The following is a 144,179-nucleotide window of genomic DNA, read 5'->3' as shown; positions in this document are numbered from 1 at the left end:
AGCTGTGACTGCGTAGTCAATTTGAAGCAACTGATGCAGTAAGAAAGGTATTGTGCAAATTTCAAAGTCGGTACTACAATTCCCATTAGCCAGTATGCTTCTACAGAGGATTTCATCACCACTCACAAGCTTTAAATAAGAGTAAAAATTGCTAAAAGTGGCATGTCATCAAAGGTAGCAACTACTGTGTTTTTGTTTTCTTCAATGACTTTGGGATAATAATTTCATTGTCTCTTTTTGGATTACAGCATTTATCTTAGAGTAGTGCTTCTCAACCTTTATGGTCTTGGGATCCAGTTTTACTTTTATAAATTCATTGACGACCTACAGCCAGCATTTGAAGAGCAAGGGGAGTTTCCCCCTTCACGAATTGAGTGTGATTAGAAAAGCAGGGGAATGTCACCTTTGTGAAACGAGCACAGTTAGAAATGGGGAAAAACATTGCACAGCGATGTCAACTGCTTCAATGGACCGGGGGTGTGTTACAAATGACAATAAATCTGAGATAAACTAATTGCACCACATTTTTGCTAAGCGTGTACAGCCTTGTTATTTTGAAAAGCCAACACTGTTGTCCACCTCCATATCATCAATAAGTTTGCAATACAAGGAGTACAAAGAATTAGTAACTTTTCTTTTTGGCAGACATTTATTCAAACCCACTGTATACTTAGGCAGTGCTAATTATAGGCTTTGATGTAAAGGAATGTTGAGATTTTTAGCCAGTTTTTTTAGTTCTTTCAATGAGTTAAATTTAATTCACCTTTGTAACATTACTGAATACCACTAGTGGTAATATTCAAATACTTTTATATGGAGTTCTGTTGCAGTCTCTTTCATACCAAAACCACCAAATACTGTATATAGCATGTACTGTAGTAAGCAGCCCAAGTGAACTAATACTAGTAACCCCTGATTAAAAAAATTACAAATATTGTATAAAGAAAAATTCTTAATTACATAGTACTTCTGATACATCACATTAACCAATGGCACTATACTGTAGCTGAGGCCCATTGACTTAGAAATTTCATGGGCAAAACTGGGTTACACAGCTAGTTCTATATAAAGAAAGATTATCATTATTGTTATTATAGCCTTGTGTATAGTCTCAATGGTGGGTGAAAGAAATGCAGTTGTGACAGAAAGAAAAAGAAGCATTGAAAAAGAATAGCACTTGTAGAACTGGAGAGGTGGGCAGTTCTGTCTTCCCCAGACAGAAAGGGAGTTCAAACCTTTTTAATAAGACCCATAACGGGAGAAAGTCTTCTTGTTGTATAATGTGGTTGTACTTTGAATTCCTTCTTTAATGACCTCTTTGTGTGTTTTACATCTATGAAAAGATTTATGTTAATGCTCTCTGTGACATTACTGGAGCGTTCAGTGACACTTTCTCGTTACAATATGGAGTCTGTCACTTTTAGAAAGAATTGATTGGTAAACTGCAATAAAGTAAGAGACTGTATAACTCCTGCACATAAAAACAATGATCTACCTGTTGTTAGTATACTAAATTAGCCAAGAAAGTCACATCTCTATTTAAGACTGTCATTTCTGTTAGGTGGATAGTGTAGATTTCCTCTTTGTTTCAAATAATTTCCCCCTTGTTTTTCTTGCCTTACAGACTGATAGTCTACAGCACAAAATCAGGTAGGGGTTTGTCTTTACTGGACTGAAATCTTATTTAGAGTGTAACCTTCGATATGCCTGTTGTTGCCGGTCAGACATTGAATTGTTGGGAGTAGAGGTCCAGCAAGATGTGGAAAATGATTGAAAATGCTGACATAATAATAATTCATTACATTTATATAGCACTTTTCTCACTACTCAAAGCGCTATCCACACAGGGAGGAACCGGGAAGCGAACCCACAATCTCCTTACTGCAAAGCAGCAGCCCTACCACTGCGCCACCTATACAGATTAAATATATTGTGACCTATAGGGGACATCGCAGATACCCAAACCTGAGACACCAGTCTTACAGACACTAGTCCCAGGTGCAAAAGATCTGTTATTCATACATAACATATTCTGTTACATTTATTACAATATACAGTATATACTGTATAATAGCTGTATTGAAATAATATGGCTGAAATCTTCCATTTTCCACTGTCAGACTACTTTCAGGGATCTGCCATCTACTATAAATTCTACTGTGCTTTTTCTCACAAATTACAGTATTTTTTTGCCTCATTCTTATTATGCTTCCAAACACAATTCTTTGTCTCTTTCTTCCCTTACCTTCATCTACTCCTTCAGGCAAGCTTTGTCCACACCTCCCAACTCCAACTATGAGAATGAAGTGAGGCAGCATCTTTTATACTGGACCCAGCATTAGTTCTGGTGCCATAAAATTGCACTGAGGAAGCATTTCCAGGTCATACTGAACCTCCATGAAAAAAGGAATTCTCCCAGCAGCACCCTTTGATGCCACCCAAGAAACCCAGTAGGGCTGCTGGACAAGAGTCTCATACAACAGTGTGGGTGTCCAAACTGGGGCCAGAGCACTGCCACCTGTCTTCGTAGCGGATGAACTTTTCTTGGTAGACATTCTCCTCCAGTCTATCTGTTAGAAAAACTGGAAAAGGGAATAAGAACTATCCAGGCCAAGCTGTGCATCCATCCTTGACACTTCCAAAATGAACTCATGACTGGATAAGAGATCATTCTCCATTCCAGTCAGGATGCTAGTCCTTCGGTTACATTTATTACAATATTCAGTATATACTGTATAACAGCTATATTTAAATAATATGGCTGAAATCTTCCATTTTCCACTGTCAGACTACTTTCAGGGATCTATCATCTACTGTAAATTCAATTTCATGACTGTGCCTTTCTCAGAAATTACAGTAATTTTTTAAATAATTTTTATTATGCTTCCTTCCTATTCTTAGTCAGCAAAGGAGAATATAGGCAAAAAATAATATAATGAAACATCTGTGTAAATGATCCATCATTCTAGGTCAGAATGTGTGAAATTAGAAGCCAAAAACAAGCCAGCAGGATTTTACATGTAAACATGGACTACATAAAGTGTAGCTGGACATTTATAGAAAGCATATAAATCACTTCATAGATAATTTAACATTCAGAAATGGAATTTACTCTGTCTTTTCAATTAATAACAGAAATCCCTTTGTTACTGTTTCATCAGCAGCCTAATTATACTATTATTGCTGCATTCTAATACTAAACAGAAAGCAGATTAGCCTTTTTGAATTAATCTAATGTTCTGATTCTAGTTTATGGCTGGTTACCACAAAGATTGACTCTACTCTGTGACCATGAAATGGAGTAAGCAGGTCCAAACGTGGATTACAATTCACTGGGTGGGAGATTCACGCTGCTGCTTCTCAGTTCCAAACATGTGGTTTCAATTTTTAGTCTGCTTATAGTCTGTGTGTAGTTTGCACAATCTTTCTTGTCACAGTTCAAAGTTTTATTCAATACAATAACTGGCCAGTGCTAATCAGGAGTGGGTACTGTATGAGTGCGAGTGTGCCCTGTGATGGATGGCTCCAGTCTTGTGTAACTCCAGCTACCTGTGAACCTTTAGCGGAATAGGCAGATTCAGATAATAGATGGATAAAATATACAGTTAGGTCCATAAATATTTGGACAGAGACAACTTTTTTTCTAATTTTTGGTTCTGTACATTACCACAATGAATTTTAAATGAAACAACTCAGATGCAGTTGAAGTGCAGACTTTCAGCTTTAATTCAGTGGGGTGAACAAAACGATTGCATAAAAATGTGAGGCAACTAAAGCATTTTTTAACACAATCCCTTCATTTCAGAGGCTCAAAATAAATTGGACAAATTAAATAACTGGAAATACAATGTTCATTAATAATACTTGGTTGAAAACCCTTTGCTGGCAATGACAGCCTGAAGTCTTGAACTCATGGACATCACCAGATGCTGGGTTTCCTCCTTTTTAATGCTCTGCCAGGCCTTTACTGCAGCGGCTTTCAGTTGCTGTTTGTTTGTGGGCCTTTCTGTCTGAAGTTTAGTCTTCAACAGGTGAAATGCATGCTCAATTGGGTTAAGATCAGGTGACTGACTTGGCCATTCAAGAATTTTCCACCTCTTTGCTTTAATAAACTCCTGGGTTGCTTTGGCTGTATGTTTTGGGTCATTGTCCATCTGTATCATGAAACGCCGCCCAATCAATTTGACTGCATTTAGCTGGATTTGAGCAGACAGTATGTCTCTGAACACCTCAGAATTCATTCGGCTGCTTCTGTCCTGTGTCACATCATTAATAAACACTAGTGTCCCAGTGCCACTGGCAGCCATGCACGCCCAAGCCATCACACTGCCTCCACCGTGTTTTACAGATGATGTGGTATGCTTTGGATAATGAGCTGTTACACGCCTTCTCCATACTTTTTTCTTGCCATCATTCTGGTAGAGGTTGATCTTGTTTTCATCTGTCCAAAGAATGTTTTAAAGAACTGTGCTGGCTTTTTTAGATGTTCTTTAGCAAAGTCCAATCTAGCCTTTCTATTCTTGAGGCTTATGAGTGGCTTTCACCTTGCAGTTCACCCTCTGTATTTACTTTCATGCAGTTTTCTCTTTATGGTAGACTTGGATGTCGATACGCCTACCCCCTGGAGAGTGTTGTTCACTTGGTTGGCTGTTGTGAAGGGGTTTCTCTTCTCCATGGAAATGATTCTGCAATCATCCACCACTGTTGTCTTCCATGGACGTCCAGGTCTTTTTGAGTTGCTGAGTTCACCAGTGCTTGCTTTCTTTCTCAGGATGTACCAAACTGTAGATTTTGCCACTCGTAATATTGTAGCAATTTCTCGGATGGGTTGTTTCTGTTTTCATAGCTTAAGGATGGCTTCTTTCACCTGCATGGAGAGCTCCTTTGACCGCATGTTGTCTGTTCACAGCAAAATCTTCCACATGCAAGCACCACACCGCAAATCAACTCCAGGCCTTTTATCTGCTTAATTGATAATGACATAACAAAGGACTTGTCCACACCTGCCCATGAAACAGCATTTGAGTCAATTGTCCAATTACTTTTGAGCCCCTGAAATGAAGGGATTGTGTTACAAAAATGCTTTAGTTGCCTCACATTTTTATGCAATCGTTTTGTTCACCCCACTGAATTAAAGCTGAAAGTCTGCACTTCAATTGCATCTGAGTTGTTTCATTTAAAATTCATTGTGGTAATGTACAGAACCAAAATTAGAAAAAAGTTGTCTTTGTCCAAATATTTATGGACCTAACTGTATGTTTGTCAAGATTTATTAGTTAATTTTAGGGCAGGTTCTTCCATTTATTATTTAGACTTTTTCTTCCAACTGGAGAAGAATTTGCATTTCATTTTATTCTGTCCAAGCTTTCAAATGCCACGTATTCAACAGTTTTCTTCAAAAATGTAATTTAATGTATCTTGTTTTGATCAGTGCAATAACATGAAATTATGGTCTGCATATGTGACATTTGCATTGTGAGCATAAGACCCTTGTAATCCCGACGGAAAAGGTTAATTTAGTAGAAGCGACAGTATTTGTGAAACAAAATATGAATTCTGTAATTAATCATATCTATCATTTATACAGCATTATTCATATAGCATTTTATATATATATATATATGCGCCCGACCCGGCACAGACTCACTCAGAGGCACGTGTAAAATCCAAACAAAATTTTTATTTTTCTTCAGCTGGGGGGCACGACTTCCCCGTGAACCCCCCAGCCACAACACAGTCCCAAAGCACTTAACTGCAAAACACACAACTCTCCACAACTCTTGGCACCACCACTCCTCCCAGGCAACCTTGTCCTCTTCCTCCCAATTCTGGCCTCTGAGTGGTGGATGCTGGCCCTTTTTATAGCCCACCCGGAAGTGCTCCAGGTGCTTGATCACCTGTTGCTAATTGCACTTCCGGGCGGGGCTGCAGAGGTGTCCAGGCTGGCTCCATGGGATCCATGCAGCACCCCCTGGCGGCCATCCCAGATCCCCACAGGGTGGTGGAGAACTCCATCTCCCATGAAACCTTGCGGGAAACTGAGGCACCATTGTCAGCCTGGGAGGCTGCCACCAAGCATCCCAGGGGAGGTAGCGAGACGTCCATGGTTGCTCTCCCGGAACATATGTGGAAGGGGTGTCCCGGCCAGGCATGGGACCCAGCCGCCCACCACAATATATATATTTATATATATATATATATATATATATATTGTGATATTGGCACTTGGTTGGTGCCGACCCGACACAGACTGACACCAGAGGCACAGGTAAAATAAACAAAAAGTTTTATTTTTTCTTCAGCCGTGGGGCATGTCTTCCCCGTGTCCCACAGGCCCTACACAGTCCCCAAAACACACACAAAGAAAAATCACCCCAAATCACACTTGTCTTCCTCCACTCCTCCCAGGCTGCAGGCTCCTCTTATAGCCCACCCGGAAGTGCTGCAGGTGCTCGTTGACCTACTTCCGTGGCTGTGCTCCCGCCTAGACGGGCTCGTTAAGCTGTGCAGCTTTATGCAGCTCCTTCTGACGGAGTCCACGGAGCCCAACCAAGATGAACTCCGGCGTTCCACGAAAGTGGCCCCAACACAACCCAGGAGGGCTGCCAACAAAGGTTCCAAGGGACGTAGCGTGGCTCCCATGGCCGCTCCCCTGGATCTAGTGACAAGTGGGGCGTCAGCCACAATATATATAAATACTGTATAATGAAATATATGAGACAAAGGTGAATAGACCTGTGTAGAATATTTTGTATTTATATATCAAAAAACAAATGAACCTGGGTTACACAAAACGAAAATGCAAAACAAAATATTTCTTGCATGTAGTTGTTAAAATTAAAAATTAAATAATTTAAATATATATACAGATACATTTTCTGTTACTGTGTATTCACACCCCCGTGACCCTGTACTTAGGATATAGCAGGTTGGATAATGGATGGATGGATGTGTATTCACACTGAACACAAATTAAAACTAGAAACAGAACAAAAGAACTCTAAACATTTGTCTAAAGCAAGAAATAAAAATAAGCATGCAGCTGAGTTATCAGATTTTACATAGTTACTTTAATGCACAACATTCTAAATGGTTTTTTGATATTAGAGAACAAATTAAAATGTTAATAGTGTGCTGAATCATAAGTAACAATAAGACTCTGGTATCATTTTTTCATCATTGTTTTCATCTCAGAATAAACGGCTTCTTTGAAGTTTCTAGAGGTTTTGTTACTGTAATGACTGCATATTTGTATAGCAACAAAGTTCTTAATAACATTTACAACAACAAAGCCTTTTGAATATTTCATAGAGTGTTCTGCAAAACTGCAACATATTACTTCCTGATAGAACGTTCACAATATTTCTTCACCTAGAATGTTCCTACCATACATTATTAAAAACCATTGTATGATTAGAGGAAATTTTAGACAAGGAGATAATCAATTTGAAGCTGTGTACATGTCACGTAGCATATTATTCTTTATTACTCACATTTTTTTTAAATAGTAAGTTTAGTAATAATGAATGTGCTGTTTTAGTTGTACTTATAGCCAAGGACATCATTTGATTGCATAATGTATTTCATTTTCCACATAATTTTAATAAAAATGCTTACATATTAATTGTATAGATATTACCAGTCATTATATTCCACTGAGTTTTTAATGTAAGCAGATGTTTTAAAATTTAAAACATATAGTCTTATAACTTTATACAGTAAAAACGTTTTTACAGAAAATGATCAGAACAGTTGAAAGTTGAATGATTAAATATTAAAGACGTTAAAATGCAGCAGACCCACGGAGAAGCACAAGGGAGCATTTAGCAGAATTATAAAATGACCTACTTGTGAGGTCAGGAAAGCCATATAATTGCAAAAAAGGAGTAAAACCTTTGCTATCCAATCCATAGCTCTTATCTACTTGGCCATTTTAGGCTTTGCACGAGAATTTACACCAATTTTCTAAAACTCAAATAATTTAAATATTCCTTAAATACACTGTTGGCCATTAAAACTGCAACACCAAGAAAAACATGAGGTTTCAAAGCGATATTTATATGGTCAATTACTTATGATACATGGAGTACATGATAAAAAGTACAAGTTGGTCATGCATGTCAAATGCACAATAATCAGTATTTGGTATATACAAGCACAGGTTGGAAATAACTGCTTGTGCACAGTCTGGCATGAATAGGAAGAGATTTTAGATGTGTGTTTGAGGAATGACATGCCATGAAGCCTCTATAGGTTCTTAGCCTCTATAAATTCATCTGTGGTAACTGCTGGCAGTCTCCGGTATGCCAGTCATTGTCTGACCATACCCCACACATACTAAATAGGGAACAAATCTGCTGGGCCAGACAAGAAGTGGAACATGGCGGTCATCCATTAACTGCAGGGATGTATCTTGCCACCTGTAGTCAAGCATTGTTCTGTTGGGACTGGGGTCACTAGAGATAGGGTGAAAAAGTGCCACATAATCCTCCAATGCCTCTATAAAATGGCACTGACTGGTCTAAGTATTGGCAAATTAAATGAGGCACGAACAGGAATTGACCACAATTGACCATAGTACCTGGTGCTGGTCCCATACGATGCTAAGAAATCCGTGCCTTCTAGAGCTTTTTGTTGTAGTGCCTCCAGATCCATCTATCATGGCACAGTAAATTGAAATGGGACTCGTACAAAAACACAATGCATTGCTAGTAATCCTGCCATGGGCAGCATTCTTAGATGACAACAAATGAATTGTGGGAACAGTAAGGAATGGCAGGTAGTGGTAGGGTGCTTTCATGGATAAAACTGCTGTGCCACAGATCAAACACAAAGGATTTTATTCTGAGCCTACTTACTGTCCCATGGAGGTGTAGGTGTTTCTTTGGGCATTCCTGTTTTCCAAACAAATACACGTGTGTTTGGTTAATACACAAACAGGTGTTTATGAGAGTGTCCTTCAATGGATTGATATACTGGCACTATCCAGGTTTGCATCTAATACAACAGAAATGGCCTCCCGGCCTCCTTCAATAACTTGGTCAAGCTGGTTTGAAGATGGATGGAATATGAGAACAATTTAAGAGAAAGTCCCTTAGATTTACTTTTTGTTGGTATTATCTGCCTTTGCTGCTTTTATCTTTGATTTATTTTGTATTTTAACTGTTCACAAGTTCTTCCCCAACATGCATGCTTGGCTTTGGCCAGCTGGGCTGTTGAATGAAATACATGCTGATTGGATTCAGGGCATGTGTGGTGAGATGACAGCTCTGTAGAACTGGCCTTTTGGGAAGCCGCTGAACAACTATATTCAGTACATAAGAAAAACGAGAATATCTTAAACATATTTGGAAATTGGAAATAAATAAGGGAAACAACTAAATGACTATCTAATAATGACCATTGGTTCCTGTTCTGTATTTAAAAATAGCTGCATGAAGGCCTCATAGTCTGAGACAAGCAGAGTTCCTGGGCTGAAAAGTAGTCCACAATCTTTCTTTGGATTTAAAGTGTCTTTGTTATACCTCAACATCCTGGTTTAGATCATGGTATTAAAGGGGCATGGTGACATTGTTATAAGCAAGAAATACAAATAAAGTACAGTTATGTTGTACCATAGCAAATTGCTGTTCACTTCTGCCAAAATATGCAAATATATTTCGACAGTGTAAGTAAAGTTTGAAGACCTCGCTTCACATAGCCTCCCTATGAAATCTAAAACTTGAAATCTGCTTACAAAGATGGATTCCTGCAAAGACCGATACATAACACCACCACACACAAACCATATAAATGAACACAAGGCACGAGCAGAAGCCAAAAGCCATAGTATTTCACTAAACTAAATAAAACTCTTTTAAAAGGACACAAGCAACAAAAGGTCCTTTGTTCAGCAATCCCAGAAGTCTTGACAGATTACTTTGTAATGAGCAATTCTATTTATTCAAAAGCCACTAGGATCCAAATATGTCAACCCTTGCACACTCTGGGAAGCAAGTGGAGTACTGTGAAGCTTAGGGCGCCAATGAAATGATTATGAGATTCGACACCTTACAGACTGCAGAACAGCTGGAAGAATGACAGTTACTTGACCAACTAATGGAAAAAAAAAATCTGGAAAACTGATGATCTTGACAATCTGTTTTATCGGGGCTATAAAGTACAAAGAAATGACCCAAACGTGTAAGAAAAATGATGGAACATAGATTTTCCCACAGTTTGGACTGCATTGCATTTAGAATGAATCAGTGTTTGGATGCAGACTTACATAGAAAAAACAGCACAGTTCCAGATAGTATATATGACAAATGGTGATGGTGATGTAATTTATTTAAATACAGTTACATTGAGGGATTAAATTGAAAACAGCATTTGGACCAGGAAGAAAGCCATGACATTCTTCTGCATAAAAATATAACCTTGGACAATTGTGCTTGCATTTACTTAAAAAAATGTCCAAATGCATAAAGAGCAAACACAGCCATAAACATTTGAGAACTTATACTGTATCACATGACAACTTATTGGTAACAATTAATTAATCAATCATTATTTATAATATAAGAGCAAGATGTGGGTTAACATTTTACCATAATTTCAAAGACAAACATTTTCACACAGAGATTGAGAGAACAGTGGAGAACCCACCTGTTTTTGAGCTTTTAGAGTAAAAAAATGCTAAGACTTAAACAGCAAGAAAAATGGAATTAAAATTGACATAGATTACCTAGAGGAGATGTCAGTAGATTTCAAACCACATAGAAGTTGTGATCGGTACAATTACAGAAGGCTTTCGGGAATCCCTAAATCCCAGCTATAATCTTTTCACTATTATGCATCTTATTTTTGGCTTTCTTCTTGCAGCTGTTACAGTCCAGTTACTTTCATATCAAATCCAATTTCCAAAATTCAGTGTTGATTAATATTTCAAGCCATACTGTACATGTTACTAGATAGTAACAGTGATACATCTAATTATTTTATACTGCTTTTCAAATTAGTTCTTTAATAATGATGAGTTTTTATATATCTGTGCAGCGCTGTACTTCAGTGGTTACTGTTGCTGTGTCATGGATCAAAGAAACGGTGCTCTGCTTAAGCTACTCAAACAAAGTTTGCATGTTCTTCCTATTGTTGCTAGGATTTTCTCCATGAACTCTACTTTTCTATTACACAGCATAATACTAATAAATGGATTCATGTGCAAAATTGGTAATATTACCCTGAAACCATTCAGCCTATGATAGACTCATTTAAAGAAAAGATATCATTAAATCAAATGCTTAACCTAACCTTTCCTTCATAAAGCAATATATAAATTTAATTTCAAAAATGATTTTGAAAAGACACAAAGTAATATCTCAATAAGCATTCCTCAGATTCCTCGTCTAATTGAAATTGCTCAATATTTTTATGTTTAATATGTTCCATTGTCCTTTCCACTTACAAATACTATATTTAACATCTTCTATTATCTCATCTCATCTCATCTTCATTTCCTGGTGAGGGCACAGAATTAATTTTAAATATAAGAAGTAACCATGAATACATTTCCATTACTCAGGCATTTACATTATACTATTTTTTATGTCAATTTAAATAAAAACAAATTACAAATGTTTATTAAAATAACAGACTTTTCCCTTCAAGTATGTTTTTAAACTTTGTAATGTACTTAGCTATCACATATGCATCTTCTTGCATATCATAGTTTCATTACATTAACACAAGACATGTTTTTCAAACTCTTAAATGGAAAGGAACATTTAGCTTTGTTTGAAAAACTCATGAAGCATCCAGAAACAGTCCAGAATAAAATTTCTGACTCTATAAAAAGGCTTTACCAATTTCCTAAACAGGCAATTTAACGATTAAATCAGATGTTTAAATAGTCTAACAATCCTCCCATTCATCCATTATCAAACCTGCCTAATCAGACTTAGCATGATGAGACGAGATCTCATCCCAGTAGCATCTGGCACAAATGTTAGCTGGAGAAACAGTCCATTTCAGAGAACATACATGTCTGCTTCTGCACTCACTCATATCTGAGCCATTTAGAGTTGTCAGTTAACCTAATAAACATCTAATACAGTGTCCACTAGAAATGTTTAAAATGGAAGAAAATATGGGGAAAGAAAATGACAAACAGCCTTTTCTTTTCTGCCTTTACAACAAGGAATGAGACTCATGGGTAACTTCTGTCCCAATGCTCAAAACCAAAACTAGCATCCAAGTGTGTCACTTCTGAGCTCTTGGAAGCATTTCTTGCCTGGCTGATGAAGGGTCTTATTCTTTTTGTTGCATTTTGCCCTGCTTGGTTTTTGTTGGTATTAAATGGGGCTTATGGACCCTAACCCTTTATGTCTTTCTCTTGTTCCTATTTTCACTGCATCAATAAGATATATACAGGCATATGCAAATTAATTGTTTATAAAATATGAAATCTACAGTAGACTTAAAAAGAAGATTGTAGTAAAGATGATTATATAATTTTCATGCACACCTCTTTTAAACACTTCTTTTTTTAATATTATTGAATTTATTAAAATCAAATAACATTCCATACAAGTAAATCACGTTTTACAAATTTAGGTTTGAAACAAATCAACCCCCACCCCTGTAAACATTATGAATTTCTATCCACCGTACAGATGACAAAACTCCCATCAATCATACTTTTCTGCAAAAATAAATGTCCAAATTACCATACAAATGTGTCTTCTATTGAACAAATGGTTTAAGTGATAGTGTCTGCTTTCATGTGTTATCAGTCCTTTATGAGTTGTTTCACGTCAATGGCAACTGTCATAAGTCAAAGACCACTTAACATTCTTTTACAAATACAAAGACATGTAAGCTATTTGAACAGCCACACAGTTCATGAGTCCTCAGGTTTACACAATCCATATCAACATTCTTCAGAAAGATGGGTGTAGTCACAGAGTGCTCAATGTGTCCTTTCATAATTGTCCCAAAGAAAACAATTACCCAAAATTGCCTAGAAGTTTACAATAGGAGGCAGCCCAAAGATGACAGACAAAAATCAGAATTAAAGGCCAAAAAAAATGAAATCTTACAAAAACGTCAATGAGGAATAAGAAAGGTGAGCCAAACAACACAAACAGGAGCTAATGGCTCAGCACAGACTTGGGGCATCTCTGGCTTTAAATAGATCTGCAGCCATGGATGAAACATGAGAGAGTCCTATGCCCTTTGGCTCAACACAAGAACCAGGAAGACATGCAACAGAATTAAATTTGAAAAATAAAACACATAATATGAAAAAAGCTAACAGAACTTAACAAAAACATTAACGTAAAAAGTAGCCAAACATAATTAACACAAATAACAAAACAAACTTAACAAAAGGAGACAGAGACCAGTGACAGAGCCAAGGCTGGTATTTTATTCCTTTCATCATACAGATCTCATTCCTTGGCACAATGACTCAGCACGTGAAATAAATGGTTGGCTGAAGTCAGAAAAAATAAGAACATGTGAACAAGTGACTCAGACAATCAATTAACTGTTGGTGCATATGTCTAAGTGGATGGTTTTGAAGTTAGTAAGATTTCTTTGCATGATTTTCAGGACTTTCTGAAAGTGGGTGATCCATGCACAAAATATTCCTGATGTGCTGCTAATACCAACAGACACAGATTCCTTTAAGGTTCACATGCTGTTTCAGGCCAGTTTTCTTTTAAGGCTGGTATTGCTTTAGTTTTAGTTTTGACAGAATCAGCTCTGCCTGCCTCAGCTGAGAGTATCTAATGTAGGCAGTCAACTTCATGCTTGAATAGATCAGATTAACAGTACATGACTTTGGCTCATTTCTGTACTGTCAAAGGGATGCAATCTTTTTCTCATGTCACTGACACGGTGGCTGAATACTAAAACATCATTAATGTACAGGATATCATTTTTGTCCTTGAGACCTTCCAAGCACTCATCTGTGCTGAGCGGAAGGCTGCAGATGCTTTTAGAATATGAAGCCAATGGCATGTGTCCCAGAGGAGTCACAATGACTGGCAAAGGTTTCAGGTTTTTAGACATAAACCCTACTAAAAGGCTTTGCCCTGATCCAATATGGTAAACAAAAAGTTACCACCAAAACTATGAATGTTGTTTGATTTTTGGATTTGGGTTAACAATCTGGACGAGTCTTTACGTTCATGTCTCTGTAATCAACACATAGTCATAGGATGTCATCTTTTTTTTTAATTTGGACGACGGACGCATACATAAGCCCATCCTTATGCTCTCAACCCCCATGTGTTTGTTCATTTCTCTTGATACAGATTTTTGGAACAGCCATACAGTATATGTGCATGTCACTTGTTCAACGTCTTTCAGTGAAATTCTTAGTTGCATTCGTTTTGGATGGAAGTTATGTCATGGGCAGATTTGGAAGTAGAGAACAACACAGAACACAGAGCCTGGAAATTAATAGAAGCATGAAGACAACAGGCATCACTGTTTGACATATAAAATTCCTTCTTATAAATAGAGGTATTATAACTAGCGCCATAATGTAATGGAATTTTGTGTTTCAATATCCTATCTTAATACATACACTCATCTTGGCAGATTTGTAAGTTTTAAATTGCCCAATTCTTCATGAGAAAACATGGAACGACTAAACAATTCTGTACAACTTATGCAATCATTTTCATTTACATTGACAGTGCTAATTAACAAACCATACTTGGAATGTTGAATTACTTCTGTTTTACATCAGATCCAAAAAGTGTGATCGTAATTGTACTTTGATTGATTATAAGGGAAGATGAAAACTAAGTAAAGATTTAAAAGCTTCTGCCATGACAGAGAATATTAGCCAGGAAAGAAAATAAGTAGAATTGTTAAGTGTTCACTGTTTGGTGTGTGTAGTAGATCCAGGAGACTGTATACAGACAATCAAGCTGCAAGTAGTGCAGACCACCAGGGGGCTTACCAGCCACCTTACCTGACACAGACAGGCAGACACAAGTTGAAGTTCAGTATACACGTTTCATTCACGTGGGGCAGCTCTTTTATTTCGCTCCCCACAGCACAGCACAGCACAACCGAGCACCAAATCAATAGCACAGTCCTTTTCTTTTCTTTTCCTTTCCTCTTCTCTTCTCTTCCACCTCCACTCCTCTCCCAGTAAGTTTCATACACCTCCTCCTGACTCTGGCTTCCCAAATGGAGGGAGGCGGCCCCTTTTATGTTGTTCCTGGGAGTGCTCCAGGTGGTTCATTAGCGTTACCTGCAATCACTTCCAGGTGGCCCCCACGGAACCCAATTGGGCTGCACCAAATTCCAGCTGCCAGCGTGCCCTGTGGGAATCTGTGGTGCCACAGCTGCCCAGGAGGGCTCCCCTCTAGTGTCCCAGGGAAGGTAGTTCCTCGCAAATGCTGTCTCCCCCGGTCCTTCCATTAGAGGAGTTTCCCGGCCGGACAAGGGCCCTGCTCATCCGCCACAGTAGGCTTGCATGAACTGTACAGTGCTTAATTGCAAGATGACTATGTGATCTTGGCTTTCATTGATGTTTGACCCAATTTTTTTAATTATAGAGTTTTCAGAATACACTATTTTTTTCTGCACATTTTAAACTTCTTCCATGACATCATGGTCATTTTAAAGTAAAGCAACTCTATTTAAACATAAGGATTTAACATTTGTTAATTGATGCAGAGGGTGGAATGATTAGTATTCCTGCTTACCAAGTTGTATTTTTATATGTACTTTAAGTCTGATGACAGTAGTCTCTTACATAAGGACTCAGCAGTATTGTATTCTTTGTACAGTCTGATGCTATAAGGAGTTCTGATTTGGAAACATAATATTAAGTTTTATTCATATGCTAATGATACTCAGCCATTAATTATTACCTTTAGCAAGGTAGAACGGTAAATGAGTGAAAATTACTTGTCCTTAAATTCATAAAATACAAAAGTCCAATTAGAGGGTGGATATGAGAAGACCATAATAAAGACTCTTCACTTGGCAGGTGGAATTTTAGTCTGACTGAATCCACGCATTGCTTAGGTGTTAAGTTTTGGCACCGATCTAACAGTTTACATACAGTGTCATGTTCTCACACAGGTTTTTAAATATATTGGCTTCTTATTATGAGAGATACAGTTAAACAAGTTAATACAATTGTATCAAGTACCTTCTACCTTTTCTTTCCTCCCCAAGGCTTAATTGTCATGGGCAGGATATCAAGGAATAGCCAAGAAGCTTGGGAACCTAATTGTTACTTCTGAACTGTTTGTAGATGTGTGTTGTCCTCCTGGTCTTATCAGAATGTGGTCTCTGGTAGGCACAGAAATGGTTTGCAGGAGAGTGTAAAGCAGCTGGATAAGAATTAACACTTAAAAATGTGAAGTCATTGTCTTCTTGAAAAAATGGCTTTTTTCTACAGGTAAGCTGTAAGAAGCTTCCTCAAGTAGATGAGTTTAAGCACTTCAGGGTCTTGTTCACAAGTTAGGATAACAGTGATTGTGTGACTGACCAATGTATTGCTGCTATAAGAGCACTTTTCAGATGTTGTACCGGAACTTTGGTGGTGAAGCTGGGGTTAATCATTCAATTTACATATCAAGTAAGACCCACTGGTAGAAGACTTGGGGGTAGACCTGGAACATGGTCGAGTAGCCCTGGGATTTCTGAGAATTCCCAAGGAACAGCTTTAGGAACTTACTGGGGACAAGGTTGGTGGGTTTCCAACTTCCCACAGCAACCTTCATATGGAAATGTGGAATGAAAATGATAAAGAACTGACTGCTTTAATGTGTGACTTTGAGGCTGTTCAAATAGCCTGATTACTATAAATAATTAACAATTTCATATACAGTAGGTTCTTGAAAACTGAACGACACGGACCTTTAGCTCTAATGTTTTCAGTCTTGAAACATTTTGTCATTTTTTAAACATTACAGATTACTAATGTGTACGTGTATCCCCTAGTATACACCATATTGAAAAACAGAAATATTACTGTTTAGTAAGATCCATTACCAACCCTAAAAACAGAAGAAAGAAATATATATAGAAACTAGTAAGCTAAGCTAATGGCATTAAAAGACATTTATTTTTCAGCCAATGTTTGGAGAACACATTGAGCACTACATACAAGAGTTCTTAAACTTCAAACATACAGTTGTTGAAACAAAGTACAAGGTGTCATGCATGTGCGTCAGAGGGTCACCCTTTGAGTTCCTCCCAGGTATGTAGTTCCACCATAGGCTAAGAGGGAGCACTACTGCTAACTATGTTGTCTTCCTTTTCCCCCACAGTACCAAGAAACCAGTCAGTGTGGGCAACTGACTCCATCCTTTCCGATCCCTGGGCCATAAAAGCACAACCACCTAGAAGGAAATGTCACTTCATGACCGAGCAGCAGGCAATGTGGAGCTACTCTATTACCTGATAGAGCTACATTGCCCAGAACCTAATGAGGCAATTGTAGGTTATAATTTTGACACTATCGTGCACTTGTTCATTTTGATAATAATTTGGAAGTAGACAGGGATGCCTGGTTTGGCAGTCCAACATCTATGTTTGTCACAACCTTGGATGACCAGAGAGGATAAATCAAAAAATAAAGGCAAGTTGAAAATTATGCAGCAACTGCAAAGGATAGAAGCTGAGGCAATACAACACGTCTGCAAAAGCTTATGTGCAATTGAAACGCACACAAGGCTGTGCTATTTAATGCCAAGGTGAAATGAACATGGATGCTGCACTGCAAGATTGCCCCATTGTTGAACATAGTGAGATGTCTTTGGGCAGAGGGAGTGAAACCTGCAAAAATTCACAGAAGGACATTGGGTCAGTAAATAAGTGAAAATAGCATGACTCAATGAAAAGTATATATACTATTAAGACTCATGTGTGGACATTTTATAGGTTTAAGTTACAGAGCAACATTTTTCCCTTTAGGTGCAATATACAGAACATGTTAGTCTGCCTGCTGATGCAGCAAGTTCTCTCCAATGCAAGAAAAAAAAATTGCTGTTTGTTCCATTCATTGCAAGAAAAATCTCTGTGGAATTCATTTTAATATATTGGCCTTTATACTGTACATTGGCAAAAAAAAGATGGAGATAGATGTACACAACCAATCAAATATATTGCTGCTCTCCAGTCTGCACAATGCATTCAAACATCCATCCATCATCCAACCTGCTATATCCTAACTACAGGGTCAGGGGGTCTACTGGAGCCAATCCCAGCCAGCACAGGATGCAAGGCAGGAAACATGAGGGAACACCAAGCACAAACTAGGGACAATTTAGAATTGCCAATACACCTAACCTGCATGTCTTTGGACTGTAGGAAACCCACGCAGACACGGGGAGAACGTGCAAACTCCATGCAGGGAGGACCCGGGAAGCGAACCCAGGTCTCCTAACTGCAAGGCAGCAGCGCTACCCACTGCGCCACCATGCTGCCCATATTCAAACATGTTATTGTCAATTTGGTTCTGCATAGAGAATCCTTCAGAAATCAGACATCTCAAATAATTCTCAGTTAATGGAGCAATTTATTGTGAAAGACTAGCACAGAGTTGACACCCTAATAGTAAAAATTAATACAAGCTAGGGGGCTCCCCCTGCTCGCTTTGCTCGGCCATTGGTTTTCCATTATTTACAATTTAAAGAGATTGTTATTTTCATGGGAATTGTTACATATACATTATTTTCACATTTACTTTAAAACTTTAGTAAAAACAATATTTGGAATTAACTTTTCTTCAAGATCACATTGAATTTTGATTCTGTGTTTAGACTTACATCGTGACAATGCAATGTATAACTGCCTGTGAGTGAATATCGTTTCCTTCTCTCTGATAAATAAAATGACTTTTTCTAATGTTTCTCCATGCTCTTTCTTCTTCGCTTAGTCGTTGACGTGTCATTTAGAACCTATAAAATTATCCATCCATCCATTTTCCAACCCGCTGAATCCGAACACAGGGGTCTGCTGGAGCCAATCCCAGCCAACACAGGGCACGAACCAATCCTGGGCAGGGTGCCAACCCACCACAGGGCACACACAAACACCAAGCACACACTAGGGCCAATTTAGAATCGCCAATCCACCTAACCTGCATGCCTTTGGACTGTGGGAGGAAACTGGAGCACCTGGAGGAAACCCACGCAGACATGGGGAGAACATGCAAACTCCACGCAGAGAGGACCCGGGAAGCGAACCCAGGTCCCCAGGTCTCCAAACTGCGAGGCAGCAGTACTACCCACTGTGCCACCGTGCCGCCCCTATAAAATTATTGTCCTGATAAAATTTATAAGATCTGAGAGTGCAGGAAGTGTGTCTGACAAAAGCATTCACACGAAAGAATCTCATATTAAAAGTCTCAGCCTCACGGGACTTCATACCGCGCCAACGTTTTTGGAATCTTTTAATTCTCGCTGGCAACACGAATTAGACGATCTACAAGTCTCCAACTTAAAGTTTAAATCCGAACAATATATTAAATCTCCTTTCGCTGTTCTGTTGTTTCACTGAGTAATAATTTCCATTTGTTTGCGCTAATGCGATCTTTCCTATCCGTTTTTTGAAGCTTTCGAATTTTTAATATTTCCATTATCTCTAATGTGCTCTGCATGTGTACCGTGCCAACATTTTTGAATTCTTTATGACGTTCTACTTTGTCATCTACTCTTTGTCCTTTATTTCCAGCTCCGGGCGTGGTTAAGTCTCTTTCTCGCAGGACGTATCAGTGTCTCTCTGAGAAAATCACGTCTCGTCTCCTTCCAAGATTTTTTTTTATAATCGAGAGATGTACACTGGTCTGTCCCCAAGAAATGACCCCTAATTGTTGTAAAAGTTACTGCTGTTAGTCTTAACTATCTCCATTGCACAGTACCAGGAGTTCAATCCCACAAGAAAGGAACAATAAGATAGTACAGAGATGAACAATAAGACGTGTGTCTTTTACACATCCTGGTAATACAGCATATAGTTCTATGGATTACATTTTTACCCTGTAGTCTGTACTTTACTGGAAAATGTCTTCTGTCTCCATGTGCCCCACCAGCTGTCCAATGTTCCAAATATTGCCCTGGCAAGAGACGAAAACCTAAAGCTACAACTGCTCATTCAATTCAGCAATTTGCACATTTATTAAAAATTCTTTAATACAGAGTATAATAATAGCTCAGGGACAGAGGCTAGTAGAAACAGAATTAGAGCCTTAATTTCCACTTGTTAAGGACCTTGGACAGTGTACTGCCTTTCAAAGACAGCTCTTAATAGAGTTAAAAAGATAAAAATAGAAGCATAAATGATCACAAATATATTGAGTCAAAAATATGATCATCTTCTGTGCTGAAGGGGGACTAAATACATATGAGGAGATGGCAGAAGGGATGGAGGTGTGGAGTCACATGTCTAAATTTAAAATGGCTTCCCTTGTAAGGATGAGAACCTATAGTCTTAAGTCCTATATGTGTGAAACTCACCAAGGCTCCTTCCCCAAGTTATGACTATTGAGTCTGTACTTTCCTGTTTGCCAATAGTCTGGTGATGTGAGACGTACTTCCCTGATATAGAAATAGAGACAGATAAAACTAGTAAATGACCATTTTAGAAAACCTAAACTGAAACCACCAAAAAACTAAATCCACGACTAACAGTCAGTTAATAGTGCTTTAAAAATTTTCTATACGTGCCATAATTTATTAATTATTTATTACTAAATAATTATTTCATTAATCATTTAATTATGGCAGCTTCTCAGGCGAAGTCCTCCAAAATGTAGTACCATTTAGTCAGGACCCAATCCTGCTTTCCCGAAACACTACTCTAATGCCTGTGTTACAAAGTAGAGCATGACCTTGGATCTCATTTACTGCTAACAGTAGTCACATTGCATGCTTTCACATATAATACAGTAGACCTATAAAAATGCTTAACAGTAATAATAATTCTTTGCATTTATATAGCGCTTTTCTCACTGCTCAAAGCGCTCAGCGATTGCAGGTTAAGGGCCCAACAGAGCAGAGTACCTTTTGACATTTACGGGATTCAAACTGGAAATCTTCCGATTGCCAGTGCAGATCCCTAGCCTCAGAGTCACCACTCCGCCTGTAACAGAACAGTAACAGAATATTGAAAATACCTCAAATTAAATATATGACTTCAGATCAATAAGAGAAGAAAATAGCTCAAAGTCAATGCAAGGACTCAGCCTGCCTCAAGGTACTGAGTGTCTTTATGTTTTACAGGGTCATTATTGTCAATGTCGGTTTCCAGTTTTGATGACTGAACCTAGAAACACAGTTCTGCTTCTACATTTAGCCTGCTTTGTGTATTTATTATTTAAGTAAGGACGAAAGTAATCAAATATGTCCTTTGCAAAAACTAATTGGTCTTCAAGCATGGTTTCTGTGCAGTCTTGATCCTTACATGGATTGGCTTAAAAGGTGGGGAATGAGCGAGAGCTGTTACCTCAGACCCCATGTATTCAGGTGAGGGTGGGCAACACGGAAGAGAAGAACATGGCTAGTTGGTCAAAACAGGAGTGAAGTCTCACAGTAGAACCACTATGAAATGTTAGCAACTGAACATAGACAGTCAGGTTTGGCTGAATTTTAACCAAATGGTTCTTTTAAGGCCTATCCCCATTTTTTCTATTTGTTTTTGTTCCCTTATGTACCATGTAAAAGTTGCTTCTATACTGCACATAAACTGACATAGTCTACTATACTGATATAGGACAACTTTTATGCAATAATTGAAGAACATTTTGAATTACCTACATGATGCAATTTTAAGACAAGCTTCAAAATTAGAATTGATTTTTTTGTGAATGTCACCTTTGCCAGGACTGCCGTGGGCCTCCACATTTAAATCAGTGTTCCCCCAGAGGGTCATGGTCCATAGTTTGAAAAAAACTGCACTAGATATATGGTTATGGGGTGTAGGGACACCAGGAATTCTAGAGAAAGTACTAGCCTTGAGTTATTAGTGTAAATACCCTTAAAGTGACCAGAAGTGACACTAGGATTGGCCCACCTACCAGCCAGAGGACATGGAGTGCAGAGTCAAAAGGATAGTCTGGGGCCAAAAACAACATAAGATGAGAGGTAAATCAAAGAACTATTTATATCTGGTAAACTTTGTTCATCCATTCTTTGTTAAATATTAAGAGAGAGAGATATTCCTTAATTACTCTGATATATTGTATATTAAATCATTGTTCACTATGTGTATATAACTATTTACATAAACATACTGTAGAAAGAACAGAAAAAGAGATCATTGCCCTATTGTTCTGTCTGATTTTAATTTATGTATTTTAGTTTTGTTTATAATCTGTGTTTTATCTATTGTTCGGTGTCCTTGAGTGTTTAGAAAGGTGCCTACAAATAAATAAAATGTATTATTATTAATAATTTATTTTAAGGCCAGAAAAGGTAAGCCATCTTCTTCTAAAAATTGCTTAGGTCACCAACTTCAAAAGTGACCCCTTGTAGTTCACCAATGTGTGGCTTTGGTTCTTGAAATTACTGTAATCTGCATATTTTCAGTAAGTTTCACATTTATACTAATATCTTTTATTAAAATTTACCTAACTGCAAAAAACGATTCTGTACACTTTCTTTATCTAGTAACTGTCATCTTTATGAATGTGTTGAAGTGCCAATGCCCAGAGTCTTCAAAATAATCTCAGACTGTACATGCTTATGATACACATACTCACGGTGCATATTTTTAACTCTGTTAGATCAAACTTAATCTTTCTGTTTTAAAATACATTTAGGAGATTTAAATACCCATGGATAAAAAACTCAAAGATCAAAAATACTAATCATCCATCCATCCATCCATCCATCCATTTTCCAACCCGCTATATCCTAACTCAGTAGTTCTCAAACTGTGGGGCAGACCCCCCTAGGGGGGTGCGAAGTAACAAAAAGGGGGACGCGAAGATGTGAAAAAAAGAAAACAAGAATCAAAAATAATAAAAATACATCTATTGAAACCAAAAAAATTAACTTAAACTACATTCTGATACTAGAAAAATAAATATAGAGTTAGATAAATGTCGATAAAAGTTAAGTAGGTATAATAAAATATGCATCTATGATATATCATTGATTAAAAAAGAACACATTGGTATTAGTGGGCTCCTTTCAAAAAAACGTTAGGGGGGCACAGTTAAAACTGTTATGAAAACTCGGGTCGCAAACACTTAAAGGTTGAGAAACGCTGTCCTAACTACAGGGTCACGGGGGTCTGCTGGAGCCAATCCCAACCAACACAGGGTGCTAGCCCACTGCAGAAAAATACTAATCACATTATTAAAAACAGAAAGCCATAAATATCACTTGCATTCTGGATTGGGAAAAATATTTCCTTACAGGTATAAAACTGTCTTCCTCAAGTGCAGAGTGGGTGATCTTGTAAGTTAAGTAAATGAAATGATCATTAAGTGTCCAAATAAAATATTAGATAGACGCAATAGCCAAAGTGCAAATATTTCTTTAAAGTATCCCTTGGGATCTGCAGTTCTCCAACTGTCCTGGGAGGATATGAGAATTACAATTTTTTTAAAACATCTGTTCTCTAAGCAATACAAATAATAACAAACTTTCAAGGAAAATGTAGCTAATATCATTCACTTGCTATCAAAAGGTATGTTACAAAGATTAACATGATATATACAGTACATAAGTGATAAAATTGTTTTCTTGCATAAATATAATGATGGCATGTAGTACTAAAAGCAGCAGACAGTAAACAGACTTTTTCAAAGGTAAAAGAATACACGTGAAAATGTTGGCAACTAAAAAGGTCCTAAATTTTAAAACACATAACTCTAAAAATGCACAGACAGCTTTGCTGAAAACAAGAAAATAAGTCAAGAATAAAGTCCATTTCTTATAGTTATTGGAGATGTTCCCAAAGGTGCTTTTAAGTCTCCTGGAGTAAATTCACTTTATTGGTCTTTAACTATAGTCACATTTAAGACCAGTGATAAATAACAGAAATGTCAGACTTTAGCAGTGTCCTTAACTGATATAAATTAATTTAGCTGGATGTTTCCCTTTCAATTTATTACTCCATAATTTATTAGAATTAGAATTTTGTAATTCACATTTCATTGTTGTTCCCACTTATAGTAGTAAAAATGTACACAAAAAATAATTTCAACCTTTTAATGTGCGCAAAATTTGGAATCATAAAATATTTTCTTGACAGGGCAAAGAAGATTAACAGTGTTAACAGTCCCAGATAAATTCATTGCATGCATTTTCCAGGTGTTTGTTTCCTGGGACATTTTTTTTTCTATTCCACCTTGAACTGTTCTGATAAATAAACTGCTTCTCTGTTCTATGCTTGGTAAGGCGTCATCTAATGCAATGGTTGATAGGCTTGGACCAGGAGGGCTACAGGTTTTGGTTGTGATTAAACTCTAAAGATTTGGTTAATTTCAGCCTGTAAAGAAATGTTCTGGTTTACATACTCTTGAGAGAGACCTTGAAGTATAATATAGCTTTTTATTAAAATTCTACTGCAGAATGTTATTGTTTTTTTTTTAGTTTTCACAGCAGGAACACCCAACCTGTTCTCATAAAGGTTTCTAAAATCTAGAAAAACATTGCTAATTTACATCCACTGTTCTGTTCATTTTGTTTGAAAGAGGAACACTCATTTTCTTGTGTTGCTTTAACGTTTTTCACAACTATTCAGTAGCTTTCAGCTAAGCAGTAGTAGGTTTACTGAATATTTACACTGACTGATGGAGACCACTGACCTCAAGGTGAGCACAAAAATGCTGAAAAAGAGATCTAAGACGTTGAATTATGCAGGTGGAGTTTAGCAGAAGGTAAAGCTTGTTATCTTCTCGGCACATTTTCTGTACAGCATTTCTAGGATCAGTGGTCTAGAATGAATATATTTTGTTAGAGTAATAGCTATTCAGAAAGCAAATTGATTTGCTTAGTAAATAAGAATAAAAGTACAAATCCAAGAAAAACTGAATATTCTGCCAAAGGTTGATCAGTTCCATTTGTGAACTCAAGTGTAGTTTGGGACACACTAAACCATACAAAATTAAAGTTATTGACATCAGTCTGGAACATACACATATACGGGCTGATGTCTTCAACCCTCAAAGAGCTTCATCTTTACCTCTAAAAAGCAGAAGTCAATGAGCATTTTGATACGCATCACGACACTCATGTTTATTATTTTATCTTAGTCTAAACCAATGTTTCTCAAGTAAAGTCCTGGGGTCCCATTGTGACTGAAGGTTTTTGGCCCAACTCATTTCTTGTCTTACCTGGACTCCAACCTTAATTAAGCAAACCGTTATTTCCCAGTTTCTATGTTATTTGTATTCATACAGAATTTACATACTGGTTATGCTATATTTTTACTGAATGAAGCCGGGATTTATATATGTTACATGGGTAAGAAGTATTTCTTTTTCCTTTTAAACATTTTTATTGTGTTAATATTCTGGCAATGGAGACAGTTATTTATTAATACGCACATGTATTATCGTGGTATTTCCTTCCACTTACCCTTTACCTAGGGGTAAGTGTACTCATCAGATTCGTTACCGGATTGATCTACTGTTGCATCTTAAGGTTAACACACACATACATAGCTATACGCATGCACACAGACCCTAACCACAACTGTGCCCCATGAATGACACACACAGCTGGTTAACCTCTAACACTTTAAACCACACAAGTGCCTTAGGAACAGCCTGTCACTCTCTGAGCACTTCAAGAGACTTACTTATTGTCGGCATGAACAACATACAATGTTTTAAAGATATCTCAGACCTAAATATTACTTTTGGTCTCCAAGAATACATTTAAACATACAAAGGCTCAGCATCCTTGACTATAGGCCATTTATCAGCCAAGAATGCCTTACTTTACATATTGTTCCCTACTATTGGGTGGAGCTCTCACCTTCAGCCCTTAATAAACCTTGAGGCATAGAGGTAATGGCAAATCTCCAGCTGCACCAGGTGCTCAAAGAAATTTACCTTATTAATTACTTCAATCACTCTAGACATTAAGACAAAGCATAGAAAGTTAAAAGCAGCATGGTATTTACTGCAGGAATAATAATACCAATAGAACAAAGAATAATAGAAAATAGGACTGATAGTAAAGTCTGGATATACACAGTCTTTAGAAAAAGCTTATGAAAAAGTAAAGATGACAAGGATGAATGTCGCAGGCAGCTTGTGATCTAGCACTCGTAGTTGTTCATGAGATGCTTTTTTGATGATCACATTGCCAGAACCCTCTTCTGATGTCGCTCTTCTTCCTCCTTCCTCTGTCACTCTTCAGGCAAGGCATATTTATTATAAAATTCTTCCGGGGGTTTTGCAAGATGTGATTGTTAGATATTCTGATTGGCTGGCTGTCAATATAATGAATTGAGTTCACTGTCAGTTTTTCCAAACAATTAAACTTTTTTTGATGTTGCCTGAGGGATCGGCAGGTCTTCCTTTCCCAGGCTGTAAAATAATTTAGCTACTTTTATCCCAAATGCCCAGGTTATAAACTAATCAATAGCCTTAGGCACCAGCATGTCTTCCTTTCTTTGTTGGAACAGCTGTTTTAAAAGTGAGGTACAACTAGGAAGAGGATATGCTTTGATGTGTTCTGAATTTTGTTCATCTGTTGTTTTGTCTTGAACAAAATATAATGGAAATATAAACTAAAATGTACAGATTTTGTACCCCACAACAGCGGACAAATGGGAAACACTGAAGTAGCTGCTCTTTTCAGAGTCATTTGCACTTGTTTCTGCTCTGCTCAACATTAATTGTCTGTGTCCATATACAATTAAGAAAACAAACCCTACAGAAAAAGTGAACTGAAAAAAACAACAACAACAAAACAAGGTAAGCATTTAAAGATGCAAAAAATACAAAAATGCCTTAACTTTCTGTAAGTGTAAGTTTGATGCTACTGTAGTTTTCAAAATGCAAAATAAAAGGAAACAATAGTTCATCTCTATCTATCTATCTATCTATCTATCTATCTATCTATCTATCTATCTATCTATCTATCTATCTATCTATCTATCTATCTATCTATCTATCTATCTATCTATCTATCTATCTATCTATCTATCTATCTATCTATCTATCTATCTAATTAAACAAAGAGGCCAATTAACGGTAATAATGACTGACTGATTGAGAAACAGATTGGAAAAAAAACCTGCAGCCACAGGGGGGCCTGAGGACTGTACTTGAGATGCATTTGTCTAAACTATTTCATGTAGGGTCCTTGGGGACACTTCCCAAATAACATCTGTAATGCAGAACTAAACATTACCATGAATTCTACATTAAAATGACACATAAACATGATACAACTTCAACATTTGTAGCTGATTTTGAATGAAATATCAAAATATACAGTACATGAAAATGGATTAGACTATCAAACTAAATTACATAACAGAAATTCACTCTGAATAGCCATTGTGGCTCAAAGTTTAGTTTTTAAATCCACAAAAACAGCATACATTGTTTAGTTAGACAGTCATGAACGTCCTGCACTACAGGGCTGGTCAGAATGAAGCCCAGAGAGAGGTTTGTAAGACTTCTTTCAAATGCAGAGGACAAATCTCTTGGCCATACTTTAGTTTAAGCATGTATTAAAACCCAAGTATTAACAATTTACAGACTTTTTTATGATTAATTTAATATTTAACTAAGTCAAAAAGAAATCACTATATCAAAATATTAAGCATTTAATAAGTGAGATAAACCCACATAGCACCCCTCATCCATCCCACCTGCCTTATCCCATGTTTCATGCCATACCACCAAGAACCATAGGGGTGCCAACAGAACACACTACCACACTTGACCAAAGAAGTGACTACATCACAAGTCTGCGTACATAAAAGACATAACTGTGGAAACAGCAGAATCCCAGTTGTGACTGGTGTTGCTGGATGCTGCATTAATTGGTAGACAGCAGTTTCATCAGTGTAACTAAATTATGGGTTTTCCATCTAGAGACAAGGAGAAGTTTAGTAGCTACAGTCCTGACACATAATAATTTATGCTGGTGTACTGACAGAGCAAAGTCTGAAAGGTCTAGGAATATAAGAACATGTGGGATGGCAGGAATAGGAACTGATAGAAAGTGAGCAGGAAATTAGTGACCAGAAAGTCACAACAGGAGGAAAAAAACCAAGACATATGCATAAAATGAGAAGTTGAATTTTTTTTTAAATGATAGCCCAGAAAAAAGGGAGTATAATGTGGGATTCTGAGACCACTGAAAGATGAGAAGTGGGGGTTTTATAAAAAGCCTTACATAACAGGAAAGTGGGGTTACTTTTTCTGAGAGAGGAAAATGAGCCAGCAAGAGAGAAAAGAAAATGGTAAGATAAAGGGGATGTAAAGTCAGGTCCATAAGTATTTGGACAGTGACACAATTTTAATAATTTTGGATCTGTATTCCACCACAATGGATTCCAAATTAAGTAATCACTATGTAACTACATTGTAGACTTTCAGCTTTAATTTAAAAGATTTACAAAGAACATCACACAAGCCATTTAGGAATGATGGCCATTTTCATGCATAGCCCCAAACATCCAACTCCCCTTATATAAAAGGTCTCAAAAGTATTTGGACATTTGACTGACAAGCTGTTCCATAGCCAGGTGGGAGCAGTTCCCTCATTATTTCATTAACTTTTCAGCACGTAAAAGGTCTGGAATTGATATGAATTTGGAAGCTGTCACTGTGAACTCTCAATATGAGGTTCAAAGAGCTGATCATGCAAATAAAAACAGTCCATCATTAGACTGAGATAACAAAATAAACCCTTTAGATAGATAACAGAGACAACAGGAGTGGTCAAATCAACCATTTGATACATTCTTAAAAAGTTGAACTTAGCTACACCAGAAGGTCTGGAAAAACACAGAAGACAGCTGTGCTGGATGATTGCAGAATTCTGACCTTGCTGAAGAAGAATCCCTTGACAACATTCAGCCAAACCAAGAACACTCTCTGGGAGGTAGACCTATCATTGTCAAAGTCTACAATCAAGAGAAGACTTCATGAAAGTAAAGACAGAGGGTTTCTCAAGATAGGAAGGACAGATTAGAGTTTGGCAGAAAACATTTTTAAAAGCCTATCCAGGTCTGGAACAATTTTCTATGAACAAAGGAAACTAAGATCACTATGTTTCAAAATGATGAAAAGAGAAGAGTATGAAGAAGAAAAGGAAAGGTTCATGATCTGATGCATACCACATAATCTGCAAAACATGGTGGAGACAGTGTTATGGCATGGGCATGTGTGACTGCCAATAGATGTCAGTCACTACTGTTTATTGATGTTATGACTGCTGGCAGAAGTAGCAGGATGAATTCTGAAGTGTACAGGGCTGTACTGTCTGCTCAGACTCAGCCAAATGCTTCAGAATTGATAGGATGACACTTCACAGTACAGATGGACAATGAGCCAAAACATACTGCTAAAGCAAACCAAGTGGTTTTCAATGCAAAGAAGTGGAATGGCCAAATCAATAAATGACCTCAACCCAATTTGACATGGATTTCACTTGCTGAAGAAAAAACTGATAGCACGAAGTCCAACAAACAAGCAGCAACTGAAGACCATTGCAGTAAAGGCCTGGCAAAGCATTACTAGGGTGGAAACACTTGAGGATGGCAATGGGTTCCAGACTTCAGTCAGTCATTGACTGTAAAGGAATTTCTACCAAATATTGAAAATGATCATATTTATGATTATGTCAGTTTGTTCAAATACTTTTGAGCCCCTGAAAATAAGGGACAATGTGTAAAAGTGGGTGTTATTCCTAAATGGCTATATTTTTGGTAAACCCCTTAAATTAAAGCTGAAATTCTGCACTTAAATCACATAATGATTGCTTAATTTCAAATCCATTGTGTTGGCATACAGAACTAAATTATGAAAATTGTGTCACTCTCCAAATACTTATGAACCTGACTGTAACTGTGATACCATAGACCTTTAGTGCTGAAAGAAGCTGTAAATAATGGAAAAAGGCGGAAAAATCAATATCAAAGCGAGACTGAAAATTCTGAAATGATTTGAGATTGAAACACCAATAAAAATCATCCAATACATTCATATCATGGTAGATTAAGTCAGGCTTGAAACTTGGTTGGCCTACTAATATCAGTGCATGATTGTTAAAGATAGATGGTTGCATATGGAATTTGGGTATGTCGCCTAACTTCCTTTCAGTTTTATGTCAACTATGTATAACATATGTTATGAGTCCTAGGCAGAGTTTGTAGGTCATGAAATTCAAATTGGCAAGCATAATTGATTTTAATTTATAGAGGAATACAAATACAGATTTGATGGAAAACCAAGATGTATGGATTGAAGGGCTTACCCAGATCCAAAATGGATGAAACACATAAACTCAATGGTACAATTCTAAATATGTAACTGAAACTCCTCCATCGCACCTCTCCTGGATTAGAACAGTGTTTCAGTCTAGGTGTTCCTGCCATTCCAAATAAAATTGGAGAGCAGAGAATAAATCTTTTTCCAATAAGAATGATAAGGAAGAGGAGGTGGTAGGGAGATAATGGAGAATATGAAGTTGACAGAAAAACTTTGACCTTCACAGTGGCCAGCCAAGAGAAAAAGGACATGTTTGTACAAAACTGAATTAGGACAAAATAAATTTGAGATGGAAATTTCATGTGCAGTAAAGCATATGTCAGTTTCCAAATCCTTGAACTGGACAATACAGGCAGATGTGTTAAGTGTAGCACAGAGGATTTCATCCAAGACATTTTATACCCTGACATAATTTGAAAAGATTTAAAAAAGGTTTAAAATGTGTGGAAGATCCTTAGGAGAACTCCTTAGATACAAAGGCATGTGATTGACGGTGAAAGTCTATGATTAGCATTATTTAAAGAAGTAGAAGTAAATAACTTTGATATGTGAATAGCCTTGGCTAATGGTTTTAAAGATAACAGAGGACAGTGTCACTCTAGAGGAGCTGAAAAAAGCTCTGGGTTTTTATAAGTGCAAATAGTGCAGTGATTCCAAGAGTCAATCAATAAATATAAAATCCAATAAAACAGTGATTGCGGAGGTTAAAACCTGTCAAATAAATATAATCAGTTAAAATTAAGGCAAGGAAGTTTTCTTTAAAATCAGATCCTTGGTGGCTCCCTTTAAAATGGACGTCTCCTAGGCCTACCCTGCTCGGGTCTGGCAGCCCAGAGAGACGTCAGGCCAACAGGCGCTACCACCCTTCTTCCATGGGTCTGAGTGCCTGCTGTCCCATGGCTTCCAGCAGGACTCCCAACCCAAACCCAGGCAGGGTCCCTACTGTACATGGCTCTCAGCAGGGCTCCCAATCTGAGCCTTGTCTTCCTCCTTCCATCTCCTGCTGCCTTCCCTGAACTTACACTGGAGTGAGCACTGAGTCATTCCAGCTACCATAGTCATTCAGCTGGAATGGCCCCCTTTAGCCCTTGAGTGTCTGCCTCACGCTTCCCAGAGGGGCTTTCCTCGCTTCTTCCTGCCTCCTTTCTCGCTTGCTCGGTCTCTCTTGCACTGGCTGTCTCCACCTCCTGCCTTCTTCTCTCCCATCTTTTAACCTCCTAGTGAGTTCTAGTATTGATTTCTGTGCAAGCCCTGATTTGTTTTAGAACTGCAGTGCAAGTGTTATTGTGTTTTTTTGGTTAGCAGCAGGCTGGCACCCATTGTTTCATGGGAGTCTTCAACCAACTACTCTCCCAACTCTGACTCTCTGGATGAAGGGCATCTGGAAGTACTTATGGTGCTATCACATGGCATCCAGGTAGCACTTCTGAGTCAGGCAGAACCTCCCTGTGACAAGAGAGCCTACCTTCAGCAGCTCCCCCTAGTGGCACCTGAGAACCCCAGCAAGACTGACCACCAGCTGCAGCTTTCTGAACGGGAAGCATGCCAGAGGGATGACTCTCCCTAGTGTACTGGGGAAGCACATAGTCCTGGGAAGTAGTCTCCAACTGTCCATCCATTATAATGGCATCCCAATCAGGAAAGGTACCACTAACCATCCAAGTTGAGATGCTGGTCCACCCTCATTATTCCAGCTTGGATGCCAGTCAACCCATGTAGTCTATTACAATATATATATATATATATATATATATATATATATATATATATATATATATATATATATATATATATATATATACTGTATATATATATATATATATATATATATATATATATATATATATATATTTAAATTAGGGCTTGGAATCGATAAAAAATTAACTAATTAATTGCACAAATTTTTGTAATTAATCTTGATTAATCACATCTAACATTAAAACACATAATTATAAAATTAATGCACAAATCATGAAGTAAATACACACTGAATCACAAATGTAATGTAGAATCAACACAAAGAAAATTAGAAAAATTTTACCTCCTTAGGGGGGTGTTCCAGGCATGTCCCAATGGGAGAAGGCCACGTGACAGAGACCCAGGACAAGCTGGAGGGATTATATCTCCTGGCTGGCTTGGGAACGCCTCGGGGTCCCTCCAGAGGAGCTGGAGGAGGTGGCCAGGGAGAGGGAGGTCTGGGCTTCCCTGCTTAGGATGCTGTACCCACAACCCGACTTCGGATAAGCGGTGGACAATGGATGGATGGATGGACTATTTTTGAACATTAGACTATGTTTGGTACAGTTATGTCTAGGGTTGTGGACTCCGAGACACCCCCCACATGTCACAATATGCGGATCTTCTTTTGAAGTGGCATGGTAGCATAGTTCTTAGAGCTGTCTCAGAGTTCTAGGGCTATTGTCAAAATGACAGCCCAGTCAGTAACTGTGAGAAGTTATTACATTTTTTTTTTATTTTAATATTTTTTAATTTAATTTAATTTTTTTAAAATGTTTTCTATCCACCCTGGCCAACTGGCCTTATCATCAGACCATCATTTAGAGACTTAAAAAAACAATTCTATATTTAAGGACTCTATTTTTCTTAATTATATATCAATCTAATGAAAGTGTGCTTAATTATTTTTTATACTACAGTTTTTATGCATTATTATTCTAATCTAATTTTAATTTGTTTTTCTTTGCATGTTATCACGTCTTTGACATCTTGTAAAGCACATTGCGCTTGTATGAAAATGTGCTATAGAAATAAATGTTGCTGTTGATGTTGTTGTTGAGTGCTATAACATGATAACATCTTATAAGTCTGTTTAGCTCACGTTATTAGTGACAAGTGAAACAGACAAGTCTCAATTCCCCTACTGTTTTACTGTACTGACAGTAACATTTATTTTGCAGGCACTAAAAAGAGTTTTGGGATTCTTCTGGGGGGATGAAAACAAGACATTTTGCTCCTTAAAGTCTTGTTCACACTTTCCTTGTTTGTGTGTGTTTTTTTCTGCAGTTGCACAATGCACATCATCTGTCGCACACTTATCAAATCGATTCTTTGTATGTTTCATGTTCACATCACAGTGGACATGATGCATATTTTCCACACGAAAACACATGCAAATGTCCTACTGTGTATATTTCTGCGTTTTTTCCACAAGAAAATCTCACTGCACGGAAAACTGCCCACCTACCCCATACACGCTCCAAGCCCCGCTGTACAGTTAGCTAGCAACTGTCCTTTGTTGTCTCTTGATTCCTGCATAAGAGGTTGACAATATGCACTTTGCAAGCATTGTGGAGCTTTTCTGTCTCTGAAGTATCCTTAGGATTTTTATCATAATTTACAAAGTTGGGATTGTACTGCAAGAACACAACTAGCTGCTGAAAAAAATGTCTACACATAACAGGAAATGAGTTTAGTCATTTTTTTTCCACTAGATATCTTTATTTAAATACTGTAGTGTCCTGGGTCTAGACCTGAGAGGGACACGTTACTCAGGTGTCCAAGGACTGTTAAATAGGGTGGGAAGTCAGCCATAAAAGAAGCTCTTGAGAGTGTGATAAAGGGTATGCAAACATAGCACTTCAAGAAGTATTTCATGTGCACCTCCATGCTGCTGAAGTCCTGGAGTGGATAATGACAGAAATAGTAGGTCTGGATGCAGAAGAAATTAATGGTCCCACTATGGGCCAGTTACCACCAGCATTGTGCAGAGTGCTATGTCCATTCTTCTGTCTCTTGAATTTATCTGCAACCCTATGACAAAGAAGGTAGGTTTGGAAAATGGAGATCAAATATAAGAGGAAGGACAGACAGTATACAGGCTGAACCAAATGTTGAGATGTCTAGTACGGGCATATGGACAGATCAGACCTTGGAATTATTGAGAAGCAGGGGTCTGTAAGAACAGACAGGTCAAGGCAATAATTCTGAATCATTGCATTGGATTTTGAGTCATTGGATGACTTCCATCAAAGCAGACAATGGCAATAGTTCAGCTAAGAGGGTAATCAGGCCTGAACAATGGCATAGATAGTACAGAGGAACTGAATGATAAGGTAGACTATGATGCACTAAACGTTCTGTCAGAAAAATAAATCTTTAACCAGTCCAGAAAAGAAATTTTATCCTAATACTCAAAATGAATGGTCAAAATTAGCATCATGGAACTGCAGGGAACACTAACACCACTGTACTACTTACCTGTGAACGAAACATTTTATTTTATTTCTTCAGGGATGCAAGCATACTATTTGTAAATGGTTTAAAAGTCATTGGGGTTTGTATTGCTTACACAATATGGTTCTATATTCTCATCAATTATTATTATTTTTGCACAGTAAATTATTAAACCATTCATAAGTATGTGAATTACATGAAACAAAGTACTGTATGGATTTCAATTGCTGAATTAAAAAGAAAATCAGGATAAGTTACGTTTTATTAACATTATAATGAAGATATGGCCAGAGTGAAGCAAAAGAAAGGAAATAAAAAACACAATTAACAGAATTACTGAAGAAAAGAAGTCTCTGAGAGATCCACAGTCACTTAACATACACAAAGGCAGAATGCTGAATGACTTGGACCAACGGATTGCAACCCCACCCAGATATTCTAAAATATCATATTATTGCTCATATTATTATAATATTATCGCTCATATTGTTTTCCCTTCCCAGCTATTTTGCTGTCTAATCTGTAGAATGGGCCAATTTTTTGAAGAACATCTCACAATCAACCAGTAGGGTTTTTAAGCTATATATTCATATGTTTGTCTCTGGAGCTGCAGTACTATAAAGGGACTACTGTAGGTCTGTATGACATCTCTCCTAAAAAGGGACAGTGGAAGCACAAAAACATATGCTGCAAAGTGTTTTGCATAAATATTTCACATTCATTTTGTTTTTACTCAGCCAAACCTGATTGTCATTAATTTCAAAATACTGTAGGACTGAAGAGCACACTTTTTTCACTTGGTTTTAAAATGATTCTTTAATTTATTAAATACAGCTGACAATGCCAGACTGAAAGAGCAAACATAAACTCTTTAAACTGATGTTTGTATGAATTAAAAAATATTGTTTAGTTTTTCATGACATCTGTCAGCCTGCTACCACGCTGTGCAGATTCTGAGTAACAAGAAAAATAAAAATCTTGCCAAGCTGGAGAGATGTATTTATTCTTGTGAACCATCATACTGTGTGATTTTTTTCCAAAGATTTAAACATCTAAGTATTTGTAATTTGCAGGATTTAAAATATTAAAAACACACGTTTTAAGTAGGTAATAGTTTATTATGATCAACAGTGTACGTTTGATATTACAAAGCATTACACCTTAATGTTATTGCAAAAATGTTTCATTTGAATTCTCGAGCAGTACAGTGACTGATGATCAAGCACGTTCAAGCACTGAAGCTTCATTTTATGCCGTGCAAATTACAAATACATACAGAACATGCTGCAGCTGTTCACGACTAACAAACATCTCAAAAATAACAATTAACAGAAAAAAGTCTTTGCTAATTTGCACTAAGATTTAAAGTCATCAAAATGCCCACAAAGTGTCTTTTTGCAAAAACAAAAAGGTCACAAACAACTTACAAGTGCAGTCATGCACTTTCAGTAAACATGAATTACTTATTATCAGTACAGCACAGCTGAAAGATTATAACATGTAAAAAAGAAATTAGAAATATTAGTTTAATACCAAAAAACTGAACTGTGGGGGAATCGTATTTTTATGAGGTCTAAACCACTGTGAAATTTTAATCTTATTTTGGTTCCACTGTTTTGCCCCTCAAATTCCTGTCTACTGCACATTATTTTGGATTTGACAGTAATACTGTGTGACAAATAATGCCTTATAAAAACATTATTTAAAGTTATATCTGATATTCACATTACATAAAGTATTTTTTCAATATATTGGTAGCATTTGATCTTTTTTAAAGGTGTATTTTTAGAGTAAAGTGAACATAACATATAAATGAACTGCTTGTGCATGTAAGTGATAATTCCTGTTGAAATTTATATTTATTAATGTAGCACAATTGTGAATATTGGCATCCTTCTTAAAAAGTGACTACAATGTTATTATATCCTTAATTTCTTAAAATAATGTGGCAGGCAGTAGTGCAGCATGAGGGATTGTATTTGTCTTTGATGAAAATTACTCATAAAGCACATTACAAAATTAAACATATAATTTACTCCCTTTCAACTGTCGCATGATGTTGGAGATTGCATGCCTCAGTGATACTTACTATACAGACTTGTCAAAAGTTTTATATTCCTAGTAAGGTGCTCTTGGCAAATTTGGTCTATGAACAGAGTTAAACAAGGAGCAATTCAAAATTAGACTTACGAGGTGGTTCTCAGTAAATACATTAAAACTGTTTGGAAAAGGCATATATAAGCAGCAGAAATTTGCTAGGAGCGTAGAATAAAGCTGTTGTTTCTCTAAGTATAGTGTGTGTTCCACAGTAAAGTTCACTATGAAGGGTTACAGGGCAAAGTAAGGACACGCTGGAGGGAGTGAATATCTTTAAGCAGGCCTGGAGTTCCTGGAAAATTGCAGAAAGAGTTGGACCGTCTTTCTGACCAACTCAATTGGTTGCCACCATGATGCTCATTGAGAAAACTAAATTGAAATTGTGATTTTATTAAATATGTACAGTCTGCTGATGATTCACTTCCAACAATGATACATTTAAAATAAAGAGTCAGACCTTTCACAACTGAAGGCATAATTTTCTCTTTGTAGTGAGAAGGTTGCTCTCTAAAGGCAACAGCAGTGTAAATGTCCCCAGAGAAGTTTCTCTGTTTCTTCTTACAGGAGGACAATGAGGTAAGATTAACATAATGAGGCAGTGGTGTCCTACAATAATTGCTCTCCTGGATTTTGACATCGAAGTGATAGCCATATTTTCACTTATTTCTAATTAATCTATATCCCTGTTCTCACAAACTGTAGGCAGTGATTAAAAAGGAAAAGATTAATGGATTACAGATTAGTAGTTTGACAGTCTAGGAGTAAATTTCTGCTCCTTCAAGTGAAGAAGAGGCATTCATCTGAGGTTGTTCAGGTGTTTATTAAGGAATTCTTCTGGCTGTTATTATTCATATCCACATAGAAGAAATGGCTATAGTGGCCAGCTAGGAAAATAAAGGCCAAACATTAAGTAGTGAGACCTGGGGGGTGGGTAGGGGTCAAAAGCCAGAAATCCAGATGGCTCACCAAGAATCCAAAATGTAATTCAAAACGTCAAAGTCAAAATATACTTTGCAAACAGGTCCTAACAATACCTAATGGATCATTTTCAAAAATAAATAACAATATGTTGATATTTGGGGCACAGTGGAGCAGTGGCAGCGCGGCTGCTTCGCAGTTAGGAGACCATCGCTTCCTGGGTCCTTCCTGCGTGGAGTTTGCATGTTCTCCCCGTGTCTGCGTGGGTTTCCTCCGGGTGCTCCGATTTCCTCCCACAGTCCAAAGACATGCAGGTTAGGTGGATTGGTGATTCTACATTGGCCCTGGTGTGTGTGTGTGTGTGTGTGTGTGTGTGTGTGTGTGTGTGTGTGCACCCTGCGGTGAGCTAGTGCCCTGCCCGGGGTTTGTTTCCTGCCTTGCGTCCTGTGTTGGTTGGGATTGGCTCCAGCAGACCCCTGTGACCCTGTGGTAGGATATAGCGGGTTGGACAATGACTGACTGACTGACTGACTGATATTTGGGGCCACAAGAACTTCAAGGAAGGCCTGAATCTTTTACAAAGGCCTAGAATTAAATATTTCAATAATGAAAAGGGAAGTGTTAAAACCTGTGACCCAAATAGACAAAACTATTAATGTTAAATATTAGATATATTTAATCAAGCAAAGAAAAAATCAAAACAAGTCAATAATTTAAAAAAAGTTAAAGACAAACTTTAAAATATCACAAAAATTCAAGAATATAAGAATTAATTTCAAAAGTACCGTCACTAAATATTAAGTCTAATGCAAAGTTGACTGACTGATATGAGTCACTCACTTGCCGAGCACCAAAAACACTTTTAACCCATTTAGCTAAAAAGTTTAAATTTGGCAGGATGCTATAACTAGGGCAGTAGGTATCCACTAGTAAAGCACATTTCTGTATATCATTGTTTAGGTGTTGAAAAAAAAATGGAAAAAAATTAAATACCCCAAAATCTCAAAAATGCTTTGAAAAACTTGGTAATATTTGTCTTTAATAATACTCTAGTGAGTGGGACATTCTAATGCCCTGTATCCCCTCTTTGGCCACAACACTGACAGCACTCACACTGAGAAATGAGGCGTGCAAGTTTCTGCAAATGAAGGCTGTCTGTAGAAGTAAAGTCAATGAAGCAAAGTTCAGCGAAGCTCAAAGAAGACATTTAGCAAGTGCTTGTCAGGCCCTGTGGCTGTGAGTGTGGACAATTTTGAACCATATGTGTCACATGTGACAATAAGTCTGATTACACTACATTTTTTCTATCAGTACATAGCTTTGCCCTTGAAAAATAAATACTGCAAATTAACTAATGGAGCCAAGCCATTGCAATGATGTGTGATTTTTTTCTATGGCTGATGGAGATGTTGTTTTTCAGACTGTGAATGTGCTTCTGAGTGAATAAAAGTAATTAGTAACTTTTTTTTTGGTGGACATTTATTCAAAAGCACTGAATACTGAGGCATTACTAATTTTAGATTCTGATGCTAAAGAACAGTTAAGATTTTTAGACAGTTTTTAGCTTTGAATGAATTAACTTTAAATCATCTTTTTAACATTGCTACATACTGTTTAAATATGGACTTCTGCTGCAATGTCTTTTTACACTAACACCACCAAGGACTGTATATAGCATGTTCAACAGTAAGCAGATTTAGTGAACTAATAATATTAACTCATTGTAAAAAAAATGGAAATATTGTATATAGAAAAGTACTTAGTTACACAGTTCTTCCTGTTAACCAAAAGCACTATAAGTGAGATCAATTGACTTAGAAAATTGCCCTGGTGAAGTGGCATGACACAGCTAGTGTTAAATAAATCAAAAAAGGCAATCAAATAGAAGCATATTAAAATCCAAAAACACAGAACAAAAGTAATAGTCAAGAGCCAAGGAAAGAGCAATGGTCAAAAGACCAACTAACACAGTACTAGTGAATCCCAAAAGGGAGCTAACCAGCAATAGCATGAAGACCCAAGGCAATCAAGTGGAATATATACAACTTTCAGAAACAACAGGTAAAGGAACCAAGAAGAAATGATGAATAATACAAAAAATGAACAAAGAACATGAAAAACTGTCTTATCAAAAAGCATGGATGTTCAGTAAAGTATGCCACCATCTTAAACAGAGTTGACACAATGACAATAGAACATATGTGCAAAATATTGATGATGATTAGACCAAGGGGGTGGAATTGTATAAAAAGCAAACACTGACACCTTCAGCCTTATACTGTATATTAGATTCATGTGAGAACCATGGACTTATTTATGCCATAGATGCAGACTTCAGATGCAAAAAATATCCTGCTTTTTTATATCCAGAAGTGCCCCTTTTCCTCTTCATCTGCAGGCTCACTTGCTCTAGAACTGTGAAAACGTTTACCATCCATAATACTAAAATTGTGTGTTTTAGATGCAGTGCTGTAGCTACTTTGACTAACAGTCTGAGTTGTTGAATATTCTGCTGTGTCACATACTCTTAAAAATGAGCAATGCCAAACATGTTTGCTTTTACTAGACAATGACTGACTTTTTCTTGCCACACTTTTGCAACTGGCAAATTTTTCACCTTCAGACAAATTTAAGTTTTTCCACAATGTGGACATTGTTTAGTTTGCTTTAGATAGATAGATAGATAGATAGATAGATAGATAGATAGATAGATAGATAGATAGATAGATAGATAGATAGATAGATAGATAGATAGATAGATAGATAGATGATAAAGTATCTATCTATCTATCTATCTATCTATCTATCTATCTATCTATCTATCTATCTATCTATCTATCTATCTATCTATCTATCTATCTATCTATCTATCTATCTATGTTTGCTTTAGATAGATAGATAGATAGATAGATAGATAGATAGATAGATAGATAGATAGATAGATAGATAGATAGATAGATAGATAGATAGATAGATAGATAGATGATAAAGTATCTATCTATCTATCTATCTATCTATCTATCTATCTATCTATCTATCTATCTATCTATCTATCTATCTATCTATCTATCTATCTATCTATCTATCTATCTATCTATCTATCTATCTATCTATCTATCTATCTATCTATCTAAAGCAAACTAAACAATGTCCACATTGTGGAAATACTTAACTTTGAACTTTTACTGGAAAAAGCAGAGTTTACAAGTGCACTTCTATTAATTAGTAAGAGCTATTAGGAGATGATGAAAGTGCTGTCTCTTTATGGTTAAGCAAAACAGACCAGAATTTGCAAAAACTTATAAACACTCTGAGCAAATCTAAACTGATACTTGATGCAACTTTAAAATGAGTTAAGGGAAAAATAGATTTTATGCAAAGATTAAAAGTATTTTTAACAACCAATCCTAAATATATTAGGCAAACAACCATGATTATATCTACATTTTTTCTTGACAATAAACATCTCTGATATTGAAATATGTAAAATAAAAATTCAAGAGCAAAATATTAACTATAGGAATGGTTCATTACACATATATCTTTAAATTAGGCATAATTAGACAGTTGACAGTTGAATTTACACGATAAAAGTCTTCATTTATAGCACATATCCATCTTGTAATACAAATGCAGCATTTCTAGCACCAGACTTTTATCCCATTTGCCCCCCATAAACAGTAGAAAGTGACAGTCACACACAAGAATGTTTTTTAGTAACCTTAAATGTAAATGTCAGATGAAACAAAATATGAAAATGAGAACAAATAAAATATGAAAGCATTGAAACAGAAACAGATGCAGTGAATGTTTAGAATAAAAGAAGGAAAAGCACTTCTCAAGAGAAAATAACACAGAAGAAACACAGCAATGAATATGAAAGATAAAACATGCACATTACTTGTTCTGATGATCAAAACATTCTTTGCAAGAGGAATGGCATAATTCGAAGTCCTTCAGAGGTGACTCAGATTTGAAACAGATGGACGGTCAAACTTGGCGACACTCACTGCGTTGGCAAATTAGCTGATGTAACTTCACAGGTGAAAAAAACAGTCCAAGGAAAATTGGAATGATGAATAACTGTAATGGAAATGATGATGAAAAAATGTAATTCTCCTGAGATGTAGCAAGACTTTCCCTTTTTATTCCTTTAATAATTGAAGTGTTACAAAAAGGAATAGTCCTTCTTTACATTTCCAATCTTACTTTTACATTACATGTTTTAGTTTATTTGTATATTTGCAAGTGTATACCAAAACATAGAAGATTAAAAAGCATTGTTTGCAATTGGGCTGAAAGAGACATTGGGTTAACCTGACATACCAGCGGTGTAGCAGCCATATCCGACATACAAAGCTCATAAGTGAGGAAAGTGGACTGAAACCTAAAATAAAAATACAACATATTGTAACCTTAAATCTTTTATTTTGTTATTTGAGCCAGCCAGTCACAAAACGTAAAGAATAAACTAATACGTGCTCTCCGAAAACTCTACAGGGTTTCTAGCTTGTGCAGGTGACAGGACGACACCAAGGATGTTGTCTTTCAGGTATGCTGGGTTATACACACATCTTTTCTTAGGAAGAATCCGTACTTTTGGCAACATTAATGTGTTTGTACATCAGCTTACACTCATCAAAATTTCAGTGATTTAGTCAATACATTGCATTTCCTTAGCCATTTAATAAAAAATTTTCACAGAAATCCAATATCTGTTGTCCCTGAAATTACTAAAGCCACCAACGCTTCTCCATTGATCTCCAACATGATTAAAAACTTGAAAGATGCTTGGAAGGCTTTATATTATGTGTATTTGCATGTTTTTAATAAAGCTTTTTTTTCATTACCAGTAACCAAGAAGCTAATGCGCAATTTGTCAAGGCCACTTGTAAGTGTCCCTTTGTGTATACAAAAGGGATATCACACTGTTTGTGGTAGCTTGATGATTCTTTTCTATAAGACCCCAAAATTAAATTATATTTTCAATCCACATTGGCATTCCAGGAATGTTATTTTAAATTGTAATATTATGCATGCTCTTCACCCTGTACGCATAATTATCCTCAGTATCACTGACACTGTAACAACATTACTCATGGGGCAATAGCTAAATTATGTTTATGTATCAGGATCATAGTAAAAGTAAAAAAGCACTGCCTGCAAGAAGAATAGTGGCACGTCATTGATGAGGATATTGAAAATATAGTAAAGGACTGTTTGGAATTTTTCATCACTAGAAGGAATGGATCTGCGTCGTCTCCAACCTTTTAGTGATTTAGTGGACTTTCACAGCTAAAAGAATACATTGAACTTGACATAATGTATGTCAAAAGATGCACATCATTTCTCTTAATCAGAGCTTTTTACTAGTTATATATGACTATTTATAAAGTGGCCAAAGGTCACATCACTTCTTTTGAGTTTCCAGCATATCTAAATTTGGATGACTGGCTGAATATAAGGCTTTCTTGAAGTGAGCAGCTAAATCAGTGCTTTAGCCATGGCAGCAACAAGGAGTGGGGTCAGTCCATTAGGCAGTTCTTTTTGCCTGCATTTTAATGGAGCCTCCTGCCTGTCTGTGTTGCTAAGAGACATTAATTAGGCAGCAATCACATGATGGGAGCAGCAAGAGGGGGTCTAGCAAAGTTTTTTTTTTAGTAGCATTACACTTCCTGACACTTCAAAAACCTCTTGCCTAGCTGACCTTCAGATTTCTTGTAGTTTTTTTGAATCAGTGTGCTTTGCTCTTTTTCTGTTCTTGAACTATGATATTGTCTTATTCCTCTTTGGATACTTTTAACTGATTTTATACTTGCCTTCTTGTGTTTTGATCTAGCTGTGCTTTAAAGGGTATCGGATTGTGTGCCTTTTCCTACAGAGAATGTCAATGCTGAGGGGCTGCACTGAAAATGCTCCTACCTCAGTAGGTGGTTTAGACCATTGCACATCTTACAGTCTAATTTTCTTAAATGTCCATGCTAGTTAATTATGCCATTTAAAGTACGCCTTATATTTTGATACTATATCTTATCCTTGTTTCTAGCATCTTCTAATTGACATCTTTATAATTGTGATTTGTCACTTATGACAATGTTCAGCCTTTGTATTTTTGTTTTGCTTGCCTATTTTACGTAGTACATGTTGTGCCTTGTCTTCTTCCAGTTGTCTTGTTTATTGTCATCTAACTCTGTTTATGGCCATGCACAGTAGCAAATCTCGATCAAATTACCACTTCATTTGGCTTATTGGGAACTTTCTTTATTAATGCCCATCTTTAATGATTTATGATGATTTTTTACCCTAATGTCCAGACAATATCTCTACTGACACTGTGATCTTAATAAGTTTGCAATTACTCTATTGTTCTTCCCCTGGCTTGTGCTAAGGCTTCTTTTCTGTACATGTTTGATTCTTTTGTTTATGCTAACATTGCTACTTATGTTTATTATCTGCATTATCCATCCATCCATTATCCAACCAGCTATATCCTAACGACAGGGTCACGGGGGTCTGCTGGAGCCAGTCCCATCCAACACAGGGCGCAAGGCAGGAAACAAACCCCGGGCAGGGCACCAGCCCACTGCATATCTGCATTATTCTGTTTTTTATTTGTTTTATGTATTATTTTATTTCTATGTTTGCATGTTTCTCTTTCAATGTTCTTTGTATTTAATGGGTGGTTACCAGAGGATGGGCACCTGTCCATTACCATCAAGAGACTACCCTATAAAGGATGGGAGAACACACAGTTCCTGGTGGTACATTGTTTGCACTGGGTGTTGTTGAGTTCTCTTTTGATAGTTTCTCTGTTTTTGGTGTTTACTGGATTTTGACCTATTTGCTTTGTTTTTTGAACGCTCTAGGAATTGCATATGTAGGACTTGTTTTCATATTATTGAAGGCAACTCCTTCTATGCCTTTTGTGCTCATCAGAGCTTTGTTTGCTGCTGAACATTTGCCCTTTTTTCTGCACAAGCCAATTGTTGATGGACCCTTCCTCTTGTGGGACTTTTTGCAACCGTTTTTGGGAATTTGCAGTATACTGGCCAATTACCCATACGTGAGGGCCTGCTCCTTTGCTTCCTTTGAGGCCTCTTTTTGGGATGTGGTTTAGAGTAACTCCCCAGTTCACAATAGCTGTTGTATGATTTGGAGAGTTCAGTCTATACTCTTCTGAGGATGAGTGGAGGAGAAAAATGTTATTAAACAAATGCATTATTTTCTGTAGTGATTCCTAAACAAGCATTAAGAATCGGAGGAAAGGAATACAGAGTATAATAATTGAGTTAACAAACAGCAAAAAGTTGTGAGGCCTCCAAAATAAATCAAAAAAGCAGTCCAGGGCCTTCACTGGCTTGCTCAGAATAGGCTCACTTCAGGTGCAGCTAGTCCCCAAACTGCTCCCTGTAGGCTGTGGCCCACACGGGCCTAAACCAAAAGAGCTTGCTTTAAAAAATGCATTAGTCCCAGAATATACATAAATACCTTACAAGTGACAAAAAACACAAAATTCTCAATTGTAAATAAAAGGCAACAAAGAATCTTTATAAATTGAGAGTTTATTACCAAAATAAAGACAAATAGCAAAAAAGGATGTGTCTTAAAGGGTAATCCAGTGCAACTAAGTCAAAATCACAATCTGAAGAGTAAAATCTAAATACAGAAGCAATTAAACCCAACTACATTCAACATGCCCTTATGGATCTGTCTTTCTGGACGACTTATAAAGCCAGAGAGAGAATGCAGCATCTGTGCATCTTGGGGTTCCACCCACAAAAAACAAGGATTGGATGTCAGTTTAGAGGAATAGTAAAACGTAATGAAACTTACATAAATAACATAACAACCAGAAAAATAATACCTCAAAAAATTAAAAACATCAATGAAACAGGAAATAAATATAAGGCTGTAACATAGCACAAGCTTGATGGATGCAATAAATAACTCTAAGTGGGAAACAGTGCATGAGATACTTATATACAAACACAGCAGTCACAGGTTATATATCCATCCAACAATCATCCAACCTGCTATATCCTAACACAGGGTCACAGGGGTTTGCTGGAGCCAATCCCAGCTAGCACAGGGCGCAAGGTAGGAACAAACCTCGGGCAGGGCGCCAACCCATCGCAGAGGTTATATATTATCTAACAAATTAGTTACATACAGTATATTTTAAAAGTAAACTTATTTTTTGCTTAACTTTTTTTTTATTGTGCTCATCAGGATTTGGTCATTGGTAGACTGGCACTCATGTCAAGCCAAACAAATACAGGTGAGGAAAGGCAAGCCCTCCACCCAACCTGCTCCATTGTTGTTAAGCTAAAGTCAGGATCTTTTTTAGCTCTATATGCTTTATTATTTGGTGTATCTCTTAGGGTTCTGTAGACTCTACTTTCTATTTTTGCACTTCTCTGCAATAATATTGATTGTTTTCTTCTTGTTCTTTTTAATCATTATTTTTGTTTACATTTTTGCTGCCATTTTGTTTTACCATGGGTATTTCCATTTTGTTTATCATGGGTATTGCCATTTTATTATATTTTCAGGTAAATATTGTTGTTAGTGACTTGTCTTTGCTACCACCACATGACAACTGGAATGGGTGTGTCATGGCATCATCACTTGTTAAGCACTTACGATGCCGCACTACGTCTTACATTCAGTATTTTGAAAAACATTTAAAAAGACTTTTGTTGTGCTAGCTTATGTTAAAGACTTTAGGGAATTTGAGTATATTTTTTCAATTTTGATTTCGACTGCATTGATAACATTTGACTTTCTGGCTTTTGACCTCTTCATGTTTTTGATTTTATTTCTGTTCTCTTATTACCTGATTACTTTGCTTTTAAACTGCCAATTCCAGGCTTGAAGTATAATGTCTAATCATTTGTCCCCCTTTCATTGTGCCAGGCAAAATACAAAATAAGTAAGATATGAAAGACTTTCAAATTCTGTTTGACATCTCAAAAGAGAATATAAAACAATCAACCTTTCTTTCAAGTAGCCTTTCACATTGAACACCACACCATGTTCTTATTTAAATGTGAATTAGGGCCTTCAAAAATGTCAAGCATTATCTGTTTGATACTACAGAAACGGGATATTCATATGTAACAAAAGGGTCCTTTAAGTTTCAAATTTTGGAATCGCTTGTATGTTTAGTCATTTAATAGAAATCCTTAGTTAACAGTTGACACTAAAATGCTAAAATGTTCAAAGTTCAGGTGACAGTAAGAAATGATTCTTTGAGAATATAGCTACAATATGTGTATTGCCCATTATAAAGAAACTAAACTCCATAATATAGTTAAAAGAAACAGGAAAGACTACAGGTATAGCTTTTGCCTTAATAAGTATTGAACTGTTTCACTTAAAGTTCCAAATACTATTCTAATATACTTCTCAGAGGAACATCCCATGTTTATCAAAGTTGCTTACATCTGTTACTTGCTTTCTGTGACTGTAAACAGTCCCCTACATTTCAAGAATTCTAAGAAACTGGGTTTGCAGGGGAGTGTGTCATCAATTGAAGGATTCCATCTGACTCTCTCTTTGGAAAATCAATCATTTCATGATGTAAATTGTGCCAAGTGAAGAGTACTTTATATAGAGAGCACTCACTTACAGAATTACCTGGAGAAGTAGTGGAGAAGTACAGCTCTCACATGGAATGTTTTAAGAAACAATATTAGCCATTCGGTTGTTTGACACTCCAGGACTGAACAGTGCGGACACCAGTATTGTTGTTTATGGCAAAGGCCTTCATTCTATTTTTATACTGACATCTTTCTCAGGAGGCAGAAAAATGCACATGTGGAAAAATTCAGTCTAAATATCAACAGATCTGCCCTGAAGATGATTTCTGTCAGATTCCTGTGTGAGATTCACTCTGGTGCTTCAGCTAATTAAAAATTGAAACTATTACATGCAGCAATGTTTGGCAGGAAGGCATTTTGCACCTAAATGCAATATTAAAGGTGCTATTAGCATTCTTCATCTGTACCTTTTTTGATACACATAGTATGCAACTCTACTACTTGTTCCAGCTCTTGTGCTGTCTATGTAGGTTAGACTACTGTAACTCCCATTCAAATGCTATCCAGCTTCTCAAACTGCCTCCCTGGTATGTTTCTTGCTAGACTTATTCTAAACTCTGAAGATGTGACAGTAAGAACCCTATGTAAAGTTCAAGGCTTGGAATCTCCTGGATCATGGACTACCTGACCAACAGAAGGCAGTTTTGTGAGCCTGAGGGACTGTGTGTCAGAAATGGTGGTGTGTAATACTGGAGCACTTCAGGGAACTCTCCTGTCTCTCTTGTGTTTACCCTCTACACAACAACGCTTGTCATCTACAGAAATGATCAGATGAGTCATCCATCATAGGTAGTATTAATAATGGAAAGGAGTCAGAGTAAAGGAAATTTGTTCAGGACTTTGTCTTGTGATGCAGGGACAATAACTTGCAACTCAATATCAGAAAGACAAAAGAGCTGGTGTTGGACTTCAGGTATGGCAAGGAGCCTTAGAGAGAAGTCACCATCTTGGGGAGGATGTGGAAGAGATGCAGAGCCACCTGGGGGTCCATATAAACAACAAACTGGATTGATCTGACAGCACAGTGGCACTATGGAAGAGGGGTCAGAGCAGACTGTACTTACTTACTTGACGTATGCAGCAAGCTACTGGAAATGTTCTATCAGTCCACAGTAGCCACTGGGGTGCTGTGCTGTGGTCTTCTGTGGAAGCAACTTCTGGGGAAGCAACCTGAGCTCAAAAAAGCACAATGCCTGAACAAACTTATAAGGAAAAGCTGCTCCATCACAGTGTGAACCCTGGACATACTGGACGCTGTTGTAGAAAAGAGGATTATGGCAAAATTGGATGCCATCATGAAAAATCCCCTCCATCCCCTCCAGGAGGCTCTCTCTTAGAGCACTTTTAGCCACAGGCTCATTCCATGACGGTGGCTTGTGGGGGTCTTTTCTGCCCACTGCTATCAGGCATTTTAATACTTCCTCCAAGAGCACTCGTTAAGTTTATTTTGAAATACCATTTTGGCATATCTGAATAATATACATTTATTTATTTATATTTAATTAAGTATTTATTCATTTTTGTTTACATATCGTTTGATTGATTGATAATGGAAAACCAAATGAAAAAAAGAAAAATTAAATGATACATAGTCACAAAACACCTTTTCTAGTAGTATTCTGAATTTCATTTTTTTTCCAAGCTATCTACCCCGGATTTTATGTGCCCATTTGTACAAATTTCTCGTCTGTAATTTATCCCTTGAGCTGAATGTAGTACTACATTTTTTGTACTCTGCCACAGAATGTAATTTTCATTTAACTGGGAATTGTGAACTTTCAGCACCCTGATTCTTTAAGCTGCCTCAAGAAAAGGCATCTGACAGATAATCAAATAAACGACTCTATATTATATACTTCCCACATACAGGGCAATTGTTTTCACATCTGAGAACTGGAGCAAACGCAGGCTAAGTGATTTATGAGTCTCACTGAGACAGAGGTGAGGACCAAACCAGCAAACTTATTGTCTAAAGTGCGATGCTCTCGCCTGTAATCTCCACTGCCTGTGTTTATTAAGGTTTACTTGGTAAATGGCTTTCCTTAAGGTTACTTGCAAGACAACAATACGTTGCAATTGTTTGCACACAATTTTGTTTTTTAGATTTGAATTTGTTATTGCTAATGTGGCAGATGACTTCCCCAAACCAAATTACAAGAACAGGATATATTACAATTACTCACATGTTTTCTTAAATTGGGACACAGGAAGATTAAATGGCTAAGAGCCACACAGTTATCCAAAGTGTGCTTTTAACTAGCAACCATGTGGTTTCAGCTCTATTGCTGAAAGTAAAACAAAACACTGCCTACAAAATAAAGAATAATAACAAAAGTACATTTAGGAAACAAACTTCTGTTAGTGGATGTCAATTATTTTAATTGAGAAAAAATGTTGTTTTCATTATGTTACAAAAAATTCAGATCAATTTAGTTTTTGTAGAGCACTCTTTACTCAGTGCAGGCTCAAAGAGTTGGAACAAGTTCATAGGTAAAAGAAAATTACAAATTTTCCAAATTATTAATTACATAATGCAGTGTTTCTCAACCACTGAGTTCTGTTTCCATGCACTATATTTCCACTCCCAGCTCTGACATTCTCAGTTCACCAAGAGGGTTTCTCCATTCCTCTCTGACGTTTGTCTTCGATTCACCAAAGGGGGTACGCAGTGATGATCATATTAGTACACCCCCATTGGTTGCAAAGTCACTTGCAGGTGGAAAAAGTGGGTTGTGACACCAAAAAGCTTGAGAAGCATTGACATAATGAATACATATATAGATACATATTTATTTAAACACACAATATAACAAAAAAGTTCAAAACTGATCAACATAAATGGATTGTTGCAGTGTCTGTCCATTAACTTTATTGCTGAACTCTGGCCCGTTGCACAACAGGTCAGGCTAGGTCAGGTTGGTGAGCATGCACTGGTATAGCATGTTGCCACACACACCACACAACAAAATAGCTTGGGATCCTGGTTGGCAACCCCCCAGGCAGACATGCTGTCCAGTCTCACCCTCCAGAAATGACAACTTATCTGCTGCAGCCAGGTGTTACATGGGTGTCCCCTTGGCCTAGTCCAGCCAGTCGAAGTCCTGAACAATAATGACTCTGTGAGCTGGATCACGCATTGGGGAATTGCGCCACATGGTCGTGGTGCAATAACTGACAATCCCTAACAATACAGGTAATGTGCCTCATTCAGGACCCTGTGAGCAACCGTTCATTTGACACAAAGTCAACCAACCCACAGTACCCAAAGATTCTCCAAAGAGACACAGTACCAAAGGAGTCAAGTCTTTGTCTCAGGTCACTGGATAGCGTCCATGTCTTGCAACCATATAGCAAAACAGGAAGCACCAGGACTCTAAAGATTTGGACCTTGTCCTTTTGCATAAATATCGGGACCACCACACACCACTTTCCAACGACTTCATGACCCCCACATACTTTCCCAATCCCATTCTTCCTATGAAGTCATCAGTTGAAAACAGAGGAGAGAAAAACAAAAACCCTAGTCATCAGCATGTTAGAAGAAAATAAACCCTTTGTAGGGGTCATTTATAACATATAGTTAAAAAACAAAGTCAGACACAATCACAGTCCTGGACACCTATGGCAACTGGCTACCCACCTCCTCCTGGGCACATCTGCGGATGTGGAAGGTAAATAGGGCATGCATACATGTCAGAAAAATGACAAACTAGTATGGAGCGAAAAGGAGACGCTAGAGAATATATACAGGATTTTTGTATCATATAAAATACATTGTAATAGACTTCATTGTTATCTAATTTACAGCAGCAGTTGAAAAAAAAGAAAAAAACCTTTATGCTATACAAGCATGTGTCAAGATAGTTAATTTTTTAAGAAATGGTCTTCTGCCCTCAGTATGAGATGGCCCAGCAGGGACTGCAGTTGGAATGATACTGCTATAGTGCACGCGAAAGTTGTCCAGGTGTCAAATACTTTGGCAATAATGTTATAGCAGCTTTGCCTGAAAATCTCCCATGCCGTTATGTGGCAGCAGGGAAATGTTTACCAATCATAAGTCACTCTACTCTCCAGTATGATGACCAGGTGTGGGGGGAGTCCTTTTCTAACCTTGGAAGCAGTTCCAAAGAGGATGTTAAAACACCCTCCTTACCATACTACATTTGTACTTGGAGTCAGGAAATCTAGTGGCGTTGAGGGAACTACTGGCAGGAAGAGAGGCCAGAGAAAAAAAAAACAAAGGATGAAGAAGTGAGCAGGAGGGGAAAATTTAAGATATGGTGAGGTGGGCAAGCAGGCCAGACACCCTATCTGGCATACAAGAAATGGCCTTTGTTTTGTTACGCCCAAAGAGGGATGACAGGTTTATTACTTTATCCATAGTTTTTGTACCTTTGTCCCTTGAACTCTGTACCATTCTTGTTAGTATAATTCATTTTAATTATTTCCTTTTTTTCATATATATATATGTTTGGAGATTGCTTGTGAGTAGCCCTCAAAAACCAGACAGATAAAAAGTGCTTCTGCTCATTTGAAAGAAAAAATACTTTATACTAAAAAAAAATAAAACCATTAACACCAAGCAGCACCAATAATTCTGAATCAGATAAGAAGATTAGAAATTGAATACAGTATATAAGTCATGTTCTTAATTGTAGATAAACAAAAATGCAAGTTTTATTAAGAACATAAGAACTTTATAAGAAATAGTTTTTGACGTCTGTCACTTTAACTGTGTGTCAAAAGTAAGAAGCAAATTAAAGATATAGATTACTTTCTTAAACTAATAAGATGGGCTCTGTCCTCAGACCAATAAAGTTATAGTCTTTCATCTAAGGGGGAACACAGTTTTTAATATAGCCAAATACAGCATGTTACAAAGGAAAAGTGAAACACCAATTAATAAAAATAAGATGATTCATTTAGAGTTGCCTTTAACACAAATAGTGACATACATTGTTCCATTTCAAAAATTTAATTTGAGATGAGACCATTTTTTTTCTGTTTTTGTTTAAAAAGTTTAAAAAAAAAAGTTGCTTAAAAAGTTTTGGCTGAATATCTGAACTGAATGCCTCCTAATTAATAATAATAATAATATTTATATGGCACTTTTCTAAACTACTCAAACCATTCTATTCAGGCACTTCCATCACCACCAATGTGCAGCATCCACCTGGCCGATGTGATGGCAGCCATTGTTGCATCAGTATGCTCACCACACATTAGCTATTAGGTGGTGAAGGGTTGAGAGAGATAGTTAGCCAACAAGGGATAGGAGAGATAATCATGGGGGGTTTATGACCAGGCCATAGTGGGCAATTTAGCCAGAACATCAAGGACACCCCGCTCTTTTCGAAAGATGCCCAGGGATCTTTATGACCACAGAGTGTCACGAGCATGGTTTTACATCTTATCTGAAAGACAGCAGCATTTTTAGAGCACAGTGTCCTGAGACAGCACCTGGACTTTGGGATCCACAAACAGACCACAGGTCTCAGAAACAACAGCAACCCGAGCTTTTTTTAAATGGTCTCTCATCCATGTACTGGTCAAGTACAATGCATTACAAGAGTCTGTGTTCAACTTCTGCAACTGGCCTGTGAAATGGTAAAGAAATAAAATATGCAATAGGTATTGTGTGTAAGTAAAATATTTTCTTTTATTTAATTGTAAATTTTCCCCTTCTTTTGTTTAATATTTTTTGTTTTCCAATTGCAACACACACGTGACCAGCAGGACTTCTCTTATGGATAATGAATGATATTTACTTGATTTTATTCAACAACTCATATGCAGCACTAAAATAAGTGACAGCAAACTGACAACAGCAATTTGATATCTGCAATAATCACATCATAGAGAACATCAAGTTGCAAACTAACACTGACTCAACCATAGTTAACATTTTAAAAGTGCCAGATTTCAACAATGACCCATGATGTAATGACGGAAGAAAATGGAAAAAATTTATGCCATTAGTTACAGTTCTACTCTAACTGACTGAAGCACAGCAAAATGTGAAAATCACCCACTTGAAATGGACACAAAACCATTTTAAAAAATGTCACATTGTAGATTCCACCAGGTGATGGCTGGGCCTAAAGTCACATTGAAGGCAAAGATGAAAAGGAGTGTTAGGAAAGAGAGGGAATGGCTACGTCATTTTGTCCATGATACACAGAGAACTGGAACAGGACATGTCTACTGTAGTTGTCAACAGTACACAATTTTAGAAAAAGGTTTTGTTACATTATGTTTGTACTCAAATTCATCATACTTTTAAGGCCAAGTCCGACTTATGGTGACAGGCAACAGGAATGTCCATTCCTTGCCTGGCAGAATCTCTACTGCCTGAAGCATTTTATTTTAAGTTATTTTATTTCCACGCCAGAGCAATAATGTCCTCTGATTAACAAAACAATTAAATCTGTGGAATATAAGAGGAAGCATGACTATGTGGAAAAACTCACACAGAGGAGGTTAAAAACTACACAAAATGTGACCACTATGTTTAAAAGCATACATTAATTGATTAATATTATATTATACGGGAATATAGAATTACATATGTATGATGGAGGAGGGTTGGATTCCTGGACATTGTACCATCAGAGGCAAGAAGCTGTCCTTGCATCAACCATCACTGCTTCTGTTTATACCGTTCTACCTGATAACTATGTGCTTTGCTGATCTACATCCCCTGACCCACAAGTACGTATCAACTTTCCTTTTTTTAAACAAATTTACCATGTGCAATGCTAGCTAACCTTATTCTTTTGCTTCATCAGTTCAGGTCAGGTCAGGCTGAAGAGCATGCACTTGGACAACACGTTGTCGCACCCACCACACGACGAAGCAGCTCGGGATCTTGGTTAGCAACTCCCCAGGCAGATATGTGGTCCAATCCCACCCTCCAGAAATGACCATCTATCTGTCGCAGCCAGGTATTACATTCAGGTCCCCAACAATGAGCATCCTGTGAGCTGGATCACCCTCAGGGAATTGCACCACATGGCTGTAGTGCCGTAACTGACGCACTCTCACAATGCAGGTAATGTGCCTTATTTGGGACTCTCTGAGTCTCTTGTTCAACACAAAGTCAAAAAAGTGGTACCCAAGGATTCTCTGAAGAGACACAGTACCAAAGTGGTCCAGTCTTCATCTCAGGTGACTGGATAGAGTTCATGTCTCGCAAACATATAGCAAGACAGGAAGCACCAGGACTCTAAAGACTTGGACCTTTGTCCTTTTGCTAAGATATCGGGAGTGACACACACCCTTTTCCAGCAACTTCATGACCCCCCTTGCTCTCCCAACCTGTCTACTGACTTCATAGGTTGAGTCAACAGAGACATGAATGTCACTGCCAAGGTAAGTAAAAGTCGACATTCTCTCTGTAAACAGACGCACTGCTGATGGCTATACTGAAGAGGTCATTAAAGACCTGGATCTTGGTTTTTATCCGGGACACTCACAAGCCCAGACACTCAGACTCCTCACTCAGTCTCTTGAGAACCTCGATCACAGCCTCCATCAACTTGGAGAAGATCACAGCATAGTTGTCAAAGTCAAGATCAGTGCATCTTTCTTCACCAACAGATGCCCCACAGCCGTTGGACCCCACAATCTTGCCCAACACCCAGTCATACAAGCACTGAACAGAGTAGGAGTAAGAACACCCCCTGACAAACCCCAGAATCAACTGGGAAAAACACAGAGGTTCTGCCTCCTCTCTGCATAGCACTCACAGTACCAGTGTACAGGCCAACCATGATATCCAGCAACTTTGGGGGGATACTGCAAAGTCTCAGGATGTCCCACAGGGCAACTCGATCAAGTGAGTTGAACACTTTACAAAAATCGCTGAAGGCTGCAAAGGCTGCAAATCTTTGCTTCATCACAAAGATATAATGGTTATTTATTCTCTCATCTAAATAAAACAGAAAACATTCTTTTGTCATGATCACAGAAAAGATTGCTTAATGCATTTTCATGTGAAGCATACTAGTGAAATATTCTAATGTAACACATAGAACTTCTTGTACACATGCAGGGGCAGTCTAACATTTTGTTTGCTTAGCAAAGATACTTATGATTACAGTAATAAGAATAATTAGTTTTTTTTTAATGTGTGCGTGCATATGTGTGAGTGTAGAATTAGGGTTCTATCTAAAATAAGCCAGGTTTTAACCTTGTTCTAGTTGTTTCTTGTAGTAATAAATAAACAACTTTAAAATCAGGTCATTATTTTATTTTGCATGTATCTTGAACTTCACCAAAACACATTACCGATCAAATAATACAGTATCATAATTAAGATATACTGTAGTAAAAGCAACAGTACAACATGGAAAAATGGGACATAATATTGATGGAGGACATTTTCCATATATATTTTGAAAGTTCACTGTTTCTTGACTGTACTATGTAAAAGGAATTAAGCAAATATTTAGTGAATCCCCAATGCATTTGCTGTAATTTGTTTCTGTATGTAAGACCCAGCATTATGCTGCACTTAAGCCAAATTAAGGAACATATCAAAAATCCATAACCACTTTCCCTCCAAAATGTTGCAGAGAGGCTCAGTTGCCAAAGTTCTGATTGATTACTTTAAATTTAATTACACAATGCTTTAATTTCCATGCTCTAAATAAAATATTGAAAAAATGGCTATTCCCAAACAACATTTACTTCCAGACGTCTTGAATGAACCAAATTTCCAGGTGCCAATGTCCCCATACCAATAATGCTAAAGTGATTCCAATGTGGAAAATGGTATGGAGATGATATTACAAAAATAGAATAAGCCAATCAATTTTTTTTTATTCTCTGTTACAATCAATAATGTGATATAAAAGTGTCAGAATTTCAGTTTAGATTTGTAAATTGGGAAGAATAATAGAGCTTTACAAAGACTTAATATCCTAAAGCTGCAAAAGGGATTATTATTAGTGATACATTGTTTGTTGAAGAGGATCTCACAGGTTGTTCAAGTGTACCACAATGTATGCTAGGTAAAAGCTATTTAATGCTCTGAAGTACATAATTCTAGCCCAATGTGTAAACCAGTATGACAGTTATGTTTAGAAAAGTGAGTGTTTTAAAAAAATATTATTTTATTAAAATAAACTTATTCATAAAATCATAACAGTAAACTATTGATTTTTAAATAGTATTAAAGTATAATAAAGTTTCTAGCCTTTGATGGAAATCTAGTGTTACATAATTATAGGTAATTAATGGATTAAGTCTCATGTTTTTTATAACTGTAGTTCTTCATCATGTAAAAACTTTATATTTGGATTCTGTTCAAAAACCTATCAACACTAAGTTCACTTTTCAGAGTACTACTCACACATGGCTGGACTAAAAGGCTCTAACTCAGAACAAGGAATACCTATTTCCTACCCTTTCCAAAAATAACTGCTTTTGGTAAGTCTGAATATCACAAAATTGTACCAGCATCTTGAAAGAACAATAAAATGAATATTGTCCTGTCTTGTCAATTAAGCAAGCAGTCATGTCTTAGTATTCATCACCACACTGTACAGTCTTGAATCCCAGAAGTTAACAGAATGGTGCATTTCAGAAGGAAACCTTATATGTTTTATTTTAAAAATAAATCCCTGAAGTGAATCCATGATACATATTAAAACTGTCTTGAGCATCTTAGTTCACATTTATTATAAAACATTGATTTAAATGCAAAACTGAATTCAAGAGTAATCTTCACTGGAAACTATAGTTCAATAATGCTCAGTTAAGGAAAAGAGACCGGTGATCTCGGAGGAAATGATTTCTAGAAGCTCATTAGTGATTGCTATTTCTTAGTATTACCAGCCTCAATGAATTACAAGTTGTTTTACTATAGGCATGAAAATCAAAATATCTAAAACCTAAATTTAAAAAGAAAAACAAAATCAGAGCTATTTCATTATTTAGTACAGCAATAATTTAATAGATTTCGGCAGAAGTGAAAGAGGCTAGCGTCTAGGTTAATTATGCTATTACTCTATTGTAAGAAACTATTCATTTTATCAGGTATATACTAATTATGAAATATTATGAATTATTATACTAATAATGAAATATTCAAAAGAAACATAAGACATTGTGCATTTTTTACAATCAAAAATTATTTTAGCACAACATTTTCTTCGTATGTTGAGGAAAACATCATTATGTAGTTACATGAGGTATTTATTCTTAGAGGTCAGCTAATAGCTCAGAAGTACCTAGCTGGAGTGTGTAAGATATAATAACTAAGTAGGAGAAGCCATTTTCATAGCAATACAACAATGTATTTTAGAGTATTGATGCAAATTAAAAGAATTACTGTACTTTCGAGACAGAAAACAAAAAGGTCGTCAACATGCAAACAATTTCCTTCATGTATTTGAAATAGAAACACTGAAGGATTTTTTTCAAAACCTAGATGTGATGACATAAACAAATTAAGAAATGTATGTATTGTAGATAGATAGATAGATAGATAGATAGATAGATAGATAGATAGATAGATAGATAGATAGATAGATAGATAGATAGATAGATAGATAGATAGATAGATAGATAGACAGATTATTAATCCCCAAGGGGAAATTCACATACTCCAGCAGCAGCATACTGATAAAAACAATATTAATTAAAAAGCAATAGTGCAAGGTGGAGAGTGCGAGGCAGGTATAACAGTCAATAACATTGTATAATGTTACCGTTTACTAATGGTGGAATTGAAGAGTCGCATAGTGTGGGGGAGGAACAATCTCCTCAGTCTGTCAGTGGAGCAGGACAGTTACAGCAGTCTGTCGCTGAAGCTGCTCCTCTGTCTGGAGATGATACTGTTTACTGGATGCAGTGGATTCTCCATGATTGACAGGAGCCTACTCAGCGCCCATCGCTCCATCACAGACGTCAAACTGTCCAGCTCCGTGCCTACAATAGAGTCTGCCTTCCTCACCAGTTTGTCCAGATGTGAGGTGTCCCTCTTCTTTATTTTGCCTCCCCAGCTCACCACTGCGTAGAAGAGGGCGCTCGCCACAACCGTTTGATAGAACATCTGCAGCATCCTATTGCAGATGTTGAAAGACGCCAGCCTTCAAAGGAAGTATAGTCGGTCTGTCCTCTCTTGCAAAGAGCATCAGTATTGGAAGTCCAGTCCAGTTTATCACCCAGCTGCACTCCCAAGTATTTATAGGTCTGCACCCTCTGCACACAGTCACCTCTGATAATCATGGGGTCCGTGAGGGGCCTGGGCCTCCTAAAATCCACCACCAGCTCTTTGGTTTTGCTGGTGTTCAGTTGTAGGTGGTTTGAGTTGCACCATTTAACAAAGTTCTTGATTAGGTTCCTATACTCCTCCTCCTGCCCACTCCTGATGCAGCCCATGATAGCAGTATCGTCAGCAAACTTTTGCATGTGGCAGGACTCCGAGTTGTATTGGAAGTCCGATGTATATTGGCTGAACAGGACCGGAGAAAGTACAGTCCCCTGCAGCGTTCCTGTGCTGCTGAGCACAATGTCAGACCTGCAGTTTCCGAGACGCACATACTGAGGTCTATCTGTAAGATAGTTCACGATCCATGCCACCAGGTATGAATCTACTCCCATCTCTGTCAGCTTGTCCCTAAGCAGCAGAGGTTGGATGGTGTTGAAGGTGCTAGAGAAGTCCAGAAATATAATTCTTACAGCACCACTGCCTCTGTCCAAGTGGAAGAGGGATCGGTGTAGCATGTAGATGATGGCATCCTCCGCTCCCACCTTCTCCTGGTATGCAAACTACAGAGAGTCGAGGGCATGGCCGACCTGTGGCCTCAGGTGGTGAAGCAGCAGCCGCTCCATGGTCTTTATCACATGTGGCGTCAGGGCGATAGGCCTGAAGTCATTCAGCTCACTAGGACGTGATACCTTTGGGACTGGAGTGATGCAAGATGTTTTCCAAAGCCTCAGGACTCTCCCCTGTTCCAGGCTCAGGTTGAAGATGCGCTGTAGAGGACTCCCCAGCTCCAACGCACAGGCCTTCAACAGTCATGGCGATACTCCATCTGGACCCACTGCTTTGCTGGCACAAAGTCTCCTCAGCTCTCTGCATACTTGGGCTTCTGTAATTGTGGGTGGGAGAAAACTCTCTCGTATGCTGGTATCAGCAGAAGGATGGGTGGAGGATGCAGTACTCTGAGGTGAGAGTGAGAGTCTGTTAGGGTGGTCAAACCTGCTAAAAGAGTTGTTCATCAGGTTTGCTTTCTCCCTGTCTCTCTTGATGAAGGCACCCAGCTTCGAGCTGCAGCCAGTGATGATTTTCATCCCATCCCACACTTCCTTCATGCTGTTATTCTGCAACTTCTGCTCCAGTTTTCCCCTGTACTGCTCCTTCACCGCCCTGAGCTGGACTCGGAGTTCCTTCTGCTTGCGCTTGAGCTCATGCTGATCACCGCCTTTAAAAGCCCTTTTCTTCTGGTTCAAAAGGCCCTTGGTGTCACTTGTAATCCATGACTTGTTGTTAGCATAGCAGCGTACTGTTCTTACTGGAACTACAATGTCCATACAGAAGTTGATGTAGTCCGTAGTGCAGTCAACAACCTCCCCAATGTTCTCATTATATGATCCCTGCAGGATATCCCAGGCTGTAGTTCCAAAGCAGTCTATCAGAGCCTGCTCTGCCTCAGGGGACCACTTCCTGAATGAGCGTATGGTTGTAGGTAGCTCCCTCACTCTTGGTTTGTAGTGAGGCTGAAGCAGAACCAGGTTATGATCTGCTTTGCACCACATTGTGTTCACATAGAGAGCGAGTCATCCTCCTTTCCACTTCCCACAGGTATTAGCGTCTCTGTCCGCTCTAACTGTGCTAAACCCAGGTAGCTCCACGTTAGCATCTGGGATGGTAGTTGTTAGCCATGTTTCACAAAAACACAACAAACTGCATTCTCTGTAGTTCCTGACATTTTGACATTTTTCACCAGTGCAGCCAGTTCATCGATCTTATTTGGTAGTGAGTTCACATTTCCCAGGATCACAGAAAGCACTGAAGGCTTGTATCGCCACTTTCTCGCTAGCCACTTAGCCTTTAGCTTAGCGTCGGCTCTGCTGCCATGATACGGCCTTCTTACCTCGTCAGGTAAATAGGGAACCACACCGGCATGGGCCTATGTTCTCAGCGCTAGAAGTTGACTACCTGAATAGACGAGTCTCGGCATGTAAAAATCCATGTTGAAGTAGTAAAAAGTGTCCAGGAAACGAGTCCACATAAAAGAAAGTGGTAGGAGTGATCAGAGAGATAGAGAATATGTTAGAAAGATAAAGAAGATAAAGTACTACATGGAGCTGCTGGAAAGGCTGTCACTCATGGCGGCGCCTAACCCCATTGTATCTGTATTTTTATATTAAAGGAATACATACTGTATGTAGATGGATGAAGAAATGGATGACATATTGGGGCAACAGCTTTTGGCTTTGCCAATGAGCTTGATGGCCTTACATCATAGACCTATCAAAGCTGCTATAGGACAGTAAGACATCAAACTAGAGTACCAGCTAAGGACTGGTAGTCCAATGTGTGTGGTCAATGAATGTGAAAGCAGTATCACAAGAGGTTCCACAAATAAAAAGAGAAATAAAGTGAAACAAAACAAAACATTTACTTTTATTTGCAAAGCAGAGACTTTTATCTATAGAAACTTACAAATAACTTTGAAACTTTAAAAGTTAGTGGATGTTCATGGTTAGCCTCTGTGTGCCTACAGTTGTGTTTAAGGTCTTGGAGACCCCAGTATGTTTGTACCAATTCTGGCCTAAGATGAAGGAATTCTACACAAACAAACAGGCAAAAGTTTATCAAATACTGTCTACCTGAATTTGTTCTGAGACAAGCCTTCAAATTCAAATTCAGTTTTTGTATTATCCCAAGATTTAGCTTATTATATTATTTTAATGAAATGAAGACATTATATAGCAAACAAAACTCAACCATCAAAAATAACTACGATAAATAATGTACTGTACGGTACTGAACATATGACACATAAGAAATCCTTTTAGTACAAATAAAAATTAATTCGGCATTAAGACTTAATTAATGGTTAGCAAGAATAAGAAGTATTAGGAGCACAAAGTATGCCTACATCTGTCTATTAAAATAAATCTTATTGAGAAAGTTAACAGCAGTTGAAGTTAAAGAATATTTGATCCAGTTGTTATTTATCTTTTGTAGCTTGGGCTGTTTTAAGTGGGTGAAATATCTAAAGTGTCCTGTGAACAAGCATTTTAGCTGGTTCACCATTTACATATAAACACTTGTATTATACTCAGACCCACATGAGGCAGAGAGGAGTTAAGCATTTTTTAAATTGTTTACTACAATTAAAAAGTAATATTACAGAAGGATAAAGGGCTTTTGGGGTAAAAATGCAAGAACAATGGAATACATCAAAAACACCTGCAGACCTCTCCCTAAATATTTCTTCTACCTTTCCTCCTTGATACACCACTCTTTCTCGTGCCAGCTGAACTCTTGTCTTCTCTCTACCCAGCTCAAAGTTCAATGGAGTAATGGCTTCTTTTAAGTCTCATGCCTTGGAGTACTTTTGAGGCTCCTCTGAAGCAGGGACATGCGGTCAGGGGAGGCAGGTGAGGCAGAGCTCCAGCTATAGAAAAATTTTTCACTTGTAAAGTTGTTTTCATTTTTTTATAGCTGGAACACTGTCATGTTGAATGATCACTTTTTTTGTTGTTTTTTGATAGAACTGAAGGTTGTTAAATGAATCCTGAAATTTGTATTAGTCAAATTATTTTACTGGCTGGATACTGAGGAAGACACAGCTGTATAGGGAGTTTTGGTGTAACATAACATTCACAGTAATCTCTGGCAATAAGCAGCCATCTTCAATAGCGATGTCATGTGACAAAAACAGATACAACACTCTGGTGGGTAGATGAGTAAGAATTAAGTCACATTTACATTTACATTTATTTCTCTTTGATACTTTGTTTTTCCCCTGTTTATCTCCTGTTGTCACTTCTTCAGGTGTTTTCTTCAAATTCCACCCTCTGTTTATATAATAATTTGGCATCTGAAACTGTGATAGAACTGTTATCTAACTCTCCCTGTAATCTGGGACATTATAATGCTAAAGATAAATACAAAATGCCAAGTTCATATTCTTTGTCTCTTATACCTTTTCCTTTCATATCTCTGTTTTGTCATGCTTTCATGTGTCATGCTCCCATATCTTACTCCCATATGTGATCTGTCCTTATTCCAAACAGGGTTTTTTGGTGGTGTGAAGATATTGAGGGTAGTGACAGTTTATAAACACTTATTTCTACTCTTCGTTGACAACATAATCCAGTACAGTGGATCCCTGCTGTTGCTTTAAAATAAATTCTTCCAACAAGACATAGTTGGAAAGGTTTTAAAAGAAATTCTACACAAATTTATAAATGTAGAATAATAGACACATAGAATAAAATGCTGAGTAGTGTAATAGAGAGGAGAGCTTGAAGGACCATCACATTTTAATTTGATGTTATTTTGGAGAATCTAGGTGAATAGGATAAGTGAGCTTGTTGAGATGAACAGCCAGTTTTGTCAAAATTCTTCTAATGTTCTAATCCTGTATGTGGCACCATGGGACATGACCATCTATCTATCTATCTATTAGCCTGTGCTTGTAGTATATGACACTACAACAGACAGTCCTTGAGATCCTTAGTATATACAGTACTGTGCAAAAGTTTTAGGCAGGTGTGAAAAAATGCTGTAAACAAAGAATGCTTTCAAAAATGGAAGTGTTAATCATTTATTTTCATCAATCAATAAAATGCAGTGAATGAACAAAAGAAATCTAAATCAAATCAATATTTGGTGTGACCACCCTTTGCCTTCAAAACAGCATCAATTCTTCTAGGTACACTTGCACACAGTTTTTGAAGGAACTCGGCTGGTAGGTTGTTCCAAACATCTTGGAGAACTAACCACAGATCTTCTGTGGATGTAGGCTTCCTCACATCCTTCTGTCTCTTCATGTAATCCCAGACACACTCGATGATGTTGAGATCAGGGCTCTGTGGGGGCCATACCATCACTTCCAGGACTTCTTGTTCCTTCTTTACACTGAAGATAGTTCTTAAGGACTTTGGCTGTATGTGTGGGGTCGTTGTTCTGCTGCAGAATAAATTTGGGGCCAATGATACGCCTCCCTGATGGTATTGCATGATGGATAAGTATCTACCTGTATTTCTCAGCATTGAGAACACCATTAATCCTGACCAAATCTCCAACTCCATTTGCAGAAATGCAGCCCCAAACATTAAAGGAACCTCCACCATGCTTCACTGTTGCCTGCAGACACTCATTATTGTACCGCTCTCCAGCCCTTCGATGAACAAACTGCCTTCTGCTACAGCCAAATATTTCAAATTTTGACTCATCAGTCCAGAGCACCTGCTGCCACTTTTCTGCACCCCAGTTCCTATGTTTTCGTGCATACTTGAGTCGCTTGGCCTTGTTTCCACGTCGGAGGTATGGCTTTTTGGCTGCAACTCTTCCATGAAGACCACTTCTGGCCAGACTTCTCCGGACAGTAGATGGGTGTACCTGGGTCCCACTGGTTTCTGCCAGTTCTGAGCTGATGGCACTGCTGGACATCTTCCGATTTCGAAGGTTAATAAGCTTGATGTGTCTTTCATCTGCTGCACTAAGTTTCCTTGGCCGACCACTGCGTCTACGATCCTCAACGTTGCCCGTTTCTTTGTTCTTCTTCAAAAGAGCTTGAACAGCACATCCTGAAACGCCAGTCTGCTTTGAAATCTTTGTCTGGGAGAGACCTTGCTGATGCAGTATAACTACCTTGTGTCTTGTTGCTGTGCTCAATCTTGCCATGACATGAAACTGTCTTCCACAACCTCACCTTGGTAGCAGAGTTTGGCTGTTCCTCACCCAGTTTTAAGCCTCCTACACAGCTGTTTCTGTTTCAGTTAATGACTGTGTTTCAACCTACGTGTGACATTGATGATCATTAGCACCTGTTTGGTATAATTGGTTGATCATACACCTGACTGTAATCCTACAAAATCACCGACTTTGTGCAAGTGTACCTATAAGAATTGATGCTGGTTTGAAGGCAAAAGGTAGTAACACCAAATATTGATTTGATTTAGATTTTTCTTTTGTTCCCTCACATTGCATTTTGTAAATTGATAACAATAAAACAATCATTATTTATATTTCTGAAAGCATTCTTTGTTTACAGGCATTTTTTCACACCTGCCTACAACTTTTGCGCAGTACTGTATAAAAAAAGTTGTATTGCTTAAACTATTGAATTATGAACAATGCATTAAATCTGAGAAAATTTTGCAAGCGTATAAAATTCTTGATATCTTTAAAGAGAGTAATTAATAAATCACAATCATTCATTACCTGCACTCATTTTATCATCTTTAGCTTGTCATATGCAGTGTACTTCTGTCCAGATGTACTAAGCCTGAAAATTCTCGGGTGCATTGCACCTCACAGCTCACAGTGTCATGTAAAAATACCATACAGAAGTACACAGATATTAAAAAATATACAAGGAAGGACAGCATAACCTTACATATAAATTAACAACAAATCATATCTCCAGTAACTCTATGATGCTTTCCTCCAGAAGAGTAATAGAATGAGTCTAACAGCTGCTCTATCTTTAATTTTTTTCTCTAGTGGTCTAGTGCGCTCTCCTTATAAATTCATTTTAGGAATGTGGATCCAGCTTCCTCTCACAACCAGCATGTTCCAATTTTATTGAAGTCTGGTATGCAGGACAAAACAGAGTCCAAATTATTCCTTGGCCAGATCTCTGTATATGTTTTCCATGCCTAAAAAAGTAAGCAAAACTAAATATAACGGTTACCAAATTTGAAAAAGTGGACCTGCATCTTTCATCTTTAAAAAGTGAATAGTAAAGTGGTGAAATATTGGCATATGACATCTAGAACATTTCTAATCACCAGCTTCATTAGTGCAATCTGAGTGCTGCTATTTTAAATGGTTAAAACATGCATTTTCTAAACAGTTATTTAAAATGTCAGTTGATAAAAAAATAAAATCTTTCATGAATATGTTACTTCATTTTCATGGGTACAGATATAAGCGGCACAATTAACAGCAACAATTACAAATGTCATGAAAAATAACAGCAATTATCCCAACAAAAATGAAAGGAAGCCATGCAAGTACAGTACTACTCTTTAGATAGTCAGTAAAACTAAAGGCAACGAATTTGAGATTTACGTCAGGAACACAGTCTTGAAACTTACAATTACTTCTATACAAACCTCCCTGTAAGACCTCCTGACACTAATGATCAAATCAGATTTTCTTGCAAAAGTCAGATATTAACATTCACTCCTCAATGAACACAACATTGATTCTGCTTATTTTTGTTACAGCACAACGTTTGCACTTCCTTGCATATTGAATATATGAATGGCTGCCTTTGCTATTGACTCTTTGTTCATGGACAAAAGCCTTCTGAGGTTACCAAGGAACTGAAGTATACTGTCTTTTCTACGTTGTGCAAGAAATAGAATATGGTGCATCATTACAGTTAAACAGTGTTTGTATTCAAATCAATTTGTTGTAAACTGTTAGTGTGAATTTCGTTGTCTTTGTTAAGTTTTCTTCCAACCCACCCAACCTAAAACATAAATGAACAGAAAGAGTTAGTTTGTCACATCCACTAAGGAGAAAAATGCCTTTTATCATGTGATCACGATTTTATACTCTTTTACAATCAATGCTGAATATTTACATGCTATGTTATGTAAACTGTTGAATACATATTTAAAAATAAATTGGCAAACTCCAGAAAAGCAGTAAAAACATAAATCATCCTCAAAAAAAATCTTCCTTAAAGCGGGTCTCTTTGTAAAACGAACTGATCCCCTCCAGGAGAGAATAGACAACCCATAATGAACATGGCTAGGACCGTGTCTACCCATCATAATGAAAGGTATGCTCCATTCTTTCTTTCTATTCAGCGAAGACTCTAAGGCAGGGGTCTCCAACTCCAGTCCTGGGGCCTCATGTATAAACGGTGCGTACGCACAGAAATGTTGCGTACGAACATTTCCACGCTCAAATCGCGATGTATAAAACCTAAACTTGGCGTAAAGCCACGCACATTTCCACGGTAACTCATACCTTGGTGTACGCAATTTCTCCGCTCGGTTTTGCAGACTGGCGGCACCCAGCGTCAAAGCAGTGCTACTGATCCTGTGTGATTACTCTTTCTTTGATCCACATCCACGGCGGCGGCTTTATCAAATACACTGAAATTAACCGCATATCGTTCATAAATTTAATGCATCTGATTGTAATTAACCTGTAGCAATATAATGGGCCAGGGAATAGCCATAGTATTCCAAATACCATAACTGCTTTAGCGTTGTTACGCTCACTGCATCTTGTTCTTCTTTTTGCTGCTCCCGTTAAGGGTTGCCACTGCGGATCATCTTTTTCCATATTACTCTCACTGCACCACTCGGAGTATTTATATCACTGTATCTGAGTGTGAATCACAGCAGCAGATGATCGGAAAGAGAATTATCGGTATACAGTTTCAAGTACACACTCAACCATGGCAAAAAGCGTCAAAGCCTTTCCTGTACGGACCTCGCGTTTCAGAAACAGTTTCATCCCAAGAACTATAAACGCACTCAATCAGTCCATCAAGTGCTCCTTGTAGAACTGTTTGTACTTATAAGTACAATCACCTCACTGTAAACTTACACTACAGTTATAATATTACACAACCTGCGCTACTTTATAAAGCGCGTATGATGACAATATCATTTTTAAGATGAAATGCAGCAAAATATGTTGGTTATAGTATACAGATAAAACTTTAACTTCATTTAAATAATCTGTATTGTTAATAATTAAACATGTGAGGACATGGTGCCGCAGCGTATAGCTAGTTCAAGGATAGCTCCTGCCTTGCGCTGTATTCTTGCTGGTGCTGACGCGACACTGGAAGGATAGACGAATAGAATAATTAAACATGTACTAAGAAGATATTTCAATGTTCCTTAAAAGTTTTGAAGAATCGGCGTTCTAAGCTTACAAATGGCTTAACGTCTATTACAGAGCTGATTGTGTGGCGATTGGAGAAAGAAAAGTATGAACAGGAATTGGAGGTTAGTACGTTTGAAAGAGACAGTACTTCTGTAATAAATTATTTCATCGAAGGTCGCACATGGTGCAGCAAGCCTCTTGCGTGAGATATGAACAATCACTGCGCCACCGTGTTCCCATGTTTAATAACATGCTTTGATTCCTATCATCATGAAAATGATATCACGTATACATCTCAGTATTTTAATTATTCAGAGAGCTGTAATATCTCGAATGTAATGCATTCTGTGTCCTGTCGGAGAAAGAGAAAGAACAGAAACACGTAGTGATTCACACACATAGAGCACATAGAAGATCAAACACAGAACAAAGCATTTAACATGCTACTTGAGAAACTAGTAAAATAAACGATTTTAAGATGAAGTTTATGATGTTCTACTTTAATGGCAAAATAAACTACGTGATTAAAGTGGAAATTTCGAGATTAAAGTTGACGTTTTGTGCTTTTTTCCCACTGTGTGCCTATGTTTTTTGTTTGTACCCTAATACGCTTTCATATGACACTCAGACGGTGGGCTACGACTTGCCTTTTCACGGCGACTTTGATATGTGATTTCTTTTTTATTTCGGGCACTGTGCGACTTTGTGAAGTTGATCTTTCGAGTTTTTCCGACACTCTGTCACTCGATCAACTTTCTTTTGTTGATTATACCACTGTTTAAACCAACAAATAGTATGTTTTTCCTTTGCCTCCACTTGGTATTCGCTGAAATTCTTATATTTTCCCCTGTGCTTTTCCCATTGTCTTTTCACAGAAGGCTATTTATATTGATTTGCATATTCAAAGAGGCGTAATTCTGGGAGGAGTTGGGGCGGGACAGAAGGCGCGTGCACGTGCGTTACTTTTCACGCTGATCGGGATTTATGTAGTGGAAGAACATGAAAGTATGCGTGCGCACAGATTCCTGCATCTGGATTTTTCTGTGTGTACGCACAATCCCGCTTTTGTGCTTATGCCATGTTATAGTGTGAGTTCTACGCACGGCGTTATACATGAGGCCCCTGGAGAGCTACTGTGGCTGCAGGTTTTCATTCTAACCCTTTTCTTAATTAGTGACCAGATTTTGCTGCTAATTAACTCTTTGCCTTAATTTCAATTGATGCACAACTTAAGACTCAGGCCCCTTAATTATTTCTTTTTTTCCTTAATTAGCAACCAAACAAGACACAAAATGTACTAACACATAAACAACAACCTGTTATTGTTTCCATCACACAATAACTGAAAATAAAGGAAGGTGAAGGCCTCAGTAATGTTGATCTGCTCAGGCCCACAAAACATTTTGACAGCACTCATAAAAAAGAAAAACAACATTCTGTATGTGGAAATTTCTGCCATGGCAGAATAACAGGTTTAATTAGCAACGAGAATTGGCTCCAAATTAAGAAACTGAATGAAGTGAAATTGGTTGGAGTCTGAGGCCCCAATTTAGTTGGTCATCTGTTGGCTCACTTCACATCAAATTTATGTTTAGGTGCCATTTAAGGAAAAAAAGAATCAATTCTGCGGTCAGAGTCTCAAGAAAAGTCAATTAAAATAAAGGGAAATCATTAATTAAGAGCAAAAACTGGTCACAAATTAAGAAACGAGTTAGAATGAAAACTTGCAACCATAATAGCTTTCCAGGGGCCTCATGTATAAACGCCGTGCGTAGAACTCACACTATAACATGGCGTCAGCAGAAAAGCGGGAATGTGCGTACGCACAGAAAAATCCAGATGCAGGAATCTGTACGTACGCAAACTTTCACATTCTCCCACTACATAAATCCCGATCAGCGTGAAAAGTAACGCACGTGCATGTGCCTTCTGTCTCGCCCCAACTCCTCCCAGAATTACACCTCTTTGAATATGCAAATCGATATAAATAGCCTTCTGAGAAAAGACAATGGGAAAAGCACGGGGGGAAATATAAGAATTTCAGCAAATACCAAGTGGAGGCAAAAGAAAAACGTACTATTTGTTGGTTTAAAACAGTGGTGTAATCAACAAAAGGAAGTTGATCGAGTGACAGAGTGTCGGAGAAACTCGAAAGCTCAAGTTCACAAAGGTCGCACAGTGCCCGAAATAAAAAAGAAATCACATATCAAAGTCGCCGTGAAAAGGCAAGTCGTAGCCCACCGTCTGAGTGTCATATGAAAGCTTATTAGGGTACAGACAAAAAAATACGGCACACAGTGGGAAAAAAGCACGAAATGTCAACTTTAATCTCAAAATTTTCACTTTAATCACATAGTTTATTTTGCCATTAAAGTAGAACATCATAAACTTCATCTTAAAATTGTTTAATTTACTAGTTTCTCAAATTCCATTGTAACTAAAGTAGGACGTTAAATGCTTTGTTCTGTATTTGATCTTCTTTTGTGCTCTGTGTGTGAATCACTACCTGCTTCTTAAACGGGCTTTCTCTTTCTCCGACAGGACACATAATCCATTATATTCATGATATTACAGCTCTCTGAATAATTAAAATACTGAGATGTATACGTGATATCTTTTTCATGATGATAGGAATGAAAGAATGTTATTAAACATGGGAAGACGGTGGCGCAGTGCTTGTTCATATCTCACGCAAGAGGCTTGCTGCGCCATGCGCGACCTTCAATGACATAATTTATCACAGCAGTACTGTCTCTTTCAAACGTACTAACCTCCAATTCCTGTCCTTACTTTTCTTTCTCCAAATACCCAATCGCCACACAATCAGCTATGTAATAGACGGGAAGCCATTTGTAAGCTTAGAACGCCGATTCTTCAAAACTTTTAAGGAACATTGAAATATCTTCATAGTACATGTTTAATTATTCTATCCGTCTATCTTTCCAGTGTCGCGTCAGCGCAAGAATACAACGCAATGCAGGAACAATCCCTGAACTAGCTAGCGCTGCGGCAATGTGTCCTCACATGTTTAATTATTAACAATACAGATTAGTTAAATGAAATTAAAGTTTTATCTCTATAATATAATCAACATATTTTGCTGCATTTCATCTTAAAAATGAATACCGTCACCATATGTAAATACGCGCTTTATAAAGTGGCGCAGGTTGTGCAATATTATAACTGTAGTGCAAGTTTACAGTGAGGTAATTGTACTTATAAGTAAACAGTTCTACATGGAGCACTTGATGGACTGATTGAGTGTGTTTAGAGTTCTTGGGATGAAACTTTTTCTAAACCGCAAAGTCCGTACTGGGAAGACTCTAAAGTGTTTTGACGTGGCTCAGGCAGAGTCTGCTTCATGTTGTATCCCGATAATTCTCTTTCCTATCAGCTGCTGCTGTGATTCCCCACTCAGATACAGTGATATAAATACTCCGAGTGGTGCAGTGAGAGTAATATGGAAAAAGATGATCTGCTGTGACAACCCTTAACGAGAGCAGCTGGAAGAAGAAGAAGATGCAGTGAGAGTTACAACGCTAAAGCAGTTATGGTATTTGGAATACTATGGCTATTCCCTGGACCATTATATTGCTGCAGGTTAATTACAATCAGATGCATTACACTAATAAACAATATGCCTTTAGTTTCAGTGTATTTATAAAGCCGCGTCAGGAATGTGAAGCTAAGAAAGAAAGGGTGACCACACAGGAACAGTAGCACTGCTTTGACGCTGGGTGCCGCCAGTCTGCAAAACCGAGCGGAGAAATTGCGTACGCCAAGGTATGAGGTACTGTGGAAAAGTTTAGGTTTTATACATCGCGATTTGAGTGTGGAAACGTTTGTACGCAACATTTCTGTGCGTACGCACCGTTTATACATGAGGCCCCAGGACTGGAGTTGGAGACCCCTGCTCTAAGGTATTTCCAACAGGCTCTTTCAACTCTGCTCTGCAGCAGCAGAATTCGTTACTGCCTCAACTTGTTGCAAAAATAACAAAAATAAACCAACATGCAAATGCCAAGTGTGAAAATGTAAATATACCCTTACTACTTCCATATCAGATAAAAAGGTAATTTGAGCCATGTACTGGTCATCATGTACACTTGATAGTCAGTGAGTGCTAAGGAAGCCAAACCAATGGAAATTTGAACTGGAGCGTTCACTTTTGTGGTAACATCATGCTAATAAAAAATATCTGCAATGACCTCCAAGATGCAATTGTTGCTTTTAATCAAGGAAGCTTTACAAGGCCATTTCCAAATGTTTTGTATCTAGTCACTCCAAAGTGAAAAAAAAATTGCTAATTTTCCCACAAGTACCAAAGACCAAAAAATTAAGGGTTCGATTTGCATAGGGTTTTTGCAAAACAGACACCAAAATTTAGTTTGCAGACAATTTTGAAATTGTGAAACGTGACACTTATTAAAACTAATTTTTGGGAGGCTGTGAAGGTTTTGTGAAGTGGAAAAGAAGGAATATTGCCACCTAAAGTCTCATTCACACTATTGTGTTTACCTGGGATTCTTTTCCATGGCTGCATAATGTGTAATCTGTCACACACCAGCAAAATTAATTCTATTCATACCTCCCATTCACATCACTCTAGTGCATTTTTGAAAAACATACTACCTATTTCCCACATGAACACACATTAAAACATACTATCGTGCACTTTTTTTTTTCAACAGGAAAAAACTCACTACAGTAATCCCTCGCTATATCGTGCTTTGACTTTCGCGGCTTCAGTCTATCGTGGATTTTATATGTAAGCATATTTAAATATATATCACAGATTTTTTGCTGGTTCACGGATTTCTGCGGACAATGGGTCTTTTAATTTCTGGTACATGCTTCCTCAGTTGGTTTGCCCAGTTGATTTCATACAAGGGACGCTATTGGCAGATGGCCGAGAAGCTACCCAACCAGAGCGCGTATTACGTATTAAATAAAACTCTTCAAATATATTGTGAGCACGGGGGCTGTTTGCACCCCTAGAGGATGCGGCCGCTCCTCAAAAAACGCTGAAAGATTACCTTCACTTTGCTCCCTTCCTTGCTGGGCTTACATGTGGCTGGTTTGTCAAGCGATATGCTTCCCGCACGGTGCTTCGCATACTTAAAAGATCAAACAGCACGTATTGATTTTTGATTGTTTGCTTTTCTCTCTATGTCTCTCTTGCTCTGACATTCTCTGCTCCTGACGGACGGGGCGTGAGCAGGGGGGCTGTTCGCACCCCTAGATGATATGGACGCTTGTCTAAAAATGCTGAAAGATTATCTTCACATTGCTCCCTTCCATGTAGCTGCTTTGTCACGCGACATGCTTCCCGCACGGTGCTTTGCATACTTAAAAGCTCTAACGGCACGTATTGATTTTTGATTGTTTGTTTTTCTCTGTCTCTCTCACTCTCTCTGACATTCTCTGCTCCTGACGGAGGGGGTGTGAGCAGTAGGGCTGTTCGCACACTGGCCTAGAGGATACGGACGCTCCTCTAAAAAATGCTGAAAGACTACCTTCACATTGCTCCCTTCCTTGCAGCTGCTTTGTCCGGTTGTGCTTTGCATACTTAAAAGCCAAACAGCCCTATTGATTTTTGATTGTTTGCTTTTTTCTGTCTCTCTCTCTGACATTCTCTGCTCCTGATGCGCACTCCTTTGAAGAGGAAGATATGTTTGCATTCTTTTAATTGTGAGACGGAACTGTCATCTCTGTCTTGTCATGGAGCACAGTTTAGACTTTTGAAAAAGAGACAAATGTTTGTTTGCAGTGTTTGAATAAAGTTCCTGTCTCTCTACAACCTCCTGTGTTTCTGTGCAAATCTGTGACCCAAGCATGACAATATAAAAATAACCATATAAACATATGGTTTCTACTTCACGGATTTTCACCTTTCGCGGGGGGTTCTGGAACGCAACCCCCGCGATCGAGGAGGGATTACTGTACATCGGAAGCCGCCTTGAACCCACCCACCAGTTACCTCATAACCATCCTTTCCTGTTTGTTAATTCCTGCAAAATAGATTAAGGATATACACTTCTCAAGCACAGTGGAGCTTCAAGTTTATTTTCTGTGTTCAATGCATCTTTAGGATTGCAATCTCCAAGATTGTCTTCATACTACTAGTACACAGTTGGTGACTCAACAAAATGTCTACACTTGACAGGAAACAAGTCTAGTAATTTTTTTCCACTAGAGACCTTCATTTAAATACTAAATGGCTGACATCCATATGCACAATTAATGCATGTAAATACTGCCAGACAGGACTAAACACCTTTCTTCATGTATCAATGGCACGAATGCTGCAATTTGTATTGTGAATTTTTTTGAAAGCAAAATATTGAATTCCATTGTAAATTTGATTTTGCATAAATTGTTACACTCATCACTATCTTTCCACCAAATTAACTCAAAATTTTGGTTGTATGATTGTAAAGGGTTCAAAGGGATGTATAGGCAACAATTCATCTATCTGTAATCCACTAAAAAAGTATGGTCTTCAAGAAAGAGAAAAAAGAAAAAGGCAACGCCTCTCATAAAATTCAGTTTTATCAGGGCTTTTTCTCCACAGGGTTTGAAAGAACTGGGACGTATAACTGAACAAGTGGTATGAAAATGGTGTGAAGAGTTCATCAAGTAAGCTGGTTTGTGTATCTATGAAATCAAATGAAGTTATGTATATTAGTACTGTACATTTTTGTTGATCATGGCACTAGAGAGTGGAGATGTGTTGCATGCTAGTAGGACATGCAGGTAAGTCTTTCTCTGATCATGTGACAATACTACTGCTACTACTACAATACGTCCCCAGCCAAAAACTCTTGATTTGACATTCTAACCATTTAAGGACAATCCCATCTGGGATCTGTATAGGTTCATGATTTCCTGTATCCCTTTGCTTAACCTTACACCTGATACATAAATCAAGAGACAGAATGCAGTATAAGTCACTTGTCAGCATCCACAAAACACTTAAGAATAAAATTTAAAAAGAACGGAACATGAGTTTGGATTAAGAATCCATATGTAATAATACATCAGTCATCAAACTCTTTAATTCAGAAAATATATTACAAAAGTCGCCTGGTGTTTCTCTTTTTCATTTGTATTAAGTTAGATGTACAACGTTTCAGCTATCATTTTTTCCTCTACGCGATATTGAAATATTGCTTACTCCACCTCCTTTGTCGTTGCCTATTTTGCAGACCTGACAATTCTTCTAATCTTCCAGACAATGTTTGCTGTAATTTAAATGTACATCTCTAGGATTAACTGCACTTGTCTGGAGAAGATACAATATAGCACACACTGTATTGGTGGCACATAGGTAGGCTTGAAGTTATCTATAAGATTCTGTAATTTCCATTTCTTTGATATCCTGATGGAACCGCTCACCTTGCTCTTTGCTGACTGCACCCAAGTTCTACAGGAAGTAGTCCAAATGAGAGTGGAGGAAATGCAGCTTGAGGCTCCTTGAACAACCCAGTTCTTTTAATTTTCAATGATGGCCTCAAAGTTTGGGTCTTTATGGTTTGGTGACCATTTCCTTAAATGAAAGCCAAGGTGCTTTTTTCTTCTCATCCATCAAACTGTAGATCTTTCATCAGTTTGCGGATGTCAGAACTGGCGAATACTCCCTCTTTCAACTTTTACTCTGACAATACTGGGAACTTGCTTCCCAGGCATTTGAAACACTTGCCTTCTCTTGATAGAGACTTCAGAAACTACTTCATGATCCCATGTTTGAAGTGGAGTGGAGGCAGAAGTACTTTCTTTGCGTCCACAAGATGTGCCCTCACAACATTTTTACTTCTAGTTTCCAATGCCACTCACCTTGGCCAATCCCTTCTTTCCCAGTGTTGGCTTCTGTCTCAACTGTCCCACTCACATAAGAAACAGGAATACTTGGTGCATTTTCCTTGCTGTCCTAAAAGTATAGATAGGACTTTTAAATCCCCGCATATAGTCCACTTGTGGTCCTTGTATTTCAACTTTGACAGAATCAAGCTCAAATTCTAGTACTGCTCTTTCAAGTATACTGAATGGCTAACGGGTATTAAGGCAAACTTAATGCTATTGTGAAGAAGCACTTCCTTTAGGCTTTGTTTTGAGAAGTCAATGAACAACCTCCTTTCCTTCCTATCATACTCCAAACTGAACATTTTAATCAGCCAAGGAACATCATTGCAGTACACCAATTCACCATCTTGAGAAAAATATGGTACCTAGTGCCAACAATTTTTTTCCTTCACCCTTGAGCCTAGCAACTCTGCTGACTCCTTAGGAAGATCTAAATCTCTGACGAGATCATTTAGTTCAGGCTGTGTGAATAGCTGAGGCTTGTTGGTATCAGCACTGAACACTTCACCAGAATCACTGTCTTCGTGCCATCAGGAATGGAGACATCCTCTAAGGAACTTGGTGGGGTCGGCACAGGAATACCAGGACCATGAGGAACAGAACACATAGTGGATGGGAGATTTGAGTACGGAATTTCTTTTTTGCTTTTCAAGATGAACCCTTCGACGTTACACGAGCAAAAATAGCAGTCATCACTGTGATTGCAAGGCTCCCTTCAGACCATAGACACCCCAAAAAGAAAAGATTTTTTTTTTACACTAGGACCACTGTCGAGGTTCTTCCATGCAAATAAAGCAGACTTTATGTGGAAAACCACGGCTTGTCCTGATCACCAAGTTTCACTCCAAAATATGCAAAAAATAAACTTTCTTGATGAAGGCAGTGATGTTCCTCTGCTGTTTTTTCACAAGATAGTTCCCACATATGTAACAAAAACTGTCAGGTGAAGTGCGACAACCTTGAGTAGTTATATTCACGAGAGCACAGCAACTTAGCTCTTGTTCCTTCGTCTTGAACACTGTCTTTGTATGCATTTACATATCCTTTGTCTTATTTATTACTCTCTTATGACTTCTGCTGGATTAAAAAAGAAAAATATTCAGTCATCTGGTTAGAAAAGTTCTAAATACTCTGTGTGAGTACAGTACGGACCATCAGGAAATAATAACAAATGGCCAAGTTGAATATGGAGATTTTTGGGAAAAAATGGATGTAATTTTTGGATTCAGCTCCCCAAAAAACATAAGTATCACTGAAAATTTTCGTCGCAGGCTTGTGATTGATTATATTCAGAAATGGAGTAAGCCTCACTCATTAGACATGACATGTCAAGGTATTGCTACTTTTAAATAGAGGCTCAGCACTGACTCTAGGAATGTGTTCTTTTCTGGATGGTAGGGAATGACAGTAATTGTCAAGATAACTAGATGGACTTGGAACTTTCTTATGATAAATCTGGTTTAGTATCATTTAGGGTAGGTGTGCTCCATGTGACTACAAGCTCCTTGTTTTCCTTTATTCACTGCAGGATTTGTTGTCAGAGTCTCTGGTGCTGGTAAGGTTTTTTCATGTTTTCCAGTGAAACAGTCAGGCAAATATGTTGTGTCTTTTGGGTGTATAAGCCCTCAACCATCAACACCTCACAACAAGAAACCAAATGGATCAGTTTCTACAAACAACATTTATTTATTTATTTACTAGTGGATTACGTAAGTGCCTTGAGCATGGGAAAGGCGCTATATAAATAAAATGTATTATTATTATTATTATTACCCAGTGGCTTCGCTCACTGATTGCAAGGGAAAAAAATAAAATGTAGTCTATAAGTTATTAAACAGTAAAACATTAACATTTAAGAAGTAAAGATACATTGAGCACTACTGGAGTGGTTTTGGGTAAACTACATTTTAAAAGCGCTATAACACAACAGGTAAGTAGTACTAACAGCAGCTAAAATGTATTTGGATCATCTCTCGGTAGTAGATCCCTTGTGAAAGGAGCTATACGACCGCTGTGGTATAGAAATTACATTTTCTATGTAATTTCCAAATTTCTGCCTGACAACCTTGGACTACATGCCTGTGATTTACTTCTTAAAATAATTAATCACAAAAGCAACCTTGAATGTTGTGGGATTTTAGTGACCCGAACTTACCTTAAGGGACAGTAATTAGTAGTGCGGGGCAATTTGCAAACAGAGTCCTGCTTCGATGGCGCCGATTACACTCATTCGCAAAGATTTCCACTCTCTCAGGAGCCGACGGGGGACTTGAAGTGTCACAAACAGTGCAAGAAGAGAGGACGCTGCCCAAAACTCTGAAGCTCTCAACTCGGCGGAGCAGGCCGACATTCCGCGCTTCCCAGCATCCACTTTGTTCTCACTACCCCTCACTGCTGAAGGCGGTCTTGTCTTCACATTGTTTACAGCTCGGCTCGGTGCAGTTAAAAAGTAGAAAGACGCAAAGTTGTTTTCCTCATCTCTTCTATAATCAAGTACTGCCAACTAAAAAAAAAGTTACAATGTGGCAGTTTCCGTGACAGTCATGTGGACGAATAAATAAAACTTCTCTGTCAGAACGTGCCTGGCGGCAGATGGCTCAGCACTGTAGTCCAGACAGGAGGGCTGGGAGAGGGCGACGCGGGGCGAACTTCTATGGGATTTCCGTTTCATACATAATTTCCATATCACGTGGTCATACATAATTTCCGTTTCATCTGGCCAGTGTTCCTGAGGTTGGCTCAGACCTGGGCAAAGAAGGACATGGACCTGACAAGTTCCATATTATAACCAAGAGGGGCCCACAATGATGTCAGTGGGGTTAAGTTGCTGGTACAGTGCTGTGTGCCTCATATATTGTATATACATATAAAAGGCTTCTAAAGTAATACTGGGCAATAATTGAAGAGAAAGGTTAAGATAGAAAAGTAGAAGAATTCCTCCAAGATGTTAGGTGACAGTAAAGGACTCCAAAATATGATTGATGGAGCTCTGACACTATTTGGAAGGATCAGGTGGTGTCAAAGACACCAGGGGCTTTTCTCCCTTTAAATCTGTAGGAACTTCTAGGGAAGAAGTGACACCTGGGGTTGCCAGAGTGACCTCTTGGGAGATGACCTAAATGTCCTTCTAGGGACATTACTAAACTTGGATGTAGTTTCTGGGGATCGCACTTTCGGCTTCTTTGAGTGTGAAGGCGTGAGGTGATTTTGGGCAAATGCTACTGATGGCAAGGAGAGAGGCCAGAACTGAGAGGAAGAGATAAAAAGTAGATGAAAAGGGAATATTATGTTTATTTATTGAATGAGCATTGAGAGGAGCCATCAGACTGAATAAACAAGGGTTCAAAGCCTAATACCTAAGGCCCAGAGAGGCAGCAGTGCTTTACTTTACATTTACTCTTGTGGTACATTATCCATCCATCCATTATCCTAACTACAGGGTCACGGGGGTCTGCTGGAGTCAATCCCAGCCAACACAGGGCGCAAGGCAGGAAACAAACCCCGGGCAGGGCGCCAGCCCACTGCAGGGCGCACACACACACACCCACACACCAAGGCCAATTTAGAATTGCCAATACACCTAACCTGCATGTCTTTGGACTATTGGAGGAAACCGGAGCGCCCGGAGGAAACCCACGCAGACACGGGGAGAACATGCAGACTCCACGCAGGGAGGACCCGGGTTTCCTAATTGCGAGGCAGCAGCGCTACCCACTGTGCCACCGTGCTGCCCCTGTGGTACATTATGTTTTTCCTTTTTTACTCATTCCTTATATTTATCTTTTTATTTATTTCACAAATATATTTTTACTTTGGTGTCTTTCATTTTTTCGGGATTGGACATACTGTATAGTCTTAAATAGTCTGATGTCTTAGAACTTAGTAGTTCTTTTTTGGAACAGGTATACAGACAGACATTAATTTTGAACATCTTATTATACATGCATTTGTCTTTCTGTGAATTTTTACCATCCTCCCTAAGCGGTTTTAAAATACCAACACTGACATTTTAAGCATTTGACCATTAGAATTTCTAATATGTAATCCAGATGCAGCATTATAATTTGAAAATGTTTTTTTTTTAATAGCTGTCTTGTTGATAAATCCAAAACAAACCCATAATTCACATAAAAAAGTTAACCTTTTGAAGAGTGTATAGAAAAAAATGTTACCAAAATATTACAGCAGTTTAAAATATTAATCACAGTTTCACTACACAGGGCAGATGAAAAGGGATTTATCTGAGTTATTGCTAATTACTGAATAAATATGGAAATGCAGAATTCAATAAAAACACATACTTTGTAAATAATATGTATTACATTTGGACAAGATTGCTAATTTGATGAGATCGCTGCTGTTTACTTAGTGAAAAATGCATCACAAGTGCATTTGTAACGTTTACCTAAGAAAGTCCAATTATCATCAGCTCCTCCATGATTCCAGAGGTAGCAGGTTAGCTGAGACACAAGCTGGACAATCGGGAGGCAGAGAAGAAATAGAGATGGGCATGTGTGTTAGAGAGCCTCAGTGGAGAGGATCTGTTTGATTTTAGTTTATTTTGATACAATGTATTGTCTCTCTAATCATCTACTTCTTCTGCACACCTGGATTTGGGCAGTTTATCATAATAGTCTTCCTGGCAGATCCTCACAAGCTCTGATCGATTGGATGGGAAGCATCTGTAAACTTCCATATTCAAGTCTTTTCACAGATGCTTTAAGGCATCTAAGTCTGGGTGTTGGCTGAGCCACTCCAGGACAGTTAGAGACTTCTCCCAAAGCTCTCCAGCATTCTCTTGGCTGTATCCTTCAGGTCATTATGGTGCTGAAATGTCAACAGCCGCTCCAGTCTGAGGTTGTGTTCACGCTGAAGCAGGATTTTTTCAAGGACCTCTTTTGATTTGGCTGCATTCATCCTTTCCTCAATTCTGACTAGTCTCACTGTCTCTACTGCTCAAAATCTAACCTATAAGTAGATGCCATCACCAACACAACGTTTCTCCATAAGGATGGCATTAGGCAGATGATGAGCAGTGTCTGGTCTTTGCCAAATATAGTGCTTAAAGTTCTACTCAAAAACTTCAATTTGTGTCTCATCAGACCAGAGAATCTTTTACCTCATGCTTTCAGAGTTCTGTAGAACTATCATATGCCTTTTACTCAAGAGTGACTTCTGTCTCACCACTCATAAATGCCTGATTAATGGAGTGCTGCTGAGATTGACTTTCTTCTGACAGGTTCTCCCACCTCAGCAGAGGACTTCTGAAACTCTCTTAGAGTAACCAATGGGTTCTTGGTCACCTACCTAACTAAGGCCTTTCTTCCCCTGTTACTTAGAAATAGTTGTGGTGTTTTCAAATGTCTTCCATTTCACAATTATTGAGGCTCATTGTGCTTCAAGGAACACATAAAGCTTTAGAAGTTGTATTTTACCCTTTCCATGATTTTTTACCTTACCACAGTCTTATCCCAGAGGTCTGCAAAATTCATAGCTTGGTTTTTGTCATGACGTTCAGTGTGAACTGTGGAACCTTATATACAGAGAGTTTTATAAACAATGTCCTATCAATTCAGTTTGCCACAGGCGGACTCCAATCAAGTTCTAGAAAAATCTCAAGGATGATTATTGCCAACAGCATGGACCTGATCAGAATTTGGAGTGCCACAGCAAAGGGTCTCAATGCTTATACAGTATTAACAAGGGATTTCTGCATTTGAATTTAATATATTTGCAAACCTTTTGAAAACATTTTTTTGTTTTGTGATTAGGGGTTATTGAGTGTAGACTGGTCTAAAAAATACAAATTTATCCATTAAAATGAAATCTACAACTCATAATAAGAGAAAAGCGCTATATAAATGTAATGAATTATTATTATTATTATTATTAATAAAGGGTGCAGTATGTGAATGGGTCTGAATAATCTCTGAATCCAGTATATATATATATATATATATATATATATATACTAGCTCTGCTACCCAAAATATAAATGTAAAAAATCAACGTAGGCATCAGCGTTAACGTTTGCAGTGCACCATGCAATGTGTATGTCAAATGCTATGAATGTATAGGGTGGTCCAGATCTAATTATGCAATTTTCATTACGTTATAATTTATTGTTTATTACATAGAGAATTCACAGCACCTGCCCTGCACATAGAGATTTCATTTAAAATTCTTTTTGTTGCCGATAGATGGCAGCACCTGCCCTGCATTCCAAAATGGTGAGGAGACGGTTGTCAGTCAAACAGTTGCATAATTAGATCTGGATCACCCTGTAATTACTCCGATCTCTAGGCTGTCAAATAAACGAACCACACGCTGTGGCACAGTGTAAAGAGGCTTTGCTTCTGACGCTGAAGTCCGCTCCCCGAGAGGAGTGCAGTGGAGTGTGTATGCCTAATGAGCCCAAATAAGGGCGAAACACGTGTCACATACTCTTTGCATTATTTGACAGTAAACTATGTAACATTCTATGATTTACTTCTCGCAACTGAAAGGGCCCCGTGGCGTAAGTTTGCAGATTGGCAGACTAACCATATGTGTTACCTGGTAGGTAACCACCCATACAATCAGATCGAGATTCAGACTACGAATGCTATGAATATATTATATTCTATATATATATATATATATATATATATATATATATATATATATATATATATATATATATATATATATATATATATATATACACACTAATAGGTTGTAACTTACAGATGTTCTGCAGCATTTAAAGTAAATTAAGCCTTGTATGGTGAAGCAAACAATTTGCACTGAAGTTCCAACTCCTGTTGATTACTTAAAAACCCTCTGTCCATCTTAAAGCAGGGGTTGAACAGACTTAGAGTTAGGAGGCTATTCCGACAGAAGATGGAACAGCAGAGTAGGAGTAGAACAGTATTATTTGAAAAGGTACTTGGGGAACTGCTTCTTGAATATGGTAAGTAGACCAGGCACATCATGTGGAGCTGGGGTAAAGTACAGTTTAGTTAGGCTATCCATCAGTTTTTTCTCATGTATTATTAAGATTGTTGATAAATAACATTTCCCTGTTTGCTACTAATAGCATGCTTTGGGCATTATTTGGGTTTTAATCTTGTACAAAAGTGGCCCCTACAGTACATTACATATTTCTAGAATTGCAGAATTCCAAAAAACAGCATGCAGTTCCAAAATGTGATATGATGTGGTATATAAATATGGTCAAAATAATTAATTGGTACTTTCTTTCTCTCAGCACCTGTAATAAAGGGGTTATTCTTATTATATAGACCTACTAGTAATACTAATAAGCAGTTATGTTTTAAGTGTAATGATATATTATCAAATTCTTCACTTACAAAAAATGTTTTCAAATCATTTTTCCTAATTTAATAGTAGTCTTTATTTAAACATATGCATAAGGAACAACACCATAACTTATTCAAAAGATTACATTACAGGCTCTACATTTTTGTTGCACTTTTTTGACAATTGCAATGTGATTTTAAATTTTTTCACATTTACTTTCTAAAAATGCATTTTTAGATCAGTATTGCATACATCATTGTCAGGGTAATAACTTTAATAATTTTACAAACATTTGGTGTTAGTTTCAAAGCACATTGTTACATTTTCAGAACTGTTAAATTAATGGCTAAAATCTATAGTATATAATTCTTAAACTGAAAAATATGGGTAGATGATGAAATTTATTCAGAAGCAACAGGTGTTTCTCTTTTCTTCAGAAATGTCTGAACAATCAAAGCTTCAAATTAACACAAGAATTCTATAAACCTAAATTGTATTAAAGGGCAAACTTGACAAGATCAAGAAACAAAAATGGAATAAAATATTGATACTATCTTTTCAAACCCACAGATCCACTTACTGTATGCAACCTTAAGGCAATATGTAGATTGTTTGTTTGCAGTACATACTTAATTTACATTCATTTCCATAATTCTTAAGACTTAAGAAATCTTAAGACTGTGCACAGTGTACTTATTTATCTAATATATAGAGAATAAATTCAAGTATAATGAAATAAAAACAACAGATTTCAATTAGAAATAAATGAGCAAAATAAAAGTATTATTCAAAAACTGATCCAATGATGGCCTACCTAGCCTCCTACCTAGCCAGCCTGATGTACATCCACTGCAGGAATTCTGACATTTTCACACCTCATCCTGGCTTTCTTGTCTGCACTTGGTGGGGCTTCGCCTGCTCTAACAGCAAAATTGTTCAGCATTGCACACACAACCATCATAGCACACAGCTCAGGTAATCTGAGAGAATTTGTTTATTGTTTCTTATTCTAATTTAAAACTTTGTGTTTCATGTATTTATGTTTGTGAATATCTGTAACTTGCTTTGTGAAAGGGAAAGGTGCTATAAAAATGAAATGTACTATTATTATTAATTGTCACGATGTGCATTTAATGTGCTGTGCCTTGCAATTAACAGTTTATTGCTAAGGATAGCACAAGAGTTAGACCATTTTAGCAGCATTCAGTGTTTAACAAGTGGGTTGGGGATCACTTAGATTACAAAGGATTTAACTTGCTACTTTAGTTAGGAAAATGCTACCAAATTAATGATCAATCTTAAGGTGGAGTTTATAATGTTCTTAGTGTTATTGTGCTTTCAGAAATGTCACCTTAAAGTGGATAAGGACTAAAAACTGTAATTGCCTTTACTTCACTATTAGCACATAGACTTGTCTTGCTCAACTGGAAGAATCCTAAACCACCTCTTTTTAAGTCAGTGGGTAACTGATGTTATATACTATTTGAAATGGGGAAAAAAATCAAATTCTCACTTAGAGGGTCTGTTCAAAATGTAAAACCTGGTAGGATCTAATCAATAACATTTAAGAATAAGCATTTATATTGGGGAAAAGGATTCTCTTTCTCTTTTCTACTCTGGCTGTTGGCCTTCCTGTCTTTCTCTTGGGTGGGGGTTGAACTGAATTTAGTTTTGTTACGTTTGACTTGTTTGTATAGAATGTTACTTGCTTTTACTAAAATCAATATCAAAAACTGAAAAGTTACCTTATAGGGTTATTGTGAGCCACATAGAGCTTTTAGGCCCTTGTTATTTTGAATGGATGTTATTATTGCCTTTCCATTTCACTCCCCATGTAGGCGAGTTCCCTAATCTATATATTGTATATAAAATGGAATATCTGTCTGTCTGTATGTCCCCTATACAATCCTACACCCTTTGACCCATCTGGATCAAATTCTGCATAGTTATCATCAAGATAGACAATATTGGAATCCCAAATTTTGATCCTGGGGGTCCCAATGTCTCTCCCCAGTGTGTGCTACTATCTGCACACCAGTGGCACCTGCTGGCTCAGAGCAAGTGAAACATCACTGAACAGACCGAAGCCTTATTGTTGAGATAATGCCCAGAGCTTCTTAACATTACTTACACAAGCAATGCCACATGTTGTTTCTATCTACTGTAATATAATTTGGAGTATTGTGCACTGTTGTAGTGTGGTGTTGGGTGAGGCTTGATTGAAAGTGGAAGTGCAGCACAACACAAAGAAAATCAAAGGGTTGTTGCTTAACTTCTGCTTTGTTGGCTTTTCTTCATAATTTAATCAATACAAACTGTCCACCTTGAACTAAGAGGACAAGTCAGACATGACAGTGTTCATGTTTACAACCCAGCAAGGAGTTACCACATTTCTGGTGTCCAATCTGACCCAAAAAGAACAAATTCTTGACCCACAACAGCAGAGACATTGACAGAAGGACAGTATGCATGGCAGATGGGACAGCTAGCAGTAACAACCTGGGTCGCCATTTACAAAGCACATAAACCTTTGCTTTTTTTCCTTAACCCATTCTACAGATATACCTGGGCAACACTGGGTACCTTGGCTAGAAAAAAATGAAACAAATTAGTTGTTTGACTGGAGACTTATACATAGTGTGAATTATTCAAACATACAGTGTAAAATTATAACCCATTAAATACATTTTTCAATTTATTCTTGCAGCTTAACATTTTTTTGTTTGTACTCATAATTTGTATTCATATCACTTGACCTGAACTGATTGAGGGTTTAAGTGTTATATGGCAGCAACGCAGCCCACTGCATTTCATTTCCATGATCAGAAAGGTGACATGGCAGAAAGAAAAAGAAGAGCAGTGCCATCTGCTCAGCGAGATGCAAATTGAAAAACTGGATTGTAAAAATATGTTTTTTATAGGCTACATGTCTGTTTATTTGCTTAAAATGTGTTTTACTCTCAAGCTGTAATGTATAATTCAGAACATTTATATGGTTTGATGCTAAACCACTTTTGTGGAATTATTCTTTAGATATGCCTCTTTATTGTTTTAGTGTACCTAGAGAGACTTTACAGTGATATACTGACCTATTGCACTGATATTACCTATTTATTGCATTATTTTCTTTTTCATATTGTTTGTTTTACAAAGGTTGCTCCATGAAATCAAAGCAATTTTCTTTGCTATAGAACATATACCACAATGGCAGAATTACAGCAGTTAACTAGTCCAAGTGTTGTATTTGTAGAACTCTTCATGTTGGATCAGTCTTAGTGGTTTGCGAAGCAGCACAAATAACCATGTGGACTGAATTCTGCACTGCCTTCTTGAATGCCTTCCTCCTTGTCAATTATCAGGCACTGTTGATAAAGAAGCTCCAGACATTGGTGCAAAAACCATTACAGAGTCTTAATTTGTTTTATAACTTCATGCACAGTGCCTTAAATGACAAGCTGACATAAGCAAAAAAGAGACATTATGATGAGTCCTTGATGAGGCTGCTACTTTAGGGGGGAATTTCGGTGAATATGTTGGTAAAGCAGTGCTTCTAACTGGAAAAGAACTAGGCTGCCATAGGTGTTAGAAGATCTCATAGGGGTGGTTTGTCTCAAGAGGTGCCCTTTCCCAAACCGTGAAGGAAACCCTCAGCTGAGTCCAGTGGTGCAAGCCACACTGATCCTCTTAGGTCAGGTTTATACTTCACGTGAAGCAAGCTCCAGTGAACGCTACTACAATGCAAGTATTGTACTGTTTATACTTGCGTGCATACATTACATAAATCTGGAAGAATCTACGAGGTGGCAGTTTAAGATATCATCACAGTGAGAACAGGTTCGGCTTTGCTGTGTTGTGAATTGCCTGAAACACCCATTAAATTCTGATGACACCTTGCCGCTATATCTCTGAAAAGGATGTTTAATGATTAAATCCATCAATCCAGGGATGTGCCCATTCCAGCTAGCATTGGGCACGAGATAGAAACAATCCCTGGAAGGGGCATCAGCTCATCGCAAGGTGAATACAAGCAGACACATACACTGGTGTCATTTTATTGTCACCAAATCTGCATATCTTTGGAAAGAAACCGGAACACACTGTGGAAACCCAGCAGGAAAACATGTAAACTCCAGGTAAGGAACACCAGCGATGTGACTCCCTGCGAGACAGCAGCGCTATTGCCCCACCACTGTGGCTCCCCCATGTGTGTAATTATTAACAGTTTACAATTATTTAACAGTTAACAATTATTTTAACAAACTGAATGATTTATCTGTAAAATGTAACATACATACTTTAATGCATTTCTTCATGAAAGTGATATCAAGTATAAATCTAAGAATTCTAATTGTGCAGAGAGTTGGAATGTCATACATTTAATGTGTTCTGTGTAGTGATCTATTGCTGCTTGCCACTGCTGTCAGGTCAGGAGGAAGCCCCAAAAGCTCGTAGTGATTAACTGGGTTTTAAGATGACATTTACGACAGTCTGCTTTAATGATAAAGTAAACTACAAGGTTAAAGTGGACATTTCGAGATTAAAGCTGAAATTTTCACTTTAATCACAAAACACACCTTTTCGCCAAGTCCTTAATTTTTTTTCTCTGTGGCTCAAATACAGAGTTGTACATTATGTTGCTGTTGTGAAGTTGCAAAAAAAGAAAGTCGGCACAGAAGATGGTATGTGAGACTTTTAAAATGTATTGTGTCATTACGATGGGGAATATGCAACGCTTATGCATTTATATGTCGGCATTTTGCTTCACCACATCGAGCCATTCTTCAAACATCAAAGCATGCACATCAATCTCATAGGATCCTCAAAGTGGCTTTCTGTCATATGCAGATAGTAAACAGAGACTCTGACGTCGCTTTCCAACTTTTATCACACTGCGCCCCCTGACTTTTTGCTGGTACTGCAACTTGCACATGCGTCACGTTAATTTCTGGGGATGTCCTCAGAGGATGCGACAAAAGAACACTGGGAACGTGTGGCAGCCATGATGCGTGCGCATATGCGTTCTGAGCCTGAAGTATAAATGAGCCCTTAGTCGTGTATGTTCAGATACAAAGGAAGGCTGTCATTTTGGTAGCACTATAGCCATAATGAACCCCAATGCTTGTGGGAAAATCTTAAAGTGCTCCAACAGGAATATAGGGAGAGTGCAAAAGTACAATTCTTTATCACTGACAGAAAGAGTAAAGTTCCCTTCAGGTTCTTTTTACATTGGTCTAGGAGATTGAGTTGTTTGTCCTGGAAGACTGCAGCCTGTCAATGCCTTTGTTGCTAGTAGTGGACCCTTTGGTGACATTACAGCTTGCTATTCACCTATCCTGGCTGGAGTACAAGATGCATGGGGTTGGGGTCCATAAGTTGGAGAGAAAGGCTCATAGCAATCCTGTAAGTCTTAACTTGCATTACAACTTCGTGCACATGGTTGATGGGTCCAGCCCAGTAGACAAAAATATTCTCAAAATGCCAGAACTTGGTCAACCCTTGCTTAGGAAATCACTCTCTTTGTATACAGATACACTAGGTTGAAATGATGTGGTATGTCATCACATCCACACTGTTGACCAAAACCCTTTGTCCACAGCGCATATAGAGCATCATCTTTGCAAAGAAGAATAATCAAGGAGTTCCTTAACCAAATGCTGGGGGAGGATTTAATTGAAAATTCTAAAATGTAGAATTCTCATTGCCAACATAAATTTCTTGGCCATGTAGAATGATTGGATGGGCTCAAGGTTGGCCCATAGTAGATTACAGTCATTTTTGACTACCAAATGACCCAGGAGATAAAAAATCTTGAACGCTTCTAGTGGTTGGTGATTCCAGAAATTTATTCCAAAATTTACTGAGAAGGCAACATCATTGTTACATCTGCTGAAGAAGAATCCCCTTAGAATTGGATACAGGTATGCCAGAGCTCCTCCAAATATTTGAAGAAAGCTTTGTCGTTACCTCTAATCTTGGTACAGCCAAATCCAACCCTGATTATTCAGGTTTACACTTAAGCAAATGACTTAGGACATGGAACCATCCTCTCCTAATTTCCACCACCGAGAAAAAGTGAGACCATGTTTGAAAACTACATAGACCATAGAGCTCTGATCTTGGTGTTCAGTGCCCAAAGACCAAAACTAGACTGACCAGAAGGGTGTTAAATAAAAACTGCTGGAGACTTAAGATGTGTTATTGAAAGGGCTGTGCAAACGTCATCTAGATGCTCTGTCCCAAATACTCTGGCAGTATATAGTAAAATCACAAGCTGCCTGTCCTGTATGTAAGGGTTTATTAGAGAGCTCTGGGGAGAGATGTGACTGCATACATTATAATAACTAATATGGGCATATAAACTGATGAAGAATCAGAGCTACTGAGTACAATACGACCATGCCAGTCTCATCAGGGAGAACCTTGGCTGGACAACAACATTATTTAAGATCTTAGTGGTGGCATGATGGCCTACATTTTGGGAGGATGTCTTGTCCCATGTACATTCTTGTTTTGAACTCCTCTCCAAAATAAACAGTAAAGACAAAAAGACCTTCCTGATTGTAGTTGTGGACTATTTTACCAGGTGCGGGGAGCTGTTGCCATTGGCCAATGCCACATCCAAGAAGATGTGCTCGACCCTTAAGGAGGAAATATTCATCTGATTGCCGAAGAAACAATGTCACAGATTGTCACAGTTATTGAAGACTTTTGAAAGGAGTGCAAGGTAGTTCACCAAAAGACCACAATGTACCACCTCACTCCTTTTGCCCCAAGTGAGTCAACCAGATCATGAACACCATGATTGCATCCTTCCTCCATCAAGAAAGGACAAAATGGCTCCCTCTTCTTCAGTTCACAATAAGTTACAGGTATGATCCTTGCATTGTTAACTCCATACACACAGCTTACTGATCCTTTAGAACGCATAATTGGTCATGTCCAACCAAATCCATATATACCAGATCAGTTCATCAAGAGTTACAAACATTTAGCATGTAGGAGAGGATGTGGGTGGCCCAATTCACAGTTGGTGAGAAAGTGTGGCTCAGGAGGCATCATCCTCTCCAAAGCCACAGATACATTTAGTGCCAAACTGGCTCCTAAATGGTTCAGCCCAGTGAAAAGGTTGCATAAAAGAAATCAGTAAAGCCTTGGTTAGTCCATATATAGCAGACTGGAGATGGGTAATGTACCCAGCACTACTTGCTTCATTTCTCAGCATGCTGCAAGATCACTTGACTACTTTGGTCTGCTGCAGAGGGGCTGCTGGGGGGAGGCCTACGAGGCTGCAAAATTTAAAAGAATGCCAGATTGTCAGAGAGTCTGTTTTTTTTGTCCATTCATGCTCAAAACTACAGCAATTTTTTTTTCTGTCTCTAGATTAAAAAATCAGTTTTCTACAAGGATAATAGTTCTTGGATTTTGTATGTGCTTTGTTTGTTGAATTTCTTTGCTTGGAGTTGTCATCACATGGAGCATGCTCCTTTCACCACAGATCATCATTCGACATTCAAGTAATAAGGTAGGATAAAGTTATCATTTTTCCAGAAGACTGTTCATTTGGGCATTTTTCTGTAACTCTGTGTCAACAGACAAACTTCAACCAGTGCACTAGACTATGTTTTTTGTGTGTGTTTTTGGCTGAGCTTGTGTAGGTTAAACAGTTTGTTGTGTGTTGTCATCATAGGATATTTAGGAGGATTTTGTAAATAATTGTTCATTTGATTTATGTTGTAAGCAATTTATTTTAACACATTATTTTGAACTTTTACACCTCAATGTGGGGTATCCCTGTGGGTGAATAGGACCAGGGTGGGTGGTGTCCTAGAGTTCCCATTTAAAATAAGCAAATCACTGCAGCTCTTAGTGTCCCAGAGCTGCTACAGCTTTGCATAACTTTGTTCAGCCCAAAAAAGGGGCACTTAATGTGAAGAATTTTCGGATTTTCGCCATGTACATACTGTAGGTTTTCACCAAGACCTCTAGCTTCCTCTTACAGTCTGGAAAGCAATATCATAATGTCTGAGTTCATATATCGAATGTGTGATGGATTGATGTTCCTTACATGGCAGGATTTTAAACTGCGTACATTGCTGCTTGGTTAGATGAGGATTCTAAATTATTAAGAATTAGCATCCTCTTGCAAAATAATTGTGTGTTTGCATACTGGTGTTGCTGTGGAATAACTGTATGTACATCTTTGTGCTCAAATAATGACGGAGGACCTTGCCCTGGCTCTATGAAGGAATATCTGTGTGCGGCACAGCAGGGAGGCACGTGCATGTGCAGGCCAGGGGAAATAAGCAGCTGGGGTACCATTTTAGTTATGGTACTGAGATGCAAAACCTAGTATTGGTACCAAAGTCAACATTTTAGTATCAATCCAACATTATTGCACACTGTATAAAGCTTTGGGAAACTGTTTGTCAACTAAAGGAAAATGCTATAACATTTAGAAATAGGAGGAAATAAGTCATCTACTCAATTAATTTCGTTAGAAAATAGATTACAGTGGATACCTCGGAATCTCATCTAATCCTTTCATTATCTTAATTTCTTGCCGCTTCATGTGTGAAACAGCTTCTGTAAGAAATTTGCTTGAATTATCTTTGTTTATAACTTTGCAAGATTTTGAAAAGCTTTAGTATATACTAATAAAGTATTTTCTGCTGAAGACTGAGAGTTTGCTTTATATATCAGAGTAGAACATGCAATTTAAAATAAATACATCTGGTTGCTTTCCTTTGCTTTATGTTCAGTGCATTGACGCATTTTTGGGAAGTCAGCAGATCTCAGTTTATTACATATCACTTATGCATTGTGGAATGTAAGCTTACTGGTTTGATTTTGTTCTATTTTTTTCAACATTGTCAGCAATATTTTTTATCTTAATGCAGTTTGTTATTCCTAATTTAGAATTTTTGATCTTGGGGATTAAATGCTCTGATGGCTGACACAACTGAGACACTGCATCCCTGAAGGAGCAGCTTGCCCACTTACTTAACAAAGCAGCACCTTCTAACTCAATCTCTCTCTTTCTCTCTCTCCTTCTCTCTGTATCCTTGCTATTCTCTCTCTGAACAGTTCAGCCTTTACCCATACTTACTTCCTAACTGTAGACTTAATAATCATAAACTGATAGGTTACTTTAAAGACTATCCTGGGGACACTTCTGACTAGGACCCAACTTTAAAGACTATCCTGGGGTCACTTCTGACCAGGACCCAAATTCGCATAGAGGTTAAGGAGACCTACTTTTTATCAAAAATTGTTAGGCTATAACTGTCTCTAGGAGTTCCCTAGGTGGCGCTGTGGTTAAGGATCAGTGCTGGTATCTAGAAGGTTGTCGGTTCAAATCCTGTTACTTTCAGAAGGGATCCAAATTCATTGGGCCCTTGAACAAGGGTCTTAACCAGAAAATTGCTTCAGGGTCACTACACAATGGTCATGTAACAAGACAATTTCCCCTTGGGGATTAATAAAATATATCAAATGAAACCCTAGTGGATAGTCAAAAGACTGCTAACCATCTGTTTGCCTTTTCTGAGTTCCATTTTCTAAGATAAAAGCCACTTACTGGCATCTGTTGGTCAGTGGATCTTGTAAACCGCTTGCCATGCCTTCTTGGCTTCTTTTTCTCTGTGAGATGGGCATGCATTCCTGGCAGACTGCTGGGTCACCTGTCTCTAGCATCCTTCCAGAGCACCCAGTACATGTACAGAACATACTGCTCCAAGCATTGGTAGCCTTGGCACTTCCACACTGGAATAGCCAGGATCTTCCTGACATCTATTTTGTTGTCCCTCTTCCATGGAGTTTTCCTAACCATCACATTAAATTTGCCCCTGGAAACCTCTTGGAAGCCAATCACCCTTTCATATCCATTATTTATTTCATTTTTGTCTTTTACTTTGATCTTCATCACCTAAATCTATTCATCATCTTACGATTTTTGGTATAAAATTACTTGCCATTTTGTGAGTGTGTGTGTATTTATACACAGTCTGATTTTCCTATCATGCCATTCTTAAAATTATATTTTATAGTTCAATATTGATTAATTCTGCGGTGGGTTGGCACCCTGCCTGGGATTGTTTCCTGCCTTGTGCCCTGTGTTGGCTGGGATTGGCTCCAGCAGACCCCCGTGACCCTGTGTTCGGATTCAGCGGGTTGGAAAATGGATGGATGGATGGATATTGATTAATTACATTGCAAAAATGCACAAACTAAGTTTAATAAGAGAACTTAGGAATTCATATATTTTCATCTTTAATTGGAAAATGCAAGCTATTTTAAATCTGGAATGCAGATTTAGAAGTAGTAGTTTATTAGATATACAAATTCCTGTGTATGTGTTTCACCACTTGTATTATTGTCAAGATTCTGAAATTCACATATGACCGTATTTAATGTAGCATTTTCAGGTTAATTATTGGCAGTACACTCATAAAAATAATGGTTCTTTAATGGCATTTTATTGTTCTTTAATGGATTTGTAGTTCCTCATAGTACTATGGCTTGAGGAAGCATCATTTCATTATGGGAAGGGTTCTTTGTATATGAAGTTGGTTCTTTGTGCTTTGAAAATCTAATATGTAGGAAAATGAAAACTGATATCTTTAATGTATGGTCACTAACAGATTAAGAAAACCTGCTTGTGTTATTGTAGGCAGCAAGAGTCCTTTTTAAAAACATGAATTGTTGGTATTTCACAAATCTGTGGCCATCTATTTATAGTTATTTACTGTATGAAGTCTATTATGGATCAAACTAAATAGAGGTTCTTTCAGGAACTTTCTTGTGGATGGGTCTTTTGTGAACCAAAAATAGTTCCCCTATGGCATCACTCTGAAGAACCACTCTGGCACCTTTTTTTATAAGAATGTAGTTGTAAAATATTTTTTCCCACTTCAATTTGCAGCCAAAATATCCAGTCTCCTCTCTTTGTGTTATGAACAACTCCAGATCATAGCAATCGTTTGTGTGTTTGTCATCCCTGACACAATTCTTACTCTGTACATCTGACTGTCTTGCAAAGAACAGGAAACACTTTTTATTGAACTCATTTTGGTGTCTTTGACCCGTTTGAATTGTGTGTATAGTTCTACTTTGTACTATAGACTATACTACATAGTATGTACATTTTAAGTTTAATATTTATTCCTTTATGCAAGGTCATTTTCTTTCTTTTCATCTTTGATGACTTCATCTTAGTTTAGTTTCCTAAAGTCTGTAAGACATCAAGAAATGTAATCATTTCTGGTTCTTTATTAAAATATCCACATTCTTGAAGCCTTTTTTTTAACTTACAGTTTCTTTTAATAGCAAGAAAAGTCTGAAGAGAGCTGTTATATTTTTACTTTAAGTAGATGATGTCTTCGACATCATTCCATATGGAATGATAATAATTAATAAAAAACAGCTGATATCTCCAACATTAAATCATCAGCAAAATAAATAGTTTGAAGACTCGGGGGAATATCTGTCAGGTCTGTTTTGCCTATTATCCTGTAATGAAATACTGCAGCATTTCTCATCAAGTAGCAGACCAGGCAGGAAGATTTTGCCTTAAGTGCTTAATGATAAAAATTCAGTTTTATTTTATTGTATGTCGGCCTCAAAAACAGCATATTCCAATGCAAATAGTTTCATTTTGACTGTGTTACAAATATGTTTTTCTGCATGCGATAAACCATGACTAAAGATGAAAGAGCTTAGAGCTGTTAAGCTCATTTTATTTGTGTCATTAGAACACAGGTCAATGCTTGTAAATATGTTGTGAGTTCTGTTAAAAGAAAGCTGATTGGAAACTTGGTAAAAGAGCTTTTTTAAGAAGCACAAAAGACTGACTTTTTTACTCAAGGAAACTAAATATGTGAATTCAGCAATACAATTCTTTTAACTTTAATGTGCTTAATCAAAATCCTAAATCAACCATCTCACACACCATTCTGTCTCATTATTTATTGTTTGCTATATGATAAAAAGAGGAAAATGTAGAATATATTCCAACTTTAGTCTGATATCACTCGTACACTTGTATTTTTCTGTTTTGTTTCTCTCAGTAGAAACAAAGTCTACAAAACTGGAGTGAAAGCTAATGAATGAATATATATTGTCACAGGCGGCCTGGATCCTTGTCCGACAGGACGCCTCTTCACTATTTGGACCAGGGGAACAAACCTGGTAAGTACAATACCTCCCCCTGAACGCTAGATGGCAGCCCCCCTGGGTTACAGCAGTTCCTAGGACTCCCGCAGGGCTTCATGGCAGTTGGAGTTTTGGTGCAGCCCTATTGGGATCCATGGGAGCCGCCAGGGGGTGCTGTAGCTGCTGCTGAGCCCTACGGAGCAGCTCTTTTGCCACACCTGGAAGTGCTGCTGGAAATAGGTCATCATGCACCTGGAGCACTTCCAGGTGCATTATAAATGGAGCCAGCAGCCACTACTCCGAGAGCCAGAGTTGGGAGGAGGAAGACAAAGCTTGCCGGAACGGAGTGGAGGAGAAAGAAAGAGAAAGTATTGTGATTGTGATTGGGATAGTGCTTGTGCTTATTGGGACTGTGTTGTGCCTGTGGGAATGGGGAAGGCATTGTTTTAATAAGTGTGCCTCCCGTGTCTGTTTGTGTCGGGTTAAACACTGTTATAGCGCCATCTATTGTCCCAAGATATATATATATATATTCTGAATCGCAATCTGATCACTTAGGTGGTTATCTACCAGGTAACTCTTGTGGTTGTTCAGCCATTCAGCAAACATCTGGCACATCCTCACAGTTGCGTGAAGTAGATCATAGATATGCAATACAATTCCTGCCAAATAATACACAATGTGTTTCGCCCTATTTGGCGCTCATCAGGTGTACGCACTTTTGCATCCCCTTAAAGAGATCGAACCTCAGACTTCAGTGCTGGAGGCGAAGCCTCTGACATTGCACCACAACTGTTGGTTTACTTGTTTAATAAGGTGAAGATCAGAATGTATATACAGTATGATTCCAATATATATAGTCAGGAAAGAGATCATTTGGGTGTGTTTAAAGGGACTAAAATATTGGGAGAACAGGAAGAAGCTGTACTTGATACTAGGGATGTGTTTCCTCCATAAATCCAGACATCCCCAACATAGAAGAAGAATATTAACCTTGACCTGACTGCTCACCAACACCCCATGTAAAACAATTAATAGACTTCACTTGTTTCTCTTTTCTTTCTAGCACTTTTTAGCAACCCATCAGTGGCTGAGTCTTTTACATTTACGTCTACTTATTTGGCTGATGCCTCTATTCAAGATGACTTACAACTTTTATGAAATAATTGCTTACATTTTGTTTGGTTTTCTAATTTGAGGATATTCAGGTCAAGTGACTTGCTCATGGTCACACAGTGTCAGTGGTTGGATTTGAACCCACAACCTCAGGGTTAACCTCACTGTCTGCTCTAAGCTCTCCTTTCCCTGTTCTGTGATCTGTTTACACAGAATATGTATGAAACCTTTTATTCTGCTGGAATCCAGGCACTTCCAAGCAGGTAGATGCAAGTGCATTGAGAAGAGTGAAGACTACATGGAGAAATGTCATTATCAGTTTTGTTAAGGCTCATTCCAATTTCTAACTTTAGCTTGACTCCCCCTTGTATATACTGCATATACTTAGATTAGATTAGATAAAATGTATTAATCCCCAAGGAAAAATTTACATGCATATAGCAATAGAAACAGAAAAAAAACAAAGATACAGATGCACAAAACTAATAATACAATCAATCAATAAATCAAATTAAAGAGAATTATTATTTCGTCTGAGACTTTGGGAGGAAGAATTTAATTGCCTGATAGAAGCAGGCAGAAAACACCCCCAGAGGCGCTTCTTAGCACACATTGGAAGAATAAGCCTTTGGCTGAAAGTGCTTCAAGACAGTGCCTCCTGGAGGGGATGGAGGGGATTTTTAATGATGGCATTCAATTTTGCCATCATTCAATTTTATGCATCACCCCCCGGTGTGTCAAAGGTTATCTCTGTAATGGAGCAGATATTCTTGATAAGTTTGTTCAAGCACTTTCAAATTGCATCCCCAGGTGACCACAGTGTAGAATAATAAGTTGGATACTATGGACATTTAGATCATTTCTAGCAGCTTGCTGCATGCATCAAAAGTCTGAGTCTCCTTATGAAGTAAAGTCTGCTATGGCTCTTCTTGTACATCAACACAGTTTATGTGAACTCCTACAGTAAATACTTATAGCTGTGCACAATTTTGAAGTCCTTCCTCTGAATGGCAACTTGTCTTAGAGGCTCTTTGGTATGCTAGAAGTCCACCACTTTATGCACTGCACTGTACTTATACTGTAAATATTAAAAGTTTTGTTTTTTGTGAATGTGTTTGCTCTTTGTTCAAATTAAATTCAATTAAACTTGTAGAATAAATTCATCTCCAGGAAGGTCTCAGAATACTTACTAACCCAAAATACCCAGTGGTTATTATATTAACCAATGCGGAGTAACTCTTATTAAATATAGTGCAGTGTCACACCTTTGGACAAAGACATAAAGGTTATTGTCTCCTTTAAGTAAAAGTGTTTCTTCTTCTCTTCAGCAACATTAAAAAAAATAGAAAAAAATGGGTGCAAGGGAATAGCACATATTTCTTTTTAATATAAAACAATTAAATGCAGAACAAACATTAGTTTTTTTAGCAAAGCAGTGTGGTATGTAGTAAAGTATCACTAAACAACGCTTTCAACAATGCTCAGCCCAAACTACTTTACTTTCAGCATGTGGTTATTTAGTGTACAGTACAACTGCTATTTCTTGGTCTTCTGTGGAAAGCATGAAAGATGGCTACCTGTATGTAATATTCGTAAAAAGTGAATCTAAGACTAAATAGCTGTCACAAACAAAATGATTAGCTCATCAGCTGAATTGTTCTTTGTCTTGTTAAAAATAATTTGATTTCTTTTTAAGATTATCTTTTTATTATGTGGGACTGAGAATTTAAGCAGGGCTTTTCACCCTTCTACAGTTGAAGCGAACAAAATGTTGTCACTTTTATTAATATGTTGAAGTGTTTTGTGCCATTATGGTCTTACTTCACTTTGCTTCACAGGACCCTATCAGCCACTTGACCAAGTTTAAAAAAGTGTATGAAAGCCTAACAGCTGTCATTACAGTAAAGTGGTCAGAGTTGCTGCCTCTCAGTACCTGTGTGACATTCATTGGCTTTCCACTACCAGTGAAGAGACTGCACGTTCATCACAGGTTTGTATGATTTTTTTTCTGGGTGTGACAGTTTTCTCTCACGTGCAACAGAACTGCATTACAGTTTAATAGAAGGCCTGACGTGTACATCTGTAGTGGATTAGCAGCCATCCAGGTCTGGTCCTTTCCTTCTAATAAGTGCTGCTGGAGTACGTTGCTACTCCATAAGACACTGTAATTGAGAACATGAATTTAGAAAAATGTATGGATAGACTTTTAGGGTAATATTACTTATGTTATTTTATTAAACATTCATCATGCTCCAGGTCAGACTCCGCTGAGACTCATCTTTGTTCCCTATCACTACAAATACCTAACGATATATTATCCTTTTGTACACTTCAGAGAGAATTGAACATTTTGTTTTGCCTTAATATAAAACAGAGTATAATACGGTAAAAAAAAATGAAATATTTAGATACAGCAGTGTGGTCTATGTCAGCAGTAATATTGTCAAATTATTTAAATTTTTGTTGCATTTTTCTCATTTTCTGTGCAAGATGATTTGTTTCTGGCACAAAAATTGAATACCCGATGCATCCCTCATCATACAAATAATAGAAATGTGTATACAGTATGATATGATATTGTAAACAGTAAGCAGCGTAGACACAGAAAAACTATAAATTACTTACAAATTTATTGCATTATTACTATATAATTTATAAGATAAGCAATACTATATACGTAAACAATAATTTAAATGTCTCACTGCTCCAGATAAGGAGATGTGTCACAACTGGATTAGAATGGAAAGTTGGATAGAAAGAGGTTGAGCAGGGGTATTACTGTCAGTAAAAACATTTTAATATTAATATTACCAAAAAGACAGCTTTAGAGGGGCATTTCATAGTAAATTCTGACTTTAATAATTACGCAGATGTAAACTGTAAAAAAATTGTAAAAAGTAAAGCACAACAACAGCACTTTATACATTCCATATACTGAATGTTTATAAAAATACTATTATTTACTGCTGGAATAATAAATGTGTTATGGACTATTTCCTGTTATACATGAATCTGTTTTCATTTTCCATATCATCTGGTGCATCAGAGAATTTTGTCATGATGGCCAACCACGACTAACATGAATAGTGCATAAAATTGCATCTGATAAGTTGTGCTCACCTGTGGCATATGAGGAATAAAAATGTCATTTAAGTAACATTTTCGTTTTTATGGTATGTATAAACAATAAGAATCAAGCATTTACTTACAATGCAGAACATATTCAATCTGCAGACATTTTAAAATTAAAATAATTTTTTCTTTCTCTCCTATGTCTTAAACATCTTCTTTCTCAAGGTTTCTTTTTACGTTCTCAGTAGCATGCACTCTTCCCCTGTTAAATGAGTTTTTGACTATCATAAAGCAGGTCTTATTTTCTTCTTCACACTTTTTATTTGGCTAGCCCAGTAGCTTAATCATCATAGCTCCAAAGCCCTGGCTCAGTGTAGACTTACTACTTTTTCCCCAAATCTGCTCGAGTTTTTCTCCAAACCCTCAGTTGTTCCTCTTACATCTCAAAAATATACTAAGCAGTTTAATTCTCAACTAAAAATCAATCTTGCATGATAGAATGCAGCCATATGAGCCACAGTGCCTGGTTAGACTCAAAACATGTGTGTTGCACTTCCTTGTGGGCTCACTGCTTGCAAGGAGATGGCTGTGGCATAAATGCAATTCCATTCAACTCTGCCAAGAAAGTTGGACAGGTCCAGTTGTACAGACCTCGGGAATGAAAAATAGCCCTTGAGACATGATACAGAAAACTCCTCTGGCAGGGAATTAGATGGAGCTCATGTGGGAGCACAGACTTTATTACCAGATGCTCCAGTTAAAGGCGTGGGGTAATCAAAATGCTACTGGCTGGATTTGGTGCAGTTGGAGGTTTTTTCAGTGAACGACTATGTTGTCTCAATGTGATTTTGAGCTGCTGAGAGGAACACTACTCTTCTTGTTTCCATTAAAGTTTTTAGTATCAGTATGTATGCTGTATTATGAAATCCATTATATGTTGAACACTACATTAAAATCATTCAATCATTTTTGCCTCCCAAATTCCACCTTGATTATTACAATGTATTAAAATGATAGAATTCTCCTCTCATAATAGTTTTGGATCAGAAGTATAAACACACATTCTTGTGCTTCACCATTTTAACTGTTTGTCCAGTTAATATTTTGTATTGTTTTTCATTACTGTAGCACCCATCTCTAACCTTGTTTTTTTGACTATGTTACAATATTATATTTTAATTATTAAATTATTATTAATTATTGTTATAAATATATATTTTACTATGTTACTATATTACAGACTTTGTCTGTACTGGCAGCTTCTTACTTCAATAAAAGTATTTTCATTAATATGCAGCCCATGTCCCTTTTGAAGGAGACATGCATATAGTGGATTAAGAAGGCATTCAGACCCCTGTAATTTCTACACATTTTATTGTGTTGTAGAATTAAGTTTAAATTGATAAATTTGACATTATGCCCATCAATCTACACTCAATAACCCATAATAACTGTAAACATGTTTTCAGTAAGTTTTGCAAATTTGTTAAAAATTGAAAACTGAAATGCCAAATGAATATTTAGACTCTTCATTCAATGCTTTGTAGACGTCTCTTTAATAGCAATTACAGCTTCAAGTCATCTTGAGTAAGTCTCTACAAGCTTTATATAACTGGATTTGGGCAATTTATCCCATTCTTCCTGGAAGATTCTCTATTAGACTGGATAGGGAGTGTTTGTATACTGCTATCTTTAGGTCTCTTTGCAAAAGTGGACTTTGGCTGGACTACTTACTTGTGCCAAAGCCCCTCCAGTGTTGTCCTATCCTCTCTTTTATTGGCTGTATTTATCCTTCTCTCAGATTTTATCAGTTTCCCTGACCCTGAAGCTGAGTAACATACTTGTAACATGATGCTACCACCATCACACTTCACTGCAGGATTGATATTAGGTTCGTGTTGAGCAGTGCCTGGTATCTGACAAATACAATGCTTGGTGTTCTGCACAAAACAATTAATATTTGACTTATTGTTTTCTTTATGCTCTCAGTGACCTTAAGGTGGAATTTGGCAAAAGTGGCTTCCCTTTTGCCTTTACATTAAAAACACCTAATTGATGAAAGGCTGCTGAGATAGTTGTCTTTCCAACAGGTCAGTTTCTATCTCAGCAGAGGACTTCTGAAGCTCTGCTAGAGTGACCATTGGACTCTTGGTCACCACCCTGACTAAGGCCCAAGAGCTAAACTTAAAAGAAGTGGTGAGGCAGCCTTCTGCTGTTATGCACCTAAAATCTGGAATACCTTACCAATAGAAATTCGCCAGGGTAATACAGTGGAGCACTTTAAAAAATTGTTAAAACACATTACTTTAAAATGGCTTTCTCATAGCTTCATTTTAAATTAAACCTTAAAATTCTGTAAATTCTAACCCCTGCTTTCCCTGCTGTTCTTTTTCTGTTTTTTTGTGTGGCGATCTGCTCCACCACCACCCAATCAAAGCACCGTGCTGTCCCTACATTGATGTATTGAAGGCCAGAGGTCAACATGACCGTCATCATCAAGTTCTTCCATGTGAAGCCTGAAAACCATGAGAACTGATTGAGATCATTTATGTTAGGTAGAATGTCTAGAGGGGGCTGGGCGGTCTTGCAGCCTGGAAGCCATCTAGAGTTTTTTTTTTTTTTTCTGTCCTCCCTGGACGTCATCGGACCTTACTTTTATTTTATGTTAATTAGTATTGCCTAATTTTATTTTTATGTTTTGTCTTTTTTCTCTTTCTTCATCCTATAAAGCACTTTGAGCTACATCATTTGTATGAAAATGTGCTATATAAATAAATACAGTAATCCCTCCTCCATCGCGGGGGTTGCGTTCCAGAGCCACCCGCGAAATAAGAAAATCCGCGAAGTAGAAACCATATGTTTATATGGTTATTTTTATATTCTCATGCTTAGGTCACAGATTTGCGCAGAAACACATGAGGTTGTAGAGAGACAGGAACGTTATTCAAACACTGCAAACAAACATTTGTCTCTTTTTCAAAAGTTTAAACTGTGCTCAATGACAAGACAGAGATGACAGTTCAGTCTCACAATTAAAAGAATGCAAACATATCTTCCTCTTCAAAGGAGCAAAAAAATCAATAGGGCTGTTTGGCTTGTAAGTATGCGAAGCACCGCGGCACAAAGCTGTTGAAGGCGGCAGCTCACACCCCCTCCGTCAGGAGCAGAGAGAGAGTGAGAGTGAGAGAGAGAGAGACAGATAAAAAAAATCAATACGTGCCCTTTGAGCTTTTAAGTATGCGAAGCACCGTGCAGCATAGTTAAAAGCTGCACACAGAAGGTAGCAACGTGAAGATAATCTTTCAGCATTTTCAGACGAGCGTCCGTATCGTCTAGGTGTGCGAACAGCCCCCCTGCTCACACCCCCTACGTCAGGATCACAGATAGTCAGCGCAAGAGAGAGAGAAAGAAAAGTAAGCTGGGTAGCTTCTCAGCCATCTGCCAATAGCGTCCCTTGTATGAAATCAACTGGGCAAACCAACTGAGGAAGCATGTACCAGAAATTAAAAGACCCATTGTCCTCAGAAACCCGCGAAGCAGCGAAAAATCCGCGATATATATTTAAATATGCTTACATATAAAATCCGCGATGGAGTGAAGCCGCGAAAGGCGAAGCGCGATATAGCGAGGGATTACTGTATTATTGTTGTTGTTCTTGCCCAGTTAGACAGTTTGGCTGGACAGCCAACTCTAGAAAGACTCTGGGTGGTTCCAAAAGTCTTCCATTTCACAATCATTGGGGTCACTGTTCTCCAGGAAACATTCAAAGCTTTTAGAAGTGGTTTTACAACTTTGCCCTCATCTGTGATTCACTACATTTTTCTTACAAAGGCCCACAGAGAATTCCTTGGACTTTATGGCTTGGTTTTTGTCCTAATATGCAGTGTGACTTGTGGGATCTTTCTAAACCATGTCCAATCAATTCAGTTTACGACAGCTGACAACTTTCAAATTTGAGACACATCTCAAGGATAATTAAAGCAAACAAGTTGAAGTTCCATAGCAAAGGGTCTGAATACTTACTGTGAAAAAATAAGAGATTTGAGTGATTCATTTCTAATAGAATTAAAAACCTTCTTAATACATGTTTTCATTTTGTCATTATAGGTTATTGAATTAGGTGAGTTTATTTGGCCACAAAAATCAATTTAAATGGATGTACAGTACTCTGTCCAGAATCTTTTACTTTGTAGTAGTATAAAAACAAAAAAATATATTCATTTTCTGACTTTAATTTAACTTTGTCCAAAGGATATCCCTAGTCATAGGCAGGAGGCAGTTGAGTAAAGATATCTTCATCAAGTGTAGCACCAGTTCATTATGGTGCTCATTATGGTGGTCCTCTGTGGGGTTTATTAAACCCAAGGCCCAGGGTATGTTATTCTTCATTCTTTGCATTCTTGTTGGCCTGGTCACAGGTTAGACTTAAGCCTGTTTTTGTTTTGTTAAAGAAACCTGTTCAACCTCAGATTAAATCTAGTTCCAGAAAAGGGGCTAATCCAGTGCCACATTTTGAAATGTCCAGCTGGTGTCTGTATACACTTAGAGCTTATTTCGATGTGTCAGTAGAGTACATAGAGAAGTATTTACTGAAAAAAACTTCTTAAGACATATTCAGCACCATGCTCCATAAGCTTGAGCATGCTGTTATCAAGCTTTAGGAAAACTTAGCACAGAGGGTTGATAGCGTGATTCAGATTTTACTTGCTGAGACAAACTCAAATTTACCTGTGTCTGGATTATTCATTACAACTAATGTCTTGACACATCGCCTCAGGACGTAATGCTGTCAATGTTGTCTGACCTTTTCATTGGCTGATTCTTTTATTTAGGATTAGTGTGCAGCAGGAGGAGCTTGTCTTTAGCAGATAGACTATGGGGTACAATGTCATCCCATTACACCCATTCCCATTTTTTTTGTCTTAGCTTCTGCGACTGTGGTATATGCAAAAAATGTGGTTGAGTAGAGTTCCTATTTTAACATTGTGGAGGTTCATATATGCTTCCCTTCCTTTATTGTTTGCATTTTAGCATATACAGTAAACAGCAATCCAGTTATGCTCCATAAATTTACTTTATGAGATAAGCAAGCTACACTGAAATATGAGTCTTCAAACTGTGGTATATTGTTAGATATATCAACTATGTGGTATATAAAAAAATAACACCAGATTGAACATTTATAATCCAATTTACAGAAACAGCAAAACAATGCCTTTTTAGCAACTTCAGTGGTCAACTTGCTAAATATGTTATACTAACAGAGCAAACGTCAGAATAGTTAGTTCATTCCATAACAGCATTCATCCACATAATGAATTTATTTTCATTTTCATGTTCAGCATTCATCCACTGATTCTGCCCTGAAACAAAAAAAAGTCTATTTTGTGGAGAAAAGTCTTCTTAGACACTATGTAATTATGTGCATCATGGGATACTTAGCATAAACAGGATATATAAGGAATTCTTTGCAGTGCGGGGTACTTAGCACAAGCTTGTGCTCATAGTCTCATGCTCATAGTGTTAAGCTCATAGTCTCAACTAAATATTTAGTTTAAAATAAGAATCTTAAAGAGCTCATAGAGTTCAAATTACATACAGCTCCTTTTATAATTTCTCAGAACAAAAAGGAATAACTTGAGAAGTGAAGCATTGTGTAACACTAGAATTACCAAAGCCTGGGAAAAAACTTGTAAACCTGGCCCACCTTAAATCTGTTTGCACCTCTCCATCAGAATTCTTTTGTGTTGTAAATGTGTCGATCGGCACAAGCAGCAAGCAGCCTGCTGTCCCATCCCCCACCCACCGCTGCAGGAAGGACAAAAAGCTCTCTCACCTCAAGTCTTGTTTATCAGGGAGTAAGGTACCTAGAGCTGTATAGGGTAAATAATATATAAATCCTTGATTTATTTACATAACTTCCTAAAGTATTAAAAGTCACAAGTAAACAGCAAAGCTTCCTGTGTTTGATCGACATGGGCACACTGACACAGTACATGTGTACTGAAGTGACTTTAGCTGCAGATGGAAGCTCCTGTCACACCCTACGCAACTGTGTTTGATCTTATTCAGGAAAAGATCCCAGTCGCCCCATAGGAGAAAGACTTTCTGAGACTAAGGTCATAAAGCTTATGAAACCGTTTCTGGACAAATGCAGAATCGTAAGAGCAGTTGCATGGAGCTTCCACCTGCAGCCTGTGTTGTTCTTATGTGTGAGTAGACTTTTCTTGCGGGGAGAGACACAAAAGATGCTGTCGGAGAGGTGCAAATGGATTTAAGGTGGGACGAGGTTTTTTTGTAGGCTTTGGTAATTCTAGTGTTAAAAGTCTTATTTCTCACATAATACTGTAACTGTCCTGTTGCTTTCTGCTTTTCATGTAATTTATTTTGGGGTTAAAAAATATGTGCTGCACTACTCAGATGTTTGCAGTGAATCTGGTGAGTAGGTTTTATTACTTATTATAAGCAATAAAACCCACTACACATAATTGAATCTAAATATTGAATCTAATTAGTAAACATCCTGGAACTGAGAAAAAAGTATTTTCAGTTGTAATGCTGTTTCTTCACAAACACTAACAAATCAAGAACTAACAGCTTAAGCTACTCTGTGCTTTAAGATCACAATAATGTTATAAGATAGTATTGTAGTACTTCAGCTTAATAAAAATATTGTAAATCTTTTAAAGAGTGACCTAGTCAATCTGACTTAATTAATTTAGAAACAGGGATTGTTAAACAATTTTTTTAATCTGCATTTTTTTGTATAAAGGAAATGAAATGGAAAGTGTGATATGTTATGTTATATATACAATACTGTATTGGTGCATAAAAATACAGTAAAAATATGATGTCTCTTGTCCAAAGACAACTAATATACTGTACATGCTGTTTGTTTGTTTTTTTTTCTTGGTGCGCCATTTAAAGTACTGAATTTGAAATAAAGTGTTCACTGCCCCATATGTGCAATTTTGTGAGATCAGTCAGTCAGTCAGTCATTTTCTAACCTTCTTAGTCCTAGAACAGGGTCATAAGGAACTGGTGGAGCCTATCTCAGCTAGCACAGGGTGCAAGGCAGGAACAAAGGAGTGTTTTGCAGGGCAAACACACACACACGCAAACACTGCAACCACATACTCAGGCCAATTTAGCAACGGCAATTCATCTTTGAACTGTGGGAAGGAACCCATGTAGACACGGGGCGAACAAATAAACGTCGTACAGGGAGGACCCAAGAGGAAAACTGGGGTCTCTGTATTGTGAGGCAACTGTGCTACCACAGTGCTACTGTGCCACCCAATTTTATGAGATCATTTAAAGTTCAAATAACAAAATATTGCAAAATAAGAATATACACAGTGTGACAATTCCTATTTAGCTAATGTGTCAAAAACAGACATTAAAGTAGTTTTTGGCCATGAGCCTACCCAAATAAAATAATTATTGTTAAACTACCAAGGGGTACAATATATCAGTAGCAGGAGGTAACATTTTTAAGCCTGTCAGAATGCTGATTAATTATCTCTGACATCTCTTGCTATGCAGTAGGTCTTCTATCTCATAAAGTCACAATGGTGTTAAAGAATTTTTTACACCTACTGTGCAACATAATTCAAATGCAAATCTTTAGTAACCTATATAACCCAAACATTTTTGAGGTAAAAAAAAGAAATGTTGCAAAAGTTCTTCAATTTTTTTTTTCTTTCATTTATATAGTATAACTGATTGTTTAAATTGCCTCACAAGACTTGAAAAAAGCCCTCATGATTTTGGCTGGCTCTTTGTACAAAACATGAAATAATATATATATTATATTTTATATATATTATATTTTATATATATATATATATATATATATATATATATATATATATATTCACGCCATTCGTAGTCTGTGTCACAATCTGATTGTATGGGTGGTTACCTACCAGGTAACGCTTGTGGTTGGCCAGCAATCTGCTAACATCCGCCACGGTGCCCTCAGTTTGTGAGGAGCAGATCATAGAATGGTTGAAATAGTTTACTGTCAAATAAATGCAAAGAGTACGCGACACGTGTTTCGCCCTCATTCTGGGCTCATCAGGCGTACGTGAATGTAATTACCCCGATCTACATGCTGTCAAATAAACGAACCACACGCCATGGCGCAACGTTAGGGGCATCGCCTCTGGCGCTGACGTCCGAGGTTCGATTCCCGAGAGGGAGTGCAATGGAGTGTGTACGCCTGATGAGCCCAGAATGAGGGCGAAACACGTGTCGCATACTCTTTGCATTTATTTGACAGTAAACTATTTCAACCATATATATATATATATATATATATATATATATATATACAGTATATATATATATATATATATATATATATATATATATATATATATATATATATATACACTGTATATTGGTTTGGCATTTCATTAACCTGTCATCCATCATTAATTTCTTCTGACTATTAAAAATATGAATCATTAGCCTTGGTATTCACGATACCAAATCAGTATATTTTAAATATTTAAATCATGAAGTCAGAAATATGCATAAGGGAAAGGGAAACATCTGTTCTTCAAAACCTGAATTTTCTAGTCTATTCCTATTAATTTAAGGACAAAAAGTAACATGGAGCTTTAAACATCTTGCATTAGTATCACAATTTCTTAGAAATAAAACACATTTTAATGGCCACTCAGTATTATAGATTCCTAAGATGTGAAAAAATCTATAATTTAAAGGTTCACAGTACCAATGATTTTAAGAATGAGTTCATTTTCAGGGTCTTGTCAGCATCCAAAGCAAAACTGAAACTCACCCCAGATGACAACTGCGAGACATGCTCACATTAAGAATATCATGCTGCATATCTTAACAAATATTGTCTATAATATATTTGACTAGTATCAAAAATGAAGGTATTAAGTAATACAGTATTTAACATCATTTCCATCCATTTTAGGCAGAACTTTTGCTTTTTTTTTTAGATGTGGGAATAATGAAGCACTCCTTATCCTAGAACGGGGTGGGCAATGTTGGTCCTGGAGAGCTGCAGTGGCTACTGGTTTTCATTCCAACCCAATTGCTTAATTAGAAACCAATCCTGGCCAATTTCAGACCTTATTTAACTTTATGGTTTGTTAGTCTGCAATGTAAGGTTCTTATATTGTAGATTTTTTTATCCTTTACAAGGATATCATCCAAATGATTTGAAGCCTAAAATGGATCATTTTCAGTCTGTCACATTTTCTATTAAGTGTTTTATTAAACCAAACAGTGCATGATGAACACACAGAGATGCAAATGGAAACAAGCTAGATGGAGAACTGCTGGCTGCATTGTCATTTATATCTTATTGCTAATAAGCAGCCATTAAAGCAGTGAATGTAGCTGTTCAAGATTTAAATAAGCAATTAAAGGGGAAGAACTTTAACAAGCAAGTCCACTAAAAATAAGCATCAAAATATCACTTAAGCAAGAAGTTCTTCATCAGCAATAATTTACTTCTCATTAAGAAGCTGGGTTAGAACAAAAACCTGCAACCACTGTGGCTCTCCAGGACTGACATTGCCCACCCCTGTCCTAGAAGCAGCAAAGCAGAATCCAGCTTTGGACAAGAAAGATTCTGTCGCTGAACGCGCTCATTTATACACTGAACCAAATTACCAACCTGCTTATTCAGTATATCTTTGTACTGTGGCAGACATGTTATAAACTGCTCAAAAAAATTAAAGGAACACTTTGAAATCACATCAGATCACAATGGGGAAAAAAATCCTGCTAGATATCTATACTAATATGGGCTGGGTAATGTGTTAGAAACGAAAGGATGCCACATTGTTTGATTGAAATGAAAATTATCAACCTACAGAGGGCTGAATTCAAAGACACCCCGAAAATCAAAGTGAAAAAATGATGTGGCAGGCTAGTCCATTTTGCCAAAATTTTATTTGCAGCAAATCCAAATCGTACTCAGTAGTTTGTATGGCCCCCACGTGCTTGTATTCATGTCTGACAATGTTGGGGCATGCTCCTAATGAGACGACGGATGGTGTCCTGGGGGATCTCCTCCCAGATCTGGACCAGGGCATCACTGAGGTTCTGGACAGTCTGAGGTGCAACTTGGTGGCGTTGGATGGACCGAAACATAAGAAACACCAGAGGTGTTCTATTGGATTTAGGTCAGGTGAACGCGGGGGCCAGTCAATGGTATCAATTCCTTCATCCTCCAGGAACTACCTGCATACTCTCACCACATGAGGCCGGGCATTGTTGTTCACCAGGATGCAGTGGATGAAAAACTGGATCCACTGAATGATCACAAGCAAGTCACTTAACATAAATGTGTTCCAGCCTTAAATAATTTAGTACATAAGCAGTTGTACTAAGTGTTATAATTGTAAAGTGCCCTTCGATGGGATTCACAATAGAAAAGACACTGTACAAATAAAGATTTTGTATTTATATAATGTTATTGCCATCACTACTTGTACTAATAGAAAAAATTCACTATATCCTCTTTGCATAAAAAATAAGTACTTGTAGGAGGCTGTTCATAGGCCACTGAGGACAAGTACCCAGTTATTGGTTCTCCACAGAGATATGAGAAAAAAAATAGAATAAATTCCTAACATACAAGATGAGGAGGCAGAAACACCTGATAAATGAGTTGGCCACATGTATTTTGATTTTTTTAAATCAGCCACAGTATGGTATCTATAATATGTTTATATTGATTCATCACATTATTGTTTTCATCATCACAGATTTAATTTCCATTTTCAGGGTTTACCCAGGTTAACCAGTTGCCCCTGAATCTTTTTCTCTTCCCTTTACATAATCCACAGCTTGTAACAGGATGAGACACATCCTTTTCATATATCATCAAATACCACCTCTAACTACATCTTCTGTTACCTCCCTCTGGGCTTAATTGTTTCCTCCTTCATCTTGGTGCACCTCTTCTCATAATCCTACTCTGCCTACCTCTTCTCCACATGCCCTAACCATTTTAGTTTGTTTCTCCTCAGTACAACACATTGCTATCAATTACTATCAAGAATTTCTTACAAAAAGTCCATACCTACTACACCCTGTCTTTCTTTTGCTATCTACTTCATGATCCTGAATCATTTTTTTCTTCCCTTCCTCATTTTGCAGCTCACTTGCATACTCCTGTCTCATGGCTTCTTGGTTCTTCACAACTATTTTTCTGGCTTTATTTCCTTATTGATCGCCTTGTCATCCTCTGCTTGTGATCTCTGCCACTTAGTATAGCATTTCCTACAAGCAACCAATGTTGTGATACACAGAATTTTACACAGAAATTTATATTCAGCTTCACATTATTCACAATAACTCATTTAACGTTCTTCTCCAACAAATAGCTTATCAGGCTCCTTAAACTACCAGATTCCTGTATCACCAACATGTTTTCCTATTGCTTAAAAATGGTGCTGTGCACAGCTATTTCCATTGAATCACCAATGCCAGATTCCTCTGACCCTCAAAACTCGTAGTACCAAAGTGAATTCGCCCATATCCATTACAACTGGCCTCAACATGTCCATTAAAGTCAACATTCATTTCCCCCTGAAACAACCCAGATATCACAACCATCAACCTGTCCCAACTCGTTCTCTTCATTGCTTCTGCCAACCTGAGGGTTATATGTATGCCAAGGCTACAATATATTCAGTTATTTACCAACAATTATCTTAACAACTACAACACACTCACTTACTCACTCTCTTCATTTCTAACACTGTCCATTTTTCCTGACACGAGTACACCAACTTCCACTTCCAGCACTGCCAGAAAAAAGTGTACCTTCCACTATTCGCACTAAGCATTCTCCCACCTTTACCTGTTCATCTTGTCTCCTGTTCAAAACACCAATGTACTCTCCTTCTAGTCAGTACTACTCCCAGTATTACATGCCACATCCATTGTACTCTTAGCTTCACATTTGTTATTCACAGTCTCCACCAAACCAACCTTCCCACACTGCTTCAGGGCTAAGACCACCATAAAGTGTCCTCCCTGCCTGTAATTAAGCTACAACTTTCTACTTGACATAACGTAGGCAGATGGGGATGCCCATATTTTACTATGGCCTGTACCCCAGCCATGTTTTGCAGCTTGTTTCTTTGTGCATCATCATAGGGGAGCTGGAGCAGACATTTTTAAGCTTCAGTGCCATTCCCGATGGTAATCTATTTTACGACATGCAAAAGAGGCAGTGACCTTATTCCAAAACCAGGTCAAAGGGGTAATACACAAACATCACCTTTCTTATATAGTGCTCCTGATGGGGACTTTGCACTAAAGCAGGATTAAAACATTTTTATGTGTTTTTTACAATCCCTGAGTGAACTTTGAGGTCTTTTGTATTTGAATTTAGACTGGGATGACAATACATGGGAATCTAATGTTGCTAGAACCCTGCAGTTTTTCACATTTGAAAGGTTTATTTTGAATAAAACCATTTTAGAAAATATAACTTTTTATTCAACATATTTCTGCCAAAAGCAGAGGACCACAAATTACCTATTAAAAAATTAATGTTTTTTTTCAATGGAAGATTATTTATGTAACCGACTGCCCTCACAAATTTCTAGCTTTATTCACAAGACGATGACTGACACATTTTGCAGAAAGCCTTCTGATGTCTAAAAGCTTGTTTAAAAAATGTTTCCACTGCAAAATATTATTTGTTTAAACTGTAAATTATTCAAGAAGTACTTATTATTCATTTTGTGCCTAGCTGTGGATTTTTCTAAATTAAGTTAGACGAGTTGTCTGATACTTTAGGTATTCATTTTTGCAGACTCCATAGAAAAGACCCATCTATTTCATAAATGCAAACAAAATAACTGATAAATTATTTAACACTTTTTAGAGCTCAGTGTTCGGAAACTGGTGAAAGATTCACTCTTGAGAAAGGCCGCAGATGCATTTGAAAAAGTTACAGTGAAAGCGAGAAAACCAGTTAGTCACTTAAAAATCAGAATGAGATGAGCAAACATAAAGTGAGGTCAAACAGAGTCTATCAAAAATGTTACTATCAATCTTGCCTCTTTCTATCATTGCTAATATTTAAATCTTTGCTTTTATGAATGTTTTGTTTAAAATAAATATTCTTTTTAAATGCGGTAGGTGCCTATTTATAATATATTTGGTTATATATGGGTTTCTTGGCTCACTTCTTTTGCAGTTCCTATCTTTGATATTTCATATTTCAACATTATAAATGGTTAGAGGCAGAATTATAATAGTTTTCCTTTACATAAAGCAAGCATGTAATGTTTCAGCAAAAGGAAGGCATACCAGCTGCCCTAAGGCAATTTAACAGTAAGGATTTTTAGCATGAAAGAAAGACTGATAAAGCAAAGGAATCTAAGTACTGCTATTTCCGAACATGGCAAATTCAAAATTATGAATATGTGTAAAAATAACCCTTTTTAACTAACCAGAAGTTGGTTTCACATTTTACCTTAAATTAGAAAAATATACTCCTCCTTAATGATCAAATTAAAGTCTGCCTGCAATAATCAAATTCATTATTTCAAATATCTGCCAAAAAGAATGTCTATTCACATTCTGTAGGAATTCCGTTGATAAAACCTAAATTTAATATTTGCTTTCGCTGAGCATGTTTCAACTGACAGATTTTTTTTTTCAAGTGCAAATATTACCTTTTCATATCTGGAGGCAATATAAGATATGAGTGGTGAGGGAATTAGTAGGTATTGCTTGGGTTCAATAGCTTGCATGATCACCATCTGTATGGAGTTTGCTCATTCTCATTGTGTCTTCTCTGGGTACGTTTTCTCTCATATACACAAGATATGTTTGTTAGGGTTAAAGGAAACTCTTGACAGGCCTGATGTAATTGTAGAGGATAGGCTGGGGCAGTAACCAGAGTGCCTAATGTTACAATGGAAACAGCGGGATGAGAAATCAATGGATTACTGATTGAGTGAAAGCATGAGCATGAGTATGTCCTGCAATGACCCGATTTCCCACCCAGGATTAGTTCATTCTTTGTTTATGAATCTGCAGGAGTAGCCTGAAGCTCTTGAGACAATGTAATGGTAAACATTTTGGTAAAGAGAAGTTGTTTCACTTGGTATTAGAAACATCTCCTACTCACTATCTTTATATATAATATGCTACCGTGGCTGTGACGTCTGCTATCCGCTTTCAGGGTGATGATTGACCTCCAAGGTTATTCATCTTTTTATTTTTATATTATTTTATTGTAGAATCAACTCTTGGCAGTGGCCAGCAGGGCGGCTGTGTGGCGCATGCGTACTGGCGCCATTGTCATCCCTACCACTTTCGCCGTAACTTTCCCTACCTCTTCATATCTTAATTCATTCTTGAGGCAGATTGAAGAAATAGGTGCCATCTTAAGTGAAAAATTAAGGAAAACGTACAAAGTAATTGCAACAAAAACACTGACTTAATCAGTTTTAACGCAAAAAGATGCCAACGAAAGAAGAGAAGAAGCAGGCCGCTAGGGTGGAGAAAAGAAGAGCTGCTCAGGAAGCAGCAAGAGCATGAACTTCAAAGGAAATGAATGCTAAATGTACAGAGAAAGAGTATGAAAACTATGAATGCTCAAGTCAAGTGTACTGTATTCACTGCACGTTATTGTGCAGTGTGCCATTACTGGTCTCATTATAATTGGCCTTTGATTTTGCCATGAGAAACACTCCTAGCATACTTTGACTTACTTTGACTATTTTGACCAGGAATTATCGGGTTTTAAAATGAAAAAAAAAATGGACCAAATCATGTCCTGGCAGTATATGTATATTGTTAAAAATGTGAATAAATAATCAGCACAACCGGGAAGAATTCAAAGTACTGAGCTTTAGAATAAAGCTTTGAAGAATCTTTAGCTTATTCCTCATTCCAAAGAATGAAGTAATTTGTCATTTCTTTTAGTCTTTCAGTGACGACCTGTGCAATTAAAAAGCCATGACGTCAGGAAGAGATAGCAAAACATTTGGAAAGATTTTGGGCTGTGCTGAAATCCTGGCTTCAGAGGAGCTGGTAAAGAAAATTAAAAAAGGAACTGAAGAAAATAGATTTGAACAATGAAAACAAATCCTGTCATTGTCAAAGAAAGAGTACAAGTCAAAAAAAATGAAAACAAAATCAGAGAAAAAAGAAATAACTTACCTTGGATAACTCACCAGGCATGTGCTTCACTGTGTCATATATTTTAGGAATGTTTCCTGCTTAGACTTTTTGGAACACAATCTTTGCTTATTTGTTATACAGTCAGACTCACACTAGATCATAAACCACTAACAGAGTAAAACCTTATGGGATATCACTGTTTCCAGAGCATATTGCTTGATCCTAATCATTAGGGCTTCAAAAGAGGCCAATCCATTGAGACAGCTCCACAAATTGTTGCCAAAATGTTACAGCTGGCTAGAACTACCAAAATGACATCCTTCCTCATCATCCTTGATCTCTCCTCTGCGTTTGACAAAGTTAACAATCAGATTTTCCTTGCCACCACCTTCTCTGACCTAGCATCACTGTGACTGATCATACCATGTGTCCTGAAGTGGAGAGATGTCAAGTGTGCATCAGGAGTGGTCAGTGATGTCCCAGAGATTGGTGCTGGGTCCTCTCTTCACCACCTCACTAGGTTCTATCGTTCAATCCCTCTCAAATCCCTGTTGTTATACTTCCCATTCCTTCCAGGGAACCACACGGTATCAGCAAGAATTTCTCTGATATCTCAGCTTGGGTGAAGAAACACTATCTCCAGCTCAAACTGGCAAAGACAGATCTCCTTGTTGTTGCAACAAGCCCATTTACTGAACATCTCAGTGCAGCTTGGCTCATTATCTCTAACACCCTCAAAGTCAGCATGCAACCTTGGGGTGGTGACTGATGACTAGCTGTCTTTCAATGATTACACTGCAACTCTGTTGCAACATCCACAAGATTAGGACATAGGTAACACAGAATGCAGCACAATGTCTGGTCCAGGCACACAACTCTCTGCTGTAACTTTAATGTTCATATTATATACTGTATATAATGCTGTTTGTAGTCTGTCATATAGAAACAAACAAAATAATGTATGGCCATCTGCAGTAGCAGAAAAAAACAAAATGAAGGAAGACATGAATTTTCACTTTTACTAAAATGCAAAGAAAATATATCACAGGCAGACCTTACACATCTAAACTGGACTTCAGAGTCAGATCTTATACTTTTGCTAATGCAGTTGTCACACATGTGCGGCTAGGAGCGACCTGAGTAGACCAAGTGGAGGTAATTACCCACCAGGCCAGGGGGGGGCGGGGTGCTTTAATCATATTTCTGTTATCTCTGCAGACCAAATACGGGAAAACTTTATTTGGATTTGAATCCCTGCGCAATACCATCCACTGTAAAGGTGCATGGTCAGTCACCAGGGTGAACTCACGTCCCAAGAGATAGAACCTCAGCTGAGTAATCACCCATATCGGATTCCCAAAGCAAAAAAGGCAGAAGTAAGAGGAGAGTTATAGTCCCTGGTCCAGTCCCATCGTGTTGGTCAAAAAGCCAGACGGAAGTTGAAGTTTTGCAATGACTTTCGTCGGCTTAACCAAGTCTCCCAATTCGATGCCTATCCTATGCCGTGAGTGGATGAGCTCCTCGAGCAGCTAGGACATGCCAAATTTTTGAGTACCCTTGAAATGATGAAGGGGTACTGGCAGGTTCCCTTAACGGATTCCACAAAGGAAAAGACCGCGTTTAGCACCCCTAGTGGACATTGGCAGTATTGTGTACTTCCATTCGGATTACATGGGGATCCTGCTACCTTCCAACGTCTGGTGGACAAAGTGCTCCGACCCCATAATTCGTATAGTGCTGCCTACTTGGATGACGTTGTCATCTATTCTAGCACCTGGAAGGAACACCTATAGCAGGTTAAGGCTGTAATAAGGACACTAGCGAATACCGGTCTTTGTATTAATCTGAAGAAATGCTATTTTGGATTGGTTGAAGTCAAATATTTAGGTTACCTAGTGGGCAGGGGTATGGTCAAACCACAATGCTCCAAAATAGATGCCATAGTGAATTGGCCCCGTCCGATAGTCAAGCGGCTGGTACAGGCATTTCTCAGCCGGGTTGTACCCCAGTTATCTGAGAGAGCCACGCCCTTGACAAACCTGACAAAGAAGGGGAAACCTAACCACGTGGTTTGGGATGATGCTACAGATGTTGCATTTAGTGACCTTAAGCAGGCCCTTACGTCAGCTCCTATTTTGGAAGCGCCTGATTTTTCTCCGGACACAGGTCTTGGAGCCGTGCTGAGCCAAAACGTCGATGAAGTGGAACACCCCGTTATGTACCTGAGTCGGAAACTGTTGGACTGAGAGACCAGCTATGCAGCAGTGGAATGGGAGGCTTTGACGATTAAATGGGTGATTACTTAGCTGAGGTACTTCCTCTTGGGACGTGAGTTCACCCTGGTGACTGACCATGCATGCACCTTTACAGTGAATGGCGTTACACAGGGATTCAAATCCACAAGTCACGAGGTGGTTTTTAGACCTACAGCCTTACAAGTTTGCGGCCGTTTATCGTCGAGGTCTACTGCAGGCCAAGGTCGGTGAGGTCGGTGCCACGACTTCATGGATAGGTATGCCCAACCCGATGAGTCTGGGCTGAGGGGGAGGGCTGTGTCACACACGTGTGACTAGGAGCAAGCTGAGTAGACTAAGTGGAGGTAATTACCTGCCAGGTCAGGGGGTGACGGTGTGCTCTAAACCTATTTCTGTTATCCCTGCAGACCTGCCTGATTTAACGTCACTTCCTGTTCCAGCACCCAGACTGATGTCACTTCCTGTTCTGGTGCACAGACTGATGTCACTTCCTATTCCAGTCAAATGACATCACTTCCAGTTCACAGCATATAAAACCTCCAACTTTCCAAACCAGTTCAATTCAATCTGGGAACTTCAAACTGCCCCTAACCTTTCCTGAAACTGAGGTTTGGTGTAACTAAATGTATAAATAGATAATTAATGAAAATTAAGTTTAGTTTGGATTTGTTCCCATAAAACATAAATGTCACAATTCAAAATGTTTCTATTAGCAATGTTATAAAGTTTGAGATAAAAGCAGAAAAAAAGACCTAATTGTATTATTTTTAAATAATAAAGCTAAAAGAGTGTATCTTGGTGTACAACTGATTAGCTCAGGTGCCATACAGCATCAGACACCTGGATTACAATCATAACTCAGTCACTAACTCCATGGGCCTTCCTCTGGTGCTCTAGTTTCTTCTCACATCCTAATGACATGCATGTCTGGTTAACTGGCCATTCTAAAGGCGATGTCACATTAGGCAACATTTTGTCATGGTGCACATCAGATTTGCTAATCGCAGTCACTGATCTCGTCATAGACCATGTCAGATTACATGACTGTAAATCACAGTCCATCTCACATTTACCGACTGAGCACCAATGTTCCAGTTATGCTCGCAACTTTTTCTGACAGCCAATAGTGTGTTGCCTGATGGAATGGCACTTTATAAAGAGTTAACACCTGCAGCGACTTGAGCAACAATCTATGCCCTTTAATTCTTTTTGCCATTCTGTTTTGGTATATAAAATATGAGGCATTAGACAGACAAGCTTCTTTTCCGTTTGTGTGATTTAAAATATGCTTGCTTCTTATTCTGCTTCGCAACATTCTATGTATTGTAGTTTCGGATTCATTCATTGTCTTATTTGGTTGTCAGATCTCCTGCATACACAGCCCATCCCTCCATCTAATGAGAAAATCAAACATGTTTGATTTTATTCTAGCCAGTCGCAGAATGACTGGGTAGTATGTCATATTAGATGATCGGCTTCCATGAGGCTATGACTGAAAATTGCTTGAGAAATTGTCTAATTTGACATAGGCTTTAGTTTTCACTTTGTATGCATTCATGGTAGTATGTAGGGTGAAAGACTGATATCCCCAACAGCACTGGCTCCCACTTTGCTTTGTCTGTCTCCTGCAGTCTGTATATCTAATATATGAATAGGTACAAGTAACGTCAACTGATTACATTAGGGCAGAATCACTAAATTTGTTTTGTATTAATCTGATTATAGTTGGCACAGTGGTACTGCTGCTGGTTCGCAGTAAGGAGATCAGGGTTTGCATCCTGGGTCCTCCCTTCTTGGAGTTTACAGGTTCTCTCTGTGTCTGTGTGGGTTTCCTCTGGGTACTCAAGTTTCCTCCCACAGTCAAAAGACATGTAGATTAGGTTGATTGGTGATGCTAAATTGGACCTAGTATTTGGTTGGGGTTTGAGTGTGTTTGTGTGTGTTTGCCCTCTGATGAACTTGCATCCTGTCCAAGGTTTGTTCCTGCCTTGCTCCTTATGTTAGCTGGGATATGCTGCAGCAAAGTCAGCAACCCAAACCCGTGATCCTGTTCAGGTTAGAAAAATGACCGAATATTCTGATTATTTTGTACATGAAACCTAAACAGGATATAAAGAGGAACTTTTACTTACTTTACTTACTTTTATTCTATGTTAATTAGTATTGCCTAATTTTATTTTCTTATATATTTTGTCTTTTTTCTCAATCTTCATCCTGTAAAGCACTTTGTGCTACATCATTTGTATGAAAATGTGCTATATAAATAAATGCTGTTGTTTATACCTTTGTTTCTGATATCACTGGGACAGGGCCCAACTGCCTGTGACTCCCTTCCCTGGAATAAACAGGTTCATAAATGCATGAATAGTATATTGCTTTTATGATAAAGAAAGAAGGTCATTTTTAGAAACGCTAATGTGAAAAATGCACTGGAATTGTTCAAAATTCAATCTACTGACTATTAATATTCACTGTGAGTGGTGCATTTCACAACATAATAATACAAAATGAAAGATATTTCTAAGGTTATCCCACATTGTTCCCTTTTTGAAATGTGAGGGTGTTTAGAAAGTTCTAGTTTCAAATAAAATATCTCCATTCCAAATCTGACCTGCATATTTTTAATGTGATATGTAATTCTGACTTGGACAGGTTTTAAATACATATATTGTAGATTGTATATCACAATCAGCAAAATGGATGATTCATGTACTTAATAATGAGATAATATTAACAGATTGGCCATAAAGAAAAGTCAAACAAATTACAAGTAAATCATGACAATTTCATATTGCATATAAAAGAAACAATATAAATCTTAAGGGTTCTGGATCCCTGTAAGCCTGTACAGACTTCAGGAAACTGTTGGGTGGTTTAGAATATAGTCCTAAAATATTCACATTCAGGGTATTTTACTGTGAATATGGGACATGCCTATATGTTTTGAACTGCTTTAAAATTCATTAAATTTAAGACAGATGAATTTTACCTCACAAAGAAGATTTATTCATTCCAAAGTTAGTTCCAAAGAGTACAGACAAGAGGAGAATGCTCCGTGTGGAATGAGATCATTAGTGGAATCCCTCAGGAGTCTTTCCTTGGACCACTGTTGTTTTCTGATTTTCTGGTTTATATTAAGGACATGGATTTCGGTATAATTAGCAAACTTGAGAAATCTGCACATGATACTAAAAATGCAGTCAGGACAGACACTGAGGAAGGAAAAAAGCCATTTAAAATGATTACTACATGCTCTAGAACTGAGCAAACACTAGGAAAATGCATTTTAATGTAGAAAAGTGCTACATGTGGGCAAAAGGAATTATAAATATAAAATTGGAGACACTGTCCTATGGGATGAAACCTTTAAAAAGGATTTACAGGTTCATGTTGACATACTGGAATAGTTTCATCATCTAAGCAATGTGCAGAATCCATTAAAAAGGCAAATAAAATGATAGGTTATATTGTAAAAACTATTGAATATACTGTAAATTAAAGGATGTTATACTCAGGTATATAATACACTAGTAAGTCCTCATCTGGAATACTGTGTGGAGTTCTGGTCACAACAACTACAAGAAAGACATAGCAGCACTTGAAGCTGTCAGAGCAACCAGGTACATCCCAGGACTTTATGCACATGTCGTACTCTGACCGACTCAAAGAATTAATTAGTCTTGAGCAGAGCAGACTGTGTGGGGACCTAATCCAGGTCTTCAAAATCCTCAAAGGGATTGATAAAGTAGATCCAGTAGAATTCTTAGAACTATGTGGTGAATCATGTACTCAAGGACACCAGTAGAAATCAAGAGGGAGTGCATTTTGGATTGAAGCTAGGAAGCCCTTCTTTATACAAAGAGTTGTGAGAATCTATAATAAACTACAAGGACATGTAGTTGAAGAAGAAAACCTTGACAACCTTTAAGAAGTATCTGGATCAGATATTGCAATGACCTTGCTATTAGCTAAATAAACAACCTTGATGGATTGAATGGCCTCACCTTGTTTGTCAAATTTCTTATGTTCTAAAGAGTGTAAAATACCTTGATTTAAGAAATAACGTGTTTGAGCTCCACACCTCTAACTGTTCAAATAAGTTTTCACTCTCATTTTTTACTTTAATTTAAAGAGTACTAAAAATGTGAATTTCAATAATGGACCAAAGCAATTTTTGACTGAAAGTGTAAACATCTATTTTTAACTCAATGTGTACATTACAAGACATTATGTTATACAGCCACACTGGGCCAATGTAGTCACCTATTAAACTACCAACAGGATGTGAACCTGAGAACTTGAGGAAGACCCTTCATGTGCACAAGAAGAATGTGTAAACCACAAACAGACAGTGACAGTGTCCATTATGGTGTGAGAGAGCAATAATGCACAAACATTTAGAAGGTTTTGAAAATAAAGTCTTTATTTTGGGGTTAACATCACAAAGCTAGTTTCCACATCAGCAATAGAAGCAAAGTCTTATTTATGAAAAGCCACCTTCTATTTTATGGTGTCTTTTTTGGCTTTTACTAAGCATTGTTATGATATGACCAATAACACTGTGTAATGTTTCTATGTGTCTGACTTGCTCCTGCACAATTATTTATTATTTAAAATTATCACTTTATTTCATGAGCACATCACAAGTATTCCAAATCTTTCTCTGTTCCTATAAGTACTTTCATGCTACATGAGCTCATATCCAATCCATGAATGGATGTCATGAGCTATCCATTCCATTAGGAAAATGAAATGGCTTGTTGAATAAAGGCCTTAATTAGTATGAGTAAATTCATGTCATTAGAACACTTCCAAGTCTTCACTCCAATTTGTCAACTCATTTCTCCAATAAGCTCAAAATGTCTAGAGGGCATAATTAAATGTTCAGAAAAGAATATAAATATGGAAATAGTTCAAAGAAAGTTCATCAGACGTTCCTGTGAAGCTGCATCATATTTTAAATGGACAATGTTCAAAAGAAACAAATGTTCCACCATATGTAAGTTAGGCAAATCTCTTGGATTAATTATGCATTGCCATTGTCATCATGTTCATATAACATTAATGAAATCAAGAAATTTTTGCTAACAAATACCTGTATCTGTATACTAAAATGCTGAGAGATGTAACTTCAATGCTGAACATGCCTACTTGCACTCAATCACAGTTGAAGGCAGCACCAATGTACTATGCCTTCTTCACCAACCTCTGCAGTGCTTTATATTCTTGAGCCAACCATAATTATAATATTTGAGAATGACTTAATTGCTGTAGGATGACATGAAAAAACACAGGAATTTGTCTCCAACATATTCAGATGACTGAAAATACAGTAACTATATTATGTATGAAAGTGGGCACTTTACCTCTGGATATTAAGGTTGGGCCAAGACTTGGAAAGTATGTAATTTGGGAATCTAAGCGATGCTTCTGTTCTGCTTTCTGGATAATGCTGAGCAATTGGTATTTTCAGACCATTACTACCGACATGCACTTGACTGCTTTGCAGTTCAACCTGCAACTCTGAGGTTATAGTCCCCTCCTGCAAAAAAGTGGCATGTTCCCTACAACTAAGGGGTGAGCAGCTTAAGGGTCTTCCTCGTGACTGAAAAGGTGAATTACTGGATTGACAGCACCTTCTGCAGACATTATCCTGGAGTAGCGCAGTAGTGAAGGAAAAAATAAGTCATTTCTTAAAATTTCCCATTTTCCGATCAGCCTAAATTATACCAGCCCCCATTATCTTGTTCTGTTGGTGGCGATAGAAAGAATGAGATCACAAGTACAAGTGGACAAAGTGAGGTTTCCTTGGATTACCGATATTACACCATCCCTTCCTGTACTGGTCTATCTCTGCAGCCTCTAAACATAGTCCTATTCAAAGCCTGTATGCCTTGCTTTTTTACAAGAGCAGTATATTCTCTTCTTTTTAAAAGAGATATGGCTGCTCACAAGGTTATATTCCTGCCCTCTGCTCTTCTCTATTGCTTTACTGATTTAAGTACAAATCCTTCAACAGTGGGACAAACTAATTGTGCAGTTTGTGATTCTGATTGTGATTGATGTTTATTAACAGATTGATCATGGGAGAGCATAGAGGATCCACACTCTACTAAAACAGCAGTACAATGAGAGATTTGGATTTTTTTAAAGCACCAAAACCCAGCCAGATACATTACCTTTTTAACTTATCATCTACTGTTTAATCTCACTCATTCCTGAGAACTACAGCATGCAGTTGCAGCAGACACAAAGGATTTTGCAGACTGCCAATGGTCACAGAAAAAGGTTGTTTGCATACTTGTTTTGATCTGGAAATATAGCTGATCTGTAGAGAATAAAACTGTACTCGTGATGCGCAAATGGAGTATAGCTGTAGAAACCTCAAAAAACATTTATCAAAACCTGCCTAATACAGTTATAGAGTATTGTGAAACAAAAGCTATCCCATCAGCATTAAGCACAAGGCAGGAAACAACAATGGACACTAGTCCATTGCAAGTAGCATTCGTGCTTTCACAAAAAGCCTTTTTGGAGTCACTAGTCGATCTAAACTACTGCTGCTGGGATGTGAAAGGAAATTGGGATGATATGGAGAAAAGAATGTAGACACATGCAGAACATGCAAAGGCCACAAAACTGGGTGAAGCATTTGAATGTAAGTGCCATTCTTTAAATGAATACTAACATTTTCATCATTTCATCTCTGGTTACAGCTAATCAGAATTCTGTAGTGTAGCCAAACTGAGTGACTCATCCATATTACTCTAGAGAATTGTCTGATACCACATATGCTACTTTTTTGCATATATTGTACATAAGGAACATGTGAAGAGCTGATTATTACTATTATTCTGTATTTAGCAGACATAATCAATATTGCTATACATTATTTAAGCATCTGACTAACCTTTAAGACTTTTGAGCTCTTATTTTTGTCCTCCCTGCTGTAATAACTGTCAGACAAAATTTTGCGTCAGCCTAATTATCCTAAAATAGCAGAGCTGAGGTGCACAGTAGAATGGTAGGCATTAGTGAACGTATCTGAACTTTTTTTTCTGCACTTCACTTTATAAAAGTCATAACTTTAAACTTTTCACAAACATTTTAATTCCTCCTTGACTTGACTTTTCAGTCCATCATAATGGTATAATCATGTGAGTTCCAAGAGTTCTGGCCATTATCATTTCTCAAATGCTGACAGACTCATTGCATTCTATGGAAGTACTGAGTTTATGGGAATTCACCCACATGCTTTAATCCGTATTTCAAAACCATTCATTGTCTTGACAAATGTGCAAACTTACTGGTCCCAACAATTAAGACCAATGACCTACCACAGAAGTTGAATTTAATGCTTACAAACACCCAAAAAGGATGCTTGCAGAGCAATTGTGTATCATAACATGGAGACAATTTAAACCTGCTTTTTCAATTGCAAATGGAGCTGCCTTAACTAGGGAATCAGGGTGCTCACAGAAATTCTCTGTTTTAGTATCCTACAAAGAAAATTAGTCATTGCTAATAATTATTGCCATTAGTTTAATATTTTCCTGTAATTGCATTCCAAGAATTGAAAAGGTCCAGCTATCTTTGCACAGTCATGAATTAAAAATGCATTTTAACACTTTCTTGATAATGCAGCTCTTTAAAAAACATGCATTATGCATTCATTGCATTTATAGTATAAGTATCTACTGACCAGCAACAAGACAAATGTTATTAGAATTACAACATGACAATGTTATTAATATTTGGCCTGAATTGCAATATCTCAATTTTTCTGACTGAAAATATAATAAGTAAGTATAATAGCTAGCCATTGTTCTAACCTTTTACTGCCTCAGCAGGGATAATGTTTTAAATAATCAACACAAAAAGGTATTTTGTGCATTGTTAAAAATACATTACATTTCAAAACATTTCAATACATTTATTAGCATTCTGAATTTTTAACGCATTTATAACAGTCAAAATAGCTACCATTCAAGATCACCTTGGAAGAATTCTTTTATACAGAAATTTGAAAGATTTGCCATTCGTAAAAAAAGAAAACCATACACTGCATGTAAAGGGACCACACAATACTCAGTTCAGATTACATTCCTCAGACTACATGGCTGAGCTTCATTTTGAGAACTCACAGTGCCCCCTTCTGGTTGTAAGTGATTCAATATTCAGTTAAAGTTATCATTTTCTTTAAAGTTATGTGAAGTTTACATAATACAGTTTAATACTGTAGATGTAATTATTTTCATTCATTTATGCAGATATTTTGTAGCTCAAGAAGACTGATCTATTTACAAGGGACTATCATATGTTTTCTATTTTTATTCATATGAAAAGGTACATTATTACTATTAATGTGGAAGAGAACAAATTATTTCTTATGATGATTTACCAAATTATTCTCAAAACAAGTAATTTTGTCAAGTATAAATTGTAAAGAGCATTGTATCTGTTTGCTAAACATCAATAAATACGGATGATGTGTATTTTCACAAGCCAATTACCCACGTCATACTTGCCTTTTTTCAGTGTCGAGGGTTTTTGTCACTCACTCCTTTAAATCTAAAGATACCATACAATTTAAATATATCAGAGTATTCATACAAAATTAAATTCATCCATACATCTCCTAAGACATTAATCTAGCCTGAAGATAATATTGAACTAAAGCCTATGACAAATACATTATGAGCAAGTTGGGAACCAGCTCTGAATGCGCACTCACACTGAAGCAATATGAATTAGCCAGTGAAGCTAAACTTCACATCTTCAGAATGGGGGAAAAAAGGGGAATACCCGAAGGAAACTGTGCACACATGTTAACCAGTGACCAGTCTGGGATTAACACTGAGTCTTCTGGAGCTGTAAGACAGCAATGCTACACCTCTGTTCATGTAATGTTTTATCCATTCATCCTCAAATCCACTAATTCATTTTAGGATTTCAGAAACCTATGTCAAGGCAAAAGCCAACCCTGAAAGGGCCACCAGTCCATCCCAGAGCACATATATATACTATGCCAATTTAGGATCACCCATTACCCAGGGTACCAACAGAAAAACCTCACACTGACATGAGGAGAACATGCAAACTCCACACAGACAAAGACTAGGCTGCCATATTAAGCCATAGCTCTAGAAGTGTGAGGCAGCAATTGTAATCAATTAACACCCTTGCAGCCCTATATCAAAGTATATATTTTGTGTAAATTAAATATAGATATAAAAATAAATATTTAAAGTGGCCTTGAAGAAAAAAGTATTCTAAACCTTTAACTTAAAGCTATTAAAATGAGAATTGCTAATACTTTGAGTATTGCTAATTCTTAATGTTCTCTCTCTTTCTCTGTGTATAGATAGTCACATTCACAAATATAATATATGTGTGCATGCATGAGTGTGTGTATGTGTATATATATATATACACATACACACACACGCACACACACACACACACACACACACACACACACACACACATATATATATATATATATATATATATATATATATATATATATATATATATATATATATATATATATATTCCTAACGAAATATGAATGTAAATATTGTACTTTAGCCATTAGTATGCCAACCGTTATAACTGGAATGAGATCTTATTTATTAACATTATTTTTAAGTATACTTACCGTTCCTTTTTTTTGAGCACTCTACTTAATAAAAAAAAAGAAATGTTGGATATATTTTCACCTGAATGTGTTTTCTGTGAATTAATAAGAAAATGTAAAATGATTTAGAATTAAAATGCATGAAGACAAAACAACTTGCACCTGAGAATCACTGTTTTCCTGCCACAACAGGTCACCGTCATGTTTGCATTTTCTGGCACCTACGTTGCTATAGAAGTTTCTCTCCACCTCAGTTACAAGTACATTCAACCATAAAAGGCATTTTAACAGCCTCGCTTACAAACTGACAAACGGCTTCAGTTATAATATTCATTATACAACTGATTAACTTTAATAATGCGAAACAAGTCAACTAAATTAACTTAACAGTGTCCCCTCCAAAGCCTTATCTTATACTCTGCAACAAATCATGACAATAATTTACTTAATATTTTAAAGCGGTGAGAACCACTAAGAGTTATGAACTTGTTTCAGCTGAATCTGCCTGATTCAGCTCACAGTAAAATGCCTCCTCCTCACATCTGGTTTACATATTTGCAGTATCTTCTGTGAAAATCTTTTGGAGCTTGATAAATGTATTTTGTGCCCTATATTTTCTGAAAAGGAAGACCAGCTACTCCACATATTGCCAAAAATAAATCAAATAACTTAAAATGTATCAAAAAGCTTACCTAGAGAATTTAATAAGTTGTTCAGATATTATGTATTCTAAAGGTTGGAAAATTCTAGTTATCTTCCATTACCAAGATCAAAACAACAGAAACATTCTGAAATATTGCTTCATTTGTGATGTGTAATGAAAAAGAGTATCTTATAATAGAATTAGACAAAGATTACTGGTAACCTAAAACCAAACTCAAATATAACTATTCTCTGTTTTAATTCATTTTTCCCTCAAAAAGCTGACTTTCTATTTCATAACTTAATAGTACTGTTAATTTTTTTAAACAATTGAATTCAGCCTTTGACAGAAGTCATTTCAATTAAGAGGTGGTGCTTAGTCAACCACAAAGCAGAATTCTACATGTAGACACTTCTTTTAAACAGACATCTACAGGACGTTGGGTGGAACACAATTACTAGTAAACAGTGAAGACTGTCACTTTAATGCCACCCGATGTGCTTTTCACAATCATCATATGCATGCAGTTTATATTTTTCATTTTCATTTACAGCAAGTTATTAATTAACCATGGCAATGTTGTACTATGTATAAAAGCAAAAGCAATAGCTATACACAGAATAAAAAGACAAAAAGTTATTTATTGCTGTCAATTTTATAGTACGTTAGTAGTGCAATTCGTAATGAGAAGAGCAAGGAACGCAGGTATGATCTATCTATCTATCTATCTATCTATCTATCTATCTATCTATCTATCTATCTATCTATCTATCTATCTATCTATCTATCTATCTATCTATCTATCTATCTAGAATAACAACATTATCATTATTATTATTATAAAGTGGCGATCACACTTACTCCACCGTTTATGGGTCATGTCCACAGGCAGGCTATTAAATCAGGGGCTACACGTCTAAACAGGAGTAAACCTGTTCATTCTTCACGGTGCGCGCTTTCGTTGCTTCACTGGCATCACCACAATTAATGAAGTCATGTCCTTTGGTGGTCCGAAGAAACAAACGCGCAATAACACCGTATTAGCAGGTAACAGCGTTGAACTCATATCATGATATTATGAATCCATTCACTTCTTTCAGTATATATGCTCTTTGCATTAAGTATTTCAATGAAGAGAAGACATTATTGTATTTAGATACAAGCTAAAAGAATTCTGCGACGACAAAAAAGTATGATATTAATAAATCTAATTTTGCCTTATATCAATCAAAACAGCATTATAATTTCTTCGTATACTTTAGCAGATATAAAATCAGAATAGCATGTTATTTCACACGTTTATTAAGCAGATAAAAAGAAGTAAATATTTTAATTAATCAAGTGTCTTACCTATAGTGCCTAAAATGACAGCTGGCCTTAGAGACGATACCCTTTTGGTTGTGATACCTCCCACAAATGTAGTTCAGAAGCAGGTTTGGTAGAAAAAAAAATTGGGGGTTCCCCTCTGCACTTTCTCTTAAGTCCAAAAATGCCGGCGATATTCCCGTGTTCCGACGCAGATACAGTGAGTTGCTATGGGGTGTCCTCAGCCGTTAAAACAGCAGACTGGACACAGTGCCGGGTGAGCTCTGAAGTGCACATGCATGCCTGAAGTGATGCTCTTGTGAAGGTAATGCACGAGGATTTCTTAAATATGTTTGCCCTCAGGCATCCGGGACAGTGCACACTAAGAAAGCTAGCGGCTCCACAATAAGACTGACACCTTACAAACACACCATGCGCCTTGTCTGTGAGCTTGTGCTTTAAACCAGCGGCTGACTTAAAGATACATCGTCTCTCTCTCTCTCTCTCTCTCTCTCTCTCTCTCTCTCTCTCTCTCTCTCTCTCTCTCTCTCTCTCTGTTTCTCTCTCCCTCCCCTCTCTCTCTCTCACTGACACACACACACAAACACACACACACACCACACTCCTGTGACTTTGTCAACTATCCAGTCCCGTGAGCCGAGGTGTCATCTCTGACTACGTCAAGCGCCGATGGAACGGAGCACAAGTGCACTGCAGTCAAACCGAACGAATTAGCATTGGGATCGCATTTTCTGACTTGTCTGCCTTCTTTAAATGGCTTTGTTCTAACTTGCTCTGTGAACATTTATAATTATACGGACAAAATTTTATTTGAAACAAACAGACAAATCATTTGTACTACTTTCTTTGCTCTGGCTTTTTAAAGGTAGAATCTCAGTTCACTATAAATGTTGCAAGATCACTTTCAGTATACAAGTTTTAAATTTCTGTTGACTGTAGCCATATTATTGAGAGTAAATTACATGTAAGTATGGAACCAATTAATATTTTTAATATTGCTTATACAACTGGAGCATTTGTAGGTGCATTGATCAAGGGTCTTAGAGTTGGCCAGTGGCAAGGAATGAACTACACTCTTAGAAATGAAGATGCCAGAGTGTTTCTTCAGAGTGATGCTATAGGGGTACCATATGAAGGTGTCCAGAAAGAACCTTTACTTATTTAGATCCATAACAGGCTCCATAAATAACCATTAATAGATGGTAATCGGTTTGTGAAATACAAATGGGTCATGATTTTAAAGGATTCCTGCTGCAAACAATACCACAGGAGAAGGTCCAGGGATTCTTAATTTGTTAGTGTCCTACCAAACATTAAAGATTTCAGCTTTTTCTACATATTAAGATGTTTTTCAAAGCACAAAGAACCAACTTCATATGCAAAGAAGTCTTCCCAGAATGAAATGGTGCTCCGGGGAACCACACAAACCAGTAAGGAAACATAAAGTGCCATTATAGATCCATTCATTTTAAGGGTGCAACAACCTTGTGCTTTATGGTGCAGCACCTTGGCGGTTAGGCTTCACATCCTTTAATGTACTGTATAAGTGTTTTACGAATCAAACATTTTGTATGATCATTTCTGCAATAAGTGTAATGCGCTACAGTCCATTTTATTAAAAAACATATATATCTATATATTTGTATATACTGAGTACATTTATATGTGAAACATTTAAAATATATTAATTAATTTTCTGATGTACTGTACATAGTTTTTAAATAGTAACATTAAATGATTTGTTTGTTTTGTGTTTTTTTATATTAAACACTATTGTAAAGGTACTGTTTTTGAGGGAAAGTACACAAGAAACAGAATGATTGCAGTATTATATACTGTATATGGATTGTATATACATTTATACATAGACCTACTGTACTTTAAGATAGATAGATAGATAGATAGATAGATAGATAGATAGATAGATAGATAGATAGATAGATAGATAGATAGATAGATAGATAGATTACTGATGATGTATTCCAGTCAGGGGTGGACTTAGTATGGAGGGGGTCCCTGGGTTTGAGCCGTTTTTGTTCCTCAACTCTCATGGGTGTTTTGAGGAAATTACAGAAAAACTAGCATGTAATGTCAAAGTGTATGAGTTGTGTAAACTTGAATAAGCACTACACTTGAACAGCAGGTAGTGTGGTATGGTAAAACAGAAAAAAATGAAGAGAAAAAAACTAAATAAATAAACTAAATTAAAAAATTAAAGCACATCAGCAGGCCTGGCTTTTTGCCAGTTTGCGGACTCTCTTGTCAACCACCAATAACCTTTGCCAGCTGTTCAGTAGAGATACATCCAACTCAGTCATTAAATGATGTTCATATCCCTTCATTGCCAAATGAACTTTCCAAACTATGAGTAACAAGTCACTAGACTCAGTTAATCCATAGGTGGTCACCTAGGGTGCTGTCACCCAAGGGGCAGCGTCTATGAAACTCAAGGGGCGAGTGCTCTGAAATCACCCTTTAACCTTCCACCACAATAAGGAATCTGAGGGGCATATTTTTGGTACCTCAAAGGGTACGTGGTCTGGAAACCAAGTGGGGTCCCACTGAGCCTCAAAGTCTAATAGTTCTGAATGTGTGTTATGGACACTGATGAGCGCTGTTTATGAAAATCAAGTACCGCTACAGAGACCTTTCCAAACTCTTCCCTCATGCTATGGACACCAAAGGGCAAAATTTTGGTAACTCAAGGGATGTGCACTCCAGATACAGACTGGTACCCCACCGACCCCCAAGAGCTCCATATGAGGTTCAACCAGCATTGCTAGTCAACATTAACATTATGCCCAGGTATGTTTACCTAGTTAAACTCTCTTTGAGTGCATCAAAGAACAATTTAATTTTCAAATGGTATTTCTCACTACTGTGTGAAGTTGCAGGTAAAAAATTCAAACACTTGTCAAGTTAGTTGACACATTTTCATGATTTGTTACCAATTAGGTGTTTCAAACAATGGTTTCGCTGACCAGTACATCTCAACCTCAGCCTTCTGAACTATACACTGAGTGCAGAGAAAGCTAGTGGCTCATCAAAACAGCTGACATCACACCTCATGTGTGCCCTATATTTTGCTTTTAATGTCTGCCGCTGGATCAGTTGCTGTGCCTGTCTGGGCTCAGACATAATTACGTCTAACATTAACAGAATGAAATTCTGTAATGATTGTCTATATCATATATGACTTTGAGATCTGTGAATGGCAGTTTTGAAAGATGCCCAAAGCTTTTGTTACTCCACACATATTCAGAAGTGGTATCAGAGTTTACAATTTGCACAGTCATTTTTTATTCTCAACCATCACTAGAACTGGAATCTATTGTATAATGCAGTCACTGTCCATTTCTGAAGAACTGTCACTAACATGACATGTGCTTCACGTTCTGACAGCCTGTATTACATCTGTCCGGCTGAAGCAAACCCCCTGTCAACAGCAGCGAGGTGAGTGAACTCAGGGACAACTGTGTGCATGCAATTAGCAGTGGACAAGTAATCTGAGAGAAAAAAGTAATGAGGTTAAAGAGTACACAATCGTCTAGTCCCGAGAAAGGAATATTTTATTGAAAAACAAAGAATAAATATGTTTTTGTTCAACCTGATGAATTTCAGGGCTCCTGTAGCCCAAAGTGACGTGGTCTGCAGCCCAGGTTGGCCCATGAAAAAATCTGGTAGTGATCCCAGTGCATCAGAAGATTTATAGTTTAACTAGTTTTAAATGCTCAAATCCGTGACTTCCAGGAATAGGCTGGATGATGACCTAGCAAAGCTGGTGACAACTTGAGAGACAGTGGATAGCACAGAGGGATGGCAGCCAGGGCAGAAGGGTTGACAGCATGACCTGCATCCTTCTCCCGAGGAGGAACCCAAGCATGCAACATAAAAACCTAAATGATTACACTTTTGGAGTGCCTGAGGGAAAGAAGAATGAGCACCCCAATAGGACAGACCTCAGGATAATAATTGGGCAGATAGACTTAGTATTACAAGTGCAACATATACTTATGGGAAGATCTGTATGGACAGACAGGGGAGGAGCATGGTGTGCTGAGAGCCTCCAAGTGTCACCTGCTCTAGCAGCAGGAAACAAGAATGAACATCACTGGATGAAGTGGCCATAGCGCTGAAAGTAGAATCTATGGCAGAAGTTTCACAAATATATAGATGGAATCCTGGAACTAATACCCATAGGGGGAATTCGCAAAGGACTACAGATCAGGTTATATAATAGTTAGGCTTGCAGCTGGCAGGTTTGGGCCCAAAGGGTGGAAGCCAGCCAAGTTTAAATATGCCAGGAATAGGAGACCTGCAAAAATGCATCAGCTGAATCAGGAGCTATGTGCTCTAAAGCAGCACTTTAAAAGGTAAAATGAAGAGGAGAAAATATTACTGGCAGATCTCAGGAATATTTTGAGGAAGGGGCTTGATACGAAGTGAGCAGCTTCTGTCTCTAACCCCTATGGATTTACAAAGTGGGTGCTTGTGGAGAGGAATAGTGGACAGCTGGTATGTCTAAAGGAAGAGGTCCATACATACAAACAGAACACCAATTGTATCCATAAATCTACGAAGAACTAAGGACACTGAAGGGCTTTAGTTATACTAGCAAGTCCCAATGTTAAGTTTAGTGTCAAGGAAACCAGATGAGAGAGGCTTGAGAAGTGGCCAGAACAGTGCATGTAAGCCCAGTCCCTGGACCAAACAGAGTGCACTATAAAGTGTACAAAGGTGTCTAAGGCTGACTCTAGAAGATCTTGAAGATAATATGGCGCAAGGTGACACACCAGTGGAGATTTTCACAAGAAATCTGGATCTTGAAGGAGCAAAAAGCAGTTTCAAATTATCTCACTACTGTGTGGAGTGGAAGATATTTTTCTGTATATTTCTAGGTAGCTGAAAGAATATTTCCTCAAGAATAAATACTTTGGCAAATTAGTGCAGTGGTCCCTAATGTATACGGGATGATTGGAACATTAAGAAGTTGTCACCCAGCATATGAAAAAGGCTAAGGAGGGCAAGAAAGACCTACTACCTCTTTGACTGGACTTTTCCAATGTTTATGAATCAGTACTCCATAAGCTGGTGGAAGACGTTGTAGATCAGCACTATGTTTTAGGCAGGATTAGAGACTTTATCCATGACTATTTTTGAAGTTTCATTTGAGAGTCACAACTGGGGGGACAATGTCAGAACAATAGTAACCTGAGAAATTTATCATAATGGGCTGTACCACTTAATCCATCCATCCATCCATTATCCACCACTTATGCGATGTCGGGTCGCGGGGGCAGCAGCCTAAGCAGGGAAGCCCAGACCTCCCTTTCCCCAGCCACCTCCTCCAGCTCCTCTGGGAGGACCCCGAGGCGCTCCAGGGCCAGCCGGGAGATATAATCCCTTAGGCGTGTCCTGGGTCTGCCCCGGTGTCTTCTCCCAGTGGGGCATGCCCAGAACACCCCCCCAGGGAGGCGTCCAGGGGCATCCTAACCAGATGCCCGAACCACCTCAACTGACTCCTCTCAATGCGGAGGAGCAGTGACTCTACTCAGAGTCTCTCCCAGATAACTGAACTCCTCACCCTATCTCTAAGGGAAAGTCCAGCCACCCCGCGAAGAAAACTCATTTTGGCCACTTGCATCCGTGATCTTGCTCTTTCAGTCACTACCCAAAGTTCGTGGCCATAGGTGAGGGTAGGAACGTAGATCGACTGGTAAATCGACAGCCTCGCCTTTTGGCTCAGCTCTCTCTTCACCACGACGGACCGTTGCAGAGCCCGCATTACTGCGGATGCCGCACCGATCCGTCTGTCAACCTCCTGCTCCATTCTTCCCTCACTCATGAACAAGACCCTGAGATACCTGAACTCCTCCACTTGAGGCAGTACTGTGCTCCCAACCCGGAGAGAGCATTCCACCCTTTTCCGGCTGAGAACCATGGCCTCAGATTTAGAGGTGCTGGCTCTTATCCTCACTGCTTTGCACTCGGCTGCGAACCGCTCCAGTGAGAGCTGGAGGTCAATGTCCGATGAATTCAACAGAACCACGTCATCCGCAAATAGCAGAGACGAGATTCTGAGGTCACCGAACAAGACCCCCTCCCCTCCTTGGCTGCGCCTAGAAATTCTGTCCATATAACTTATGAACAGAATCGGTGACAAAGGGCAGCCCTGGCGGAGTCCAACCTCAACAGGAAACGAGTCCGACTTATTACCGACAATGCGGACCAAGCTCCTGCTCCTCCTGTACAGGGACTGGATGGCTTGTAACAACGATCCTTGTACCCCATACTCTTGGAGCACACCCCACAGGATGCTTCGAGGGACACGGTCGAATGCCTTCTCCAAATCCACAAAACACATGTGGACTAGTTGGGCAAACTCCCATGCCCCCTTCAGGATCCTGGCCAGGGTATAGAGCTGGTCCAGTGTTCCACGGCCGGGACGGAATTCACATTGTTCCTCTTGAATCCGAGATTCGACCATCGACCGAACTCTCTTCTCCAGCACCCCTGAATAGACCTTACCGGGGAGGCTGAGGAGTGTGATTCCCCCTATAGTTGGAGCACATCCTCCGGTCACCCTTCTTAAAAAGGGGAACCACCACCCCGGTATGCCAATCCAGAGGCACTGCCCCCGATGTCCATGCAATGTTGCAGAGACATGTCAACCAGGACAGCCCCACAACATCCAGAGCCTTGAAGAACCCAGGGTGAACCTCGTCCACTCCAGGGGCCCTGCCACCTCAGAGCTTTTTAACTACCTCGGCGACCTCAGCCCCTGTTATGGATGGGCCCCCCCCCGGAGTCCTCCAGCTCTGCCACATGCTGGTGGGATTGAGAAGATCCTCGAAGTATTTCTTCCACCGGTCAATAACGTCTACAGTTGAAGTCAGCAGGGCCCCATCTCCACTGTACACAGTGTTGGTGGAGCACCGCTTTCCCCTCCTGAGGCGCCTGACGGTTTGCCAGAACATTCTTGGTGCCGACCGAAAGTCGTTTTCCATGGCTTCCCCAAACTCCTCCCATGCCCGAGTTTTTGCCTCTGCAACAGTCGATGCCGCCACACGCTTGGCTGCCTCTGGAGTCCCACTGGTCAACCAGACCTGAAAGGACTCTTTCTTCAGCTTGACGGCCTCTCGAACACTTAGGTGTCCACCACCGGGTTCGTGGATTGCTGCCACGAGAGGCACCGACAACCTTGCGGCCACAGCTCTGTTCTGCTGCTTCAACAATGGAGGCTCGGAACATGGCCCATTCAGACTCAATGTCCTTCGCCTCCCTCGGAATGAGGTTGAAGTTCTGCCGGAGGTGGCAGTTAAAGATCTTTCTGACCGGTTCCTCCACCAGACATTCCCAGCAGACCCTCATTATTCGTTTGGGTCTGCCTGGTCTGTCTGGCAGCCTCCCCCGCTATCTGATCCAGCTTACCACCAGGTGGTGATCAGTTGACAGCTCAGCCCCTCTCTTCACCCGAGTGTCCAAGACATAAGGTCACAGATCTGATGACACGATTACAAAGTCGATCATCAAGCTGCAACCTTGGGCATCCTGTACCACTTAACCTTTTGAATATTCTGATAAAGGCAGCAGAAGCTGAGTGCAGGGGACCCCTGGCAAAGTTGGGCTTCAGGCAACCACCAATAAGAGCATTCATCAATAACCTTACTGTGACTACTACTTTCAGTGTCAGGGAGCATAGGATTTTGTAGGTGTTGTTAGGATCATTGCATGGGGAAGAATGAATGTCAAGCCAGCTAAATTGAGATCCTTGGTGATGCAGAGGTACAGGGCCTTAGCAGCATCACCTTATATGGTCACACAACCAAGCTTAGGTTCTCCTTTGGAAACCTACTCAAGGAGTTTATACAGGTGTGTCCAAAGAAATCCAGTGACACAAAAGTTTCCAATTCTGGGGTAAGGATAGGGAGGAGGTAGAGAGCACAGAAAGTGATGGAGCTGTCTGAATCCTGCCTGTGGCACACAATGTTGGTGGGGGTGTTGCCACGGTGAGGGTTGGCCTCGGCAGTAGCATAGTAGTCCAGTATGTAAGGCAACATTGGAACTTAAGGTCTCTTGTTTAGGCAAAGAGGACTGCACCAGCCCTTGAAGTAGGCAGCTTCTGGGATCCCTGTATCTGCAAAGAACTGGCAGCAGATGGTTGATCTACGAAAGCAGGTCCATTTCCATGACCACCCTGAGCTTAACATTTTCCCACTGTCTGAATCAACTATGCAGGCGGTCATGTTGGAACTCACTGTTTCATGGGATGATAGAATGGAGGAGGCTAATGACAGGAAAAGGGCTACATACAAGGACTTTGTCGACCAGTGTCATAGCCAGGGATGTAAGGCTCTGTATGAGGCAGTGGAGGTGGGATACGGAGCTTTTGCAGGCAAATCTCTTAGCAGAGTCTACAGTTTTCTGGTTGTGGCTGATGTGAGCAAGAGAAAGGCCATCAAGAGTTTATTAGAAATGACACAATACTCCTCTAGATGTCCATAAATCAAGACGAGTGATCCATGAAGTACAAGTACCATTTGGGCACAGGCTAGGACCTTGATTGACTATATAAAGAGTTCAATGTAGTTTATATACAGTATATATAACTACAAATACAGTTAATAAAGAAAGAGTTCCAGTCTAATGTCATTCTTCAGATCCTGAAGACAAGAAAAGTGTAGCTCTAAAGGCAGGATAGCATAAAACCTGTGAAATAGCAATATTAATTAATTATCACCATACAGGACTAAGAATAGTGCACTAGGTGTGTTAGGAAATAATATGTTTGTTTACAGACATGAAAAGAACATGATTTTAAAACCTTTTTTAAACATTGCTGAACAAGCTTTTACATTTTCAGAAGATCTTTGAACTAATGTACCCACTATTATTTTTGAGTTTTTCTACCTGCAAACCACAAAACAGTGAAGTTCATTGTGAATATTTCCCTCAATATTCAGAACATTCAAATAGAATGTAAAAAAGTACAGAAAGTTCACTTTCTGAATCTGTAGACTTAAATTAACACAATACAACTCCACACACTGTTGAGTGTGTGTATATATTATGCAACCTCACTCAATGCTGTCTGTTTTTTGTTTTAAGTGGTTAACACTTTGGACCTAAGACTTCAAACCCTGAAGTTGTGGCTACTGTGTGACCATGAGTAAATCTTTTCACCTGCCTGTGCAGGAAAAACAAAATGTATGTATGTAACAAAAACAGTATAATCAATTGTATCTAAAATGTTGTTCGTCGACTTGGATAAAGGCACAAGTCAAATAATAAGTTAATAATAATAATAATATTATTATTAGGTCACTGGAGCTGCTTACTCTGGAACATGCTATATACAACTATCTATAAGTGAAACATTTCGGCTGCGGTGACTTGGCATTTTTTGCAAACCATAATTTTAAAGGAAAGTGAATTTTGAATTGAAATTGTTTCCCTTTCTTTTTCATATTCATATCCATGATGCAGGCTTTATCAAATACATGAAAAGTAATGGTATATCATTTACAAATTTAAGGCCCTATATTGTAATCAATCTGTAACAATACAATGGTGCACAGAATGGCCAAACTATTCTAATTAATAGTTTGGCCAATTAATTAAAATGTCTTCTAACAATGCTCTAGCATTGTTAGAAGACATCACAAATGGAAGAATCAGAAGAGAGTGCATATTTACAGATCATACTGACTTCTTGTCCCATGATGATGACCGGCTTCTAAGTTGATTTAGATTTCCAAGCACTATCGTCTTGGAGCTGTGTGCTGTTAGACTACTAGGATGTATACAATATATAATTTGTATGATGAAATGCATTAAAGTATGTATATTATATTTTACAGATAAAGTGTTAACTTCATTTAAGTAATGTATACTGTCAAAAATTAAACACTTGGGGGCACAGTGGCGCAGCAGAAGTGCTGCTGCTTTGCAGTAAGGGGGTCAAGACCCGGGTGTATCTTGCCTGGAGTTTGTATGTTTTCCTGATGGGTTTTCTCTGCGTGCTTCAACTTCCTTCCAAAGTCATGCAGGTTAGGGGATTTGGTGATGCTAAATTGATGCTACTAGTGTATGTGTGTGCTCGTATTGACTCAGCGATGAGCTGGCATCCCGTCCTAGGATTGTTCCTGCCTCATGCTTGATGCTTGCTGGGACTGACGCAACCCTGGATGAAATAATTAAACATGTATAATGAAGATTTTTCAATGTTCCTTAAAATGAATACATGCTTTAATGCATTTCATCATGAAAATTATATCATATATACTGTACATCTTAGTATTCAGAGAGCTATAATATCCTGAATGTAATGTATTCTGTGTGGCGCTAGCTGCCTGCGCACTCTTGTTGTCATATAAGAAAGTCAATTAAAGAAGCACATAGTGATTAACAACTGGATCGGGGAACACAAACATTAGAACACTCTAGACGAGAACAGGCCATTCAGCCCAACAAAGCTCACCAGTACTATCCACTTATTTCTTCCAAGAAAACATTAAGTCGAGTTTTGAAAGACCCTAACATCTTACTGTCTACCACACTACTTGGTAGCTTATTCCAAGTTTCTATCGTTCTTTGTGTAAAGAAAAACTTCCTAATGTTTGTGCGAAATTTACCCTTAACAAGTTTCCAACTGTGTCCCCGTGTTCTTGATGAACTCATTTTACAATAACAGTCTCAATTCACTGCACTAATTCCCTTCATAATTTTAAACACTTCAATCATGTCACCTCCTAATCTTCTTTTGCTTAAACTGTAAAGGCTCAGCTCTTTTAATCTTTCCTCATAATTCAACCCCTGTAGCCCTGGAATCAGCCTAGTCGCTCTTCTCTGGACCTTTTCTAGTGCTGCTATGTCCTTTTTGTAGCCTGGAGACCAAAACTGCACACAGTACTCAAGATGAGGCCTCACTAGTGCATTATAAAGGTTGAGCATAACCTCCTTGGACTTGTGCTCCACACATCGTGCTATATAACCTAACATTCTGTTAGCCTTCTTAATGGCTTCTGAACACTGTCAGGAAGTCTAAAGCTTAGAGTCCACTTTGACTCCTTAATCCTTCTCATAAGGTGTACTCTCGATTTTCCGACCGCCCATTGTGTATTCAAACCTAACATTTTTACTTCCAATGTGTAATACTTTACATTTACTGACATTAAATTTCATCTGCCACAAATCTGCCCAAGCCTGTATGCTATCCAAGTCCTTCTGTAATGATATAACGGATTCCAAATTATCTGCTAATCCACCTATCTTGGTATCATCTGCAAACTTAACCAGCTTGTTACTTATATTCCTATCTAAATCATTTATATTTATTAAAAATAGCAGCGGCCCTAGCACTGACCCCTGTGGAACACCACTCTTAACATCGGCCAGTTCTGATGAAGTTCCTCGCACCATCACCCTCTGCTTCCTTTGTCTGAGCCAATTCTGCACCATCTACAAACATCACCCTGAACTCCCACCTCTTCTAATTTGATGCCCAACCTCTCATGTGGCACCTTATCAAATGCTTTCTGAAAGTCCAGATAAATAATATCATAAGCTCCACTTTGACCATATCCTTTTGTTGCCTCCTCATAGAATTCCAGCATGTCAGTAAAACACGACCTCCCTCTTCTAAACCCATGCTAACTGCTTAGAATAACTCCTGTCCTTGCCAGGTGTTGCCCGATCTTATCCTTAATAATTCCTTCCATTAATATTCCTGTGATGAATGTTAAGCTTACTGGCCTATAGTTGCTTGGATCTGCCCTGTCACCCGTTTTATATAATGGGATGATATTTGCCATTTTCCAGTCCTTCGGAATCTCTCCAGTGCGCAGTGACTTCCTAAAAATATGCATCAAGGGTTTATATATGTACTCACTAGCCTCCTTAAGAACACGAGGATAAATATTATCTGGTCCTGGTGATTTGTTAGATTTCATCTTATTTAATCTGAGCAGTACTTCTCCCTCTACAATTTCCAAATCCCTCAGTACCTCCTTAGTAGTCGTGTTTACCTCTGGGAGGTTATCCACTTGCTCACTTGTAAACACCTCAGAAAAATGTAAGTTTAAGGCATCCACTATTTCACTGTCTGTATCTTTTAATTCCCCTTTACTATTCCTGATGCACTTGACCTCCTCCTTGACTGTTCTTTTACTACTAAAATACTGAAAGAATCTCTTAGGGTCTTCTTTCACCTTATCTGCTATATTCCTCTCCAACTGTCTTTTAGCCTTCCTCATATCCTTTTTAATGGTTGCCCTCATGTTCTCATACGCTCTACAATTCACTTTGCAGTCATTAGTCTTATATGCCTTATAAAGCAGTTTTTTCCTTTGCAACTTCTTTTTTAAATCTTTATTAATCCACCGTGGAGTTTTTTTTAGTTTCCTATTAATTCCAAATTTAGGTATGTATCTGTCCTGCATTACATGTAAAACATTTTTAAACCTGTTCCACTGCTCCTCGACTGTCTCCACACTTAAAAGCTTATCCCAGTGTATCCTACTTAGACTTTGTTGCATCTGCTCAAAATTAGCCCTACCAAAGTTCAACTTAACAATTTTAGTCTTTGCATCTGCACTCTTACAAAATACTGAGAATTGTATTACATTATGGTCACTTGACCCTAGTGGTTCAATCAGCTCTACACCCTCAATTCTATCCTGATTATTACAAAACACTAAATCCAGACAGGCTTCACCCCGTGTTGGTGCTTTAATATGCTGTGTTAAAAAACAGTCATTGATTACTTCTAAAAACTCCTGCTCTTGTACTTCGCCATCTGTAAGGTTATCCCAGTTAAGTCCCCCATGACTATAATATCTCCCTGTAAACTTGCCTTTTTGAATATGAATACAAAGAATATGAAGTAGTTAACATGCTACTTTTGTTACGATGGGGTTTGAGAAACTCTAGTCTAGTCTTTTCTTTTCTGGGGCCCTAATATTCCTCCATATGACACCCAGATGATTAGCTGCAACTTGCATTTTCACATCAACTTTGATATCTGACCGCTTCTCTGTTATTTTGGGCACTGTTCAACTCTCTGAACTTGAACTTTTGAGTGTCTTTGCCACGCTGCACAGTGTCCATCAATTTCCTTTTGGTGCTTATACCACTTCTTAAGCTACCGAATAGTACATTTCTCTTTGCCTCCACTTCACTGAGCAGAACCTTCAGTTCACATTCGCTGAAGTTCTTCTTTTTTACACTTGCTTTTGCCATTGTCTTTTAACAAAACACTCAATGAAAGGGGCTATTATATTGATTTGCATATTCAAATAGGCAAAATTCTGGGCAGAGTCGAGGTGGTGCTGTATACTCATGTATATGGGTTAAAATTCATGTTGATTGGGATTTATAAAGGGAAATTGTGTAGAAAGTTGGTTATGCACAGTTTTACGCATCGGAATTTTTTGTGCATTTGCACATTTCTAGTTTTGTCCGTACGCCATGTGTTAGCGTAAATTCTACTCAAGGCGTTATATGAGAGGCCCTTAATGTTTTAGGTGCCTTGATCAAAGAGCAGAGGTGGGAGTGGGCATCAGTTTTCAGCTCAGTGATCTGGGGCTGGATGTTAATGGAGTGAAACAGATAACCAAGATGAGAGCCGGTACGTGTTTAAGAGTGCTGGTAGTCAACAGGAAAAAATAGCGCTTGCTAACTATTGAGCTTTGCATCTTCCTTGAGCTTGGCTGAGCTTTCCCTTTTCATTTCACAATGTGATCATGTCTCTTTTTTCCAGTCCAGGGGCCTCATGCATAATGCCGTGCGTAGAACTCACACTATAACATGGCGTAAGCAAAAAAGCGGGAATGTGCGTACCCACAGAAAAATCCAGATGCAGGAATCTGTACGTACGCAAACTTCCACGTTCTTCCACTGCATAAATTCCGATCATCATGAAATGTAACGCACGTGCACGTGCCTTCTGTCCCGCCCCAACTCCTCCCAGAATTACGCTTCTTTGAATATGCAAATCAATATAAATAGCCCTTAAGCTCAGCCTTCTGTGAAAAGACAATGGGAAAAGCACGGGGGAAAATACAAGAATTTCAGCGAATACCAAATGGAGGCAAAGGAAAAATGTACTATTTGTTGGTTTAAACAGTGGTATAATCAACAAAATAAAGTTGATCAAATGACAGAGTGTCGGAGAAACTCGAAAGCTCAAGTTCACAAAGTCGCACAGTGCCCGAAATAAAAAAGAAATCACATATCAAAGTCGCCGTGAAAAGGCAAGTCGTAGCCCACCGTCTGAGTGTCATATGAAAGCTTATTAGGGTACAGACAAAAAAAATAGGCACACAGTGGGAAAAAAGCACGAAATGTCAACTTTAATCTCGAAATTTCCACTTTAATCACGTAGTTTATTTTGCCATTAAAGTAGAACATCATAAACTTCATCTTAAAATCGTTTAATTTACTAGTTTCTCAAATCCCATTGTAACTAAAGTAGCACATTAAATGCTTTGTTCTGTATTTGATCTTCTATGTGCTCTGTGTGTGAATCACTACCTGCTTCTTAAATGGGCTTTCTTTTTCTCCAACAGGACACAGAATCCATTATATTCGTGATATTATAGCTCTCTGAATAATTAAAATACTGAGATGTATACGTGATATCTTTTTCATGATGATTGGAGTTAAAGCATGTTATTAAACATGGGAACACAGTGGCCTGATGATGAGCGGTGCCTGGTTTCCTCCAAATGTGACGAGTTCAATCTTTGTCTCATCAGACCAGAGAATTTTCTTTCTCATGGTCTGAGAGTCCTTCAGGTGCCTTTTGGCAAACTCCAGGCAGGCTGCCATGTGCCTTTTACTAAGGAGTGGCTTCCATCTGGCCACTCTACCATACAGGCCTGATTGGTGGATTGCTGCAGAGATGGTTGTCCTTCTGGAAAGTTATCCTCTCTTCACAGAGGACCTCTGGAGCTCTGACAGAGTGACCATCGGGTTCATGGTCACCTCCCTGATTAAGGCCCTTCTCCCCCGATTGCTCAGTTTAGATGGCCGGCCAGCTCTAGGAAGAATCCTGGTGGTTTCGAACTTCTTCCACTTATGGATGATGGAGGCCACTGTGCTCATTGGGACCTTCAAAGCAACAGAAATTTTTCTGTAACCTTCCCCAGATATGTGCCTCGAGACAATCCTGTCTCGGAGATCTACAGACAATTCCTTTGACTTCATGCTTGGTTTGTGCTCTGACATGAACTGTCAGCTGTGGGACCTTATATAGACAGGTGTGTGCCTTTCCAAATCATGTCCAATCAACTGAATTTACCACAGGTGGACTCCAATTAAGCTGCAGAAACATCTCAAGGATGATCAGGGGAAACAGGATGCACCTGAGCTCAATGTCGAGCTTCACGGTAAAGGCTGTGAATACTTATGTACATGTGCTTTCTCATTTTTTTTATTTTTAATAAATTAGCAAAGACCTCAAGTAAACTTTTTTCACGTTGTCATTATGGCGTGTTGTGTGTAGAATTCTGAGGAAAAAAATAAATTTAATCCATTTTGGAATAAGGCTGTAACATAACAAAATGTGGAAAAAGTGATGCGCTGTGAATATTTTCCGGATGCACTGTAGATTACACTGTGTTAAAACAGACATTTCCAAGGCTTAATCTTATGCTTGTCTTTACCTATGGAATAATTCAATATTTATAACAATTTTAAACTCTGATCAATTAAAGCAGATGTTTTCTGCTAGAATTGCTTCTTAACCTTATTGTGTTTTGTTTGTGGGCTTTACAAAAAGTTTATACTTGACAATTATTTAATCAGTTTTTAAGAATTTTCTAATTAATTCAGTAACACATCCTGTAGACCAAGCAGTATAGTTACTTCCACTATTATAACAATAGTTCAGCCTATCTACCTCAAAGGTGGGCCAGCCACATATCATTTAGGTCACATTTTGGGTTTGAAAATGGCTTTGTTCATTTACATAGGTAAGTGAAATCACAGACAGCAGGTGTCATTAGTTTTGAGGTACAAATAATAAAAGTCGTATTTTCATTGTGTTCATGTTATAGGTAGGAAAAGGGTTATTAAGTTGCAGTTTGGGACTTGTTCTTATTTTAACATTTAGGTACTGTTTTTGATTAGCTTACACTGGTACATGACTGACCTACAACTATTCTATTAACTGGTCAGTAAAAAACCCTGACATGCTCTGTTTTTTTTTACCATTTCCACATATATCTATACACTATATACTGTATATCTGTGTATATATTTTTTTCCTTTAAAGCCTTCTCAGCCTTGCAGATTTATTGACATTATCATGACATTTTGTTCCTATTTTGAGCTTTGATTCTTTAATGCCATCGTGTTTTACTAAGCGCT

This window comes from Erpetoichthys calabaricus, chromosome 13 (assembly GCF_900747795.2).
Source record: "Erpetoichthys calabaricus chromosome 13, fErpCal1.3, whole genome shotgun sequence".
NCBI classification, from domain to species: Eukaryota; Metazoa; Chordata; class Cladistia; order Polypteriformes; family Polypteridae; genus Erpetoichthys; species Erpetoichthys calabaricus.
This window is presented reverse-complemented; position numbering follows the sequence as displayed.